Source organism: Perissodus microlepis, chromosome 13 (genome assembly GCF_051167445.1).
Source record: "Perissodus microlepis isolate ML-2025 ecotype Zambia chromosome 13, ASM5116744v1, whole genome shotgun sequence".
In the NCBI taxonomy this organism is placed as follows: domain Eukaryota; kingdom Metazoa; phylum Chordata; class Actinopteri; order Cichliformes; family Cichlidae; genus Perissodus; species Perissodus microlepis.
This window is the reverse complement of record NC_140473.1, coordinates 6,136,846-6,281,024: the sequence shown is the minus strand read 5'-3', so window position 1 is coordinate 6,281,024 and position 144,179 is coordinate 6,136,846. Positions and strand designations below refer to the sequence as shown.

The 144,179-nt window shown below is 39.1% G+C and overlaps 2 protein-coding genes and 1 non-coding gene across 7 annotated transcripts in view; 1 reads left to right on the top strand and 2 right to left on the bottom strand.

Annotated features, from left to right (window-relative positions):
* The first annotated feature begins 32,110 nt into the window (after positions 1-32,110).
* cfap46 (cilia and flagella associated protein 46) lies at positions 32,111-105,078 on the top strand. 5 transcript variants are annotated; one of them, XM_084948674.1, is made up of 59 exons: positions 32,111-32,317; positions 32,391-32,512; positions 34,685-34,816; positions 35,137-35,201; positions 36,093-36,257; positions 38,319-38,442; positions 39,083-39,177; positions 40,036-40,191; positions 40,377-40,476; positions 46,066-46,164; positions 46,589-46,779; positions 48,276-48,501; positions 48,769-48,886; positions 50,744-50,873; positions 51,425-51,543; positions 51,748-51,863; positions 54,996-55,108; positions 57,143-57,355; positions 59,378-59,504; positions 61,568-61,720; positions 63,272-63,382; positions 64,108-64,289; positions 65,355-65,486; positions 65,629-65,791; positions 67,230-67,284; positions 67,983-68,118; positions 68,197-68,380; positions 68,674-68,827; positions 69,488-69,711; positions 69,827-69,949; positions 70,138-70,299; positions 70,754-70,902; positions 72,292-72,390; positions 72,466-72,526; positions 73,081-73,200; positions 75,072-75,272; positions 75,360-75,466; positions 76,151-76,333; positions 77,573-77,711; positions 79,140-79,337; positions 81,541-81,729; positions 82,075-82,191; positions 84,324-84,503; positions 84,657-84,830; positions 88,463-88,560; positions 88,871-88,938; positions 90,191-90,357; positions 90,581-90,681; positions 91,002-91,072; positions 91,707-91,874; positions 96,411-96,490; positions 96,874-96,934; positions 97,053-97,085; positions 97,217-97,313; positions 97,460-97,572; positions 101,528-101,609; positions 101,783-101,919; positions 102,121-102,225; positions 102,459-105,078. In XM_084948674.1, the coding sequence occupies exons 1-59, from the start codon at positions 32,269-32,271 to the stop codon at positions 102,578-102,580; spliced, it is 7,659 nt and encodes a 2,552-aa protein (XP_084804800.1). In that variant the 5' UTR covers positions 32,111-32,268; the 3' UTR covers positions 102,581-105,078. The 5 variants fall into 5 exon arrangements, 4 of the variants coding, with proteins under 4 accessions (XP_084804800.1, XP_084804798.1, XP_084804799.1 ...); XM_084948672.1 differs by having other exon boundaries at positions 59,303-59,504; positions 67,233-67,284; XM_084948673.1 differs by having other exon boundaries at positions 59,303-59,504; positions 102,121-102,198.
* trnai-uau (transfer RNA isoleucine (anticodon UAU)) lies at positions 74,731-74,824 on the bottom strand. Its single transcript has 2 exons — positions 74,787-74,824; positions 74,731-74,766 (listed from the first exon to the last, which is right to left on the bottom strand). It is a non-coding gene; the product is annotated as a tRNA-Ile (tRNA).
* A 31,940-nt stretch (positions 105,079-137,018) lies between the features above and the next one.
* The window catches only part of valopa (vertebrate ancient long opsin a), a 17,977-nt gene continuing 10,816 nt past the window's right edge, over positions 137,019-144,179 (bottom strand). Inside the window, exon 5 of the mRNA XM_084948727.1 lies at positions 137,019-139,799. Within this exon, the coding sequence (XP_084804853.1) occupies positions 139,554-139,799 (246 nt within the window). The 3' untranslated portion in view covers positions 137,019-139,553. The remainder of the gene's footprint in view (positions 139,800-144,179) is intronic.

Below are 144,179 nucleotides of genomic sequence, written 5' to 3'. Positions count from 1 at the left end.
TAAAATGTATTGCCTTGTATTGCTCATCTATCATGCATGCACCATCTGACTGGGAATTCATTCCATTTTTTTTCTTCCCTCCTCAAATGCATTGTGTCTCTCTTTCACCGTCTGTCTCGCTCACATTGGGATGCTGTCTTTTTAATATCAGGATTCTGCCAGTGATCAGGTGACAGGGGTGTACACCATGTCAGATTAGCAAGTCTGCCATATTATCCAGAAATGTGTGGGAGACTACAAAGCCCTGTCAAGTGCCAGAGAGGCGCACTGTATAATCTCTCAGTACAAACTCTGCCGCAGGACACGGCAGCTGTTTTTTCTGTAACGCCACAAAAAAGAAGAAGAAGAAGAAGAACCACAGTCAGATTTAGCTGCTGTGGTGTTATAAATGCAAAAGACCATATATAACAGCTTACATGACCAGAGAGATGACAAAAGACTAGTCATTAGAAGGGAAGGGGAATATCATGAGCAGGCGACAAATGGTGCCGAGTCAAATGTCTCTCAGCCTCATCTAACTGGTGCAGCTGTTAGCAGACAAATCCTTCCTGTGGGAGGAGAGGACAGATTTAGTTTAGACTACCGCAGCACTGCATAATTTTTTCATCTGTACATGTTGGAAAATTATGTGACTAATGAGTTTCCCCACATTGAAGAGAGTAACACCATATCCTCGCAATGTTCCTCTGGTAACACGCATCCCTCCTGCTGGGAGTCCACTTCTTGTTTCTTCAGCACCATGAAATGCACTAAACGCTTACTCCTTTTAAAAACAAGGCCTAATCAAAGCCAAAGATTGAGCGGGAGAACATCGGGAAAGTTCATGTTAAAGGCACGCCACGACTCAAAAACACCATAAAATGACTCTTCAAAGCTCAATCGGTGACCCACTTTTATGCAGCCAATTATATTATTTCTCCCTCTTGCATCTTTTTTTTTTTAAGTAGGTCAAGAAATCTGAGAAATCTGAAAATAACTGAACAAAGTTTGGCTGTTTGTACACAGAAGGTATCGTATTTGTTCTTCTTTTCTGACTGATGATTAATAAATGTTTTGGGTTGTCAGCATCAATTAAACATGAATTACTTAGACAAACAGGAAGCTGTTGGCATAAATCTAAACATGTTTGAAATGAAGACTCACTGAGAGCTGTGAGGAGCTTCACTAATAAAATTTGGGGTAGACCCAGGGCAACTTCTTATATATCTCTCTGCAAATATATCTTCAGGTCACAGAGTACAGCAACTACAATATTGCAAAATACAGTGTTTATTGGCGCTGTCAAGTATGGTAACTTGTCTGTGAAATCAGATAACTTCACTTTGAAAGTGGCATTGGGATGCAGAGCACGTCAAACAGAAAGACTGATTACTTCTCAGATCATGAACATCCATGATAGCGGAAAAACTGGCAACTCCCTGAACAATCTGCTCCGAAACAGTTGCCTGAACTTGATTAATAGGGGTGCAGCAGCTGACGACAAAGAACCATCTGAATTTCTTTGTACCTGCATGAGTTTTGAAAGAGAAACAACAGCTTTGGTGTCTCAGTTTTTGTTCATGTCATTCATTTCAACTTCTTGTCTCGTTTTCCACATGAAAAAAGCTCCCAGTTGCCCTGTTTCCTGCTAGTTTATCACCTGACCTGCCTCTCTGCTCCAATGCATGCACTTCCTAATCAACTCCCTCAGGATTTATAGCCGCACTTCACTGTGCATCAGTTGTCTTGTTGTCTCATTGTCTAGTAAAAATCTGGGTTCTGTCTTCACCTGCTTCCCCTGGTTTGTTTGCAAACCTGTAAAACACTGGATAACACTTCACCTATGGGATTTCTGCAGTGTTTTGGGGGGGGTTGGGGGTTACCAGTGTTGTGCCATTTGGATGTCTTTGATAAGATGTGAACATAAATTGAGCTACCAAACAGGTTTTTAGGTTTTCTATAGCATTTTGTATTATATCCGGTAGTGGAGAGCATTTGGTATTGGTATCACCTTTCAGAGTGTTGCAGTTACATCTTCCTCATGCAAGTGGAGTCTTCAAGATACCTATTGGTATCCAACAGAATTTAGAGTGCAGACCAAAAGCAATAGCTAAATTAGAGTTAGGCTTGGGTATGAATTCTTACTTAATGCTCAAGGGAAATGCTTTTGTCATGTTATGTTGTGTTTATGGCCCTGTCATGAATGCAACTGTAACTGGCTAGCTGTTTAGTTGCTAAAAAGGTGGAAAACAATATAGTATGTTAGCCACCTTGCTAACTATAGTTTCCTAGTGTAGCTGTAAACACATACTTTGAAAATTAGTAAAAAAAAAAAAAAAAATGTAACTAGTTTTATGTTAACTGATAAGTATATATTAAACATTTTCCGGCAACTTATGGTCATACATTGTCCAAAATAAACCCCCCAACATATCATATTGTTTTAAAAGTGCTTTAATCTTTTATTGTGCCACAACAACTAGGTCAGGGGTCGGCAACCTGCATGCGGCTCTTTAGTCCTTATAGTGCGGCTCCGCGTGGTTTGGGAAAATAAATTAGAAGTATTTAGCTGAAGTGTATTTTATTTATGTTAGTTTTTTTTTAACTTGTAGTTCTAAATTGGAAGATTATTGTAATATTGAAATATAAAAATAAAATTATATTCTATTATTTTTTCATCACTCAAAATAAGCGTCACACTCGCGGAAGCGTGCATTTATCAAGACTTTCAACCCCAGGTAGGCCAATTATGGATCTTCGGATCCACATTATGTCAGCAGCTGTTCTCCACCGTGAACTATGTTAAAAACAACCACCGCTCACGCCTCACAGATGACAGCTTACAGTCCTGCGTAAAGATGAAAGTGACTTTGTACAGCCCCGATTTGCAGACGCTGTGCGCAGAGGTTCAGGAGCAGAAGTCCCATTGTAAACATACCACGGCAGACCCGACGATGTTTGCACGAACATGCTTTTCATCATTTCTTTATCGACCACTTTTCACACACGGCTGTATGCGTACAGCCGGCTGTAGCTTTTCAGCTCACAGCCCGACAACACAACAGCATAGATCGCACAGACTTAAAGGCGGCGAGGCGTGATTGCGGGTGCCGCTCAGGTGCGTCCGCCTTCCCTGCAGCTGCGCTGCAGACCACGCCCCGCCACACACATTAACCAGGTAAAATACATATTTAGGCAGAATTTTGCAAATATCTATTTTTCATCTTTTAGCAGCATAGTGCTTGTTTTCCAATTATTTTTTAAAAGTCAGGTCAAGGCTCCAAAAGCCCAAAGGCGATATAAGGTTGGTGGCTCACAACAGTTTTTGTTTGCTACATGGATCATTTTAGCTGGGTGTCTTTCCTTTTGTTATATTTCTTTAAGAGTTCAAAATGTGTTAATTACATAAATAAAATGTAATTTTCTCTGTAGCACTTCATGGATTTCATAAGCAACACACTTTAGTTGTTCACACAAAGCATAAAGGTAAAAAACAATATATACAGTGTTATCTTCATTTTAGATGTCAAAAAGTATTTGCAGCTCCCAGTGTTTTCTTTTGCGTGGAAACCGGGTCCAAATGGCTCTTTGGGTGTTAAAGGTTGCTGACCCCTGAACTAGGTGTTAGAAAATCATATGTTTTACCCATCCTAACTCCCAGTTTATAGAAGCAGTGCGTCACTGGCATTACACAGAGCCATCGATCACCTAAAAATTGGTGTCTTTTCTTTATTGCAATCGGAATGCTGTTTACAATTGGCACACACACATTATTGCAACAGAGTGGAAAGTGTGTATTACTAAAGTGGGCTAAGTGACACTCTAGCATGGCACAGCTAAATTCCTCCCTCTCCTGCTGTCATTCTCAGGCTTTGTGGGAAGGCATTAGGATAACATGGGGCTACTGGGAATCTGCCGAAAAAGCAGAGAATCACTTGGCAGCAAAGCATTGAGGTTCTTTTAAACCTCCATTACTATCCACAGCCCCAACAAGACATGAGACAAACAGAGGCCTGAGTGGAATTTCAAATGTTGAGGTGAGCTGTGAAATTGGATAAAGCTGCTTAACAACTTGGACAGCTTACACCTCCCTCACAACAAACTAGTTTACAAGGCATAAAGTCTCTACTCCACCATCCACTCTCTGTCATCTCTGACTGGATTTCCAACTTTTCTATTCTTAGAAAATTGGCATGTAACAGAATATAGGTTTGAGATGTAGGCAATCCAAGGATTTAAGCTGCTGAAAGTAGTAGAACTGCCCATTTTCATGTCAAATCTTTCTTTCCTTTTAATTGAGAGAGTGGATAGTTTAATAATTTGGGTAAACTGGCTTGAGCTTTCAGTAAAACGGTCTTTCTTGTAATTGTATGTGATTTTGAGCAATAGTTCTCCATTGGTTGCTTTTTCAGGCATTAACCAGCCTTGTATTTACACAGAACAGATAACTTAAGAAAGAATCCGTTTCAAATTGGCACTTTGTTGCTAAAAGTCTGTCACAAAAGCACATAAAAGTAAAACAGTAAGGGTCTACAGCTACCTCTAAAACACAGTGGAATCTCTTTCATGGTTTGACGCTACATTTCAGCCTGTGGTGTGTGGCTCTTGCCAAAATTGATGGAATTACAAATCCAGAAAAGAATCATTAGATTTTGGACCACCGTGTGTAAATATATGGAAAGCACCTGGAAATGTGGCATATCTTAGCATGTTGTGCAGTGTGTCCTCAAAAAATTTGAGGAAACTTGACAAACAGAGTACAAAAGAAGTGGCATCCTAAAAACTATCAATAGCAGATGAACAGTAAGTGAAAGTCATGACCTTAAGAAACAGGGGGAAAAAAACCAAAGACCTATAGTGGATAGTGGTTGTCAAGAAGTCATTCTTAAGGAAGGGAAACAAGGAAAAACAGCTGAGGTATCCCAAGTTACACAAGAACTAGGTTGAAAATCAGTGGTAGCAGGTTTTATGGCGCCCAGTAAGCTCAGAAAACGATCAGGGGAAAGGTACAACAGTGAATGTGTACAGCCTTCTGTAAAACATGACAGAGGCTCTGTCGTGGTTTAGGGTTGTATTCCAACCAGTGCTGTTGGGGATCTTGTTAAAATTGATTGATGCCAGATGATTGAATTTGTGGATAGAAAAGCGCACAATGGAGCACTATCAGTCCTGGATTGGCTTCCCCACAACCCAGACCTCAACATTTTTGAAGCAGTGTGAAATCATCTTGACAGAGAATGGAACAAAAAGTAGCCAACATCCAACAAAGAGCTTTGAATGTCCTTCAGAAAGCCTGGGGAGCTATTCCTGAAGACTAATTAAATTAACTGAGTTTAGGCATTAATGTTAAATAAAGTTGCTCATACCAAATATTGACTTTCAAGCTCATTAGTCAGGTGACAGGAGTTACTGTAAAATAAACTCTCTTTTTGTTTTCCCAAGATATTTGCAAATATTTTATGTGTTTCAAATGTTAAATTGAAACGAGGGCTAACTGAAGAGTTTTACACAGTTGTGTACTGTCAAATAAGGCTTTAATAGTTATCAGACAAATTCACTGATTGTGGATTTCACTAAATATCCAGCTGTTACAGTGCAAAGGACTACATGTGTCACTGTCACTGCATATGACAGCTCACACGTCAAAGGTGTAGAAAAGCACAAATCTCATGCTTCTGATGGTAATGATTAACAATTCTGAATAGTTAAATCACCGCTTTTATGCCACATGTGTAAATGTACAATGGGGACACTCAGATCCTGTAAGTAATTAGGGTGCAGATAATTAGGAATTATACAAACAGCTGGATGCAACAAATTCAAACTCGTGTTAACAAATCAGAACAGGAGGCAGAGCCTTCAGCTTTCAGGCCCCTCTTCTGTAGAACCAGCTCTTATTAGGGCTACGCTGCTGAGGGCTTCCCGTGATGCAGTGTTTCTTCTTCACTCACTATGTGTTTATACACCACTTTTCATTATTAATCTCTGGCTTTCTTCCAGAATGCCTCACTCGTGCTGTCTACCTCACCTCTAATCATTCGCGGTAGAAGCTGCCCTTCCCACTTTATCGTTGGAGATCCTCAATATTAAGCTCAGAGACAGATGTGCTTGCTTGTTTCTGTACCTCTGGCCCCTAAGCATCTAAACTGTGTCCTTTGGATATTTATGAGATATTTATTGTCAGGGTATCAGGATGGCTGGAGCCTATCCCAGCTGTCATGGGCCAGTCAAAGAAAGGTCTAATCATTCTAATGAATTCTATGTTTGAAAAACAAATAATTTAGCATAACTGTTTGTTTCATAAAGGAAGGGCTTTGAAGCTCCTTTTATTTGGCGTGAGATCTGTTTGGGCAGCATGAGCGCGTGGGACTGAAGGTGAAAGTGTGTGTCACGTGCCACAAGCGTGACAGTTTGCAACCCTGCTGTACCAGCAAGTTAGAAATCTGTCACAGATGCAGAAATAAATAGACTTGATAAAGAAAAATAGGATATGGAGATCTGGCAATTTCCAGAAAGACTTGCCTTTCACTGTATTTTTTTTTCCTCACAAGCATGGATGTTTGCCTGTGACTTTGAAAAAGCTGGCGACACAACAATGTCCTAGTCTCACAGCCTATACAGATCAACATCATCCTTTGTCACAGAGTTTATCATCATCCTCTTTGTTTAAACTGATTGCTGATGACTACAAAGGGGAATAAAATGAAAACTCTTATCTTCTTTCCATTCTTTCAGCCACTGCAGCTCCAATTTGTAGCAAATGCTAAAGCTTCAACGTATTTCTCATTTTCCTTCATTTTTGTGTGCCCAGTAAAAGACATGACAGCCTGTATTACTGATCCTAAACAACCTGGTGCAGCTCAATGTAGGCCTTAAATGCCTGAACTTTATGGAGTTGGACCAGCTCTATCCAGCACATGTCCCATATAATTGGTGGTAGGGAAAAAAAGACAAATTATCAGATAAACAGATCCTCTGCTGGATCAGAACAATAAACTACACTGCAAACCCAGTTTTTCCATCAGCCTAGTTGGTGTACATATGTGAATGTGTGTCATGCCCATAAGTGCAGATTGCCTCCAGAATTACACAGGCAGTCTAGGCCATTTGGCAAGCAGGACTGTAGTCCCTACCACCAGGAGGAACACACAGCAGAGCCGGAGGAGGGGAGAAAAAAATAAAAGGCGGCAAAATGCCAGCGGACACTCAGAAATAATAACTCTCCCCTATCACCCACACACAGAGTTCGTACAAATACAGCCACCCGCTCGCTGGTTCTCAGAGTCCTACAAGCACTGTAGAGCCAAACTGACACAGATCAGTATTTTTTGGGGAAAAAGCATATGTCTGCTAGTCACAGTTAGATTTAGTCAGTGTCAGAGGTTTGTGTTCAGTCCAAACAGAGCCCACTTACCTGTGACAAATAAACATCACCGCCTCATAAACATTAGCTCTGCTGTTGCCAGTTATCTTATTAACACAGATTTTTTGGGAAACTGAGTATAAATATAGAGTCTGAAAACCTTGAGTTTCGCTTAAAAGTGCTTTTGTAACCAAAGCAACTATTAAGCTGGAAAAGACACCACAGTTATAAATTCATGACTGTGGCACAATGACATTTGCTTCACCACTGTGTGAGCACATATTGTTCAGGTTTGACAGCCCTGTCTCTTTGGCGAAACAGAAGCACAACCCAAACAACTGTCATTCACTTCTGAGGATGGATGTCAATTGTCTAAGTGGAAATATTGTATTTGATCGAAGTTTTTTTTTTTTTCAAAACTCACCTTGAACTCTACTCCCAGACATCGATGTTCACATATTCTATTTTTTCTTTTTTTTTTTTTCTTTTTTTTTCAGAGAACTCGTTCAGCAGTATCTGTGCACAGCAACTACTGAATATTTAGGTTAAGGAAAAATCACATTAATGTGCGCACAGCTGCTACATGACATTGAATTTTAATAATCATTAAAAAACACATAGGCAGTTACAGACAGAATGTAAACCAAATGGGCCTTTAAAATAATATTTGCACCTTTAAGGTGTGTCCACACATGAAAGAATTCACAGCGGCGTGGCCACCAGAGGCTCGAAAGTACAAGGCATTCAGCGACGACGTGAAATAACAGCTGGTAGCGCAAAGTGACAGAGTCCCGAGTTATCACCATTCTCAACCACTGAAACAACTGCAGTGGGGGGAATAATTATTTGATCCCCTGCTGAATTTGTAAGTTTGCTCACTTACAAAGAAATTGTGTTTTATTTTGGAGAGAGACAGAATATCAACCAGAAAAATCCAGAAAAAAACACATTAAATAAAAGTTATACATTGATTTGCATGTCATTGAGTGAAACATGTGTTGCCCAAGAAAAACATGGCTTAAGACTGGGTGGAGAAACCCTTACTGGCAAACACAGGAGTAAGATGTTTCTTGTAGTTGGTCACCAGGTTCGCACACATATCAGGAGGGATTTTAGCCCACTCCACGGACAGAAACTCTAAATCCTTTAGGTTTCCCGGCTACTGCTGAACAACTCAAAGCTTCATCCACAGATTTTCTATGGGATTGAGGTCTGGAGACTGGCTCGGCCACTCCATGACCTTAATGGGCTCCTTTGTTGCCTTGGAGGTGTGTTTCAGGTCATTATCATGCTGGTAGCACCTTCAGTGTTCTGGCTGTCTCTCTCCATTAAAGTGAAACTACCATAAAAATTAGAGTTCATTTCTTTCTTTCTCATTTCCAAGTGAGCAAACTTACAAATTCACCGGGCGATTGAATATTTCCCTCACTGTACCAGTGGGAACACACGATACAGTTGATTGACAAATTACAGCACAGTAAACACATTACAGATTTACCTAGGCAACCGGAGCTCAGACTGTTCACTGATGACCAACCATCAGCGACAAAGCTAATCGTTAAACATATGGATGGCCCGTAAGCTACAAAATCTGGCAAACAGCTTTAAATATTGAAGCAAAACTAGACATTTCTATGTCCAGATTCCTTCCTTAGTATTATCCAATAAAACCACTATTTGTCATTTCAGTTCAGTTTTATTTATATAGCACTAAATCATAACACCAGTCCCCTCAAGACACTTGTTTACTTAATATCGACACCCGAGGTCATTCTCATGACATGTACAGGATGCATTTCTGCCTCAGAGCTAAGCAGGCAGGTGGCTAGCTCGCTAATGTTTGGTCCCATATAACTTTAAGAGCCTCAATTACCCTGTTATATATGTTTGTTCCTATAAACCATCTTAAAAAGTCTACTTAAAGAGCTCATTGGTAAGAAAATATGAGAAGGAAGGTGATAGAAATCGAGTCTTGGAAGGACTATAAAGCTACTATTTAGGTTCTGTGAGCTTCACATATCCAGAGTAATAGACCTCAGATTGGAACAACAGTGACCATCCACAGAAGTAGCTAATCTTCCAAATTCCCTCCAAGACCACAGTAGGGATGTAAAGGTACAAAATAAAGCATCAGAAAACATCCAAGCCACTTTAGGCCCTCCAGGGCAAAAATGGCTTCCACAGGAGAGCGGTATAGTAAAATGTATTTGGGTTTCTCTGAATTTAGTTTTGGAAATCATGAATCCTTTGCTAATTCAAAGTGTTCTCTTCAGTGGTTTATAGTTACTTCCAATGTAAATACTCGAGCAGCTTGTTATTCATGTCTGAGTTAGCTGCCGCATGAGTTAGGAACTCCACTGATTCATTCAAAAACACTGGTGACTGGAGATTTGCACTGTCCAGCAGAGCAGCAGTTGCCACAAGTACAGGTTGTTTAACAATGCAAAACAGCATTTTTCAAGTTTAATGCATTTAGCAAAGCGAGAACACTTGTTGCAAGTCGTCAAATTGTCAGAAAGTCTTCAGATCTTACTTCTGAGCACACCGTTTCATCCTGGATTAGAAGTGGGGCCAGGATGTAGATTAGAAAGTGCAGAACTGTCCATTACAGAAAGTAATTCTCCAAGTATACCAAGGCAGAAGAGGACAAAACACAAACGCAGAAATTGTTCACGAGGCCTTAACCATCAAAATGTAATAATGCATTTTTTAAAGCTGTCAGCAAGTGCTGACTGTTACCGCATATGGCATGTTTGTGCTTCACAGTCCACCTGGCTGGAGACAAGAAACATCAAAAAGACGGCAAAAACTTTAAGGTTTCAAGCCTACCTTGAAATTACATGCCGTGCCCACCCAAGAGAGATATTTCAATTAAAGCAGTGACAGGTTTTTGATAGTTTTGTGTGAGATGTTTTTTTTTCTTTTCTCCAATTTCCTCTTGTGTGCAGAGTGTGATTGACAGCAAACAGAGCGCAGAATGAATACCGTAGTGCTGATACAAAAACGCTCAACTGAGGGATGCTGAAATGAGGTTAAAAATAGAAATGCTGACTAAATAAAATAAAAAGCACTTTCTTAACAGCTGAAATCTCGCTCTGCTGAAACTGCCGTCGGACTGCAGGTGGAAAAAAAAAGTGGACATCGTTCATGGAGAAAAAGTCGTGATGTGTGATGGGGCGAATCAGAAGGGTTGAATGCAGTGATTTAGGTTGGTATCTTATTTAATGCATCGATTCTTCTGCGCGAGGAGCAGCTTTAACCTCCTAAGACCCGAACTCTTCCACGGCATGCATTTTTAATTTCTCTTTGATATTTGGTCACATTGGGGCTTGATGAATGTAAAAAAGAATTACCAGATGTTTTTTTTACCTTATTTTTGTTTTTAAGAAAAATGAGAGCTACATATGAGGATATTCATTTAAAATTTTGATAGAACAGTAGCAGCATAATGTCCTCGTAAGTGGATATCAGGCCCTTGTAGAGCAAAATTGAGTATTTTGGTCTAAATATCCCCAAAATGTGATGTTCACATATGTGGACGCCAGGTCCTAGGAGGTTAAAGAGTAAATAAGTAAATGCGTGAAAACATATCCGCCCTACATGTCCTACAAGGAAAATGCTTAAGGAAGACTGTGAAACAGCCCGACATCTCCACACATCTATTTCATAGCAGCAGTTTCTCCATAAGAGAGTAGGTCAACACTGACGTCGCTTATCAAAGTCATGAAGGCTCTTAATGCAATCAGGAACACCTGTATTTACTTACCATTTCATACTAAAATAGCTGCTGTGAAATGGGTCTATTGCAAAGGAGAATGTCGACACTACATTATAGAGTGGTGTGCGTTTTTGTGTGTGCATTTCTGTGTGCGAGTTGGAGAGAGGCAGGCAGGGAGAAAACGCTGTGTGAGTGATTGTGAGCCTAATGGGCAGGAGCTGAGATTCACTGCTCATTTTGGGAGGCATGTGGTAGGAGGACAGAGAGAGTGGGTGGAGAAAGTGGAGGATGAGAGCGAGGAATTCTAATTTGCTCAGGGGTTCATGAGGAATATTTTTCTGCTGATATGTTTACAGAAATACAGGCCGGTGGAATATTTGCTGCTGTTTAAACAGCATTTATCTTGCTCTCCAAATGTAGAATGTGTCACAATACAGTATGTTGAAAAAGCAGCTTAGACTCCTTTATTTTACCCTCACACATATATCCAATAAATGTTTGGGTTTTTTTCTCTTCTGAGCTGGAAGTTGACATTGAAGAAGGGCACAAAGTTCTCCCTCTTTGTCCTTCTAAACTAACTTTGGCTTGAGAGTTAATGCATCAGTGTTGTCTTGATGTTTGCGTCACACATCATGTCTCACCATATTATAAATGACTCATCAAAGTGGAGAACGTTGGCAACACTCATTCTGACAGTCTGCTATAGCAGCTGCCACGAAAATGGAGAGAGGACAGGAGAAGAGGGCATGTTACTCAAGCCTGGTTCAGAAAATGTAAGGCATCTTCTCCTAAAACTACAGCGCTACGCAAAAGTCTTGAGCCACCCCTCACTTCTTTATATTTTGCTTTCAATGAGCCAGAAGACCTTGTCATTTTTAATGTGATACTGACCAGTCGTTTTTCTTTGGAGAATGGCTACTTTTTCACTTTCCTTCAGCAGCCTGTTGCAAAAACACACTATTTATTCCCATTTGTTTTCTTGAATCGATGAAATAGATGACGATAACATGGTTTAAAATAACGTTTTTGCACTGACAAGGTGACTTGCAACGAGTTATTAGCCCAAAATTTGGCATATTTCAGCAGGATGTGCAGTGTGTCCTTAAAAATTAGGAAACTGGAGAAGTTGAGGACAAAATAAGAAGTGGCAGGCCTAAAAAAAAGTGTCTGTAGCATATGAACAGCATCTGAAACTCGTGTCTTTCAGAAAAAGGAAAAAATCCAGTAAGGACCTGACACAGGACCTGAGAGATGCATCTTGATCCATCTACTGTTGACCGATGCCTCATTAAAAATGGTCCCAGTGGAAGGGTGGCTGTCAAGAAGCACTTATTAAGGAAGGTAAAAAGCCAGATTACACAACAATTGGGTTGAAAATCAGTAGCAACAGGTCTAAAGGAGTGATGACTCCACATTAGAATTTTTTGGTTCAAATTGTTATCAGTATGTATGGAGGATGTTAGGAGAGACAAAACAATGAATGTCTGCAACCCCCGTCATGGCTTGGCGCTGCACTTTTAAAAATTTGTGGAATGCAGAAAAGTATCAGCAGATCCATTTGATCCATCTTGAAAGCATCTGCTTCATTTTTCAACATGACAATGAACTCAAACAAACTGCCAGTGCAATAAAAGTATACCTGCATAGAAAAACAACCATACATAATGAAACACTATCAGTCATGGATTGGCCTCCCCAGAGCCCAGACCTCAACATTACTGAATGTGGGCATCTTGACAGAAAATGGAATAAAAGTATCCAAAGAATCCAAAGAGCTCAGGTTGTGTTAAAGATTAAAGCTGGTCCTTCATACTCTGTTTTTGCCTCATATACTAGATTTCCATTTCTCATTCAACAGGTTCCTCTGCCCCTATATCTAATTTTCCAAGCGAGACATAGAGTTTGTACAAAATTTTAAAAAAGAAAATATGTAGACTCACTTTAATTGTCTGTAGCATGTTGCAGCATTTAAAGAAGGCAATTTCACAAATTGAAATGGGCTTTTTCATTAAGCTCCAGCATTTGGAGCTACATATTTTTGCCACATTTTGGCAAAAAATGTGACAGTTTGGAGCACACTATGCAAACAGACGGACAGCAGAACACTAATTAAGCTACACATTCAAATTGTTGACACTGTTGTGTTGGGACTGAGAGAATTCATCTTCTGAAACACTGAAAAGCTGTTCAAACATAAAAGGAGAAAATTTGGCCTGTGTGTTTTAAACTTCCTGTTAATAAATGACATCTCGACAGCTGTTAAAAACTACTTCATGGAACAACTGGACTGATGTCAGGTGATTAGCAGGATTCTCTGTGTTCACCTGAAGGCCCATTTGGACAGCTGCTAGAGATAAAAACTAGAAATACGTACAATGAATGAGTCCTGAAAACTACTCTTGCAAAGAAAGGCGCTCATTTGAAGTCTGGCAGCTGAGAGATGATTAAGTCAAAGAGGTTATGGTAAAATCTGACTGTGTGAAAAGTGTGAGAGCCCTAACAAGAAGGTCCAGGAAAGATTTAATAGGGAGCATGCTTTTTGGACGTAATAGCTTTTTATGTTTCTCTCTCATGAAGACATGAGTTTCTGCACCTCATTAAAAAGGCACTTCCAATAACCGTATGTGCCAGATCTCATCGTTCCAGTTCCCGGCTCAGTTGTCAGTCAAAGCAGCTGCAAGTGGAGCTTTCAGTTAGCTGATGCATATGGATCCCTTCATGCTTCTTCCCAATTGAACTTGTGCTGAACTAAGCTTCATTTGTGATGTCAGACCTCACTGTATGCAAGCCCTCCTCACAATTTTCCACAGAAGCGTTACCATCTGTGCGGAGACACTGCAGAGGGCAACAATGTGCACACTATTATTTCAGCTATTAGGTGTTCGCCAAAGCTTCAAAGCTTTTGCATTTATCGGTGTAAACAGTAGACAGCAGTTGGCCTTGTTGAAGTGCTGCATTATTTCAGGTACCACATCTTATCAAGGACAAATTTCCCAGTGCTGGACATACTGTTTAACCGAAGGTCTCAAAGTTGCAAGGACACGCATAGAGTGTACCATTTAAAAACTTTAAAACTGCATATCCCTGTAATCTTATTTCACAGCAGCATTTGTGCAGAAAAGCACTTTTTTCCCAGTTGCTGACTTGGAGAACATCTGTGATGGCACCTAGTAAAACATAAAAACAAAAGCACACAATGTAAGTTTAATAGACTGTACAGCCAGGAGTGTTCCCAGTTTGATGTCTCTGCATCTGCTGTAAGCAGCAGAGAGGCTGTCTGTTCACAGGAGGTGTCTGCATTATCTTTCTACAACATCATACACATCAAGCTGGGATCCAAGCTGCAGGATCTGTGATTTCTGGGTGCATGTTTCACACTCTGAAATTGATATAAACCTAATCTCAAAGGGAGGAAAATGCTGAATCAGTCTGAAATAGCTCTCAGATAAAAAGATACATGCTTTGCATGCTTTTCGAGGGCGTTTTCAGTTCAGGACAATTTTCATATGAATATGAGCTGCAGATATAATATCCCTTACTGTACGTCTCCTCTGTATCAGCTCCTAATTTTGCTGTCAAGCCTGTGTGTGCTCTGACTAATGTCAAAAAGGGAGTGCCTGGGTCATGACTGCACTTTTTGTGGCAGCACGACAGTACCATGACAGCTTGGCACGAGCAGCCTCATCCAAGCAAGCGCTGAATGAAGAAGCAACAGGGTGACAGGTTGACCTCACACGTGGAATAGGCGCGGGGAACCAGATGAAGCAGACAGCACTTGTCTAGTGAGGTCGTTATGTTGTACTTTAAGAACATAAGGAGTTTTTCATAGGGCACAGGAACACTCATGCCCTACAGGCCTGTCAAATGAGGGACCGAATTATGGAAGAAGCAAATGTGGAAGTGAGAGAGACAACAAGAGACAACAGGGGAGAGAGGAGAGGAGACTGTCTGCATAAATTTGAACTTGATGTGTTGGCTCACAGGGCTCACACACAACGTTAGCATCACAGCCCATCTGTACCCTTACATAAGGTGTTTCCCTCTAGTGGGACTGTGAATTCAGAGGGAAATGCCCCAATCTGCACCATTCGGTTAAGCTAAGTTAACCATAAAAAATGGCTGGGACCATCCTAAAGGCTGCGTGATGACAGAGAGTTATCACGCCTCCTTCCTTCCCACTCTTCTGTTTTCTGTCTGATAGTTTGCTGTGTGCATGGTAGACATGCACACAGCAGGTCTACCGAGTTTTGGATATCTTATGTTGAAGGATTTTTTGATGATGATGATGGATTTTTTTTCTCCTCCAAAACTAAGAATTTGCACACAGTTCTTCCAAGACAACCACACAATTATATCCATGTTTCCAGGATGTGGTTAGCTGGGGGTTACCCTCATCTGGTCAGCATGGCCCTGCCCAGGTTTGGGATGAAAATTTCAAAATATCATGATTCTGATATTAGCGCTGCATCTTCAAACAGTCTACAGGACAAACAACAGTCAAATCACAAAACTGACTTTCGCTTACAGGGCTTTTGATCCTGTGACAACAGAGATGACAGAGGTAGGAAACATTCCAAGACTTTTCAGTCTTTTCATTAAGACATTACTGTTTCAGTGTAAAAATTAAAAACCAAATAACAAAGAAATCACTCAGTGTAGGAAGATTCAGAAAAGAAAAGGAAAATCCTAAATACATCAATTCTAATCATCAACTTCTTGCCCCAGTGTTGGCATCCAAATTCTCAGTTGGTAAACATGACAGCGGTGACTCCTTCCCTGTACGAAGATTTGAAGACGCGAGTAAAGGATGTTTTGCCTTATTTCGCCAATAGCTCAAGATCCTTTATATCCACTGTATCATGTAAAATACATAATCAGATGTTAGGGGTAAAGAACAGCTGGAATAACAGATGAACCAATTTCAAATCCAGTGACTGAGTTCAGAGATTACACTGGTACTTTTGATCCCATAGCAGAAATGCTGAACTCTTATGAGACATTTCAAAGTCCTAGATCATTGTGTCCAGAAGAGTCGAGATTTAAGTCAGAAGGTGGCTTTTCTTCTTTAATGAGACACTCCGCTTTGAAACACTGTTATCTTGAAGAATCACTTCAAGATGACTTCTTTCAAATCCCTTCTTAAAACACAGGAAGACTTTTGCTCACAACTTGCTTTGTGAGCAAAAGTCTGCTTCAAAAAAAAGTATAACTATAACTATAAATAACTTTTAACACACCCACTTTGTGTCACCAGCAATTATTTGGCCCGTGTTTGTGTGAAGCTGAATGTCATTGACTTGGTTCCTGGTCGCAGTGTTGCTGTTTGCTCTTATGGAATGAAATTGAATAGCCTGGCATTTATACAGCATTAGTCTTACTGACCCCGCAAAGCACTTTGCACTACAAGCCACATTTACATATCTTACACATTTTCAGGCAGCACTTTATTCTGCAGTGCTTCGATTATCTCACATCTACACCTACGACCAATCTACAGTCACCAATTAACTGTACATGTGGAAGCTGGAGGAAACCCACGCAGGCACAGCGAGAGCATGTAAACCACCGTGTCATCTGCTTATGGCTTGTGTATTGTTTCCACGGTTACAGTAGCTTTATTCTATTAATATTATATATTAACTTTGCATTGTTGCGTTGCTCTGTTATGTTTAAACATTAATTTTAGCATGCTTTAGTTTTGGTCCTAGTGTAAGATGCAATAAAAATAAAGTTATTATTGCCATTATTTATGCATTTCAATGATTAAAAAAATACTAGACACCAGCTCGAAATAGACATATATTTGACTGACCTATGCAGCGTAATGTCATCTGGCAACATACTGGAGCAAAAGTTCAGCCCAATTACTCTTTTAGCAGAGCCTGGAAACAGCTTCTAAAATCATTGTAGAGAACTCATGAAGTCAGTGTTTGCTAAATTAGCACCGCAGAAAGACTCTGTGCACTCTTCAGTTAAGGAATAAAAAGGGAATTTTAAAGAAAAAGCTCTGAATAGTGGCGAGGCTTACGTTTATTAGGACTTACATCAGTTTTCTTGTTATTAAATTGTGAGTTGCTCTATTTTGAATAATCCATGAAATGAGGACCAGTGGGATGCTTTATTTTGGTGTGTGCCCTGAGGCTGGGAGCAATCTGATGGGCAAGTGGCCAAGGAGCAACTGAGAAGAGACAGAGCAGCGGGTTATATTAAGAATTACATATTTAGAAAAATAAAATGTATAAAAAATGTCCCCACAGTCTCGTGCAAAGCGTGGATCTATAATTTGTGCGTGACCCAAATTAGGCTCATTGTTTGGGTTTTTTTCGTGACACATTTGAGTTCTTTTTCTATCTTATTGTGACAGCATGGAAGTGTGTGTGTATGTGTGACTTTTTTTTCCAAGCACATGTTACTTTAGCTTATCATCAAAGAAAAAGGAGGGAGGAAGAGTGACGAGCAAGAGGGGGAGGGAGCAGGAGCTTCCGCAGAAATTGCTTTCATAACGCGACCGCGATGTGAACTTTGTCATCAGTTCTGTGGTAAATGCAAACACTGTAAATTCAGTGTGATGTGCATGATATACCTGCTACTTATGCTTATGCATCTTTACAGAGAACCCCAATTTTTAATGGATGGGAACAGAGGAAAGGGAGATAACATGTAGTTAGGTTCTGGCTGGTTACCATGGTACCTGAGCTTGGCAATGTTGCAGAAGTATTAAATATCACTGAGGGTCCTTTTGCTTTTGATCCAGCTCTTCCAGACGCAGGCTGTCCCTCCTCCACATGCTGGCAGGACTGACACCTGGCTGGAGAGACACACGAGCCACCTGAGAGCAGAGCAGACTCACTAACATATAATGGATACAGCACTTAACATAGAATAGATGATGAAATACAGATTCTCATTAGGCAGATGTGCTATTCTGCGATTGACAAGTTCCTCCTGAAATATTCATAAACTGTATTATTTTCATCTCTTCTTGAAGGGTGGTGTCAGATTTTATCCCAGTTGATGGCAGACATCTGTGGAATTTGGAGATGTCACACTGTGCATAATGCCACATGTGTTTGTTGCTTGCAATATATAAAACATTACCTGCCCTACTTTTAAAAAAGACCAAGGAATGTGTTTGACATTTCCAACTGTGAGGAATTTGTAAGCAAGAAGGATCTGTCGCTCTTGGAATACCAGCAGAAGTGACACCATTGAATATGTAAAGGTGACATGAAAGCATGCCGTGTTCATCCAGTTTAAATAAAGGCACTTTGAATCATATAAAAACAGAAGAGGCTGGTCAATAGAACCAGAGAAGGATGCTCTACTGTTATAGATTTTATTTAGAAAGACAGAGATTAGCACTTTTCCACTCTACCTGAGCACTGAAAGCACTTCATATGACATGTCTCATTCAGCCATTCAGTGTCTAAGTGTTTTCAACCTAAGATTAGCACTCTGATAAACGCTCCAGGAGCAGCTCGGAGTTCAGTATCTTGCCCAAGGATTAGACTCGAGCAGGCAAATATCAGACCACCAGCCTTCCAATTAGAAGATGATCTGCTCTACCTCCTGAGGCACAGCCACCCTCTTAATAAAAAGAATAATTGTTTGAAATAAATCATTACCAAATCTCTTTATCGCTCATAAAATAGTTTTCCTTTCTTGTTTTTGGAAAGAATTTAATATTGAAGTTTTGATTTTAATGCCTCAACAGCGACACCTAAAGCCAAGAGGAACGTAAGGGTGTGAGGGTCCGAGAAAACAAAACCTCTTTTATCAACTGGACGTCGATCGAGTAGTTTATTATTAACACATCATTACAAAAAATTATATTTTTCCTTACCTGCTATTGGATCCTGGTATGCTACACTGTAGCATCAAGGGTTTCCTTTAACCTTACAAGATGAAAGACAACCTTTAAGTCTATCTTGCACTTTAAAAAGCTTGATGCCACAGGACCTGCAGATAAGAGAACATTTTTGTTTTGTTTTGAATAATTCAGCGTGCTCAGGGTTGGAAAATTATAGAGCTGCGCGTATTTACGCTGGTGGCAAAACAACAATAATGTCATTAATTATTCATAATTATCAATTTGCTGTGACAGAGTCAGGAGCACCTCAGACAGCTGAGTGGTCATTCACTCACAGTTTTACACTTAAGTTATTTGATAGGTAAAGGCTGTCTTCAGAGTGTAAGCTCCTTCAGAGCTGTCAGATATGAATTTTTTGTTAGGTTTATAATATTTTTATAAGACTTTTTTTTATTATATTTATAATAGCATTTTTATTTCCCCCCTTAAAGTAACAGCCAGCCTGTGGTGGTTATTATGGTTTTATTATTATGTGCTTAGATGCACTTCATAAAAAATTGACTTTTCTAAACACGTGGCAATGGCCAATAGACAGCCTAGAAATCATCATCGTCATACATTGAAGGTTTCGTTGAGTACTGGGTTTTTTCCCCTCAAATACACGATAGTACCCCTCCCTCTGGACTATTACAAATTACCACAACTGACTATATACTGGATGCGCTTCCCCCCTCCAAAATTATCTATTTTTTAATTTCACCAGACAGTAGTGTAACAGATGTACTATCAAATGACACTGCTTTCATCGTCATTAATATCTAAAAGCATTCAATGGGACAACATTAAATTCTAACATGAAACAGTATCTGGAATAATCTGATGTGTCATTCAGGTGACACTGCTAACAGTAGCTCTTTGTCTTTCCAGCTATCAATTCAATACAGTTGAATTTTAATTACATAGCACAAAATCCTTAAGGTGCTGTATATTTTAAGGTAAAGAGCCTACAGTTATACAGAGAAAACCCCAACAATCAGAAAATCCCCTATGAGCATGCACTAGGCAACAATGGGAAAGAAAAACTCCCTTTTAACAGGAAGAAACCTCCAGCAAAACTAAGCAGCTGTTGGAGGTGGCAGGAAGACAGGACAAAAGACATTTTGTAGAAGAGAGCTAATGATAATAACTAGTGATTAAGAGTGCAGAGTGGTGTATAACCATACAGAGAGTGAAAAAAGTGGGGGAAGAAGAACAGCAGCAGCCTAGGCTTATTGCAGTGTAACTACTGGAGGATTCAGGGTCACCTGATCCAGCCCTAACTATATGCTTTATCAAAAAGAGCATTTTATTAAGTATAAGTAGAGAAGGTGTTTGTAACAAAACCCAGTTTTACACAATAGCAGGCAGTTTAGAAATAGCCCTTTTTGATTGGCTATTAGTTGTCCTTCTGTATAGTCAAGCTGGGGATGATTCTCTCTCCAATTAGCTCAGTGCTCCCTTCGCATGGATTTATGGAAAAATCTACTATGAGCAACTTGCTCCACACTCTCACACTGGAGGTGTGAACTTCTAAATAGAACAAGAGGAGCTTTAAACATCAGTATTCAGTTCAATGGTTTGGATGCCCTTAGGGGAAGTCCCTAAATCGTATTAACCTTTACCATTTTAACACCGCTATGTCATTTAACCATGAAATTTAAAGATAATCACTGCAGGTATCACCAGACCGCTCATCTTACCCAGCAATTAAAATGTCAAGCACAACTGTTGTGAAATGCTAAATCGTGACAAGGAGAGGGGTTTTTTTTTTTCCTCTAGGCTGTAAATGAACACAAAATATATGTATTCTGCCTGTTATTGTAGAGATATGGTTTTTATTTCAGTCAAGATCCTGAAGCTGGGAGACAGAAGCTCAACCAGTGTGTGTCTTTAAGTGTTTTATTGTTGGCTGTCAGTCAACAAGAAGATGGCTTTCACATACCGGTATAGGAACTTAAGAGATCAAGCCTTCTTTAGACTTTAGGGCTCAGTTTTCCAGACATGGATTGAGCCTTGATCTTGACTAAAGCCAATTTTATACTAGAGACCTAGATTTGATCAATGATTTATTTATTTGTTTTTTTAGTATAGGAGTAGTCTTAATCTATGTCTTGTAAACTGACTGAAGGGGTACATGCTGTATCTTTGTAAGGCTGTGGAGAACACTACATTAGAAAATTTGGTTTGCAGCATGTATTTGCAGCAGATGCTGCTTGTATTGCACAGTGACATTTATATTAAAATATCAACTGTTTACCTATTTGTAACTGTACAATCATCAAAACATTAAATGGTACCATTTCTTGCCATCGCACAGTGAAATTTATACTATTCTCAAATCAGACCCAGGAAACAAACTGTATTGCATCGCCTCTTTATTTGACAACACTCTGAGTCTATCTGGAAACAGAAGAGGAAAATTGCTGTGGTTTAAAGCAAAGTGTTTTCCATTCATGTCCGATATAGACCTCAGCTGTTCAACAGCCATGGGCCTCTGCTGTATTTTTGTCATTTCAAAAAGCACTGCCTTTTTATTTAACAACACTGTAAGTGTTTGGGATCTAAAGAGACTCAAAAAATCAAAATGTTTTTCTCATTCATGCTCGATGTAGGACTCTAGCTGCTTCACAATCCACCACAATTACCTCTTCAGTTAACAACACTCAATAAGTGTTTATAAACTGAAGAGATCAATTGCTGTAATTTTAAAAGCAAAATGTTTTCCCCTTTGACAGTTAGGTGTCTCCTTTATTGTTATTTTCACACCATAATGCACCATAATGTACTGGATAACAGGTCAGGAATGCAGGCGGGCACGTTTAGCACCAACGCCATACTTCAGTAATATGTTTAGATTGTGCTTTGGCTTGTTGAAATAAGAACTATCTTCTTTTAAAAAATGTAAATTTTAACCATTCAGTTGAAGTGGGAGCAAATGGATCCTGCAAATACTGGTAAGCTACTGTAAAATTTACAGCAATCCATTTATAGTGTACTTACTTTTGTATGTCTTATAAAGCACCTCATATTGCATTTCGAAGTACTGTATGCAACAAAAACAAGCTATATGGTCCATCCACTCTTTGTCATTACTGAGTTGTAACATAAGTTTGTGGACGCAGACAGGAACTCTGAGTCTGAGAATGGTTTTTGAAAGTGTTCAAGTCATGATTTGCTACACTATTGTGAAAGTGTTACCAGTTAGAGGCCTTCTTTAACATTGCTTCTTTGAATCTTTCAACTAAGTTACATCCTGAAATCCCCAATTCTCTGTGATTTCTGTAAATTCTCAGAATCTTTTGATGAAATTATGTACTATAGACAATAAGATCTTAAAAAGCTTCACAATTTTACGTTGAGGTGCATTATTTCAAATTTGTTCCATAGTTTGCAGATGCAGTTTTTTGCATATTGGTGAATTCTGCCCATCTTTACATCTGAGAAACCCTGCCTGCCAATCATCCTACCGACCTACTGCCAGTTAAGTTAGATAAGCAATGTTCTTTTAGTAGCACTTACTTTTCCAACCTTTTTTTGCTCCGTCCGACCTTGTTTGAGGCGTGTTGTTCCTGTCATGTTCATAACAACTTTCATGAAATAACAAAATGTAAAATGTTCTCTATGTTCCATTGTTAAAAAAATATGAGTTTATGAGATTTTCAAATGATTGCATTCTGTTTTTATTTACATTTTGCACAGTGATGCAACATTTTGGAATTTAGGTTATATATTTGACACAGTTTTATGTTTTCTTTATTTGTTTTATGAAAGTGTTAAAGTATGGAACTGTCAAAACCTGATTCAGTGGCGTACTCAATGCATAGTTGACTTAAGCGTTTAATGGTAACAGGCCTAACAGTTACCATGGCGTCATTGATGACAGAATGTTCCAATTATCAAAAGCAAATTTAGACTGCCCTTTTTCAATTTGTACAATTCATCCTTGGGGGATTATGAATCAACCAAATTTGGTGACAGTCTATTTAATATTTTTCCAGTATTGATAGCTAATTCATAAGACTGACAGACCAGCCATCCACCAATCCTGAGAATCACACCTCATCTGTGACTAAAATTATATCTGGTGAATGAACAGTATAATTTTTCTTCCATGGACTTAACTGATTAATCACTTCTCAATGGATCCCAAACCTCCGTCAGATAGGCTACATTAGGGCTTTTTAATCAGTCTCTTGAGCAACTGCAATCAAATTAAACACATTTAAAAATCCTCAGGAATGCCTTGTCAGAGAGAACATTTTTATTTCTGCAATACCTACAAAATAACAGCATCATAAACAGTAAGATTAGTATGTTGCAATACTTTTATGAAATATGGAATCTACGCACATCAGCAAATTGCAAAAATGCATGTACTTCATGTATCACAAATGTAAATGCACGTATTTATTCTGCCTTAAAATACTACTTACAGCATTCGTGCAAAATATATGCAGGAGAGCAATGCCAATTGTGTCTGTTCAACTAGATATAAATGCCTCTATGGAGTGCTACCAAATCAGCAAATACACGTTATGAGGGATTGGGCTTCGTGTCAGTTACTGCCAAGCATGCATCCAGGGTGCCATCAAATCCAATCCCCACACTGATGATGTTTAAACAAATCAGCGACATCCGTCATCTCCGATGAGAGTGTGAGTTGTGAGTCAATACCCTCATTAGCTGTTAGAACACATGCTCATGTAGATAAGAAACAGTCCGGCTCTGACAAGCCAGATTATTTTCAAATGTTGAACTGTTTAAGCTAGCAGATCGGGAAGTCATCCTAAAAGTGTGTATGTCTTTTATGCATAAACTAGGACACTCGAAGAGTACAGTACAGACAATCTCCTGGGTATATATTTAGAGAAGATACTAAAAAATACTAATCTGTTGAGGGGATCAAATGTTAAAACAAAGAACCTGTAAATTATTTATTGCTCATTGTGACTCAGTAGTACCGGAGCAGACTCGTATTCTGCGCCAAAACTCCTCTGAGGTGTAACAAATGGATGCGAATGCTTCCACGGCATGATTCACGCAGCTAATTACCCCTGTCTAATAGAAAACCTCACTGCGAACGTGAAATGAACACTGATATACACTGATGTATGAAAGACACGAGACATCAAAAGAACATAATGTAGTCGTTAAATACATTTTTGTTTGGACACCACTTGAGTTTACATTAATAACCAATTGATTAACCGCCAGAACAGCTTTCAAATGGGCACTTGAGAAGTGTTTAGAAATTATCCCGGGGGTTATTATTCAATCTACGATTCTTCCTACTGTATGCATTAAAGAAAGAAGGCTTTGGTGCATAAGAAAGTAATTATACCCAGATCACTGTGGGCTTGCTCAGCAAATACACAGAGAATTTTGGATGCATTCGTTTAAATTACACCTACGTCTGCTTAAAATTCTGTGCACATTGAGTTATATCTTACATGTAGGAGGTCTTGCTGATTATTTGCAGACAACTCACTGCAGCAGAAAAGACTTGTGGGTATCAGTCTGTGGATATACATGTGTGGGATGAAGGCTTGTGTATGTTTTAGCCAGATTAGAATCTGTTCGTTTGTCAAAACCAGCATTTTAGTCAACATTCACTCATTCCAACATGTATTAGACTGTCATGAATTCAGTACAAATATTCACTGTCCACAGATAAAGCCAGCTGACTTTGATCATCCTCTGACTGAGTGCTCAGCAGGTTAACTTTTTTTGCTCTTAGTAAAATATCTTGATAACTACTGGATGAATTCCCATTAAACAATATGCCTACTTTCGAGAGAATCATGCCCAAGGTTTCCTACAGAGATGGAAACACATTTGTGAGTAAAATTTTGAACCAGCTGCATGAGCCGATATGAAATAAATGACCACAGAGATCTAAAATAAATCCCATCAGCCTCTGAAGCACTTAATGCTCGCTACTAATCACAAATGCTAACATGCAGATAAATGCCCAAGTGCACTTATTACGGATCCAGATATGCTGCCGTGATGCTCCTTATCCATTTCTGGATGTTAACACAGGTCTGATTCAAAGCTTAAAAAACTGGTAATGGACACATTAATTTAATTAAAGTTGAATTGATTCAAATTGATTGCAGGCCTTTGTACCAACATACTCGCTCTATCTCTCAGTTTCCATAGAAACAGTAAGACAATAAAACCTAACACAGTTGCTTTCATTACATCATTTAGTTCATTTTTTTAACAAAAAGCAATAATGAGCAGCTGCTGAAGTTCAAAAATCCCCATTTTGACATGCTTTACAATTCTGAGTTTCTCTGAGCCGTGTAAAGTTGTAACCAGTTTCACATTCAGATAAACCAGTTTTGTAGTTTTGTATGGGCTCAAAATGTGGTCATAAATATTTTGTACTTGTAAAAAAGATTTGTATGTGTAAAAAAGATTTGTGTGTGCGTAAAAAAGATTTGTATGTGTAAAAAGAATTTGTGTGTGCGTAAAAAAGATTTGTATGTGTAAAAAAGATTTGTGTGTGCGTAAAAAAGATTTGTATGTGTAAAAAAGATTTGTGTGTGCGTAAAAAAGATTTGTGTGTGGACTTAGAAAAAAAACCCCTGCAAGTTACAAGTACAAATTTTGACCCCATTTTTCTTCCTTTCATCTGATTGGTCAATGTCATGTCAACCACAAATGTAACAATCCAATCACAGAACAGATGGGTTTGGCTGTCGGAGGGGCGCTTTTTTGAGCTGCAGGTCCTTGAAGGGTGATACAGTTTGAAGCTGGAGGATCTCTATATAAATATCAGATAGCAGCTAGGTCCCCTAACTTTCAGTAGCTGTTGAAAGGAAAAAGTTGTGGTATATCAGTGGTTAGAAATACCATTATTACTTTAGGATTAGTTTAACACAAAGTCAGGGCTGACCCAGGACCATTGCTGTGAGTCACAGTGCGCAGCATAAAAGTCCTTTCACATCAGACGCAGGATGTGCTGCTAATGCTAACTGCTAACTAAAAGCAAAGGATCCAGAATTTGTTGCGCTGGCTGCTGGGCTCTGTGGGTTTTTGCAGCAGCTCTACCTGTACTAGATGCACCTGCTCCTTGTCTTTTCTATCTCTGACTTTATGTCCTCTACAAGAGTTTCTGTTTTTTTTGCTGGTTCTTCAAATGTTCAATAAAAACATGTATGCTAATTCATAACGAAGAAAGCTTTGTAATGAAGACTGTCATTTCCAAAACACTGCCCGCCCCCACCCCGCGGTCCGCAGCGCTGTTGAAAAGGCTGTGGAAGTCCCTGTATTAAACACGTAGACCTGTGACACAAAAATCACCAAACTCGGACGACCACAGACTGTTTTCCTTCGTGGTGATGAAGGAAAACGCTGGGTTGGCATGTAAAAGGGCATTTATTCCCTTCAAAGACCTGCAGTTCAAAAAAAGCGCCCCTCCAACAGCCAAACCCATCTGTTCTCTGATTGGATTGTTACATTTGTGATTGACATGACATTGACCAATCAGATGAAAGGAAGAAAAATAGGGTCAAAATTCGTACTTGTAACTTGCAGGGTTTTTTTTTCTAAGTCCACACACAAATCTTTTTTACGCACACACAAATCTTTTTTACACATACAAATCTTTTTTACGCACACACAAATCTTTTTTACGCACACACAAATCTTTTTTACACATACAAATCTTTTTTACGCACACACAAATTCTTTTTACACATACAAATCTTTTTTACGCACACACAAATCTTTTTTACACATACAAATCTTTTTTACACATACAAATCTTTTTTACAAGTACAAAATATTTATGACCACATTTTGAGCCCATAGTTTTGTAACATAACACAACCCTCGACAAATAAAATGTGACTTTTATAAAAACCAAAGCATCACCTGTTAGATATCAAAAAACACTTTTCCTCCAATCATGCTCAACATTATTACTACTCTCTCACTAACCTCACATTCAGAACCTTGCAAAGCAACAAGACAGTTTTCATCCAGCCTGTCTCCAAACTGCTGTTTGAGAAACCATTTCCTCCCTGTGAAATGCTTTTCCCTGCTGCTCAGTTCACGAACAAACTGCACAACACTAATACTTTGGATAGCTAGAACCCTGCTGCAACATAACAGCAGTAGAAATGTAGCTCCCAAGGTTATGTACATACATCGTTCTATAAATAGCATTTAGCAAATGTCAACATTCTAACGCACGGAACCACGACGCTGAATATAATAAACAGTGGTCGTCATTACTGTGTCTTGCTCGAAGCACTGTTGTGTTTAAGTCTGGTTTGAATTTGTCAAGTGTTTTTTTGCAGGGCAACAGTACACGGACCATGGCAACAGTTTCAGTTGGCACCAATATAAATTTTAGCAAAAGTTGCAGATGATTTTAATACACAAATCAAAGACACATCTCGCTGATTAAATATTGAAGGCATTCACAACAAAGTTGTTTCTCGTGTGATTGTGTGAAATATTTTTAATAAAGACCTCTTTTGGAATCGTACATTAATTCTAAGGCATTATTTAACTTCTATATAAATCCAAACAGTAAAGTAAAGCAGGACTTGGAGAAACATGCAGCCTGTACACTATAACTTGCCGTGATGTAAATGCTGTGTGGCTGCTACTACTCTTGTGCATGTGGGTTTCACATGTGCAGAATGTTTAATTATTGATAATAATTTGAGACTTGATCAATATTTTATTGGATCCCGCTGATTAAACATCTTAAGGATATGCTAGTGTTGTGGGAGATTTTCAGAGATGTTCAAAGTTAACCCATCCAGGGGGGTCTACATAATGCAAAGAAGGGCACTGCACACAATGGCTTTGATTTATTTTGAATGAGCAAGATGAGCCGCACGTGTCGTGTGTGCATCTTCATGGCAACCGGCGTGTTTATGGAAGATTTCATATGTAAATGCTTGCTAATAAAAACACACCCACTCTCAGAGGTTTAAGCTTTGATTAAAGTATGTCAAGCTAAATGTATTCTGTCAAAACACTGAGCAGAGTAGAGTTTTCTTTGGAGTGTGAGATATCAGCTAGCAGCTGTGAACCTGGATGGACCTCACTGGTGTGCTCTTTTCCCCCCTTGCTTTCCTCATTATAACTTCCAAGCATTTAAAATGAAATAATAAATTATAAACAGCTAACAAATCACTTTTGTCTCATCTTGTTTATCTGAATTCATGCTTACAATGAGCCTCCTGGTGTGAAAAATAGGAGCTACAGCCTTTTCTGTTGGTTTGTTTGTTTTTTTCCCTCCTATTCATGTTTGAGAAATGCCGGCGATTAATTTCTCTACTGGTGCTTCATTGTTTATCTTTGTTCTCCACCTTGGTGTGCATCAGTGCAGCTGACAAGATTGTGTCATGCGGTTATATCCTCATTAAATATGGCTGGTGTCTGTGCACCGGTCCAAAGATAACTTGCTGCTCGTGGATCATCTCTTAATGGCATTTCAATTTCCTTTCTCAGTTTACAAGAGACCGCGATGCAAACATGCCGTGCTTTGGCAAAATAATATTCATTATGGGGTGTAAACAGAAGCTGAATGGAAGTAAAATCAGCTACTGCACCCTGACTGGAGCTTTTCGTTTATTTGCTGGATTGGATTTCAACTCGCTCTTCCATGGCTTAAATTAAATTTTGCTTAGAAAAAAGTCCAGGCTTTTCTTTTTATGTAGTCCAAGATGGTTCTTTGTGAATATGAACAATTCCTAAAGCAGCCTCAATGACAGTAAATTAAAGCCAGATATTGTGTTCACTGTGAAAATGCCCTGGTTGTTTTTTTTCCCCAGAATATTGGCACGTTCAGTTTTAAACTGTTATATTACTCTTGTTTTAAAAAGCTCTCGGGGGTCGGTTAGGGGTAGGTTATTTCCATTTCCTGCAATGACATTAAATATTGAGACCTTGTTCCAAGTTTCTGGACTTTTATTAGGGGTTCCCCCCACCCAGACGTATGTTGGCTCAGTGTTAAATGATTACAATGACAATATCTTGTATTTGTTAACTATGTGTACAGCAGGACAGGTGTATTGTAGCTGCATTGTGGATTAAATGCTCACACATTTTGCATTATTTGAGGCTATTCATCACCATAAAGCACCAACTGTGTTGGCCAGATTGCCTTGTTACTGCCGGTGTACAGGAACTGAAAATATCACTTACACAAAACAAATGCATTCTTTTAAAGGCAGCCCTACTATATCCACTTAAAACTTCATATTTTTATTGTTCAACTCTTGGTAGAGCCCTCAGTTCATCCTCTAGCACAGTCCTCTGGAACAAGCTCCTTTCCTTTTACACAAACCTTCTACTGATAGGCTGTCTGAACAGTAAGTGTCCTCCTGTTTTCGGCACAAAATGATTGTGCTATCTGCACTCAATGACATCATCCAGTGGAAAGCATAGAAATAAATTTCTTCAAATGGGCAGTCAGGAGCCTGAGACTTTGGTTTACAGACTTTTACAGTCGAAGAACTAATTATTTGATCCCCTGCTTAATTTACAAGCTTGGATATATTTTGGTTTATATTGTGTCTCTCTCCATAAGATGAAACTATCAATAATTTCTTATAAATAACAATAAACTTAACAATAAACTGCAGGGGATCAAATAATTTCTTCCTCTACTGTACATAATCTGACCTCATTGTTTCAAACTTTAACCATGATGAAAATAAATACCCACCACTTTAACAGTGTATATATGACGTAAAATAAAGGAATGTATAAGATTAGTAATACATCTTTAATTCAGTTTTAAAAACCTACTTGTAGTACAGCTGTCATGAAAAAAATGATGGTTGTCTAACTGATATTTGCATTTGGTGACGTAATATAAGGTTCTTGCATAAAAATTCTTACATTTAAGTACCTACCAAGTCTTTATGAGACCCAGAGATTTTCATCTCTTCTCCATTTTCACCTCTGAAGTGCCCAGTCTATAGATAATTCTCTCTCTGCCACTCAGTCATAGACCAAAAGTATAAAACATAAAGTCACAAGCAACAGAACTGTGGCATGACAGTTGTGAAATTTTAAGCAACAAATAGAAGTGCCAACTCAAACCATTAAGTAGGTCAAGTGACAGAGGAAAAATCTCTTCCAGAAAATAATTATATATTTCACACTTAAAGCCATTCCAGAAGCTTTGTGTGTATTTTAAGACAGATCCCACGATGAACTGCTTAACAAATTTGCTTGAGGGCCACCAAGGAGCTATCTATGCTGCTTTGAACTGCTGGCAGGTAATACATACTTCTGTCAATTAAACCTCAAACCTGGAATCCTAAGTATGTACTGAAAGTACAGCCACAGCCGTTTGCCTTCCCTCTCGACTTTGTCCCCTGTCACATCTGCTGCAGTATGTGGTTTGACCAAGTAAATTATATTTGCACACTAAGCAACCTGATTTCTATAATGATGCACTTTGAAGTAAAGAAGGGCTTTTTGTACCCCTGTGTGTGTGTGTGTGTGTGTGTGTATGTGTGTGTGTGTGTGTGTGTGTGTGTGTGTGTGTGTGTGTGTGTGTGTGTGTGTGTGTGTGTGTGTGTGTTCATAACGGCGGGAGGGAGAGATGTTATTTTGCTTTTGTTATGTACCATCTTTTCACTTTTATTCATACCTTTTGAAGTAATAATTGTAATATTATTACATATATATGTAATAATATTGTGAAAATATGCATCGTGCCAGTAAAACCTACAGGCTAAGGTTTTTACCAAACTGTAAATAAAAGATGGATATAGGCATTGGTTTGTGAACTCACACTCATCATAATATTTTACCATAATATTAGTAATATAGCCAATGTGACATATTTAGTTTTTTTCTTTTGTTTGTTGGGGGTTTTGTAGCTATAAATGACCATATTTGGACAAGAATGTGGAGGTCTTAGTTATTACAATCGTCTAATGTTAGCAAGCTTGGTTAGCAAAGTGCACTGCACAGATACAGATAATTTTAGGAATTAGCCAAATAGAAATCTCATTCAGGTTAAAAAGCTCTCTTTTTAGAGTTGCTTGGCTAACATGCCAAAACACAAAAGTGCTCAGTCAGAGTAGAAAAAGGAACTATAGATGTACCAGATAACTGCTAAGTCGTGCTGTAACCATAGGCAGTATAAAAGATGGACCACTGTAGTCATGAAATCCACCACTGGTTTTGCAGTTATTTCTACAAGCTACACTAGTACAATGCACACACCAATATGTGATAACTAGTACCAAATAACATACTCGTGAAATACTAGATTACTGAAGCACATGCTTTAGTATTAATAAATGAATTGTGAATGGGATGTACCATATAATAGTCAGATAATTGCATCAAATGCTCCATAAAACACCAACAGCACAGACTGTGTTGCATCTTCATTGGCTCCAGTCACCAAAGGTGAGACCTAAACCAGCGGTCCCCAAACCCCGGGCCTCGGACCGGCACCGGTCCGTGAGTCGTTTGGTACCAGGCCGCTAGAGTTGAGGCTCAGGTGTGAAATGTATAGTTTTCAGGGTTTTCAGTGTTATTTTGTTATCGTTTTTATCGTTTACTCGGTTTTCCTTGGTCTTTTCACGTGTGTTATGAATAAATTTTCTTTTTTTCGGTACCAGTACTAGTTTTATTTTGTTGTATTTATCCGCGACACCTTAAAGGCCGGTCCATGAAAATGTTGTCGGGCATAAACCGGTCCGTGGCGCAAAAAAGGTTGGGGACCGCTGACCTAAACTATCCATAGAGCCCAAAATTGTGTTTTGTAAAAGGATATAAATGTGCTGTCTCCAAAAGTGATTATTATAACAAGTAATGGTTTTTGGAACCAACCAAACGGCTAATAAAGAAACTACCGTTTTCTGTTGTTGTTTTTTTTGTCACTCTCGGGGGGGGGGGGGGTTGTAGTCACCAAAACTAAAGCACATTCTTGGGCTTTTTATTAGGTAATGTCATTAAAGTGCTTCAAAAACCATCAATACCACTGGTGGAGAAGTCCAGTTAACTGAGAGTGTTTGCTTTATATTTTGTAGGCTGCCAGTTCTGCATTTCGCTCACAGAAACTAGTGAAAGTCAAGTTACTGCTGCTAACTGAGGTGGCGTGTTAATGACCGCGACCAAAAGCTTTTGCCCTATTTTGTCTATCAGCCTTTTTGTCCTATCCGTACACCGTAGTTCAAGCCCGGTTGCTTAGTAACACTCCCAAACTAAAAGCACTGACTGTTGGCTACTACAATTCAAGAAAGTATTTGCTATTTTCGATGGGTTGCTCTGTATTCAAGAAAGTAGCAGCTAAGTGGGACATGAAATAAAAAGAAGTAAATTGTCATTACGTTAACGTTAGCTAAGTAACGCTTTGAAATGGACTTAGATATTCGCCAGCATCTAGCCAAGGCTAAAGAGGACAAAGGTTTGTCGCGCAGTCAGTTAAGCAAATGAAGAGTTGTGAAAACAAGCTTACTGTGTTTATTTCGTACATGCAGACTGTGGAGCTCTGCAGTCAGCCTACGATTTAATCAAGGGGGCAGCAGTAGTTGGAACCGGCGGACGAACTCCACGCATTGATCCGGAGTGGTGCGTCCTGTGCGCCGAAGCTGGGCTACAGGTGAGAGAGGACCAGGAGTTACTGTTGATGAAGAATTCACTTGATGATCGTTTTGCCACCAGGGTCGAGGTGATGAGTTGGAAATAAACAAAAGAAAAAAATGGTTGCAGTGCTAATCTTATTTTATCAATTAGGTATTGAGTATTACATTTTTATACTTTAGTGTATGCTAAATTAGTCTGAATTATATTACTCTTCTTGTTTATTTCGTAACTGGAGAGTCAGAGAGTACCAAGTTGATTAGATTATGTCTCATAACAGGCTATGTTCGTAGCGTATATTGTAGATAGGTGTATTTATTTTAATTTATGAATCCCTGTACTTTCTGCACACACATCTGTATTTTTGGATGAAAGGCTAAAAGCTACAGGAGGGGGCAAAATTACCTTAAAATGACTTTGCAGACTACCATTACTTCTTCTAAATGTGATGAAAACATGGCACATAACAAAAAAATGTTATGTGCCATTGTTGTTTGTTTCCATTGTATGTGTTTCCATTCTAGTTCCTCTCTCAAAATAAAAAAAAAGTATTTTGGGTTATCAAGTTGAATCAAAATACAAAATACTATTATTACTACTAATATATAATGGTCTTCTATCCTTCAAGCACAGGTCCTCTACCAGAGGCTTATAGCTTGAAGGTCCAGTGCATTATCTTTGCTGTTCCTAGGACTGCACTCTTCTGGACCGAAATCTCAGTTGTCGCTGCTGGTATCTGTTGAAGCCACTCACCCAGTTTTGGGGGAGTCACTGTACCAAGTGCTCCAATTGCCACAAGGACAACTGGTGCATTAACCTTCCACATCTTCTCTAGCTTCTCGCATCCCTCTTGAGCTTCTCATTTTATTTCTTCCTGATGTTTCTATCACCTGGTATAGCCACATCTATCATTCGGCCTTATCCACCACTACTATGTCAGGTTGTTCGCACGCACATATCACTTAAAATCTCACCAGGTTTATGTTGGTAGATCAGTGAATACATCAAATTTAGATGTGTGTGTATTAACCTACAGTCAGCATCAGAATCAGACAGGCTGAATTTCTTTGTATGAAAGACTATAATGAGAACACACATTCTCTGAAGGTGCCTGCAACCTTGCTTTTCAACTGCTGTGAGAAGCATTTTTTATGATGTGAGAAGCTCCTGACTGCTGAGTTGTGGCATAAGACATGGTGCTTCAAGCAGCCTCCTAGAACAAAAGATTGGCATCTGACTGTGAAGATGTGGAGCTTACATTTTATAAGTAAATGCCTGCTACATCTGTGAAAGCTCCTGAATTATTAAAGCTTCAAAATAAAGCGGGTCCTAGACATTTGGATGGGTTGTTTGTTGATTAACATCATTGCTTTGTTGCTGATGGTATCTACAGGTATTGATATAGAAAAATCAAGGTAATAAAAAAGCCGGCAGGACCTCCCTGCTGGAGGACTCGTTTCATTATGTCACTGTTTTCGTGCAGTAACTTTAGTTCTTCTAATCGAGCTATTTTCCCAGTAGGGAATAGCAATGAATATTCACTAATACAGGCTGAGCTGTCCTAAGGCAAGGGAAACATATTTGTATAATGAAACACAGGGATATTCCATAATGTGATTTGTTCTCTCTCCTTTATATCACGCAGCAAGTTTTCTGTGAAAATGCAGCTTAGCCTGAAGACTTAAGTGTCAGTGAATGCTGAATTAGTCTTCATCCGCAGTACAGTTCCGTTGCCGTATTCTTCAATTTTCCAGAGAAGCATAAATATTCTTGTTGTATTAAGACATTTGCTAACATACTAATCCATTGCTCATTACTGTCAGGTTTTACTTATTCAGTGATCTTCCAGCCTGACTTATTGTTCTTCACAACACATATAAAAGCTTGCAGAACAAAAATTTCTGCTGCATGATCATCTTCCACGATAGTGCTGCACATCACTGAGTATAAATCTGCTGAGTTTGAATTAATTTTACAATTAACAGGAGGCAGTTTGTAAAACAGCATGGAATTAATTTGTCGTGCAAAAAATAAATGTGCACCTCCCCATACATTAAGCCCTTTCGCAATCGTTTTTAATAATGCATCATACAGGGAAAATTGCCGGTTACACGATCTAACTGCAGATGAGGCTGAATTTTTTTTTCTTTTTCTCTCTGGCCTTTGTGCCGCTCTGTCTCTGTGTTTTCAGCTGGGCTGTTTGGAGATAAGCGCAGCGTGTCTAAAGATGTACTTTGAAGGGAATCCGCCGGCTAATCAATTTCTGTGTCGAGCCTACCTCTGCCAGGGCCAGCTGAAGTCTCCGCCGGCCACTGAGAGTGTGGTGAGGACAGTAAATTGGACACATCCCCTCAAGGGTGTTGTGTGTGTGTGTGTGTGTGTGTGTTTCTGCGCCCCAGAGATATATACACATGCAATTACTGTAGCGGCATACTGTACTCATTTGCACTAAAAACATGCAGCAGCTTTGCAAACAAACTCCAGCGTTTTTACCATGCTTCTTCGGTCTCAAACAAATATTGGCCTTTGCTACATTTGAGTGCAGCTTAAAGGTTTTTTTTGCTAAACTGTTTGTCATTGTTTTTATGCTTCTATGTTCTGACAAGTTCTCATGTCCCCTTTTTGCATCATTTTCTATTTTAGGAGGACTTTGAGGAGGCTGTGGTGTATTTTCTGAAAGCAATTGAGATTTCAAAGCAAGAACCAAGGTATGCAACCTCGAGTATGCTCGGCTTTGTTGTTACAGTGTCGAGAAAGATGGATGACCATTTTCTGTTGCGTACAGTTGATCATCTCTGATATTATTTGGCAGTTGCTGCCACAGCGGTAAGGTGCGCTGGTAAAACACGTAATGAAAGCCAGACATTCTCACCAGGGAATGTTGTTTAGCTGTGATAGGTTAGGCTCTGTCTGATGCGCAGAAATATGCTACGAAGAAGAATCAAATATAACACGATTTTTCATGCTTCACCCCGACCCCTTATTCACAAGCGGAACATTTTCAATGTGTTTTCACCTCAATTTTAACAGCTGACTGGATGCATCTGTGAGCAGGGTGAAACGGGTGATGCACATATCGATGCAATAATAGAAATTGTGACAGATGCGTCCCTTGTTATTCGCTTTGATGGATGCGTTTGGAGGTACTCGGTTAGCCTTTGTAAGCAATGAGCACTGGTTTTCTTTGCTAATGAACTCATAACCTGTCAATAAAAAGGCTCAATGAGGAATTCCAATTAACACCAAAGGGAATACATATCTAATTCAAGCAGCCCACGCTAATGGACAGCACACACTCTGGTGAATAAATTAGGAGCGCTCAAACAGTCTCTTCACAGAGTTTTCTTTAAAACTGCAGCTTAAATTCATAAATTCCACTTATTTCACATCGAAAAGATTCAGCGGGCCGCTCTCCTGTGGCTCATTGGTCGATTGTTAATCCACACACATTTGGAATTCACAGGACTTCCTCATAGGTTTCCTTCCTCACTTGGTTTGAATTGAGTCGTACTAAGAGATAAAATGGCTTGCAAGTGTATCACATAAATAATTCATTGCTCGGTGTTTACTTTCTTCTGCATTTGATTTGTGCCTTACAGACTTCACTTTATGGTGTTCAATGCCTCGGTGCTGTACTTCCAGACAGTGCAACCTCTCCTGCAGCCGGGGCGGAGCCTCCACCTGGTGCCCTCTCTCAGGCAGGTGGTGCAGAGTCTGGAGGAGGTGGCAGACCACGACCACAGCTGGAGGGCTGAACTCATGATGCAAGTGCTCTCTTACTTAGACCTCATTAATATGTCCAGTTGTGATTTTGGTTCATACTCATTGAAAATTCATAGAGATAATGAACTGAGCTTATTAACCAGCAGTTTATTTATGACCACAGCTTCATGTAGCCTCAGTTAATGGGCTGCTTTTTTTCTTCTATAGAGTCAAGTATCTGTTTTATTCCAAGCTGTTTAATCATTTTTCAAAAAAATATTAGTTTTATCTTTGATCAGAGGAAAAAAAATTTATCATTCATATATATAATGTTGGGTCAGTGACAGATATAATGAGATTAACATGGCGTGCTACATTACATCTGTTATAAGAATAAGAAAAATATGTCCAATTCATCATTGGTTGTGAAATGTTCCATCACAGCTGTATGCATTGCATTTACCCATATATGGGTTGATTTGTATAAGTTAAAGACTCATTAGTCCAGATTTACTAATGCGTTGCACCAGTGCAAACTGGGGTTTGGTGTGGAAAAAAAGTGCTGTTGGCACTTACAAAGGGAGCATGATAACCAGACTGTGTATGAGGTGGGAACTCAGAGATTTTTGCAACTAATCCTGTTGTGCTTTGTGGAGGCAAATTTCTTCTCTCATGTATTAATCACATATTTAATCATATCACATTAGTTATAGTAATATCACTTTCTCACTTTACTATATTAAGAGTACCCCTGTCACTAGTTTGCATGCATGTGGAATGTTAACACAGTGAGGCCATTGTGATGGGAGACGTTAAACAGATAGTGGGACTCCTTCTGCTTATCAGGGATGTAAATCCTTAGATGATGGCCAAGCAGAAAACAAGGTCATAATTCTCTCTGTGAGGGAGAAGGTATAGCCCCCCCTCCACATTTGTGGAATGTTCTTTGTCTGTGTCTCTGTATATAAGATGTAAGGGCGGTGGCCAAAATTCAGAGATGATCCTGGTGTTTAACTGGGATGCTCTCTCCACATTGCAATGTGTTAATTAAACCCACTTCAAATCAAGCTCACTGGGTGTGTTGCAGGTTATTGTTAAAATTTCCATAACAGCTTGTATTCTTGGAAATTTGTTTCTTCAGGTAAAAAATTAGGAAGAAGAACATTTAAATCAAGCATGCAAACCGATTGACAAATGTTTCCCACACAATTTACTGACAATTGGGCTAAAATTTAATTCTCAAAAATGAACTGACTGTGTCTGTGTTTAAAAATCACCCATAAAACTAACCACGCCCATAATTTGGCCTATTTGGTGATTGCACTTGCATGCTATTTTGCTCCCTTTAGTAAATTTGGTTCATTATGTTGCTACATTAATATTAGTGTTAGTATGACAGGAAGTCTAAAACCCAAGCTACATATTGACCATGGAGGCAAGCATTGTCTGATATCCCTGTGGTGGGATAAATATATACATATATATATTTTTATATATTGCCTCAGAACAATCAATGTCACATTGTAGTTGTGACTAGTGTTTTGTGTGCATCCACAGACGAGCACAGTTTCAACCCAGACCACAGTCCTTTCCTAAACCAAACCAAACTTAAACTGAAATAATAGAAATATTCTTGAACTGAGTACAAGAAAATAAAAGTGAACATTGACTTTTGGTTTTACACAGAACAAAATACCCAGTCTGTCAGGTGAAGCGGATCCATACATCCACCACCAACCTGCTCCTCACATTAACTTTGTAGCCCTGACTTCTGAAAGCCTTTCTACTTTAGAGTGTTTTTGTCAGAAAGCTTTTCTGCCAGAACGCCCTAAAGGCACCTTCACCCACTGCTGTCTTTTTCCCTAAGATAGTCCTTGAATAACATGACTTATGTTGTAGTAACAACACCAGCATAGTAATATCAGATAGCTCATGCCACACAAGTGTGAACATGACAAGCTTCAGAAAAGAAAGGCTGTTATTTGATTGTTGGCATATTAATTACATTAAATGTTCAGTAGCATAGAAAAACTGAGCACTTGGCTAATAGCACTTTGGAGACTGTAAAGGTCATCTTGTGACACATGCCCACATGTTTGCTCTCTGTCTCTGTTTCTGCTCAGGCACCTGATCAAATGTCTTGTGGACTCAAAGAAGGTTGAGGATGCAACAAGTTTTGCAAAAGTTACAGAAGAATTCATCAAGTCGCATACTCCAAAACTTTATCCAGGACTCTTTACTTTATTGGTAAACACAGCATGTTGCTTTCATGGCAGTTTTTGGTTGCTTATATATTCAGTAATAACTAAATATATCCTCAATATCTACTTTTTAGGTGGATACTTTTTAAGTAGATATTGATATATCTACACAGAAGTGGTCTAATAAATTTATTAAGTGCTGTAAAACTACCTTAAAGGTTTGTGACATTGCCCCAAATAAAGTTTAGAGCTGTACTTCTCCTGTGCGTGTCCAATTCAACACGCGTCCAGATCTCTGGCTTGTCCCGACAGAGCAGTTAACAAAGCATTAATTAGAGTAGACATTATAGATGCAGTAACACAAAAAAAACAATAAGTGTGTTGATACCTACTCAACACAGCAACATGATTGGCTCATGTTTCATGGTTGAGCTTCTGAATCACCCTTGGGGGGCATTAAGATTGCCATGTATCAGACCTCAGAACGAATGCTATTTAAACTTTAATTGTATCTTTATACAAGTCTTATAATATGAAAATACACCACTCAGATGTCTTCAGGAGTCTTATTTGCACTACATGCATAACAATAGCTCGCTAAACTCCTTGATGTTGACATTAATCATAAAATTCAACCCTGTCATAACCTGATAATAAAGCATAACTTCCAACTTCACTCTTCTTAGGTGCGACACCAGCTGTCAGACAGTGATGTCCTCCTGGAAACAAGCAGGGAATGCACTACGTTAGCAGTCATTTACAAAATGCAGGAATTAAAAAAGTAAGTTTCTGAGTTACATTCATATAAATGTTTGTTTTTTTTCTGCTTGGACGTTGCTGGAGGGTTTGTTTTGCTGAAAGCGTCGTTTTTGTGCTGTCAGGATGAAAGTCCTTTGCATTTTTATCTGTCGCTAGGAAAAACAAGATGTACGGTGTCACCAAAAAGAAGCACTTGATCTGCTCCAGAAATGCTTGCTTTGGAGATTAAACTGTTTGAAAGCAGGCTTTTCTGATTGACTGCATGTTTATTGTTTTTACAATGCTTCTAACAATAGAGGCAGGTTGAGTCCTAAACCTGATCAGTTATGACATTGTTTAAAGGTCTAAAAATTTTAAATCTAGTATTCCGTGTTTCTAACCTCCGTATGTCTTTATTTTATTCTTTGCAATGTTATCTTAAGATGTAGCGCTTAGAGTGAGGATTTTATTGTTGGGTTTTTTTATATTAAAAATTTTATGCCTCCAGATACATTTAAAAACTGGGAGACATAGGTCAGTGGGTCCATTATCCATTGGCTCTCAGCGCATCCTGTGGTGGCCATGTTTTTCTGCTGGCCTGAACACATTTGTAGTACAGTACCATGTCTGCTGGTGTGGCGTATTCTTGTACAGTCCCATCCCCCAGCCCATTTCTGCAGGCATGTACTCGACATGTCACAGCTCCTTATGGCTCCTCATTTCAGTGTGACAGCATGACTAAGTCAGACTCAGCCGTCATCAGCACCATATAGGTTATTTAGCCTAAGGTTTATGCACTGTTTTGTGTGAGTCTGTTAAAGGGCAAATGAAAGTATCAGTTTAATTCTGGATGCTCACATGCATGTACATTAATGTAAAGAGAGTTTTCCTGATGTTGTAGCAGGTTGGGAGGACTTAACAAGGACATGCTGACAAAAGAGAATTCTACTAGGCTTGAGGAGATTTTCCATCTCTTGGTGGACTGTAGCAAAGAGCCTGCTACACCTCTGAACTCCAGTCCTCTTCAGAGCTCAACACCCATCCAGCCATCTGACAGGTCTGTGACCTAAAGTGTCCTGATCAAATCTGCTGCGAGATTACCTTTTATTGCTCCCTGTTCTCTTCCTAAACCTCTCTCTACCATAAACCCACACATGGCTATCCCAGGGGCAGTACATGTCTCAGATTACTGTACTGAAGGATTGTGAATTGTATAAATTATGTTTTATCTGGGATTTGCAGAGTTGCCTTCCTCCTGGAGTTGGCTCTGCTGGCCTTGCAAGTGAAGCATCAGAAAGTAGCTGCCGACTGTCTGAAAGAGCTAAAGTCGTCGGGAGAAGCTGTGAGTGTCCGATATTCTCTTAAAACCTTGGGCAGTAGGGGCAGAAGATGTAACTGCACACAGTTTACAAATATGCAAATGTATGCATGGGTTTGACATTAACTGTGACCTATTATGCCTTTCCTTATTTTTTGTCATAGGTACAATGGTGAGTGCTCTTATGTAACGTTTAAATAATGAGGTTAGCATACGTACAGTTAATCGCTTTAAACCGGGACTCAGGCTTTAGACTGCTCTCACTGCTCTGCTGTTTCTACTCTTGGCTCCCTGTGATGTCAGTGAGAGCACATATCCCTAATTTTTGTGACCACAGAAGCAGTACCCCCATACTGTTTAAACCTTCTGTTTATAAGGAGCCGCCAATCAGAAGAAATAAGGGAGGATGGGAACTAAAGCAGTTTGTTTCAGACAGTGGACAAATTGATGGGCAAGCACAGAATAAATAAGGATTATTTTGAGCTGTGAATCGTGCAAAGCTATTCTAGTAAAGGTTAATAATAAAAACAGGCCCTTGACAATACAGGGAGTGCAGAATTATTAGGCAAATGAGTATTTTGTCCACATCATCCTCTTCATGCATGTTGTCTTACTCCAAGCTGTATAGGCTCGAAAGCCTACTACCAATTAAGCATATTAGGTGATGTGCATCTCTGTAATGAGAAGGGGTGTGGTCTAATGACATCAACACCGTATATCAGGTGTGCATAATTATTAGGCAACGTCCTTTCCTTTGGCAAAATGGGTCAAAAGAAGGACTTGACAGGCTCAGAAAAGTCAAAAATAGTGAGATATCTTGCAGAGGGATGCAGCAGTCTCAAAATTGCAAAGCTTCTGAAGCGTGATCATCGAACAATCAAGCGTTTCATTCAAAATAGTCAACAGGGTCGCAAGAAGCGTGTGGAAAAACCAAGGCGCAAAATAACTGCCCATGAACTGAGAAAAGTCAAGCGTGCAGCTGCCAAGATGCCACTTGCCACCAGTTTGGCCATATTTCAGAGCTGCAACATCACTGGAGTGCCCAAAAGCACAAGGTGTGCGATACTCAGAGACATGGCAAAGGTAAGAAAGGCTGAAAGACGACCACCACTGAACAAGACACACAAGCTGAAACGTCAAGACTGGGCCAAGAAATATCTCAAGACTGGTTTTTCTAAGGTTTTATGGACTGATGAAATGAGAGTGAGTCTTGATGGGCCAGATGGATGGGCCCGTGGCTGGATTGGTAAAGGGCAGAGAGCTCCAGTCCGACTCAGACGCCAGCAAGGTGGAGGTGGAGTACTGGTTTGGGCTGGTATCATCAAAGATGAGCTTGTGGGGCCTTTTATTCCTGATAACCCTCATTTCCTGATAACATTTACAATAATTGATTACACAGCGGTGGAGAGTAGATTTTATCAAAGTAGATGTCTTTCTGAAAGCGCTGTAACTAAGTTTAAGAATATAATCCACCCACTGTTATCATCTTCAATGCCCTGTACCAACACAGAGCAGAGCAGCTAGCTGAACGCTACCCCAACAGAGGTCGATTATCTTGTTAATAATTTCACCTCCTCACTACGTACGACTCTGGATACTGTAGCTCCAGTGAAAACTAAGGTCTCTAATCAGAAGTACCTGACTCCGTGGTATAATTCTCAAACACGTACCCTAAAGCAGATGACTCGTAATCTGGAGAGGAAATGGCGTGTCACAAATTTAGAGGATCATCATTTAGCCTGGAGAAATAGTTTGCTGCTTTATAAGAAAGCCCTCCGCAAAGCCAGAACATCTTACTATTCATCACTGATTGAAGAAAATAAGAACAACCCCAGGTTTCTCTTCAGCACTGTAGCCAGGCTGACAAACAGTCAGAGCTCTTTTGAGCCAACCATCCCTTTAACGTTAACTAGTAATGACTTCATGAACTTCTTCACAAATAAAATTTTTATCATTAGAGAAAAAATTACCAGTAATCATCCCACAGATGTAATATTATCTACAGCTACTCTTAGTACCATTGATGTTAAGTTAGACTCTTTTTCTCCAATTGATCTTTCTGAGTTAACTTCAATAATTACTTCCTCCAAACCATCAACGTGTCTTTTAGACCCTATTCCTACAAAACTGCTCAAAGAAGTCCTGCCATTAATTAATTCTTCGATCTTAAATATGATCAACCTATCTCTAATAATCGGCTATGTACCACAGGCCTTCAAGCTGGCTGTAGTTAAACCTTTACTCAAAAAGCCATCTCTAGACCCAGCAGTCTTAGCTAATTATAGGCCAATCTCCAACCTTCCTTTCATATCAAAAATCCTTGAAAGAGTAGTTGTCAAACAGCTAACAGATCATCTGCAGAGGAATGGTTTATTTGAAGAGTTTCAGTCAGGTTTCAGAGCTCATCACAGCACAGAAACAGCTTTAGTGAAGGTTACAAATGATCTTCTTATGGCCTCTGACAGTGGACTCATCTCTGTGCTTGTCCTGCTAGACCTCAGTGCAGCGTTCGATACTGTTGACCATAATATCCTATTAGAGCGATTAGAACATGCTGTAGGTATTACAGGTACTGCACTGCAGTGGTTTGTATCATATCTATCTAATAGACTCCAATTTGTGCATGTAAATGGAGAGTCCTCTTCACACACTGAGGTTAATTATGGAGTTCCACAGGGTTCAGTGCTAGGACCAATTCTGTTTACATTATACATGCTTCCCTTAGGCAGCATCATTAGAAGACATAGCATACATTTTCACTGCTATGCCGATGACACCCAGCTCTATCTGTCCATAAAGCCAGATAACACACACCAATTAGTTAAACTGCAGGAATGTCTTAAAGACATAAAGACCTGGATGGCCGCTAACTTTCTGCTTCTTAATTCAGATAAAACTGAGGTTATTGTACTCGGCCCTGAAAATCTTAGAAATATGGTATCTAACCAGATTCTTACTCTGGATGGCATTACCTTGGCCTCCAGTAATGCTGTGAGGAACCTTGGAGTCATTTTTGACCAGGACATGTCCTTCAACGCAAATATTAAACAAATATGTAAGACTGCTTTCTTCCATTTGCGCAACATCTCTAAAATTAGAAATATCCTGTCTCAGAGTGACGCTGAAAAACTAGTTCATGCATTTATTACTTCCAGGCTGGACTACTGTAATTCATTATTATCAGGATGTCCAAAAAACTCACTGAAAAGCCTTCAGCTAATCCAAAATGCTGCAGCAAGAGTACTGACAGGGACTAGAAGGAGAGAGCATATTTCTCCTGTTTTGGCTTCCCTTCATTGGCTTCCTGTTAAGTCCAGAATTGAATTCAAAATCCTGCTCCTCACATACAAGGTCTTAAATAATCAGGCCCCATCTTATCTTAATGACCTTGTAGTACCATATCACCCTATTAGAGCACTTCGCTCTCGCTCTGCAGGCCTACTTGTTGTTCCTAGAGTATTTAAAAGTAGAATGGGAGGCAGAGCCTTCAGTTTTCAGGCCCCTCTTCTGTGGAATCAGCTTCCAGTTTGGATTCGGGAGACAGACACTATCTCTACTTTTAAGATTAGGCTTAAAACTTTCCTTTTTGCTAAAGCATATAGTTAGGGCTGGACCAGGTGACCCTGAATCCTCCCTTAGTTATGCTGCAATAGACGTAGGCTGCCGGGGAATTCCCATGATGCATTGAGTTTTTCCTTTCCAGTCACCTTTCTCACTCACTATGTATTAATAGACCTCTCTGCATTGAATCATATCTGTTATTAACCTCTGTCTCTCTTCCACAGCATGTCTTTTATCCTGTCTTCCTTCTCTCACCCCAACCGGTCGCAGCAGATGGCCGCCCCTCCCTGAGCCTGGTTCTGCCGGAGGTTTCTTCCTGTTAAAAGGGAGTTTTTCCTTCCCACTGTTGCCAAAGTGCTTGCTCATAGGGGGTCATATGATTGTTGGGTTTTTCTCTGTATCTATGAAGCGCCTTGAGGCGACTTTTGTTGTGATTTGGCGCTATATAAATAAAATTGAATTGAATTGAATTGAATTTTCGGGTTGAGGATGGAGTCAAGCTCAACTCCCAGTCCTACTGCCAGTTTCTGGAAGACACCTTCTTCAAGCAGTGGTACAGGAAGAAGTCTCCATCCTTCAAGAAAAACATGATTTCCATGCAGGACAATGCTCCATCACACGCGTCCAAGTACTCCACAGCGTGGCTGGCAAGAAAGGGTATAAAAGAAGAAAAACTAATGACATGGCCACCTTGTTCACCTGATCTGGACCCCATTGAGAACCTGTGGTCCATCATCAAATGTGAGATTTACAAGGAGGGAAAACAGTACACCTCTCTGAACAGTGTCTGGGAGGCTGTGGTTGCTGCTGCACGCAATGTTGATGGTGAACAGATCAAAACACTGACAGAATCCATGGATGGCAGGCTTTTGAGTGTCCTTGCAAAGAAAGGTGGCTATATTGGTCGCTGATTTGTTTTTGTTTTGTTTTTGAATGTCAGAAATGTATATTTGTGAATGTGGAGATGTTATATTGGTGTCACTGGTAAAAATAAATAATTGAAATGGGTATATATTTCTTTTTTGTTAAGTTGCCTAATAATTATGCACAGTAATAGTCACCTGCACACACAGATATCCCCCTAAAATAGCTAAAACTAAAAACAAACTAAAAACTACTTCCACAAACATTCAGCTTTGATATTAATGAGTTTTTTGGGTTCATTGAGAACATGGTTGTTGTTCAATAATAAAATTATTCCTCAAAAATACAACTTGCCTAATAATTCTGCACTCCCTGTACGTGAGATTAATTGCGTTTGACTTACAGTAACTTAGCATTCTCAAAGTTACTGTAAGTCTGTCACTGCCTATTTAGAAATGTGAACTTTTTCTTTTGCCCAAATCTGAACCCGTGGTGGCAAGTCTTACCATCAGATGAGCCCAAACTGAAGCGCTTCTTCATTCATTTGCTGACATTATTTAAAATCTCACTGTCTTCATTTTTAAAATGTAGTTGCTGTAAACTTTTTCTGATATACCAGGAGGCCACACCCAGACTTTGGGAATATCTGGCTTATTAATAAAAGTTACAGAGATGCTGCATTTTTCTTTGAGCAATATAGAACATACAGGGTGTATCAGGGTGTATTTAAATCCGCAGCCGTTCACCAGCAGCGACTGAAAAACCTATTGTCAGAAAGAGCAGATCCGTGCAGTGACTCTAGACATGCTTACAAAAGTAAGACACACTGAGCATTTGTGAGCACTGTACAAGTTTTGTATGCAAAACTTTACCTTTAGCCATATATTTTAGAATTTACCACAAGCTTCTGTGTTCATTCAAAATGATAATTTTTTTTAAGTTTAAAAATTCTAACCTTTTGAAATCAGATGATTTTTTTTATAGACCCTACATTTCACTTATACAATCTCTTTTTTATGCTTTGTATGTTTTTTTTTCTCCTGAGTGAATTATGTGGAATGACAACATAATTAATGATGCTGCATATGGAGGATCTTCTGCCGTATAAAATCTGGTGATACAAATTTGTACATTTTTCAGCCCATCCTCTGATTCCTGACCTCACATGTGTTATTTTTGTCTTTCTAGAGTGTTAGCCAACGCTTAGCAATGGAATGTGTCCAAGGTGAAATCAACCTCCTGAAGAAAGAAGTGAAGATGAATGACTATTCCAAAGCTAGTGTAGAGGTGCTTGGCCATATGTTTGAATTATCACCCATATGTTTTACCCTCATGTTAGAGTGAAAGCAGCAGATCCATTAGCAGATGCTTCATTTAATATTTTTTTTACAGTAAAATGGCTTGCTTATTGTCATTAAATTTAGAGATCTGACTTGAATAGCTATCGCTGACTAACTGCAAGTCAAGATTTTGAATTATAATCATCCTAATATAAGTTCTGCAGTTTTTTCCCCTGTAATGAGAAAAAATGATGTTGGAAAGTAGGATCATGTAATCTCATTATACACTTCTGTGAAAACTGTCACATTTGAGAACTGGCACATGCAACATATTCAGCCCATTTTAATCCAAATTTGCTTGCCAAGTGATGGAAGTGTTGTGCCATCGTTGCGACGGGAGAGATTCTCAATCTGTAGTTGTTATCCCACAGGCCCGGCTGAAAGAGATAGGCAAGCTGGATCAGTGGCTGCAGACTGCAGTGAGGGAGGGGGGCCCTCAGGCTGTGCAGGCAGTGTGCGCTACACAGTGGAACTTGTGCCTGCCCCTCTTGCAGCACAACCTCAGAAAATGCATCAAGACACCTCTGCTCAGGGTCGCTCAGGCACTGGAAGAGACACAAAGGTTTTCATCTTTTTACATAATCATCGTGGCCTTGTGTGCATGTCCTGGAGCTTTTCGGGCTGCTTTTCGTTATTGTACTCATGTTTCACTGAATATGTTTAGCTGAGTGTTGCCCTCTTAGAAACTTCCAGTCTAGCCATGATTTGATATGAGAAAGTCATTATTTGCTCAGAATAATAATCACACACAGTTTACACAGACCTATACATTTCCTTACTTCCACAATATATACTGGTGATAAAAAAGTACACAATCCGTTAGTTCTAAGATTACATAATAATAAAAAGGCCTTAAATTATAAATAAATGCACACCTCTCTTAAGGTCCTGCCACAGTATTTCATTTGGGTTGAGCTCTGGAATTGGGTCATGACTGGGTCATTGCAGCACCTTTATTCTTTTCTTTTTCAGTCATTCTGTTGGGTGGTTGGTGGGCTTAGGATCACTGTCCTGTTGCATGACCCAGTGTGGTCTAAGCTTTAGTTACTGGACAGATGGTGTCACATTTGACCCTCCCTCTACATGATAGACTTAGGGACTCCAAAGTGCCCAGGTTATGGGACTGCAAAAGAAGCATAAATTGTCACCCCTCCTCCACTGTGCTTAAAGGTTGTGAGGTTTGAGGTGATTGCTCTGATATGCTCTGTTTGATTTTCATAAGCTGTGGCACTGTGCATAATCACCAGACATCTCTGGCGAGATCAACTTCGAGCTGGTCTGTCCAAAGGATATTATCCCTAAAGTGTTTTGGTTTGTTCACATGCACCTTTGCAAAGCTAAAGCTATGTGCGCGCAGGAAGCAATTCGCCTGTTGCACAACATTAGTGACCTGATGGTTGATCACTAGTGGAAATTCCTGGCTACAGTTGCCTAGGTAACTCTAATATATTTAGTACCCTGTCAAAAGTCATTCACTGGCATGCTGCACTCTCATTGGACTTCCTATGGCCTCTCATCACCATGCTGCTGTGAGCTGCTTCGTGTAGAATGATGGACTTTGAGTTGTTTAGAAATGGCCTCATAAGTCTTCCCACCCTGAAAAATTGCTGCTTTAAGATCATTCCTGATACCTTTCCTCTTTGGCATTTTGTTAGCACACACCTGAATGTTCCAGACATACAAAATGATAAAACTTCTGCTTTTAGTAAGGTGCTCACACTTGCTGATGGTTTATTAATCAAGTGCATTTGATTAGCAGCACCTAGCTGCTACTCACCCTCTTAATTCTTGGAAAGGAAAGAGTAAGGCAGTACTGAGTTTTTTACGAACTGCTTCTTAATTTTTATCTTCATTCATTAGTGTTAAAAAAATAATGACACAATGTAACATATCATGTGTTGTTGTTGTGCATCTGAACCTGTATTTTCATGTTTTAAAATCTGCTGAGAGCCACTTAATTGCATTCTAATATGTAGAACATCAGAATTTAGAAAGGATTTACTTTTGCTTTTTTACATGACTGTTTTAAGTCATACTAATTGTGTGTTACTATTCCAGTATGTTGTTGGAGCTGCGCTGTCAAGTCCACTCAGAGCTGGCAGTAACTGAAGAGGAGGAGGGGCGCCTTGAGGCTTCTTTGACTCACTTTCAGAAAGCCATACTGCTGGACAATGGGACACAACAAGAACGCCTGTCTTCAGCTTTCCGCCTCCTGCAGCTTAGGCAGACCCTCTACCAAACCCCTTCCCGCATTGAGGATAAAGCTGCTATGCTTATGCAGCAGGTTTCTTGTCCATCTGTACTGTGTAACATTACACACCAAACAAAAACACATTTAGAGTTGGCTGCTGAATTAAGAATTTTTAGTTAAGCTAAAGAACTTTGAGTTAAAACATACCTGACCTTTCTGGGTATGGTGTGTTAGAGCTTTAATAATATGCTCAAATAAGTTCACTTTTAAAATATATGCTTTGCTTGAATGTGGTTGCTGAAGGGCTTTAAGAGTCTGTCTAGTCTACAAGTTAATTCCCTTCTTCCATGTCTTTCTCAGGCAAGAGACATGCCGCCCCAAGATAAGACAGACTTTCGACCCGTCCTGGTCGCTGTGGGCCTTCTTTTGGCCCCTGATGATTTTCAGATGGTCCTGGATGCAGATGACACTTCAAAAAGTACAGAATTCTCTTTCTTACTTTCACTTTTCACAAAGCCAAACTAAGACTTTTTCTTATGTTGGATTTGCAATAAGATGTTCTCTTGAAACAGACGTCCAAATGAAATGAAGTTCTTTTATCTACACCAGGAATAACGCACGTTGTTAATACTTCATAAAATGACAGTATACATGCTTGAAGGACAGGTTAGCCTAGAAGAAGAAGCAAGTCATATTGTTCAGCTATACCTTTGGGACAGTTATTTTGGAGCATAAATGAAACCGAAATTAGACAGTATTTCTTTTTCTCCTGGAAGTTACAGTTCTGCTACTATCTTTGCTATTTATTCTGTCATAGAAATGTGACAGTGATGTACAGTAAGGTGACAGTGGCTAGTGATGTCATCTCACAGCAAGATGGCTCCAGGCTTTTTGTGTGGAGTTTGCATTTTCTACCTGTGCCTGTGTGAGCGTCAGGTACTATTTCTCAAAACATCCAGATTAAACTTAACATGGTTTAACATGGACGGGTGATTCTAAATTGGCCATGGATGCATGGTAATAGTTCACTGTGGCAATCTTACTTCTGTTAGTGAGTCATATGGCCTAGGACCAGGAGACCATATAAATTATTGTATAATCATATCTGGAACTGTAACATACATATGTACTAATGCTTCACAGCAGAATGTCTTTGTGAGCAACTTGATCTTAGATAAACCCCACTGATTTGTGCTGACAGAGCCCTCCTACATTTGTAGAACGCACCTGGAATGCAAACTCATGCCGCAATTGTTTAGTCATAAGTAGAGTTGGCAGTCGTTGCATGCAGGCTGATTGGATGTCACAGACCTACGCTGATGTGCACTGATGTGTTGCATTTAAATTTGACCCACAGTCTTCAGAGATACTTCCGGGGGTCACATTGAGCTTTTGTTGCTCAGTGGTGTGCAATTTCTCAGAAAAAAAACTGCTTCGAGAGTGTGTTCTAGTTTTGCTAACAGTGAAAGCCACATCGACAGTGTGCGATGAATCACGGAGCAGAAGGGCCAGAGCTTGGGGGGAGCCTTTGATCTCGCACTTGTTCAAGGCTCCTTGCTTCATAGCATCAAATGAACATTCAGCAGTCCTAATGACCCGGGGAAAAACTGACAGCTTGTCAAAGGGCTCCTACTGCAGGCACGGGTTAAAAGCTTTGGTCCCTAGAGGCACCTCTTGTTTTTGTCCATGAACCTTAAGCATGCCCTAGTTGAAGCCACTTAGTCATTGTGTTGTGAGCTTCAAAGCCAGCACGTAAAGTAACCCTTGGGACTACAAGAATTAATTAAGTGCACCATGGTGCCACAAATTTTTTTTATAGTTCCTAAGATGTTCATCAGTGAGAAGTGTGTGTGTGTGCGTGTGTGTGCGTGTGTGTGTGTGTTTGAACTTTCAAAGTGAGCACACCGGCACTTGCGTATTTTACCGCTCTACACACAGTCAGTGTATTCATAATTCAGCCCCATATTTGTGTTGGTGCAGATGCTTTTCAGTAAAAATTTGGAATATGCTGCCATCTAATCTGATTACACTGGGCTCAGCAGCGCTCCTGTTTGAAAGGGTTAGCAATGGAAATAGGCCGCTTTCTCTTCAGTGCCCTAAGTTGTGTTTCCTTTTGCTTACGTGGATGTTGCATAAAACAGATAGTTGTGCAGCTTTGTCATAATTTCTATGCTGATCTTCTGAAGTCATGTAAGCCTGAGAATTTGTACATTAGAATAAATATGCCTTTTATTCATACCTACAATCTTCATTACTAAAAAAAGGGGGGAAAAATAGAAAAGCTTTTCCGGTATTAATCAGGTTCGACTTATGCAGTGTTTCAACATTTGTCTAGTTCCCGCAGGCGGTCTTGGATCTGGACCAGTGACTCAGCTCGCTGCAAAGGCTCAGCATCACTCTACATCCATACAGAGGGTGGAAGGACACCTGGACAAACAGGGCAGCGATACAGATCATACAGAGATGTGCGTGTTTGCAAATGCAAGTCTATTAATTTTGCGCATGTGCTGTTGATGCATGAATGTAAGCAAAATGAAGTGTAAAGTGTAAAGTTTTCTCAGCAGTTAGTTTTAGTTGTCACACCTCCCAGAAACCCAGTTGGAAAATTGCCTATATAATCAGACTTTTATGGCTTGTTGAATTTATTACTTCTTGCTTTTACCGAATATTAGATACTAATGAATGTTTGATCTATTGGTCCTCTCTGCTGTTAAAGTTGTTGTGCGACTATAACTCTGCACCCTTCCATTTCATATCCCTATTCAAAGCGCATAGCTGATTTCCTCATGTCTGCCCCTGTCATTACCGTTAAAGAGATGTGCACGTCACTAATGGCAGACTTAATGCTCAGGAGACAGCAGAACCATCACAACTTGAGAGCAGATTTTTATTATTCATGACCCTGCAAACAAACAATATTCGATCATATACAACACGTAGCTGTACCCTTGTCCCAACCTTAACCTTTTCAAAAAGTACTTATCTGTAATTTATCTTTATTTCATGGCTGTTTCAGAGTGAGGCTGTGGGCAACATTAGCAAAGACAGCCAGGAAGCATGAAGTTTGGGATGTGTGCCGAGCTGCTTGTGGATTCTGTTTGCTTTATGATGACGGGAGATGGAAGAAGACTGACAGTAAGATGATGAATGATCTTAAGAGTAACACTAAAATAACAGAAACATTTCTAATACTGAGTTTCAGAATACAGAATAGTAATGAGAAGTCAGGCTTATACTCCTATGGCTATAGTTTAGGTTTTTGTGCTATTGCTAAATACAAAAAGAGCAGGAGAGCTGTCACTGATTATTCACATAACATATTTTGCTAATTCTCTCCAGCGCACAACTACTCAGAGGGGGAAAGCTGTGTACAGTGTCTTCACGGTTCCAGTGAAAGTCAAAGCTTTGTGCACCTGCTGCGCCTTTTAGCTGAAATTCGCTTCATTAGTGCTGAGGTTTGTTCTTACCAACTAATACACACAGCCACTCTTCAGCTCCTGTGTTCCTACAGATGGAACCAACACACTCCAACAGGTTTCTTATAACTCCAGTATTATAAGGTTGGCCCTTTTGATTAGTCATTACAGGCAAGTATTATAGAACTATAAAAAAATGTGGAGCAAAAACTTCTTGCACAATGGTCAACAGAACGAGAGGAGACTGAAGAATGTTGTGATTAAACAAACACAGCGAAATGCACTGTCCACTTTGTTAGGTACACCTGTTCAACTGCTGCTTAATGCAAATTTTGACCGGTCCAAACTGAGCAACAGAATGGGGTGGAACGGTAATGTAAGTGACTTGAATGTGTAATGGTGTCAGTGTTCTGAGTATTTCAGGAACTGCTGATATACTCAGATTTTCCCAAACAACCATCTTGAGAATTAAAAATTAATTAAGGCAGTTCTGAAAGCCAAAGGGGCTTCAGTCAGGTACTAGCAAGGTGTAACTACTCAAGTGTCTGGTGAGTGCAGGATAGCTGTTCTGTGCCATATTTTTTTTTTGTGAGTATCGTAAACACACTGAGAGGTTTCTTGGTTTCTCTTAAAATGTAATTCCAGCATGATCTGAAAGCGTATTTTGAATGATATAGTAATAACTGAAGTTGAAGGTTTTCATGTTCCTACTGTAATGTATATTCAGAACAGTGACTGGTGTAACATCAATGGGCTCATATTCCTTCTGTTTTTGATAATTAAAGACGGTAGATTTATTATTGAATACAGGGAGTGCAGAATTATTAGGCAAGTTGTATTTTTGAGGAATAATTTTATTATTGAACAACAACCATGTTCTCAATGAACCCAAAAAACTCATTAATATCAAAGCTGAATGTTTTTGGAAGTAGTTTTTAGTTTGTTTTTAGTTTTAGCTATTTTAGGGGGATATCTGTGTGTGCAGGTGACTATTACTGTGCATAATTATTAGGCAACTTAACAAAAAAGAAATATATACCCATTTCAATTATTTATTTTTACCAGTGACACCAATATAACATCTCCACATTCACAAATATACATTTCTGACATTCAAAAACAAAACAAAAACAAATCAGCGACCAATATAGCCACCTTTCTTTGCAAGGACACTCAAAAGCCTGCCATCCATGGATTCTGTCAGTGTTTTGATCTGTTCACCATCAACATTGCGTGCAGCAGCAACCACAGCCTCCCAGACACTGTTCAGAGAGGTGTACTGTTTTCCCTCCTTGTAAATCTCACATTTGATGATGGACCACAGGTTCTCAATGGGGTCCAGATCAGGTGAACAAGGAGGCCATGTCATTAGTTTTTCTTCTTTTATACCCTTTCTTGCCAGCCACGCTGTGGAGTACTTGGACGCGTGTGATGGAGCATTGTCCTGCATGAAAATCATGTTTTTCTTGAAGGATGCAGACTTCTTCCTGTACCACTGCTTGAAGAAGGTGTCTTCCAGAAACTGGCAGTAGGACTGGGAGTTGAGCTTGACTCCATCCTCAACCCGAAAAGGCCCCACAAGCTCATCTTTGATGATACCAGCCCAAACCAGTACTCCACCTCCACCTTGCTGGCGTCTGAGTCGGACTGGAGCTCTCTGCCCTTTACCAATCCAGCCACGGGCCCATCCATCTGGCCCATCAAGACTCACTCTCATTTCATCAGTCCATAAAACCTTAGAAAAAACAGTCTTGAGATATTTCTTGGCCCAGTCTTGACGTTTCAGCTTGTGTGTCTTGTTCAGTGGTGGTCGTCTTTCAGCCTTTCTTACCTTGGCCATGTCTCTGAGTATTGCACACCTTGTGCTTTTGGGCACTCCAGTGATGTTGCAGCTCTGAAATATGGTCAAACTGGTGGCAAGTGGCATCTTGGCAGCTGCACGCTTGACTTTTCTCAGTTCATGGGCAGTTATTTTGCGCCTTGGTTTTTCCACACGCTTCTTGCGACCCTGTTGACTATTTTGAATGAAACGCTTGATTGTTCGATGATCACGCTTCAGAAGCTTTGCAATTTTGAGATTGCTGCATCCCTCTGCAAGATATCTCACTATTTTTGACTTTTCTGAGCCTGTCAAGTCCTTCTTTTGACCCATTTTGCCAAAGGAAAGGACGTTGCCTAATAATTATGCACACCTGATATACGGTGTTGATGTCATTAGACCACACCCCTTCTCATTACAGAGATGCACATCACCTAATATGCTTAATTGGTAGTAGGCTTTCGAGCCTATACAGCTTGGAGTAAGACAACATGCATGAAGAGGATGATGTGGACAAAATACTCATTTGCCTAATAATTCTGCACTCCCTGTATGTTCTTATGCAGATCAGACAGAAACTCTTCATTCTGAAAGTTGTTTGGCTCTAAAGGCTCCATACCTGGTTTGTTAGCCACCAGCTTCTGAATTAAACTTCATTTGAATTCAGATGTTTTTGTTATAAGGTGTTCATGTTCATTTTTTGGATGATCTTAGATCAAGCTGTTTCTTTTAGGCTGTGCCATCCTTTTGAAATACACCATTAGAAACAAAGACTGCTTGCAGCAGTTGACATGCATTATGGGAGTTTTAACAAGCCTGTGAAGTTGTTGGTGAGTGGTTGGAGTCAGAGACTGCTGTGCTTGTCTCATGAGTTTGTCTTATTCTGCATACGTGCTTCCCATCAAATGTGTAGCTCCAAGTCTTTATTAAGTCTATAGAGACGTTAACTTGACAGCACTTTAAAGAAAATGAAGAGAACTATCCACACCCATGGCACAACCTTGCCAAAACTGACACACGCTGTAGCCTCTTTTCTCATACCTTTGTTCTATGACACGGGGATATGTTTTCTGAAAATTTGATTAGATTTCATTAATTCAAAAGCTACATTCTTCTCAGTCTGATGATGAAGACTGGTTCCTCTTGTCTTAACCGAGTTGTCCACCACTGGATAAAATGTTCACCAGTCATTTCTTTTTGTCTTTGATCTGTATATCTGAGCTTTAATACCTTTAAAGAATCTGTCATCCCCGTAGCAGGAGGTTTTTCTCTTTTTTATTATAAAGTTGTCAAAACAGGAAGTCATCTTTAATATTATAGTTTGTGAAATTAATGTATTCTTTCTTGTTCAGGCCACTATCCAAAAGCTACTTGAAGAGGGGGTACAGCTAAATAGCCCTGCTGTCCCCCCACAGGATAAACGGTTTTGCGTGTCAGAAGAGGATCCACACTGGGTTATTTACAGGTGAAAACACAATATACACATACGCACCTGTATCAGGACACCAGATATTTTGATTTTGTGTGTCTTTGCTGTTTACTGTACCTTGTTCTTTATAACTTGAATATGAAAGTAATTTGAAACAACATTTTTAGAGTACCGAAAAAGCAGTCTTTGCATTTAGGTTGCACACAGTGATTATGTTGTCCCAAGGGTGTGCACTCTATTCTGTAGCAACAGTGGAACTAAGTTCCATTATAGTGACAACTTTAGCTAAAATTACAAGTTAGCGATGGCATAGCTGCAGCACCGACATTGTTCTCCACTTCAGTGGGGCTCACCACTGTTGCGGTGTTGTGGAGCTGTACTGAGCATGCAGGCGCTTCTTCAAAATGTGATCCTGGCACAAAGTATACTTCCACATTGTAAGCCATTCGATCCACCATCTTGCTAGCTAAGGTCTAGAGACATGCTTGGAAGACTTGTCTGCAAATTTATGCTGAAAAAGTGCTACACAACAGGGAGACACAGATGATAGATCATTTGCATTCTAAGAAAAAGTTGTGACTTTCCACTAAAACCAACACATTTCAAAAGGGGCAACTTTTCCAGTTTCCATCACAGTTTCACAAATACTTAGTGAGCAGTTGGAAAGTGTTTGGTAACTACTTGGCATCTTCCATGCAAATTAGAAGAGACTGCAGCAGTCTGCTCGCGGCTAAATATTGGCAAGGTTTTACAATAAACCTCATAACCACTTTCACTTAGTGACAGCATGCCTTCCACAACCATTAACCAACCAGCTGGGGAATAAACATTTTCCCTAGCTGGTTATCAGGGGATCACTGACTGCTCTTGGGCTGTGGCTGGGGCTAAAGAGTTGATTTCACATCACATTCCAGCAACCTCTCACAACCAGGAAACCAGGAAGTATTCCTCAGTTTCCTGGTTGACCCTGGTACAAAACAAGGGTTCCAGTTTCTTCTATAATGCGATTGCCAGGCCACCACTCACCGGCCTCTAGGCCTGTGTGACTGAAGCCCAAGGTTAATATGTGCACTGGCATGGACCTATTATTGGATACATTCCACTTGTGCACATCTGTGTGCCAAAGAGTTGGGGGGGAGACACAAACATTGGGAAGGTCATGAGCTTTTTTGTTGTTCTTTTTCTTCCATCAAAATAAAAGTAACAGAGAAATACCGTCATATTTACCAGAAATTGATTGCTTCTTTGAAAAAGCATCTAAATACCTGATTAATTGAAACTAAACAGTTACATTAACTCTTACAATTAAACAGTAATCGAGTACTCTGCTTTGCACCTACTAATTAAATGAGCTTAATTTCCTTGTTTGTCAAACTAAGAGTTCAAACCTGATCTGGGAACATTTCTAAAGCAATCAGATGTTATGGAAGAAGGGTTCAGATATCTTGTGTAATGTAGTTAAAGACAAAGTTGTTGCAAAGGATCAGATACTCCTCATTGCTTGTTATAGTGAGATCAGCATTATGGTGGTCAGGGTCACTATAGTATATTATTATTTATCATTTGTTTAATATATTTTGGGACTGGAAAATGGGCAAACTGGATAAATGGACATGTGCATCCAGAATCTGATATTTTTTATTTTCTATTTTTCCAGAGTGTTTTCCATCTTGTCTTCTGTCTTGGATTCCAGCCATCGTTGTATTAGATAAAACCGCAGCCTATTTTCTATATTGACTTGACAAGACTTGACACATGACATTCACCATTGAAATCACTGTACTGATGTACTGTGCCTGAAACCTGCCTGAAATCTATTTCTGGCATATTGTAGAATTTCGAAGGCTGCGAGCTGTTACTGTGAAATAAGATGAATACCTTGTTAAGTAGAATTTGCAAATTCTGTAAAAACTTGATTGAGTAATTTTCCTTTAGTAGATGAACGTGTTCATGCTAAAACAAGTTTAAAGATGAAATTGAAAATATTGTACTGCACATAAACACGCACAAAGAGTTCTTTTTCTATCCCTTTTTCACTCTCTTCTATATTTCTGTGCTTCTCTCACCCAGGGACTGGATCCAGGCTCTATGTGCCTACACCACCTCCAACTTCTTGCGGGCAGGGGAGCTCGGAGCAGAGATCGGAGAGTCGTGGGTGGTAGCTAATGCAGCCATTTACCTGTGGAATTACAATAGCCACTTGCTGGCAGCTAGGGAATACACACGCCTGCTTCCCACCTTCCAGAGTCTGGTGGACATGCTCCAGAAGACGGGGTACACTGGGTAGGCTTTTTTTTTAGAAAATTATACCTTACCTGCGGTGTCACAGCTTCACTAATCTAACATAAAGGTAATTAAAACACACCCTGAGAATCTGAACTGTAAAAGTACCACAGAAAAACTCATTATGAAACAAAATCCATGACATTCTAGATGAAATCTGTCTCTTATCAAGTTGTTAAGTTCTTACTCATTACTTCTCTAAATCAAGGTCATGAGCTACATTAGTTATACCCGTTGTTGTTTTTGCCAGCACTTAGGATTATCATTAAATTAGTTTTTGCTTCAGGGCAGCTGGGATAGGCTCCAAGATATGCATTTGGTAGTTTCAACACAGCAGACATCCAGGAGACATCACATTGTTAATTTAGTGAGCATATTCTATGTTCAGCTGGATTCTCTGAGCATAATGCATTTTCTGTGGTCTTATAAATTCTTCTTTTCACCTTTCCTCGACTTCATGACATTTTCCACTAAGGTCAAGGATAAGTGATTGCAAAAATGAGCTGTTCGATGCACCCTTAGATTCTGATTAAGTTCATATGTTTCTTCTTAGTCTGTGTCTTTGTCTCTGTCTGTGTGAGGTTGTTGTCATTGCATACCAGTCTGTGTTCTTATTTTTTACCATTTTGAGATGGTATCATTATGCAGCACTCTTTTTTTAGTTGGTTATTATAGTGCCTTTTTGAGTCCCTGCAAGCCCAAGCTAGTTTTCTGTCTGCTTTGGATCTTTCCTCATCAGCATGATACCTGCAGCTCCTCGCACTTTGTAGTTTAGCTGAAACAGAGAAAATTACACAGGATATTATGTCTTGCTGGTGTAACTAAAAAGGTTAGATGAAATCACATAAATGTGTTTTGTAAATACATTGTGTGTTGAGCAAATAAGAGCAACCTCTAAATGACAAAACAAATTTCAGTTTTCATCCATTTTCTTTACATTATTATTTACATTTTATTTTGATTATTCTCTACCTCCCCCAAGGTGGTTATGTTTTTTTGGTAGCCTTTGAATGTGTATTGTTCTGTCTGTAAATAAGATAGCTTGAAACATTTTGAATGAAACTTGGTGCAGATTCAGTTCTTTTTAACAATCCATTAAAATTTGTTTTACATCCACTAAGGTCAGCTTAACGACTTATTGGTCTAAAATTGGCAAAAAAAAAAAAAAGCCTTATAACATATAAACTATGATTCTTACATGTGTGGTGTGTATTGTCAACACATAGGAAATAACATGTAGCAATTTAAAACCTCTGACCACTTATTCAAGCTCAATAGGTTGATACATAGAGAGCTATATGATTATGGAGCTATTGTATGTCTATAACATACAACACCTTTCCCTTAAAAGTAAATACTGCCCAGAGAATGAGCTGCCTTGATGGAGTGCTTCTTGTTTTTATTTGTTTTATATGTTAGAGCTGCTTAACCAACAATTAATTAATAGTTTTTTGCATTTGTGTGTGTTTCTTTGTTTTTGTTGATACACTGTCTCTATTCATCAGTACATTGTTCCGCATTTCTTAGAAATGAAAATGTTTTTATACTGATGATCACACACATTTTATCTTATTCTGTGCGTTCTGAAAGACTTTCATCAGGCCACCCATTTCTTTATCTACCCTCTGTGGAATAAAGTGAATACAAAGTCCTTCAGTTCAGGTAAAACTTACAAAATGTGCGTTCATCCTCAGAAACGTATCTGAAGCTTATTTCTTTTGTTGCTCCTGACAGCAGAGGAGACCATTTAAGCGCTGCTCTTATTTTTGGCTATGGAAATAAGCAGTGAAGCGTTCATGAGAGACCAAACTCTCCTTGGGCATAACAATAATTGTGCAAATTTTAGAATACACTGGCATTCTCATGTGACATGTGACCCAAGGAACACTTAGTTTTTTCGTAGCCAAATCTGTGGTGAGGGGAACATTCTTTGTTTGTGTATCTCAGGAACCGTGTTCTTTTTGTGCTGCTGTGTGATGCTGTGGCCCAAGGGTTGATTCAGCCTCTGTTTGGGCCAGACAGCGTTGTACCAGCTCCAGCAGAAGACAAGGGCAAAAAAAGAGCTGAGAAGGGCATAGCAAAGGCTGCCAGCACCTGTGGGGGTTTCTTAGATCCTGCTGGCCTCCAGGATGTCCACAAGGCATTAGAGGTGAGTCTCTTAATGTGGCTGTGCTTTTCTATATATCACACAAGTTATATTAAAACTTCCTGACCTAGGATTTTCTGAAGCAGTTTGTTAGGTCATAGAGATATTTTCATCAAGATTAAATATGTTTATCTTGGGATTTCTTTAAAGCAAAGCTATCTCCAGGGCCACTGATGATTGGAGCTGATTTTGGCTGATACTTGTGGAGACGATAAGATATAATTAGACCACTGTCTCTACAGGGACGTGTTCAGAAAGGTTATGTAACATGTAATTATGACTAACAGGGTGTATATGTATGATACATTCCAACTAACCAAAGCATATTTAGTTAGAAACCTGCTAACTTCTTGGATGGATGTTGTGGAAAAACACAGAATCTTCCTTGTGTCTGACTGATTGGAGTGTTTTGAGTTTGTTTTTGTTCAGTTTTTATCTTTTCACTGTGAAAACAATGTCTGAAATCCCAGCGCTGAAAGCTTAAGAACTGATTGGAATCTGTGAAAAGAGTTTAGCGCACAGTGTGTACAATCTCTGAATGCAGTTTGCTGAATGTTTGCAAGACGTGTTCAGAAAGTCAAGCGTTAATCTCTTGGTGCAGATATTACACAGCTAACAGTGTGAATTTAACATTTACAGGCTGACATCTTTAAAAAGAAAAAAAAGTTTTAGACTTTCAAATCTAAATTTTCACTTTCCAAATCAGAGTCTAAACCATCAGGACTTAATAGAAACCTTTGAAATGCTCCCCAGCTGTATATATGATTCTACTTTATGCAAACAATGGTCTGTTTGTATAGAGAGCAGCCTTCATGCTCTTCTGGTTTGGCCACTGAGCACTGAATTGTAGTTCAGCTTTCTCAGCTTTAAAATGGGTGCTTTTTTAGTGGTCTGTGACTGCTCAGTCACTTGCCCTCTGGTTGGTCAAGACAGCAATAAAATGGGACATAGATGGAGTCAATCTGATATTAGTTTGTGATTGGCGGGGGTCAAGTTGTCCATTATATCTGCTTGTAATAGTTTGGCAATTAGCTGAAATAAATTGGTGACAATTGTAAATTTGTTGCCATCCACATTCAAAGTCAAGTCAGAACCTCCCTAAATAGCAGTGTAGTTGCTGCAGGACAGTAACATAACAGCAAAATGATATAAGGTGTTTGGCAGCCTTGCTTATATAGGCAAATTTAATGAGAAAAAACGAGCTGGCAACAGATTTGGGTCAAGTCCCTGATTGCAAAAAGATGAGTTGTCCTAACCAGCGCAGACTGACTCAGATTTATTGCAGCATAAAGGCATTCTGTCTGCATTTATTTACTATGTGGCAATTATTTGTAGACCTTCCCTGTCTAACAGTGATTGCAGTCACTTCAAGTCGCCTACAGGACAAGGGGACTACATGCTCAACCGCTCAAGAAACAGCCGGTCACTGCATCTATTACAATTGCAACCGGTCACCGAATGCAAAAAAATTCAGGGCAATAACTGGACAAACACAGATAGTGTGACCGCCCACAGAAGAATATCAGTTCTTTCTCTATTGGATATATATGGCGTATGATGAAGCATCACACAACTCTTAAAACAGGAAATGTATTTTCTTATTATGCACATCCACCCATTTATACACACACTCGCACGCACACACGTGCGGACACGATCACATGTTGCTTTCAAGACTACGTCTTTGTTGAAGACTGATTTCTTTGTTCTCTCGCCTGACAACTAAACCTTGTTTCCTTTCTCCTGATGTATTCTGATGGTCAGCCATGAAATCCAGCTGTAACTTCAGATAAAAGACACGTTATCAGTGAATTATTCACTAAATTTCATTGTGTCTATTTCCATTTTAAAGAAAAGAAGAAAAAACTATCCTTTGCTGTGTATGTTTTATTAATGGTATAGCAGGGTCAGATCCAGTGTCCAACTTGAACAAAGTCTTACTGAATTTTGACTCCTTTGTAGCTTGCATTAGGGAAGTATAATTATGCATCATGATGTATAATAACTGACTGACACCTGTTAAGTGTCTCAGATAGCTCATTATTGTTTTCTGCTCCTCCTCCTAGCTATGCGAGTACGCCCTTCGCATATCAAATGCTACCATCCCAGGGGAGACTGTCCCCATCTCAGCAAGAAAACGGGTGTTGGCTACATGGGTGCAGATCCATGGGCTCTTGCAACAGCAAACGGGTTCAAAGATGAATATGCTGAAAGAAGAGGTACTATTCTTAGCAGTTCTCTTTAGGTTCATTTAAGGGTGCTAGTTCATGTCTAGGGCCTAATCGTTCATACGAAACCAAGTATCACCATTGAAAATTAGTTAGCATTTTAGAGTTAATTTAGAGTTTGTATAATTTACAGTCTCGAAGATTTATTACAACACTATATCAAACATAAGTTCAGACAAACAACTGTTAAACTAGCAGTCACTGGGTATAAATAGTGTATGTGGCAATATAAGAAGTAGTTTGATGTGTGATAATGTTTGTTTTAAACCAGCTCTATGTCCATTTATGTTTGACCTTTCTCTACATCTGCAAGCTGCTTGCATACCCACCTCTCCTGCAGCGCTTCCATGTCGTGCTATTTCTGATTCAATCAGCTCCCACCACTGTTCTCACTGGCTTCTCAAGTATAGACATGAAGGGGACAGAGATGTAGGCTTTCCTCATTTTAGACTTTGCGCATACATATGTACAGAAGGGTTGGTCCTAGAACAGAGCCAGGACGGAATAACAAGTCTGTTTTGACTAAATTAATCCTGACAGAATCAAATTTGGTTAGGTTAATGCTTCGGAGGTTGTGTTTTTTATATCGCTGCGTTTGCAGTTTTCCAATGGAGTTGACATAAGTGGATAAAAAAATAAAGAAATAAAAAAGTTAACTTCAGTGATGTAAGCCCTCAAGCAATTCAATTTTCCTCATGTGACAAGAATGATTAAGAAGAACAAAGCTATTTTTCTACTCTCCTGTGCATGCATTATTTTAATTTTCACTTTGAGGGTCACTTTAAGACTAATGCTCCTTCTATAGTTTATGATAAGCCTAAAACAGTCATTTTGGAAGCCTCTTGTTACATAACAAAATACGTCAAATGTAACATAGGATGGATTGTTGCTGAGTCATCTGTGTGGCTCAGTGTCATAACATAATAATGTCATTATTATAAAGTATTAATGTGCTTATGATACTGTGATGACTGCTGACATGCTCTGTGATGCTGTAGGTGTTGCATCCGCCCTTTTCATATTCAAGCTTTGTATCTGCTAGTGTGTGTGTTTATCTCCAGGTGTCGTATGATTATGCGGCTTCAGAGGGGGACAAAAACACGGGGAAAACACAAGTGCGATTTGTCATTCGAGCAGACCGTTCAATTAGTCACTGTAATCCTTTAACTGTTCCTCAGCCGAGAATCTCCTGCCCTACATTAGTTCCTTTGGCCTGATGTGTTTTTGACTCACAGCTAGATGAGGTTCGCTTCTTGTCATGCAAATTAGGAATTGCACTGTTAATATAACAGCGGCTCATCTCTAATTGCAATCAATAAATCATTCATCGACTCATTTTCCACACAATGGGAAGTCATACATTATCAACAAGACCATCTCCGCAGCATTTGGAACACATGCGATATCTTAATTATACTACATCTTTATGTGTAATTTATACACAAATAGTAATACATGTATATGAGTTTCAGTTAATTAAACTGTATGTATATATTGAGTAGATTGCAGCTGAGTATGAGTTGTTTTCCACTGTGTTTGCAGAGTGAGAATGAGGACATGTCTGTGATGGCGTGTGTACTGGTTGGAGTGGAGATGCTCCAGTGCAATAGGAACCCGAGGCATATGGAGTTCTCTGTTCCCAGTCTCTCCACAGTATGTATTTCTCTGTTTTCCTACAGTAGCTGATGCCCAGATTGCAACAACAGATGTCAACATGACCCATTGAGCCCTTGCAGCCTGTCTGCATCTCATCATTTGTCAGTAGTGTCAGTAAATGAAAAAAGTACTGTGCCAACCTTGATCATCCAGCTTTACTGGGATTATGGTTGTCACTCCTCTGATATGATCAGCACGTGTGCATTTATTTTATTTTAGTTTCCTATTGAAAATTGCTCATTTAGACAGTTTGGCTTTATTCCACCCCTCTATCTGCTTTCACTCTTTCTCTTATTCTTTTATCAGTAAGGACAGATCCTCAATGTTTCTGCTTTTTCCATTCACTTTTTATGATCCTGCTCCTGCTTTTTCTGCCATTTTTTTCTTGTCTGCATATGTCCATTCATTCTTTTCGATCCTTGTCCTTCTTTTTCTTCCTCCTGCTTCATCCTTTACACCCATGCATTCACTTTCTTCTCTTGCCTTTTCACTCACCACTCCTTTCCTTATTTCTCACCTTTCTTTTTCTGCCTCCATTCAATCACTTTTCTGGCCCTGCCCCAATCCTCCCCTGTCTGCCTCTACCTTCCCTTAATTTTGAGTCCTTTTCCAGTCCTCCTTCCTTGTATTCCCACAACCCTCTCATCATTTCCTCTTCCCTCACCACCACTGCCACCACCATCATTTTCATTCCCTCCCCTCTCTTCACTCTTCACCTAAAGCTGGTGAGCATGGCGTCAGAATGCAGATGGTCCGACGCCGCGGTGGAGTTGCAGGTGTGGTGCCAGCTGGCTGCCTTCTGCCACGATGTCAAGGACTACAGCTTAGTGTGCAGCTGCACCAAGAGGGCTCTGCTGCTGGAGGAAGCAGCCACAAAAAGTCTCAACACCATGCCGTGTGTTTTGTAAGTGTGGTTGGTTTATTTCAACTGTAAAATAAGTACCGGGGTCATTTTTAAAAATGGGGATTCCTTATAGAAAGCATTTCGGGCAAAGTAGTTGAGACTTTGAGGCTAAGTTGACATCTTGTCCATAACCCAGTGATAATTCAAGAAATCAATGCGTATTAAGCTACCTGTCTATTTGCCTGCTCTGTTTAGCTTTGACAACTATGCAGCCAGTCTGCTTAAGGTGACTAATTTAAATGAGTGTTTGATTCCAACAGAGGGCGCACCACTTATGATTGCCACCCTTAATGATTCGTTATTCGAATAGACAGTATGGTTTTTAAATGTCTAATATCTGTTACATGTAGAGATGCAGTTCTGTACTGTGAAGATCTTAAAGTTACAGTTACACATATTAGTCTAAAAAAGTCTTTTTGCACAGCATTTAGTTAGTTTTCGAATCAAAACTATACACAAATATAGCAAGTTATAAAAAGTCAAAAAGTAAAAAAAAACATGTCTTGGGGTTTGTTTGTTTTGTTTTTGTTTTTTTCAATAGAAATTCAGGCCTTCAGGACTGACAGATACTGCAAAATGTTCTCTTATTTCTCTAAGTTATTAGGTTTAACAGACTGTGAGACATGTTTGTCAATTTAGTTTTCCAGTGCTCTTCACTTACTTTGTCTGAGTCAGTATGTCAGTAAGTCGGGTGGGCACAAAATAAAGCTCTCACCCAGGTGTTCTTGTTTGGCTGGCTATGTGAGTGCATTCACTGGCGTTAAAACTACAACACCAAATCTGCTTACTGTGTGCAGCCACTTTCTGATCAGGTACATTCACACAAATAGCGGGCAAATGCTGTCCACCTAACAGCTACTTCACACCCTTGACAGGTCTCCAACCTCTCGCAGGGATAACACTTAAAGACAGACAACCATTCACACTCACATTAACACCGACAGCCAATTTAGAATTACCAATTAACCTAGCAAACATGTTCAGCCCATAGGTTGCTAACATATGTCACTTTTACAGTTTGGTTTGTTGATTGATAATGCCTGATAGATGATCTCACATGTGTAGGTATGGCCCAACTGCAGTGAATGAAATGCTGAGCATTGCAACCTGCCTGAGAGGTTTGACCTTAGTTCATGAGTCCAGGGGAGATCTACACTCTTACAGGGAGGCAATGGAAGTGCTCCTGTCAAGTGTCAGGTACTGTTTAGAGTAAACTGATTTATTGATTAATGCTTTAGGCTGAAAATGTTTTTTGTTTTTTTTTAGTCTCTAAGTCTGCACTTTCAGGCATTTTAAATTTCTGCCCTTAAATCAGAGTTCTCCCTTCTCTCGTCCATAGTTTCGCAGAGAAAGCTGTCAGTCCAGCATTGTGTGTCACTGCTGCCGGGCATTACTGGAATACTTGTCTACCTCTGACAGGGAGCACTGAGGAAAGGCAGCAGCTCCGGGAGAACCTAAAGATGATCCTGAATGCCTTGGTTCATACCACTAAACAAGAAAATGTATAAATCGTTTGTTATTTAATGAGCTATTCTCATATTCATCCATATAAATTTATCCAACGATTCAGAGCAAGAATTTTACATAGATGACCCTCCATATCTACGTAAATCAAAATAATTAGTTATCCAGTTTTAGTAGAAATAGATATATTGCACATATAAATTAAATATCTTAACGTAGAAGTATTTCCCATATGTAGACAATCTCCAGACTGCAGGTATTCCCTACTGTTCTTTGTCTGCACCTGGCCAAAATACATATGTGGGAAGACATTTTTTCCACAACTACAATGCTAGATTTCTGTGATGTTTAACAATGTGGTGGTACAACACTAACACAGAGCTCAGCAGTAACGAAAACAGACACTGAGCCTCCATGTTATGGGAAATGGTTTAGACACAGACAGACAGCCTCTCCCAGATCATTTATAACATTTTCTGCTATATCAACAGCCGAAAAGACAAAACGTCAGCCTAAAAAGTCAACAACAAAAAGAGCCACTAATGGGCAAAGCATTAAAAATAAAAAAAAATCTCTATTTCTTTCATGCCATTTTTTAATTGTATCTTTTTGAACGCTTGATTTTTGTTGCTATCAAGGTGACTAAGGTGTCTTAACATCCTCTGAAAATCAATGCCGTTTTTTTTTTCTTTTGGTTCTGAAGGGGAAAAGCTTGTGGGTGTGCTCAATTGTGCAAAACATCTGCCCATCTCTGCCTGTGAACAGCAATCCAGCCACGGGGATAAACAGCAGTTCAACTGCAAAATCTATAATTAAAGAGCACTTATGTGAGAATTCAGAATGATGTTTATCTGTCGTGTTCTTCTCTTCTCAACACTGTTCTTAAGCAACATGTTGTAAGTGGGGGTAAACATGATCTAGCTTATATACAGATGATGGACTTTTTTTGTATAGTATTCCCAAATTGCTAAACAGTGAGTCTGGAAGAGAATTTACAGATATTGATAATAATAATGGATTGGATTTATATAGCGCTTTTCAAGGCACCCAAAGCGCTTTACAATGCCACTATTCATTCACGCTCACATTCATACACTGGTGGAAGCAAGCTACGGTCGTAGCCACAGCTGCCCTGGGGCAGACTGACAGAAGCGAGGCTGCCATATCGCGCCATCGGCCCCTCTGGCCAACACCAGTAGGCGGTAGGGTAAAGTGTCTTGCCCAAGGACACAACGACCAGGCCAGAGAGCCCGGGGATCGAACCAGCGACCTTCCGGTTACAGATACGCTTCCCAACCCCCTGAGCTACGGTCGCCCATCCCTATTGAGACAGGGATATATATAAGGAAAGGTTACACAGCCTTTGCTCCTATGTGTTATCAGTGAGCTCTAACTATGACCGACTACCTACTACAAATGCTCGATTTCCCAAGAGAGTTAAAATAAAGCATTAATCCTTTTCCTGTTGTATTTCAGCAGCAGAGCAAAGTGAAAAGGCCGCTGACCTTGGCAGCACAACACAGAGCAACAAGTAAGCACCAAAAAGAGCCTCAAAATATAATACATACTTTGATACAATCTACACAAATGTACCCTACAGCTAATTATTTGACTTCAGTATAGCTATGTGCTCCTTTTTGATGGGCAATAACATACCTGTGAATTCCCAAGCAGTGAAAGTCATAAAATCATAATTACTCTTGGTTGTCCTCATGACGGTGATGCACAGTGGTGCAGTGGTTTACCGTCTCGCCTCACAGATTCAGGTTCATACCCTGGCTGGAGCCTTTCTGTGTGAAGTTTGCATCTTCTCCCTGTGCATCCGTACTTCTTCCTACTGTCCAGCTGAGTCTACAGTGCTTTGAGATCCAGTGTTAATAAATAGATAAATACCAGTCCACTCCATGTATTTAAGTGAAACACATATAGAACTTTCTCCCAAAACTGCAATGAGTTTTATTCTGTATCTGTTTTGTATATTGGTGGTATGGTTTGGCTCTGGGTTCAAACCTCTGTTTTCCTGTGCTTGGCTGTGTTTTTTTCTGGATGCTTTGCTTTCCTCCCACAGTCTAAATACATGCATGCTATGTTAGCATAATTAGTGGCTTTTGCTGGCTACCGATAACAAATTGATAACAAAATGGTGAACACACACTTGTTTGCTTTGCATTAGAGGCAGACATTTAAACTCTATATGTTTCTGTGTCTGTATATTTGCGTCTTTGAAAGATGAAGAGGTCCTAACCCTGAGAGCAGCTATTTACCGTTTGTTGCTCCAAATCTACATCGATGAGGAAGACTTTGAAAGCGCCCTGCAGCTGCTGGCCAAAGCTATGAGAGACATGCCTCGCAGTAGACACCGGTTGTGAGTGAAATCATGAACACGAAGAGATGAGAGGAGCTTAAAAACATAGACATTTGACTCTTCTTTGTGTTAACCCAGGTCTCTGCTCAAATATGGTGTGCTGGTGAAAGCACGGCTGGGAGAGAACGTACTGCCAGACATGCAGAAATTAGAAGATGAAGGGGAGCAGTGCCATTCATTCATGTGGCATCAGGTGGCACTGTGTGCTGACACGGTAGCCAAACAAATGACTTGCCACCAGAAAGCCATCGTCTCTCTCACAGTAATATACCTTGAAATGGAAAACATAATGCATGCGGATGATTTATAAACTTTTCATATTAAAAAAAACAGTCATAAAGTGCATAATATTAATTCCTGTGTTTTGACTGTGCATGGAGGTAGTGCAATATTTGTAGCAATGGTTTTAGTACCATCATGTGGTGCTGACGTGCCATTACAACCCACTTCAAATACCTTTTAATATGGTGTGAAGAGTTCCATATGATCAGGCTTGAATTTTTCATTTTTATGATTTTTTTTTACTTTTGTGTTTTTAATGTCATCTCTGAACAGAGCGCAGAGACTAAATGGCAGAAAGTCAGCATTCTGTTAAGTTTTGGACAGTGGCTGTACAATCACAACTTCCCCAAAGAAGATGCCAAACTTCAGGTTCAATGGGTAATAGATATCCTTCTACACATGGAACCTGGGAAGGCAGATGGAGTAGGTAGGACTCCCTGTCTCGTCTCGCTCATTGTCAAACAAGTGTCACTGACTAGTTTTGCCAGTTCTGCTACTGTGCACTCTGAAAATCTCTGGGGGGAGGAAGGTAACACATTCTGAGAATTCCCCTGAGGTTCACATCTCAGGAGTGCTTTTCCACTTGGATTAAGTCTGCATGTGTGCGATTACACATTAGCACGTGTGCCTGCATGCTTTTTTTTTTTTTAACCATCCCTGATGTTTTACACTGTGTTAGGTTAAGATAGAAAACAACATCTGATCAGTCTGATCCTAAAATGAGCATTGCCACTGCTTATGTGTAATTGCTTCAACATTAAAGTCATGTGTTCCCCTGTGCAAACAAAACAAAAAAAACCCCAGACTGGATCAGAGGAAAACAAACTGACCATTCGAGGAAACAGATTTGTCAAGATCCCACGTGGGTACCCACTGAGAATAAGATAGCACCGCTTTAAAGAGAGTTGTAAGAAGTCTTTATAGTCTCCTGCTGCGAGTACCATTAATATTCCCTCAGAGATAAACTGCCCTCTTCAATAAAACCTCTTTATTATTCTCTTAAGTTGTAACTGTGTTTCAGTCATTCTGATAGATTATCCTAGATATGTTTCTCGTTTAACACCTTTTATGTCTCTTTTTTCTCTAGAGGATAAATCTGTAGAGAGGGATTTGGGCCCTGTGAAAAGTGAGTACGTGCTCGGAGTCCAGGGGTTGTCATTTACACAAAATGTGTCCGGTCTAAAGGAAGTGCGTCGTCTGGACTACTTGATACAAGCACACACTCTGCTTGCCATCATGGAGGACAAGACTTCGCCTGAGCACCAACTAAACCTGCTCAGAGCCTACACTTTTGTGCTCCAGATATGGCAGGTAGTGCATCTTCAACTCCACTGCTCTTGACAACTTTGACAGCGGCTTTAGATGCAAATTGGGCTCAAGCTGAGTGCAGTATGTGCCATGACGTGTGCACCGTATTTCACTACAGGTTTCTATGGCAGCAGCGTGCGAGATTTCCAGGGAGACGGCAAAGAGTGAGGCACTCCAACCTCCTGCCTCTGCTGAATCCAAAAAAGGCAAAGACAAGAGCAAAGACAAAAAAGTCAAACAGGTAAGTTTCTCATATTTGTGCCTTTGCTTGCTTTGAAATTTAACTCAGTTACTTGACTTAAATGTAAAGTTATGCCAGTTATGTTCATCCACTCTGCCTGTTTGATTTCACATTTCACAAGTTACGTGTTGACTGCACACCGGTGTTAAAAACAAAAAGTCAGTACTGTGTCTCATCTGTTTGACCAGCCTACATCTGCTGATGAAAGACCTAAAGCTGTTATCTTGGATCAGACACCTCCTTCCACCACAAGGGACTGGGCCTCCTTTGTCTGTCCCGACCAGGCCAGGCAGATATTCAGAACCAGCAGCAACCCCCACTGTATCAACACTCACAGCATTACAAAGCAGGCAAGACTACAAACTTCTCTCATACATTTCTCTCTGCATTATAAGGTGTACCATCTGTGGTATTGTCTCAGACTTCACTTTTTATTTAGCAGAGGTTGTATCTCCCAGCTATATAGAATCAAAGGCTTGGCTATATAAAAGCGAGGCGGTAACTTAAAGTCAATGTTGCTGTGAAGTTTTGTTGACAAGAAAGCACACTTATTGATCTTTGGGGATCAAGTTAAGCTGTCAGAAGACGATAAAGCCCTGGTATTCTAAATTAAACATGTACTGTGATCCATTCATGGATCTACAGCCTCAGTGGGATGGCAATATGTAACAAGACTTCATCTAATTGGTTAGAAAAAGGAGCAAAGAGCCATTTTCTATTCTGATAAAACACTGAAAAGTCTTGATGTATACTTGTTAGTGAAAGTCTTTAAACCTTTATGTTTCTCTTTGTGTTTGGCTGTAGAAACAAAGCCTGTTTTATCTCAACCTGCTGGAAAGAGAACTGAACTCACTGTCACTCGGCCACCTGACCCTTCCTGCAGTGCATCTAGCTGAGACCATTGCTCATGAGCTTTTGGATATGACAAGCCTCTCTGACCTCTACAGGCTTAGGTAAAAACCAGGGTGACCTACACCTCACACTCACACTCAGGTCTTAGGTAGTACTACTGCATATGAGAAGAATGTTGTTTAGAGCGTTTGAGGTTCAGAGGGTGGTACAAAAATCGGATAACTTGCTCAGTGATGAACTTTATTCACTAAATACATGATAATATTCTCTGTGTAAAAAAAAAAAAAGCTGGACTCAAAAAATATTTACGCCCAAATTGCTGACTTTAAACACTGGATAACATGTAAATTTTCCGTGGAATTTTTGCTACATGAGTGCAATGTAAAACATCAAATTTCATTTGTTCAAATTAAATTGATAGTTTACTGGAATCGGGTTAAATCAGATTTACTTTATTGGTATAGAGCAAGTTTACACCAAGCATGTTTTCCTAATAATTCAATATTTGAATAAATAAACCTTTGACTTTATCTATATCAGCTACTGTTTACATCATGTTTAGTGTGCCTATCAATTTTTCAACATTCTGTCAGTTTACAGGTATTCGGATAATGCTATATATTTGAAAAAAGTTGTATAAAGCTTTATGGCTAAAGGAGGCGCTGTGTGATGTCTCAGGGCTCATGAAACAGAATTGATTGGGTCAGAACACGTAGGATGGACTCAGCTACAGGGGAGCTTACTTTATCCTAATCTATGTTTAAAAGCGCTGCACACCTACTTCTCTAACCACTTGTATCACTGTTAAGGTATAAGGTGTGATTGAAAAGTTCAGGGAACTGGTCAATAAATCTCCTGTTAAAATCTGATGAGATCTGTTGAAAAGGCTTCCAGTGCAGTTTTTGTTTTCAGATGACTTCTCAAAAGGCCCATTCTGACCACTATCACTGTGGAGCAGTTTCTCCAGTGAGAAAGAAATTCAATATAATAAATATCAGTTTCTCTTATAAATTTTATCATCTTCTTAAAAAGCAAATACGCACAGTTTTTTGTTCATTTCCTGCCTGCCAAGTTTTCCACTTTCCCCACTTTTCCTCACTCACAACAGACTTCTTCTACTGAGAGATCTTAAAGTACTGAGAGATCTTGAATGAAAAACTGGATAAATTTAAATCCGGTGAGCGTTTTCATTTTACCTATTAGACTTGTTCCCAAAACTTTTGGATCATAGCTTGAAGATACCCAGTGATAAAATTGTGTGTGGCTCAATCAGTGAATACTTACTGTTTCCAAATATTAATAAATATTATGTCTGTTTTGTATACAGTAAGTGTGGCTGTTTCCAGCACACGTTTCATCTCATTTAAATTGTGTCCCAGAGTAAAAGAATTACTTGACTTAGCTGACTGACTGAGGAGCGTCAACCTGCGGTCCCATGAGTTACTCCATCATTGAATGTCATGTTCCTCTTCCTGTTTTCACCTTATTAGAATTGTCCGAACCTGTGTTGAGCTGGGTTTGGAGGCACACTCACCATATCAGAAGAAGCTTCTGCCTCTGAGTGCAGTCCCAGAACGAGAACAAATGGGGTACGTGAACTGGGCTATAAAGATTTAATGTTTGTGCATCTTTAATAACCTATGATATCATATTCATGACTGCAGGTGCCGCAGAGCCGTAGTGCTTTCGCAGGAGAGGAGCAGCCTCCGCAAAGCTCGTAACCAGGTCAGCTTCTTCTCACAAAACAGATGCATCTGTGCTTATGGTTTACATGTTAAAGAAATTATACTTTAATTAGCATTCATTGTATTGCTTCTCAGAGGATGATTGACAACAGCCCCAGTAGTTGTGGTATTTAAATTAGTACTTTTATAATATAGCACAGAGTTATGGCAGATTAATATTGGATGTTTAAGATGATGATTTTTGTGGCTAGAATTATAAATATCACTTTTTTCCCATTCTTCCAACTCTGTTATTCTCTATAATCTCAGCTTGTTAATAATGTTGATTATGTAATCACAGCTGATAAACACTATAAGACTCTGATCCCAGCAGGACATGTAATGATTTTTACATGTTACATACATTTAGTTACGTAATGTTACATCCATATTACATATTACACATACACTTGATGTGTTATGTGTAATGTGTAATCTTCTTTTTGATATCTCATGTGTATGCAACATGTTGACAACTGAAAGCTTGAGAAAGAGTTTGATTCAGTTTATTAAAAAAAACGTTATCGTCTTATACTTTGGTGAATACTTTGGCAGAAAGGAGAGATGGGTGAGAGTGCGCCGGACATTTGGCTGAACAAAGCTGAGGTTTGCCTCAGTATGGGACTCTATCAGTCAGCCAGACAACTCCTGGCTGAGGCCCACATGGTGTCTATGGTAAGGTTAGGAAGGAAATATTTGAAAATATTACCCTAAGCTTTATTTATCATTCTAACAAACATATTGCTGATCTACTCTTTGTCGCCACTATCAGAAAGAACATTTATTCTAATAGACTCAACTATGACAAGAAAATGCCCTCAACTAACACGAGACACAGTATTCAAGCTATGAAGTTACTTTACATCCAGGATATGCTAAGTAAAGTATTTCACTACCCATTACCCTGCAGCATAGCCTAATATGCAGTGGCACAACAATAAAACTACAGGCTACACGCTAACATGCTGGCACAAATCCATAAACTACTAAGGAGGACATAGAGAGGATTTTCTTTTAGTATTGAAGTTGACAGCAGTGTTGTTGGAAACCAGGCTAAATAACACTTCACAGAAAAATGATATTGACGCAGCAATTCTGCTGTACTGCCAGGGGTTAGCATGGGCCGCAGCAATCTGGAACAATGCTGAAGCATTTAATAATAGCTTTTAATAATAAGTTATATATAAGTTTAAAAAATTTGCTGATCACAGATTTTCATCTTCAGAGGTTATGTTTTTTCGCATTGTGAAAGACTTGAAAACCCAATTAAAGTATAATAGTTTGTATTAGTTAAAGGTTGCATAAGAATGCTTGGCAGATGAGTGCAGGCTAAACTGGATAGTTTTCAATCTTATGATGAAGTTCACAGTAATGCACTATGCTGGACTAGTGCAGGGCAGACTGTGGTGTTCATGGTCAGTGTTGGGTTACATCAAGAGTAGCAGACATCAGTTTAAACAGCTCTGTCTCCTTTTATTTTGTTAAATTCAGTTAAAAAACTGCTGCATCTCTAATGTTTAGAGCAGCAGCAGTAAAGGTCAACTGATAACTCAAAGAAGACAAATTTACTGGAGCTCACAATACATATTTTCACAAGTGTTATTTCAAAGTGATTTTAGGTTTGGACATTAGGTTTCCCCAACCTTCTAAATCCCACTGTAACGCCTGGTTATGGCCTGTTGTACATTACCTTTGGCTGCCTGACATTTATCTCTAATATCACATCGACCGGGATTCTTCACTGCTGCCTCTGTCTTTTAATGCTGTCTTTGAAAGAGTCGATCCCTTGTTAGAAGCAGTGGGCAGGTGTTTGTGGTCTGATCACAATTCGTACTTTATCATTAGATATTTGTCTTCTCATAGTTATAGTTATAGACTGCTTCACTGTTTTCCCCTCTTGCCTCAGAAACTGAAGGCAGCTGATGGCAACGTAAATGTTCTACTTCTTTGAGTTGCTCAATTTAGGAGTCACTACAGTGGACTCAATCTCACCCTATCCCTAGCATCTTTGTCTGTCACACCAACCCTGAGCATGTCGTCCTTCCTCTTCCCTGGTGGCTCCATCATCTTCTAATTCCGCCTTGCCTGGTCGCTGTATGTTAACTAAAGGCTTAGGATCTTTCACTTCTTCTTTTTTCCGGTGCTGTCATCTCTCTACTTCACCCTCTGTTGCTTTATATGGTTGACGACAGATATTTAAAAGGCTGCTCCAGGTGAGGCTCGAACTCACAACCTCGGCATTGCTCTACAGCGTACTGTCATATAAGTACCGCGCGCTAACCGATTGCGCCACTGGAGCCTGTGCGATGTTGCAATTCAAGTATCATCTTAATTGTGTAACTGTAATAAGATTACTGAAATTTGCTGCAGAAAGATGTATTGTGATTACAGTTTGGAAATGATATGTAGTCTTTAACACTATACAAACTGAATTACAAAAATTATGATGATGTCTAGACTAGAATTACTTCAGAGCCAAATTGCATTTGGTTGCTTTGACTCTTCTATAATTGATTTAATTTCTGATTCAAACTGTTTCTGTTGAGGTGCTTGGAGACCAAAGTGTTATATCAAGAAGTTTGATCTATCTGGCCAGTTTGGCTTGTAAAGAGCAGAACTATGCCCAGGCTCTGATTCTGCTGGACAAAGCCCAAACCCTGGGTGGGGATGAGGACTTCTGGTACCAGCTTACCCTTACCAAAGTCACAGCTGTGGTAGGCCAGAGAGACAACGATTTTCAAACAAAGGTATAGAATTCCAACCTTCTGATGAGTCTTTGCACAGCGTTGTGTTTGTAGAAATTTTCCCTCAAGGCTTTTTTTTTCCTTTTATAGGTTGATCAGACTATAAAACAAGGCTGTAGAGCTCTGAAGCTAGTACTTGAGCAGCGGGTAAACCAAGCCCCAGCGCTCACATTCTTGATCACCTCATTGGAGATGAGGTAAACATGAAGCTTTCTACTTAGATGTTAATAGTGTTTAGTTTTTCTTAGTTAAGCTGACTATATTATAAATGTTTGTTGTTTTCTTAAGATTTGTTTTAATTTCTGAACTTTACTTTTGATCTTAAGTGAAAATGAAACACTCATGCTCAATGAATATTTTAGATCAATTTTATATTTAACCACAGATGAATATTTTTATAAATATCTTATACAGCTTTGAATAGTGCTAAGCATTCAAGAAGTGATTTGAGTACTCAGAGTAGAAAAGCACTATATAATTAACAGTTTATTTACCATTTATCTACCATTTGCAGATATATCTGGAACACACTGATGCTTTGTCCCAAACAACTATTGTATTTTTTTAAGTCTAAGGTTTATTTAGCTGTATAATATATATTGTATTTTTAAGTACTGTTTAAGCCATTTACAGAATGTCACAATGTGCCTTCACTACAGACTTTGGCTTAAACTTTAAGAAATAAGATCTACTTTGCATGTTGGAAACTATTCTAGTTGCTTTATATGATGTGCATTCAGTGTAATTCATTTGAACATCTGTTTCAAATTATGTTATAAATGTTTAAAGAAACTGACAACACTGATTATGTAGCAATGTCTACATCAATTACATATTTGATGTAATCTTTATCTAACTCAGTGTGATGTGTTGCTTTTCAGAGGAGCCTTGGAATGTATACGTGCCATTGGTAGTGGGGAACCTTTGGAGACACTCCACACTGAGGCTTTCGAGAGGCTAATGACTGCCTGTGATACACTCAGAGAGAGCGCCAGTGGCTTTACTAAACTCGGCTATAGACAACAGGCAGCAGAGGCACATGGAGAGTGCGCGCATGGTTTGAGGTTAGTCAGCCAACACTTACACCAGGCCTAAATTGAACAGTATTTAAAATTGGAACAGTTTTAAACCATGCCAGTATGGAAGTGCAGTTTTCACTACAGCACATAAAAGTGTAACTCTGTTTCCCCGTGCTTGTTTTCATTCAGTCTTGTTTTCTCACACAGACAAACTTTTGCCCAAATCCAGCTGGTACACTCTCTCCCTACGCACACTCAAATAGTTTTCTACTTGGGTACTGTTCAAAACTTCTTTCTAAAAATCCAAAACAAAAGAAAAAAGAAAAGAATTTGGTGGTGACGATGCAGTACAGTGGTGTAATCGTTAGCACTGTGACTAACAATCAAGAAGGTTCTGAGTTCAGCTCCACCATCAGGTCTGATTTGGAGTTTGCATGTTTTCTCTGGGTACTAGCTTCTTCCTACATGTCCAAAGACATGTGGTTAAGTAATGATTCAAAATTGCCTATGTGAATTTCAGCCCTATGACAAACTGGTGACTTGTCCAGGGTGTACCTTACCTCTTGCCCTGTAATAACTGGGATAGGCTCCAGCCCCCCCCCCCCTCCACGACCCTGATAAGTGGATGGATCGACTTTTTTTTTTGATAAAAAATATTTATAGTTTTGAAGGTTCTAAGAATAACAAACAATAAAGAAGAAAATAATCATAAGAAGTGTATCATAAGAAGCATTTCGAAAGAATGCCTGTATAAACCTAAAATGGAATCACGTGAGGCCCATTATTATTGGAGCATTTTTTGTAGTTTTGCCTCTGTACACTGCTGCAGTGTATTTTAAATCAAACTACAAAGATGTGATTGAAATGGGGACTTTCAGCTTTAATTCAAGGTGATGCTTGTGGATTCTAGACTTCAGTCACTGACTTCATCCAAGTATTTTCATCCAAGTATTAAATACAAACCAACAGACAGAGGCTAAACAAAAACTGTCTTTATTCAACAAATGAAATGCTCTAACTGTAGGTGCATTTTCCATCCATTAGAGTATACAATGCTGCAGCTGCTGATTGGTAGTTAAAGTTTCTGTTGAAAAAAGCATACACCCGAATTTGTTTTATTTAAGAATCCCTTCAGGAGCTGCAAGTGTGATCCCACACAGAGTTAGACTCATTACCGAGTGGGAGGATGTAGGGGACAGATTGGAATTACACCTGTTTTTTCTGTCTTGGTGTGCTTTTTATCCTCAACTATTATTAGTTTTTTATCCTATTAAACTATTACAGAATCCTAGCCAATCATACTACTGAAAGAGAGTCGAAACAGAGCTTCCTGATGAATGGGCTCTCTCAGTTGCAGCTTGCTGTCACAGTGCAGGAACATGCAGTACAGAATGCTGAGAGTCTGCTCCCCCCACAGGAAGAGGTAAATCTGTCATCTGTCATTGTCATGATGTTTTCTGCAAAAAACGTTGTGAGCTTTTTAATCTCTTACATGTTCTTAGAAACTTCTTTTCCTATCTGTGCTTTCAGCCAGTCACAGAAAGTCTGCTCATGTTTGAAGCAGCAGAAAATAAGGCTGAAAAAGGACTTTCAGCAGCTGTGATAGTACATTTGTTTGGCTATAACAGTCGGAGTTTAACAGCCAAGCACTCTGGCTGAGATTGTTGTGCAGATGGTGAAGTTCTTTCAATTTTTGTTTTTATTTAGAGAAGTTTTGAGCTTATTTGGAATGAGGAAGGGAATTTACTCTGGAACATCTAAGTAACAGGCTTTGTTTGTGCTCTTTGGTTGACCGAATCACAATAAAGCTTGTATTACTGTGTCACTGTCATATTCTGGGCTTCCTTGTTGTATGATAGCTAATTATTAGTGTATCTATGTTTTCTTTATATACCTCCATATTCATTCATGTAAATCTTCTTAAGTAGTTCACAGTTAAACATAATCATTTTTTAACCTGCTTCCGGGCTTGTGTAGCCCTCACACTCTCGTACAGATGAGGTTATATGAGGGCTTCAGGGGCTGAGATGAACTGGCATAACGATGGATGCAGCTCTGATAGAATCACAAAAGAAAGATCGATCCAATAGTTCCCACACCTGCCGCAAATCCTTGTTCAATTCGTTTTTTGATTAAATCTGCTATGGATGTTTGACTTAGCTGTTGGAGGCTGAAAGCTATGCCGTAGCACTGTGCTTTCAGTAGGTGGTGCTGCTGCCCAATACTGGATGAGTTTTGCCACCCTACATTGAAAACAGAGGAAAATAGTTGTAACCTCTGAAGTCATGCTCATTTATTCATATTTATAATCTGGGTACACCTGTGTTTTAATTCTGTGCTATTTAAATCTGGGTTTTCACCTTCAAACTGCTGCCCGAGTTTCTTGATATCCACATCTCAGAATATCTGATCCAACTTTGTATCTAAGATCTTCTCTGAACTCATCAGCACAGCCCACTCGTATACCCAAACAGACCAGAGAGAATATTTGTCAGCTGATACGTGGAAATGAAACACTAATTGCATTAAGGCTAATTTACATCATGGAGCCCTTCTCTAAAAAGCTGTCATCTATTTAACACTGTCTGTCAAGCTGGATTTAAGAAGTTAGTGTTCTTGTGTGAACACAGCATGTGATGTCACTAGGTTGTTTGGAGTTTTATCTTAAAAACCATAGACTGCCCACTTTTACTCTCTCTAACACTTTCTTGAAGTATAACATTTCTTGAGTTCTGCCTCATACACAACAACATATAAAGAATATGTTTGTGTATGTTAGAGTTCTGTTATAATCTGCTTCTTGTATTTGTATCATGTGTTTTTACACTGGTGCTGTTTTCATCCCTGCCAGAGACATGGACTGTCACTGGCAGCCGCGCGGAGGCTGCTTGGCCTGCGGTTGGCCCTGGTTGAATTCTGCCTGTCCATGCTAGAGGAGCGCTGTGCCGAGGAGATGCTGCAGGCTTTGGCTTGCGAGAAGATGACCTTAGCTGAAATAGCACTGGAGGAATATTCACGCTGCACACCTGAGCCTAACTCCAAAGAAGAGGTTAGACTGCAAACACTTTGACATCATGGTACAAATGTGAGAGCTTTTTGTTGGATTCAGATGTAGTCGATCATGCCCAGTACAACACAGACCCCTCATTTGACATGAGTTGATATGATACATTTTTAGATTCTGCTATACACCGACGTTCTGCATTCTACACATTTGAATTATTGTTTATAGTTTTGGTTTGTTTGCATATTAGCTTTATTTTATTCCTTCTTTCTTTTTTTTACAATATAATAATACAAAACAGTAGACTCACAGTCATGTAGGAATCTTAGCCTGAGTTATAATAATAAACCTTTACAGGATGGTTATGTTGAAACTTTTTTTACAAACTAACAAAGATAACAACTGGAAACATTTCCTGTAGATTTTTATTTATTTAAATGTGTATTCTTTCAATGTTATTTAATCTAAAAGTATTTGGGCACTTAGTTTTAGCTTTTGTTCATTTAAATTAACTATAATAACCCCACAAAAGTTGCACATCACAGTACTGTGCAAAAGTCTTGAGCCGCCCCTGATTCCTTTTAATTTTGCTTTACTTTCTTGTAATTTGGAAAGTGGGTTTGATATAGTTCTCCAGGCTCTTCTAGCTTTGAGAAGTCAAATATTTTTTGTACAACCAGAAAGAATCTGATTGGCAGCAACTTAATTTTTCAGCATGACACTGCTAATGCAGTAAAATCATACCTGAATAGGAACATGCACAGTGGAACATTATCAGTCAGTTGATTGGCCTCCCCAGAGCCCAGACTTGAAAATTTTTGAAGCAGTGTGGGATTATCTTGACAGAGAACAGAACAAGAAGCAGACAACATCCAAAGAAGAGCTTTGAATGTCCTTCAGGAAGCCTGGAGAACTATTCCTTAAGACTATTTAAAGAAATGACAGGAAACCTGCCAAAGAGATTTCGGGTTTAGTTTAAAAATGAAGGTGGTCATACCAAATATTCACAAGCTCATTAGAGGATTTCCATGTATGTTTGCATGTATCTGTAACAAAGCACAACAAAACAAGGCTTGACTTAAAACTTTGGCACCATACTGCAGTTTAGCTGAAATGATCTTTTCTAAGAAAATACTCTTTGAATCTAAAACATATTTTAAGGATAGAAAATAAACCAGCTATTAAATAAATAAAAAACATCCCATCCTCCTGTAAACCCTTAGTTCATTTGTCATGTTTCCTATGTACAGTTTTTAAGACAGTTGATTATGTCCAAGATCCATTTTGTCCTAATGTTTCCTTAAAATTTAGTTCAGAGGTGTGTGCAGGTTAGCTGCCACTTGGGGGTGCTAACATGCAAAGTACTAAGAGCCATCGTGTGTGCACTGTTATGAGAGTCGTCTGTGGGATTTCTAGTAATGTAATGTGCAAGAGATGTTTGAATAGCTGCCAGCGTTCATGGGCCGGTATGCACTCACTCCTCTCTGCTGTAGAATGCTCCTCAGGTGAGAGAGAGCCTCATATTGCACTCAGTACTAGCATTATCTCTTCTGTTAAGATCCACATTTACAAACGCTGCTCTAAACCTCAACTCTGTTGACAACTACTTTAGAATTGTATCCATTCTCAGTGTCCTGTCTGCCAGTTGATGCATGCTTGGAAAGTCCAATAAGACGTTAGCAACTGCATCATCCAGAAGTCTGAAGTGGAAATTATTCATTTAATATCGATCATTTAAATTATGAGTCTGAGAGCTCGCAGTTCTACTAGCATGACAAATACTGTCAACCTTTGCCCTTCTATCAGACTGTGTGTGTTATTTTTGTAAAATCCCAGTTCTTTGTTTCCGATCTTTCTGTCTTGTCTTCTTTTGTTTTTCTTTTCATCACTTTCTCCACATGTAGGAAATCATTTTTTGAGAAATACACACATTTTGTAACTAGAGTACTTCATGTTGCCTCCACACAGGCCGATTCTGCCTCTTCTTAGCGGCTTTCATAAAATCTTTTCCCATTACAAGAGAAAAGCAGATCAACTCAAATTTGATCAGCTAAAAACAGATCAAACCTGGGCTTGCATTTGCTTCCAATGCAAATTTCTCTACAGCCAACTCCCAAACATCAATAAATGAATGCATCCAATCAAATTTAGAGTCTGTGAATCCAGCTAGTTGTTTGTCAGTGCAAGTAAGCACTTTGTTTGTGATCCATCTCCTCATCTGACCTTAATTTTGTTGTGTCTTGTCCAGGAATGGATGAGTGTGGGAACAACCTTGGGGCAGATTGCTCTAGGCCAGCTGGCTGCAGTCAGCTCTCAGTCCCTGGACAGTATGGAGACCAGAGCTCACTGCATGAGCCTAATGGGAAAGTACATGAGACTGCTGGCTGTGCAGGAGGATCCCATTTATCTGTGTTCTCTGTGGGACACACATAAGCAGGTGCATAACACAAAAGTTCAGCTATAGCTTTACAGGTAATGTATATGTATGCAGCCCTATGGGCCATAGAAAGGAAAACTGTAGAAACTTTATCATTCATATAATTTCTCTTTATCTGTGGAAGTCAGAAATCTTGGAGAACAATCAGGCCTTTTTGGATGCAGGCCCAGATACACACATGCATGCACCGGTGCACAGATGTCCTAACACAGGGTTACAAGCTTATAGTGATTAGAGAGATGGATATTCTTTTACATAATTTAAGACAGAGAAGCTTAGAACTTCAAGGTTTGTGATCATGATGCGATTTTATACTAATCATGATCTTGAAACAACTTTGTGCAGAAGGAAGCCTGGGCCGGTTCTAAAGCCGTTTCCACAGAGGAAGGGGATTCACAGAAAGACAAAGGATCGAGCAGAAAAAAGCTGCAAATGACCTCTGCCAAAAGTTCTGAGCTGCAGGTACATACCCTCTGACAAGTGACCCCTGCACCCTAGACTCATCTCTAATCTGTGGTTTTATATTAAGGTTTTCCCCACTTCTCAAATCCCTCGGAGGGAACTCTCCAGGCATCCTGCATAGTTCTCATATTGAAAGTGAGCACAGAAAGATCTCCTGTAAACATCAAACTTGCAGAAGAGAAAAGGGAGGAAGTGTATTATTTATGTGGCAACATTTTGGAATGTTAAGTAAGATTCAGTTTTGACGTGCCTGTCTGCTTTGAGATTAATGATACGATGACACGAAATGTATTATTCCTAAAAATCCCGGCGCCATTTGAATTTTATCAAAATGAGATAATCACCTGCACAGACAGCTTTAACCAGTTTCTCTATTATGCGGTTTTATTTGGGGAGGTTGGGGACTGTGCTTTGCCTGTTAAACGAATTCTCTGTTGGAGAGCATGGTGGGGTAAGATGAGGTTTTTTGTTGTTGTTGTTGTTGTTGTTTTTCCTTCTTTTGACTTGCTTACGTTTACTTAATAAAACTTGTAGTTAAAGAAATATGAGGAATTAAAGCACCATTTAGGACTGTTATCTATTAACTGAAACCTTAATGGTATGAAATAAGAAGTGATCACAGAAGTGATCTTCGTGGTCTACATGCTCCACACCCTATGTAAAGATAGATCAAGATGCTGTTATTGTTGCTGTACGTATGCTTTGTACAGTGAAACTGGAACATGTAAGAGCATGTAAGCATGTAGAAAGTATTTATTATTTACATAATATCTTTAAAATGAGCCATCGGAGAAACCACTTGCAAACTATTTTATAGACCAGATTTTAAAGCGCATCCTTAAATATTATTATTCATAATTAAACCCTTAATATTGCTGAGTTCTTGGAGGGCAGGAAATACATTTAACACCAAATCTGTTTACACTTATTGTAAAAGTGTTGAACTATTTATTCTCTGCAATGATTTGCTTTTTACTTTCGATGTCAACAGTATTTTTGGCGTCTAGATAACTGTTTACCTGATAAACGTCACCTCCAATGTAGTATAAATACAGAAATATCTGCACATCATATTCAAATGGATTATGCTCCACATGCTGACAGGAAAAACTATGATTTGAAATTTCTGACAAATTGCATTCCACTGTCTGTGTTCTAAGGAAAAAAGCGGTCGAACCCTTGACGTAAAAAGCCTTGAGCTCGTTTTGCTCCACAACCACTGTTTTGGAAAAAGTGCTCGCTTTAACAAATCACACTTACACTGTTGCCAATGTAGTTACACATTTCTACACACCTGTGATTTAGCATTATAACCCTAGGAAAATACCTTTTTACATAAAACATATATTGTCTGTGAAACCAAAAAAAGTTTCCAAAGGCAAAAAACTTGTAACGTGGGCTGAGGCTGTCAGAGCTGGCAACTCGGTGTATCATTTTTAGCTGGCTGACAACATCAGGTTTGTGTGCGTCTCCTCGTTCTCCTCCTGTTCTCTGTTGTGTGTTTTTCACGGTGAAACAGACACACATGAAGCGAACTTGAGCAGACACAAGTGAGGTACAGTGAAGATTGCATTACCTTAGTTGACAACAACATGTTAAGTTACGCTAACTTAAATACTGCATGTGCAAAAAAGCTTTGGCAGTTGTGTTTAGTTTTAACTGCTAGCACATAGGTATGTTCCAGTGTGCTCTGGACACAGTGTATTTTTTCATTGTTTCTGTGACTTTATCGCTCCCTTGACGTGCTGGAACAGCCTCCTTCTCTGTGTGACAGGACCTTTAGATTTACATATTACTCACTGGATTTTCATATCTCGTCTAAAACACTTTCACCATAGAGCAAGAACTTAACTGTGAGTGTGTGGGGTTCACTGATACAGAGCAACTACAGGGATGCTATGTAGACAAGCAACAGAGGGTGAGGCAGAGACTAATTTGCATATGTATACAATCACAGTTGTAGAATTTGATTTTAAGTCATATGCAGGGGTAACGTTCATTAAAGAGAAGTATACATTTTTGTTATTTTGGCTCCAGAAGTCCTATTTTAACATGCATGTAAACATATATTTACAACTGCATGACCATGATGTGTACATGTGTGCTTCTTATGTTTCTTTATTCTGCTACAGAAAAGCCAGAAAGCTCAGCAACTGTTGGCACAAGCCAGCAAAGCACTGGCTGAGTCCATCAGCCTATGTCTCCAACACAATTTATCCTCCTCCATCTTGGCCGGTGCATCTCTGAACATGTTGGAGTGTCATGGCCAGTCTGACCCTGCAGTGGCAGGTCAATATCTTGCCCTGCTTCAGGTACATGCAAAACACATTCCTATTGTGTTCTGCAAAGATGATGTGTGTGTGCTCAGATTTTGTCTTTGCTTGCTTATGATGTTCTTTAAGAACACTTATGGTAATTTCTTAAGATTAACCGCTCTTTCGTCCACCCGTCTCCTTTATTCCCAGAGCTGCCACACTGTTGCTGTGATGGCTGAGGTCCTAAATTCTGCTTGTGCCGACACCAGTGCATCCCAGCTCTCAGCTCTGCTCAACATCCGCAGGAATCTGCTTCTTTCTCTCGAGGAGAGACCCAGCAGCATGATACGGGAAGTGGAGGACTCCCTCAGCAGCCTCTCCAAGGTAGCAGGTCACCAAACACCCATGCTCATGATTTATGGATTCTGTCATACCCAGCTCAGTAAATTCCCTTGATGGGGAGCATAATAGTGGTGCTGTTATGCCCTTTGCTTCAATTGCACTGTAGGGTTCCAAAGTCACACAGAGCAGTGGAGCTGGAAACATTTTTTGGGGCTTTAAAGGGTTTTATGTCAAAGCAGCAAGTCCAGTGTCTGACATCTTTGTAGTATTTGCAGCCCTGTGAGCATTCTGGGCAGCCAACAAAGACAGGAAAACTTTTGAATTTTATCAGAAACAGTTCAATGTTTTGATATTGGCTATAAAATGAAATGAAAGAGTTAAACAGCTGTTTATAGCTTTAGAAAACTGCTGCTGAGACCTCCTAAACATATGCATTTAAAAAACTGATGATAGACATGCATTGACACAAAGGAGAATAAAGGAGACTATTAAAGGAGAATGTTTAAATCAGCATTTATGGACGAGAAGAATATTTAGGAAACGGTAATAGGAATGAGAGAATTTGTAATTTCTGTCATTTGTAATGTCAGAGAAAGATGTTGTTTTCAGAACATACCAATTTGCCTACTGAGCCAGTTGTTTCCCGGCTGTATCCTTCCAGGGGTAGCCTCTAGGGTAGGGTCTTGATGGAGGGTTGTGGGTCTCGTAGGTCACAGCGGGTAGAGCCATTCATCTGGCTCTGCTCGCTGTACTGCGCAGCGACCTGCCCCTCATTTTAATTACACTATAGTCATTAAGGTTCACAACATCATCAAACACATAGGGCTTTGGGGGACAGGTGGGCTAACCAGCAGCTGGTGGGTGGGGCTGCTGTATTGGCCCCATTCACCCCTTCACTGCTATCTGCCCCTCAATTTTGATATTAAGGCTCTCCCAGGTACTGGGTTATTCTTGGGTCCCTGGAGCCCTGGGACCCTGATCCTGGCTCGCACCAGCCTCTAGTGGGGTTGGCTGCCCATCGCCCCTGGTCATCTGGGACTCCCACCCAACAGAGTCCCAGATGACCATGTGCGCCCCAACGGTCTCTCTCATTCTCTCTCTCACACTCAAACCACAAGAAGATTGATTTATGTACCTGTGCATTTTCAATGTTTTTTTTTTTTTCATTTTGGCTCTCAGCGAAGGCGGTCGCACTTTTTCTCCTCTCCTCCTTACCCTTATCTTCCCTGCTTGGCCTCTGTGTCCTTGTCTTGTCTCGTGTGCATTACTTTCCCTGGAACAGTCTCTCACTGTCGTTCTCTAAAACCTAAAAGAGAATTATGGATTTGATCAACTGGTCTCTGAATGCTATTGACACCCTTTTCTCAACGAGAAGTCTGGGCTCGGGAGAGCCTGAGTGCCCTGGAGGGACTTTCCCTGCCGGATACACGATGGACGGGTGGCAGAACTGGAGGGTCATGTGCCTGGCGGGACTGTCGATTGAGGACGCTGAAGATATCTACCTATTCGGAACCATGATAACAGGGTTCTTGCTGATCGGAGCTGGCTTGGCCCTGGTTTATCGGAGAAAAAAGAGAGCGGAACCGGCTGTTCAAACCCCCCCAAGGCTGCCCGCTGGAATCGAAGCGATGGGACGAGGCGCGACCTTTCACAACGAACGCAGCATGGTTAACACCTTGGAGACGCTTACAGCTGCTGTGAAGGCTCAAAACAACACCATTGAGCGTATGGGGGGATACATCAGGATCACTGCAGTTGTGAGGTCTCAGAATCAAAAGAATGACAACACCACGGAACAGAAGTTTGATACCATCATAGGGAGGCTCGCGGCTCTCCAACGGGAGATTGAGAGACCAGCGTCAGAGTGTTAAAGAGCAGCTTTAACACTCTCCTGGGCTGCTCGCATGAAAAATCAACAAAATCAACATCGAAATGCGGACACCACCACGGCGCCAGCTGCAGGCCCAAGGCTGGAACCGAACAATCACTCCCTGATAACGACTGTGTGATGACTATTCTTCCCATCCCATGCATGGTCACCTGGATTGGCTGGAGGACTGTTTACTTAGCCTGATAGGGCGAAGGACACTGTCTCTGCTGAACTATGGACACGCACACACATACACTTACACTGATAAGCACTCACTCATCCCCCCTCCCCTTCCAACGCCTTCGACGCTTACCTCCCCCATGATGTGGACATCGGGTCAGCTGGCGGCGCGGTCGAAAGATTGCAGCAGTCCCAGATCAGATGTGCACACTGTGTTTATTGTGTTAAACACTACCCCGTGGCTTGTCATGTCTTTCATAATGTTGTGCTGTGGCCATTCATGTGCTTTTTTGTGCAGAGGAGTTTTTTTGTTTCCTGTTCTCGTGCTGTCCTACCATGGAAGCACAGCATGAGTGGAGGTCTCTTCCTCCCGTTGTTGTGTACATTTCAGTGGTCTTTTCTGTAACGCTACCAATCTCCGACTTGTAACCCCATGTGATGTCTGTGTTATGTGTGTAAGGTCGGGGGGGGGGTCCCATTTCACTGCAGGGCAACCTGCTTGTGACAAATAAAGCTGATTCTGATTATGATTATGATTATGTTCCCAGTGTTGTAAGTTTGTTTTTCTTACAGGTGCAGCAGTTGGCAATACATTGTGCATTTCTATTTGTATTTTATCCTTTTATTACATCTTCCCCACCCATTGCCATTCCAAGGAAGGCACTGATGTACATCCATACCATCAGAGACGCAGGCTTTTAAACAGAGACCTGAAAACAAGTTCTCAGTTCTTTAGTCCAGAGCACATGGCGTTCACGTTTTCCAAACAAGGCTTAAACAGCTTAATCCATTTTAAATGTATGGAAGAGGATTAGGGCCACTGGGGGAAAAAAAGTGGGCACGTCTTTTTTTTTTCTTCTTTTTCAGAATTCTGAGATTAAAGTCACAATTCTGACGTTTTTCTCAGAATTCTGACTTTTTCATCAAAATTATTTTTGTCAGAATTGTGACTTAAATCTCAGAATTGTGACTTTAATCACAGAATTGTGACTTTAATCTCAGAGTTCTGAGAAAAAAGTCAGAATTCTGAGATTAAAGTCACAATTCTGACTTTTTTCTCAGAATTCTGACTTTTTCATTAGAATAATTTTTCCTCAGAATTCTGAGAAAAAGTCACAATTCTGTGATTAAAGTCACAATTCTGAGATTTAAGTCACAATTCTGACTTTTTTCTCAGAATTCTGACTTTTTCATTAGAATAATTTTTTCTCAGAATTCTGAGAAAAAGTCACAATTCTGTGATTAAAGTCAAAATTCTGAGATTTAAGTCACAATTCTGACTTTAATCTCAGAATTCTAACCTAATTATTTATAAAATGTGCCTCCAGCTGTTTCTTTTTTGTGTCATTTTCTATTGCAGCTTTTTGTTGCCCCTCTCCCAAGTTGTCAGATGTATTGCTGTCATCACATTCAAAATGAACTATGATTTTTAACAAAATCATAAATTGTCTCAGTTTGGACATTTTGATATCTAAATGTTACAGTGTTCCAACTTTTTTGGGATTGGGGTTGTGGAATTCAAATGAGAATTTTGCTCAGTAAGATCTTTCATTTGAGAGAGAGAAACAAAAAGCAGTTGCTATGACTATATATACATTTGTGATCTTTACTATCTGATTTGCAGACCTTCAGCCACCTGACAATCATCTCCAACCACCTGAACATTCTGGGAGAACTCCCCCCCACTCTTAAGATCTTGCTGCTTCAGCACTCTGAAGATGGGTACTTTATGTTTTTTCATTTTCCATTTTATATCTTTGTTGTCTCTTTTGTGTAACTTTTGTCCCCTATCTCAATAGAATCAAAGCAACTGAGCGAATAATCACAGGTCACAAGTCACACTAGTTGTTGTGCTGTCTGGAGGAGCTGAATGAGCCCAATGATCCATGTTGAGAGTAGCATTTAATGTGACTAGAGAATTCTATGTTCTTTTCAATTAAGTATGTTCTAAGTAAAGGTGATGCACCACATATTTTATGGGTTTATAGTTAAAGAGTAGAAATTATTTTCCTTTTTGTGTTGTTTTTTTTAGGTCACAACTCTATGGTGGTTTCTATGAGGCAACTAAAGCTCAGAAGGGAAGGACACCACAAGTTACAGGTGTGATACATTTTTTTAAACTAATACTGTTGAGATAGATCTTTAGGTGGGCACTGTGTCTAAGCCAAAAAACTAAGCCAAAATGCAGAAGCAGTGCATAAAAAACTAATTTAAATACATTCACTGCTTCCATATGAATTTAGACGGTAAGTAACAGCTAGGTACTGCTAATCAAATGCTGTTGATTCTAGAGTCAAATATGAGGCAATCTATTCGAGAACCAGAGCTTGACCCACATTGGGTCAAGCAACAGGACAGCAGTACAGCAGCAAATCTACAACAGGATGGCTGAAAAAGAAAAGAACCAGTGTGTTGTAATGGTCCTGTCAAATTCAGATTTTGACATGGCTAAAATGATGTAGCGGGACCTTAAGACAGTCGTGCATAAAGGAATCCCCACAAACCTCAATGAACTGAAGGAATGTTACAAAGAAGAGCATCAGACTTTCTCCACAATAATGTGAGAGCATGATAATTATACAGAAAGCAATTACATGGTTCTAGAAGCTAGAATGGTGTATTTAGTTTTTCACACATTGCTTCTGCATTGTTCTTTACTTTTTTGTGACATTTCATATGTTGTTGTTGGCCTAAGGTTACATTAAGCAAATTTTATGAGCTGCTATGGGAAACAGATGATATTTTATTATACCCTGATATATAAAAACTTAGAATTGAAAGAATGTGCACTTTCTTTTTCTCTGTGTCTTTACACTGCATCTGATTTGTTTCATAACCCTGAGGAATATGGTCTTTATCTCACACATGTATCATTGTTGTCTGCATTTATACATAACAAGGCAAATTTAATATTCCCACGTAACATTTATCTAAAAGGCAAATGAAAAGTTCAGATTTAATGAGAGCAAAAAGAGGGGATAAAATCAAGAAGAGTGCGTGTGTGTGGTGGTGGTGGTGGTGGGGGGGGCTGGCATGAAACACCAGCTTTCATAAGTCATAATAAGTTCATAAGTCATGATATTAGCATATAGCTTTACTTACTTTACTCATGACCTTTTCTGGGATTTGATTGACATAAGAAGTGGTAAGAGTGGTGCAAAGGGCTGGATGCACTGCCTGAGAATGTGAGAAAATTAATTAAACAACAAGCAGTGAGGAAAAGAAAAGGATAGATGAAAAGACCAAGAAGATGAGGGTGTGGGAGATGCTCACGGGGACCAATTACAAAGCCAGTAAGTACTCAGCGTCTGTGAGTATGCATGTCTGATTGTGTGTCATTCTGTGGTTCTAGGTTGCTTGACGTGCTCTGGGATGGCCAAGGTTTCAGTCTGCCCGCAGGCTCTACTGGCACTGAGGGAACAGACTCGGGCTTTTTGCCAGGAGACAAGACATGCCCTCCTCAATAAAGACTCTTTGCGCAGCGTTGAGGACAGGCTGGAGGCCTCTGAGGAGTATCAGGTTTTTCTCCATGTCTGTCCTGTTAAGGCCACGACTTGCTTTTCACTCTATTACTCGACGAATGCACTCACTACGCTGCACTTAATTTTACGTCATGTCTATTTCTTGCTTACTGGGAAAACTTTTATTCCCAAGCAACATCTAACTGAAAGAAATGTACGTGTGAAACTGATCAGTGGTCTAAAACCCCTCATCCTGCTTCCTCTCTTGTTTCTCTATACAGAAACTATCAGGAGAGTCAGCATGTCGTTTCAGAGAACTTGTAAAAGACATGGAAGAATATTTAAATCCACTCCTCAAACAGTTTGACTTCTCTTGCTTTAGGTGAATATGTCAGACACTTTAATTCCTAACAACTACATATTCCCTACATGTTTTTTTAACCCAGGGAAGGAGACTTTAACACTTTTTTAATGCTCAGAAATCTGAACTCAATTATTAAAGGAGCTATTGAATGGAGTGTTTGAATGATGTACAATTCAAGTGCATGTGAATCTTTTGTATTGTTTATGCTATGGTTTATGTACACAGGGTTTTAGTTATGAAACAAATGTCTGACCAATTCTGATAATATGAATGGTTTATACTTTAAATGCCTCTACATAAGTGTAGTTTTGCTGATCCTCACCTGGTCTTATCTTCAGGCCAGATGCTGCATCTCTGCCAACCCCTGAAATGGCCAAAACCAAAGATAAAGAAGAGAAAGAGAGCTCAGGTAAAGGAGCAGTAAGCTGTTGAACATACGCTTGCCTGTGTCTCTGACAGCCTAAGGTTATTATGGTTATTTTTGCTTCGAATAAGGATTTTAAAAAGCATTAAATTGTCATAAATCCAGATTGAATGGGTTGTAATTACCTTTAGTCATGTCATAGGAAGAATATTCAGAGCATGACACCAATTTTACCTCCTCTGCACATTTAGAGTATGCAGAGTGACTGAAGCCTATGCCTTTTTTAAAAGCATAAAGATCCATATTGTTTAAGCCTATTAATGTGGCTAGGTTGCAGTACACTCATGGGAATCCTGATGATTAGGAAAGAAAGAGGAATGCAGCCTTGCTAGCCAGCCTGCAAACTGTGCTGTTTGTTGAAGGCATGATTCCTCTGTATCATATGAACCATTATTCCAAAATTTGGTGGGATTTTTCTACTGCACATTGTTGGAATTATCAAGCCATCTACAGTTTTCTTTTTAAATACTTTTAGTTCTGCACATATGGTTAAAAACTGTACAGGTCGATGCCTTATAATGTCTGTACAGTTGGGAGTATATTGCTCTATGACATTTACACTGTCACAAAATATGTGATGCATGTGAAACTTGTACTTTTATGTGTATGATATATACAGTTAAAATGCCAACTGAACCAGGGGAGTATGTGGTGGTACTGGCAGACAAGAGGTTGCTGGAGCTGCCTCTGGAATCCATGTCTATCCTGAAAGAAGATAGCCTGAGTTCTGTGACTCGGGACTTTTCCCTTCAGCTTTTTTACAGTCGCCTAAAGAGAGAAGAAAAAGGTAATACATTCACACATGTATATACTCTAAAATATTTGTAAGCACAAACTAATTCTCTTACCCTTTCCAAGGGACCTGCAACTTTAAGACCAGTAGCCATGTGAAAATTGATTGTATTTATATGTAGCCCATTAAAGAATTTATATCTGACATTTATGGACTACAGCTAAATATTTGCAATACTCCAGCCATTCAATGTGTGAGGCATTGCTAAACCATGGACCTTAATTTAAATTAATGGACTATTAAAAAGGTCCTAGTTTGACTTGGTTATAGTCGAGGACACCCTACAAACACCCCACACACACTCAAACACACTCACGCACACACACATTCATATATATTCAAACCAGCTTGCTAATATTCTTTCATTGAGTTATTAATTGAAAGATGAGTAATGAAGTCCTTCATATAGCTAACTTTTTTTTTGGCAAACTGTTGCGAATGACTGTTGTATCTGGAGCTCCATTTATCATTAATTTTGTTACTGCAGTCTTTGACATCATCTTTACAGTGCTATTTTTTTTAAATTGCTCCTGGACTGGATCTCATTTATTTTTTAATGTAAGACAGAGTGTTGTTTTTGCTCTGCTGTTTTACTTTATAGTTTTTATTTTGTTGATGTTACTGTCAGTAAAATTATGTAAAAACAGGAAGAATTCTTACCAGTTTTGAGAGATTAGTGTAGGGCCGAGCTGTACATTGAAGCGGAGGTCTATAAATGAAGGAAGCCCTTTCTAGGTTGCCCAAACCCACCCATACATAGGTGTACGATCGGACCTTTGCCTCACATCACATAATTCCTCGTTATCTGAGTGAAAAATAGCTTACATTTGCAGAGGTATCTTGACATCAGGATGTAGACTGCAAGCAGCCATCCATAGAAATTTGTTCAGGAGAGAAAGGTCATTTCACATCTTGCTGTCATGCAGAATTTCATGAAGACGTCTGTGAAGTGAACACCACAGCCTTTTTTTTTTTCTTTTTTTAAATAGATGTCCATTAACTGTGTCTCCTGCTTGTAATCAGCAGACACAGTCAATGGTCCACAATGGTCCGCAAAAAGGCACCACATCAAGTTTTTCGTAAACTGTTGCACACTTACTGTCTTGACTTGCTCAGCGTGTCAGAAGATGAACTGATTGCAGGGTTTAGAGGCAGAAAAAAGAAAGAACCTTAACCGAAACTGACACACTGTCGTTTTTTTCTCTTTCGCCCTTCAAAATTGTATCCACATTTATTAAGGATAGGTTTTTGTTTCAGATAAATCAACCAACATAGCTGCAAAACTATAAGGCAAATAAATGAAGCCTAGGACAGTATTCACATTTTGTTTTTATTTTTGATACAGTAAAAACAGAAACAAATGAGCATCATTTTAATCAACTTTATTACACATATCGTGCCCGGTCCAGTTGTTTCCTTTCTCTTTTTTGGGGGGTTGATGGTGTTTCAGTGCTTGGGGGATTAAGCACTTTACTATTTGGAAAGGAATAGGTGAATAGAAAGGAGGTAAAAAGAGCACTGAATGGGATCCTGCAGACATCTGTACCTTTTTAAAGGTTGAATCATTTGCATCGCTTGAGTCACTGTTCAAAGGTTACTATTAAACTACTATTTATGTATGTGTGTGTCCGTGTATCCATTGAGACTTGTATGCCACAGATGGGAAAATATTACAACAAGCTTTTCTTAATACATCTTTTGATGTCTGGATCAAACACACGGGTGACGATCAGACCACAGAAAAAAAATTAGTGTTTGCTTTTTCCCCCCAGACCATGATTACCATAATTTTGACATCTACAGTTTACCATTGTGTCAAGAAGATGTAGCGCCTGAAACCACTTTTGAAAGGGCTATTTGTTATTCTGTGCACTGCTTTGCATGAAGTACACACAGGACAAATTAGCACAAACTATAAAAAGATTGCCCTCAGGGGGGGGTAAACACATGCTTTTGCACGCATGTCTGTTCTTACTGCTTCTTCAGATTTTACTGTGTGTGTGTTACTGAGTGATCAGGTTGTGTGATTTTAACTGTACAGTTCGATTTTACATTTAATTTTCACTTAGGAAAAAAACCATGGTGCTAAGCAGTTTTGTATATTAGAATAATTTTTTATTGCCAGAAAGATTTATAATTAACTATGGGAGTCACAGCAAACTGCGGTGGGTGGTCTAGATTAAGGTAGAACATACTGATACCATGTAGTCAGTGATGCTGTGTGATCTTTAAAAACATCCTGATATGAAAGGTATGCAGTCAAAATATTAACATAACATTTGAAACAAAGTAAAGGCATTTTTATTCAATCATACTAAAGTAATTATAAGATGAGGTGCAGTTGTGTTAAGGCAATGGTCTCCTATGTGCAGGTACTTAGTGATGTTAGGAAGGAAGTACTTCCTTCTAACAGGACAAGACCTGGGGCAGAACCAGGGTCAGGGAGAGACAGCTACTACTACTATTGTGGGGTTGATAAAGTGCTACTACGTCTACTTTCAATCCTTGGGAGGATGAGAATAAAGAGATGGGAGAAAAGAGGAGAAGCAACAACAAACAACAAGGCCAAGAAACGATGAACCATAGAAAGAGAAAAGAAAATGTAATGACATGCAATAGTGGATTGTAAATACGACAAAAGTGAAAAGAGTGAGTGCTTAAAAATTCTCCAGTGCATAATGACCAACAAGCCAGAGCCCACAACAGTATAACTAAGGTTCAGGATCATGTTATTCATTCCTAACTACAGTGGTCCCTCACTATATCACGGTTCACTTTTCACAGCCTCGCTGTTGTTTTTTTTGTTTGTTTGTTTTTTTTTGGGGGGGGGGGGGGGGGGGTGCAGTTTTGCATGTTTTTTGTTTGTTTGTTTTTACAGCGCATTGTGGTTTGCATCCTGATCAGCTGTAGATTTTCAATCAATCTCGTGTCGTGTCTCCTGTACAGTACAGAATGCGTTCAGCTTGTCAAATTTACATAGATCTAACAGTGTCAATGCCAAAGGATTAGAAGGTGAAACCAAACAGTCAGATTAGTCAAACTTTACTCTACTCATTCTTCTTGCTTCCTCTACGTCTGTACCATTGATTCTCTGGCAGCTGCTCTATTCCCATGTTCTGGACCTGAAAACAGGGTTTGATCTTCGGTTTCATTCTATAATACTGGACTTGTTTTTCTACGAAGGTTTGAACTTTGAGAGTGTTTAAACAAGAGAGAAACGTGTGAAAATGTCGATGCCTGCCTGAGAAAAGTGTATAAAGTGTGTAAGTCAGGGGTTTTACAGCCTTAAAACATCTATATTAATTGTAAATTAATATAGATAAACGAGGGACCACTGTACAAGGTTTATCAAAAAGAAAAGTTTGAAGCAAACTTTTAAACGGCAGATCCTGTCCATGTTCCACATGAGGGGGAACCAATACTGTCTACTTTTGGAAACTCAAGGGACCATAAATGACACAAGAGCTTATCGGAATGATTATTATGGGCTATTAAGAGGTCTTTAAGAGACGACAGAGCCTGATTATTCAGGACATTGTATGTAAAAAGAAGAATTCTACATTCAGGATTGGAGACAAGCTGATATGGGAGAAATATGTCTCTCTGTTAGTTAACAGAGAGACATATTTCTTAATATTTCTTAATACTCTTATTTTGGCTTTTCGGTTCAGCTGATGGCTCTTCATGGAGCCTTAGCCTGATAATAAAGGATTGTAAGGACTATAATGCATAAACTAGTTTTGGATATTTCTACATTTGGCAATAATGAATAGATTAAATAAATAAGTTTTAGTAAATGATGTTCGGGTTAAAGGGCGTAACCTGATGAGGATGCACGTTTATAATAACGGTTAAAGAAAATGAAAAGTAACTTTGTGTTTTTCTGAGATGTGCGTTATGCAAAGATCTGATTTTAATGACATGTTTGAGTACATGCTATAATAGGACGTTTGTTATCAAGGCAGTTGGGTTATTAAAATGTGTAATGAGTAGTTTTAACTACTCTCATTTTAAGAGATGTTTTATTTTTTATTCTCTTTGTTATTTTACTCAAAATTGTTTTTTCCTAAAAGATAAAATGGAAGATTGGGATATGCCAAATTAGTTGAATTGTTGCATTCAGTATCTTTGCAACATTTGAACAGATTTCACTTTGGAATAGTGTTGGACTGGTCAGCCAACAGATGGAGCCTTCTTCTACAGCCTGCTAATGGCCGGACACTAAAAGTGGAACAACAGAATAATAAAAATAAACTTAATGATTTCTACCTTATTTATAACGTATAAAGCATCAGTTTTGAGTAATGCACTGAAAATGATAACACATGCTAATAGCAAGTGTTTTCCTTTGCAAAGGTGTTGCAGCCAGGAGGAAACCTTTGGTTCTTCTGTCACCAATAAGTGCCAATGACTTTGCTGTCTCTGAGAAAGTTGTTTTTTAAAAAAAAAAAATTATTTACCAGTCCAAAAGCTGTGTAATCTGCCCTGCAGACAAGTGTATGTATTAATTTTGCTTCCTGTTTGTGGCAGTTGAAAGTGACAACAAAAAGGAGACCAAAGGTGGCAAGGGAACTAAAACGAGGGGAGATCAAAGCCAAGCCATCAAAGCGGTGAGTAAAGTAAATTAATCTGGGCCTGCCAGATACAGAAAGCAATATTCCTTTTACCTCCTGTCAGCACTGGCAATTATTTAAGTTGCTCCCTGCGTCTCTTTTAAGTGTGGTTTTCAATCAATTACATAATGTTTTCATAAAGATCCTAGTTCAAGCTTCTGGGTATTTATCCCCTGTTGTGCATCACTTCTGTTTTTTCATCAAACCCTCTTTTCTGCTTCTGTTTTCTCAGTCGTGATATACATTAGTTGGCACATATAAGTGTGTACAAAAGAATATTTGCATGTTTGCACATTTATGTGATATTTAATTTATTTATTTCCACTTTGTATACATTTTTAGCTGCTTTGAGCTGTAAAAACTAAAATTCGTTTACCCAGGTACCTGCCAGTCATGTGCTGCCTTCTAACACCTTCCCAGTGGACATGCGTAACTTCAAATGTATCTTTTGTTTTCAGAATTACTTTTGTTAAACAGAAATATGTAATTTCACATATAAGATTGGGTATTTAATTCAGTTCATTTAATTCAGGTCCGTTATACTTCTTAACTTTTAAAGATCTCGTTGACCCTTACAATGATGGCCACTTTGGTAAGTAATTTGTTAATATTAGCGGAAGAGATTGGATGGATGGATGGATATATTCAAAGACATGCAACTGGTCATTGTGGGTTAGATAAAGTGTTTAAGATGTCTAGAATAATATGCACTATATCACACAGAAGGGACCAGTTTGAGCATGAAGATGAAGGAGATTTTGGAAACCCAGCATGTAACTCATCTGTGGGAGGGCTTCATGGGCAGCAAACAGACACCCAGGTGAGTCTTAGAGTGCAGCAAATCAAAGTTATACATCATTTTTTCCCTCTTGGCTCTTTGAGCACAGCAACAACCAACTGTATCTGTTACATTCAACATACGACCAGTCACTTCTGCTTTGCTAACATGTCTTCATATTTGTTAAGCCTGTCAGAAATGGAGCAAATGTTGTGCAGATGCAGTGGTTTTATTTACCTGGGGGTGGAACACTTCATGGAAAACATACCACCTGACAAACTAGCATCCCTCAATTTGTCTGGTACGTTTACACTCTTATATCACATTTTCCCGTCTGTGATTGTATTATTTGTAAAGGAATGTAAAGACAATGCATTTACTGCTTCCATCTCATAATTTAATAACTCACAGTACATTCATCACTTTGTTATGGCTACTACTGCATGTGAGCATTAAAACATACGAAGACTGTACTGAGTGGAATGACACAGAACCAGCCAATGTCATTGTCACACTGACATGAACTTCATAAGGTTGTTCTTAGTACAGACAAAGCAAAGAAAAATGGTATTTTAATTATATACATGAAATGATAACCTAAAGAAATTGTGACATGGTTGGCATACTTGGAAGATGTTTGATAAGGTAATACTGTGTTAATAAGGCACCAATGACGGCTTTGGGAAACGAGAAGGAACAGAGGAGTGAAGTTGACAACACATGACAAGCTAATCTTCAAAATAAAGCAAGAATTAAGCTAAAAGAGGAACAAAGAATGACCCATTAAAAAACAATCTTTGGTTGGGTTTTCATGTCACACACAGACACACACAATCACAAGGTAAAGAAGTTCCAGCCACACTGTTGTGTGTGTCTGGAGCAATAATAAAAGCAAATAGAAATTTGTGAAGCAGTTCCTTCAGCTTTTCAGCAGAGGTCAGTCCAAAGCAAATACTATCCACACAAGAATTATACCTCAGATTCTCCCAATTTAAGTTAAGACATAAAATGTTAAAGTTTATGACAGTAAAATTAGAAAAGGGTTAAGCAAGTGTGGCTTGTTTGGAAGGGTTGCCAAGAGAAACTCTTTCAATTTCATTTAAACAAACCCCAAAACTTTGGGAGCAATGCTCTTTGGACAGTTAATTTTAAAGTGGAGAGGTTTGTCCATAATGCATAGCATGATGTTATGTGAAAAGTAGTGGGGATGATTTGGGCTTGTTATGTAGCCACTGTGCAGTCAACTGCCAGTCCAATCCCAATCTTTTGTGGTTGAGAACTGGGACATGGAATGTCACCTCTCCGGTGGGGAAGGAAACCTGAGCTCCTTCCCCACCAGAAAGTGTGTGAGGTTGGATGGATGGATGGATGGACGTAGTTGGGCTCACCTCACTGGTTCCACAGCTTGGACTCTGGAACCAGTCTACTGGAAAGGGCCTGAACTCTGTTCCAGTCTGGAGTTGCCATCACGGAAGGCGATAGTCTGGGATGGGTGTCCTTGTATTCACTCGGCCTGGACCTATATATTTGGGCTTTTACTGGTGGACGAGATCCACCAAGATTAAGTATCTTTGTGTCTTGTTCAAGAACGATGGGAGAGGAGAGACTGACAGTTAAATTGGGACGCATCCCCAGTCTGTTATAATAAAAAGAGAGCTGACCATAAAAGCGAAGCTGTCAGTTTACCAGTCAGTCTACATCCACACCCTCACCTATGGTCATGAGCTGTGGCTAGTGACCAAAAGAATGAGATCACAGATACAAGTGGCAGAAATTAGCTTTCTCAGAAGAAGGGAGGCCTCTCCCTTACAGATAGAGTGAAAAGTTCAGTCATTCTAAACAGGCTGAGTCTAGAGCCTATTTAGAATTGCTCCACATCAAAAGGAGCCACTTGAGGTTGGTTGGGGCATCAGAGTAGGATGCCTCCTGGGTGCCTCTTGGGTGGGCCATGTATGCCCATCTAAAACAGGAAGGCTAAACTGGAGATAGTATGTTTATAGCACTTGTCTACGAAGTTGGACTTTGGTAGATCAAAGCCTAACTTTTAAAACTTTAAAAAATAACAACCCACATAGGCACATGGAAGAGGAAGAGATTCGAGAGCATTAAGAGAATACCAACAACAAAGACACGGCAGAAAACAACAGTCATTTGTTCTCTTATATGTATCAGTTCATGAAATCACACAAAGTTTTGAGTTTCCTGAAAATGGAGCAGTGGGCTTAATCTCCTTAACTCTGTCAATGTTTCATTCCCTGAGTGAGTATAAATATAAATATCCTTGCACTGCAGTGAGAAATCAATGAGGTTTTACTAGCTAATACTTGGAATAACATTTCCTCAACTTCACTGAGTGCCTGTAATAAATAAAGTAATATCAAAAACATAATGAGGATTAATGATTTTGACATTAATACTGGGTCATGCTCACTGGGAAGGCTGCTGTTAATTGACTGTATGGAAATAATGTTTTGCAAAAATAAATTTAACAAGGGTCATTTACACTTTCCTCTTCAGGAGTTGAAACTGTTGAAGAAGGGTAGTCTAATCCCAGGAACTTTTGCCTGTCGTAATCTGTTTACTGTGAGGAGACATTCTGAGTTATTATAGAAGGTTTCTTCACTCCTCCCTTTCAGCAGTTTTTAAATAAATGATAACTGGCACTAAAAATGCTTTTCACACTTTCAAAAGATATTTTTTAAAAAACAACTGTGCTTCACCTTCACGTCCCCTTTCATCTCCTTCACCAGCAAGCAAAGGTAATCTGAGATGTGATTGGCAGAGTGCCACATATGTCCTGCCCCAGGCCGGACATATGTGGCACCCACTAGACTGACATTAGTGCTGCTAACTATAGTGTGAATGACACAGTGGTCTGAATTGCAGCTGTTACTTCACAACACACTCGATTGTTACTGCTTAACTAATTAGGTATTGTCAGATTTATGTTTTTCGGGGAAAGTGGTGTCATTGAGGACATGTAGCACCATCTGTTGCTTGTATGTTTTTATCCCTCAGTTGTAAAAGGCTGACGGGGTATTCTCATCACTCTATCGGCCGAGGTGTGTGTGGTCATTCTGTTACAGTTACCATTTAAAAAGGTGGTATTCAGAATACGGTTACTTTGTTAAAATAAATGGATTACACGGTGGTCTTTTCCTGTTTCGTATGTTAGGCTGTCCCCTCTCTATTTTTGGTAATTCCACGCTGGTGGAAACCCAAACAAAACACGCATTAAGAGGCTCTAATTTCTGGGTCTCAATCTCATGGCCCATGTCACCTCTACTTGCAGCCCGCATAATGACGTGACTAAATATTTTTATAAATTGTTGTTCAAAAAATTATTTAATATGAAGGCAATAGGCAAAGTGTTACAGGCATAGCCCTAAAGAATGTAGCCTCATGGGCAGTGTAGCCCAGCTGTAAGTAAGCTATTAAGACTCGACTGTACACTGTGTTCATGTTTTCCTCTGAAACAATAAGCTCCGTTGGAGCAGCCTTTCAACGCCTCTCTCTGTCTCTCGTTAGCAAAGTTGACCCAGACAACAAAGTAAAGCTAGTTTTCAGCTACGAGCCCGACACGGACCCGACATGTTAGCCAGAGGTCCCTGTACTACGGTTCGGAGCAGCAGACCTGTTTTATATACACGCAGGATAGTTTTCTATACAAGATCGCTGCAAACAGTGCTGCCTTACCTAATGTCCACCCTACTGTTACTCATTTTATATTAAGATTTAAAAATCTAGTTGGTATTGCTATGTCGAGTAACCTTCAGTAATAGTAATAAATCACACAGCAATAGTACATTCATGTAGTTGTAAAAAGCATGATAATATATTAAGTAATCCAAAGTATTCTTTTCCATATTTCATCTCATGTTTCTGTTTTTGTAAATCAGATTGAGAGCTGGTCAGATGTGGGGCCGAGGCTAAAATGTCATGTTTTAGTTAATTAACACATACTGTCTAAAGTGTGTTTAAAATCGCACTGTCCCTCTGTTATTCACAGCAGCTTTAATCAGTTATCTCTCAAATACATCATACACCCCTCAACTTTATTTCAAAAATGTAAACATTTTAAGCACAACCTTGGTCATTCATTGTGCTTAACAGCGTAATTAAAATAAAAGTAAAAAGATGCCATGCATTTAGCATATATCTTATCCTTTGTTTAGCAAGAGACTTTTCTTAAAATTTCCCAAAGTATTGAATGTTCTGTTGCCAACTAATGATGGTAATAATGTTTTTTTCCTTAGAGTGCCACATGGCTCTGCTCTTTGACCAGGTTCACAACAAGGCCAGTGTTCTCCGTCAGTCCAAACTTGGCAGGCAAAGGAGGTATCAAAGAAGTTAGAATGAATGGAATACTAACTAAATTTTCCATTTCTGTTTTGCCTTCCTAAAGCATTTTCCAAGTTTTTGTTTTCTTGGCAGTATTTTTGACTGTTTGCTTGGTAAAGGTTTGTAGACAACATTTACTCTCTTTGTGTCTTTACTTTGCTTCTCTCCAGTGCAGGAACGTTTGCCCTGCAGAATCCCGTGGAGACTGCTCTGCTGCTCAGTTTGAGTGGTGCTGGCTGTATTGTCCTGAATCAGTGGCACAGCAGCTTTCAACAGAACACACATAATGTGACCGCTATTTTAGACAGTAGGTTCTGGGCGTGTATTTAAAACGTTACATTACTGCAAGCTGAGATTGTAAATTAGTATGTGTAAATATTTACTTTGCACCTGTGGGTATTATTAGACGTTACATTAGCACTGTGTGTGTGTGTGTGTGTGTGTGTGTGTGTGTGTGTGTGTGTGTGTGTGTGTGTGTGTGTGTGTGTGTGTGTGCCACCACTTGCAGATATACTAAGGATTCGACACACCTCTGGCCAGGCCGTACATGCCCTCAGAAAAGGGAACAGTTCAGAGATACCACAAGGTATTCACAAGGTCAAAGGATCAAATGGTACTATAAATATATATATATATGTAGCTTCACTTTTGCATTCTATTTCTATTTATTATTAATGCATTCAATTTGCATGCTTATGTTTCTCTTTGAGTACAAAAAACCACTGTCTATAAATTCTGTTTGATCTATATTGAGCAGAATTGTTACATAACTTAATATAGAACTGGTAATACTGCACAAAAGGAGCAAAATTCAATAAAACTTACAGCTAACTGCTTTCTCTGTAGATCAAGAGCTCCTCGCTGTCTCACAGGACAGAAAGGAAGGTGATGATCAGCATGAAATGGCTCTCCCACCATCTGCCTTCAACTGCGTTCTTTATGGCCTTCCCAACTTTATTGTCATGTGATAATCTGGATATCCTTAACTGAAGCTTCTTTATTTAAGAAAAAGATTGTTGATTCGTTACTTACATAGACATTTTTGGTCTCAGTAGTGATTTTACTACTCATGGTAGTGCCCAACTGTATAAAATAAAAATGTTACTTCACAGCAAACAAAAAAATAAAAGCTTTTAGTGCTTGGGGAGTTGATACCTTCCAGTGATTTATCCTCTTTATGATTGATGTCTGTACCTGTGGGACCACGGAAATAAAGTAAATTTAGCAGTTTGAAAGAATGATCCGCTGTTTCTAGCAGAGGTACCCGAAGTGTGCAGGTGGGTGTTACAGGTTTTACTGTGCTACATTTAGCTTTAGTTTATTTTTTGCAGCAGTTGCAAACTACCAAAGTATCATTAATGTCTTTGCCTTGTCTTTGAAATGGCATACAGAACCTGCATATTAATGTGAGATTGGGTGGTGTAGTGGCTAACATTGTTACATCATAACAAGAAAAGGTCCTGGATCAAATGTACCGGCTGTTCACTCCAGGTGCTGTGGCTGCCTCTCACGGTCCAAAGGCGTGAATATTAGGTTAATTGGTAATTTTAAATTGTGAATGATTGTCTTTCGCTATGTGTTGGCCCTGCAGTAGACTGGTCCAGGGTATAGCCTGCCTTTCTCCCTGTGAAAGCTGGGATAAGCTCCAGCTCATTAAGTAGCTTAAGTAGCTTCACTACAGTTCTGTTATTGCTTTTTCTCAGAATCTCACCTATACAGTATAACCAGTCGATGCTGATTTAGTCTCTTTTACGCGGCATCTACCAGAGTTCTTTTGTTTTCCCATGTCAGGCTGTCAGTTTATTTGATTCTTACAGAAGCATACAGTGAAGCTTAAAATAACTGTAAATGCGTACACTCATTTTAGTTTGAAGAGTGTCTTTATCAGACATTCCAGTACTCTACATTTTAGTTTAATAAATGTCCTAAATTTAAGCCTTGAGAAAAAACATATTCTCACTGTAACAACAGTATACTCAGAGGTTTAAATGTGACTCTATTTTATTGTAACTGACTGAGATTCAGCTCAGCCAAAGCTAAAATTAGCAAAGAGAAAAGAAGTCTTAGCTTTCTCCTCACATGCAGATAAAAAACACCTAACCTGCACATGTACCAAGGTTACAAAATCATCTTATCAGCATTTCTAAAGCTTATTAATTAAGACACCTTATTTTGCTACTCCGTTGCCAAAGTTTTCGTACAAAAGAGAATTTCTACAAAGAAATAGTCGTTTATAACGCCATATGTGTCTGTTTTTTGTATGAATTCAACAGAGAAGAGAATTTAATCAGTCAAGTTAGCCTTGTGCTGATGATACACAAGTGGATTATTTTGCGGCAGAGCTAGTCTAGCTGGTTTTCTGTGCACTAAGTCCTTGCCCACCAAGTCTATTTTCACCTGTTTAGCAGGAGTGAGGCTGTTGGAGGTGTCCCCGGTGCCACAGCGGTCATGTCAGTGGGGGGATACGGGGTTTTCTCTGTGAATTTCACGTTCCCGTGAAAGATTATAGTAACGCTTTACTGCCTATCTCTGCTTGTCACTAGCAGTACTCATTTAACATTTTCAGATGATTAAATATCTAGGCCGGGACACAGCTTTTGGGTCTGACTTTAGTAGAAATATATCTGTTTTCTTGGTATTTCTGTGACTGAATTATTTCTTCTTACCTTGTACACATAACTGTCTCCCCCTCTCTGTTGTTTATTGATCATGAGCAATGATCAACTGTGCAAAAAACCACAGCTTTCTTTCATAGACACTGAATAAGAAAAGTGTGAAGGGCCCAAGTGTTATCTCACTGCCTTATCAGATGACAAATTTATGTAGATGTGGCCAGTCTCTGACACTTTGCCCTTAGCAGCATTCAGACTGATTTAGCTGATTTGTGTCAAGCCCAAATGTTGCTTCATAATGTCCTCAATCAGATATCAATTACAAGATTAGAGCATTTCTTCTGTGAAGACACAGCGGGATTGTAGTGCTGTGTGAGCTGTGATAAACACAATACTGTTAGAACAAAATGCTGATTTTTACACAACGTTTAAGAAGTTATTGTTTCAGATCATGTGTTGCCAAAGTCTAGACAGCGTGTTATTTTGCTGATGACATTCAGAGTAATTTGCCAGGATAAGACTTTTCTTCTTCCTCACATTTTGATAAATAACTACTGCTTACTGTCTGTCACTGCTGCCTTTTTCTTTCATTTTCACCCCTCACGGCAGAAAAACAGATGTCTCCCTCAGTGCACATGTGCATATACACACGGACACTAACATGTCAATCTCTAAGAGCTTTAAGAAGACAGCTTTACACTCATTTCTAACCCAGTTAAGCATTATGAATATACACACACACCAGCCAGAAAATGCTCTTCCTAAGTCTGTCGTTTGACCTTTATTTGCTGTATATATGTAACTAGGTCAGACAGAGGTCTTCACTGGGCAGTGGATTTGTAACACAATAGAGGGAGGCGAGATACAAGGATGGGAAGAAAGCACGCTGCTGTAAGTACTGCTGCATTACTAATTGTAATGGGAGCAGTGTGTCTGCTGCCCTGTGAGTCTCTGCTGGGGTGAAAACTGGCTGGATCAGGGTTGATGAAGTGGAAGAAGTTTGGTTTTCCTGAGTATGTAAGAGGAGGCGGCAGATTTACAGTTACTTGTGTTGTAATGTGTTCTGTTTGGCGTTTTGTTTTGTCCTACCATGTAATGTGTATTGGATGACCTTATATTGTAAATTTATGTCTTTCAAAAAAACGTCCTGTCAAAACTGGACTAGACTGCAGTCAGGTTGAAGGCCCATAATTAGATAAAGCTGGAATTGTAATGAAGCTTTTGTAATTTACAGACGTGTTTGTGTTTAACAAATTAGTCATTGTCAGTTGACGACTGTAGATTGAACAGCAAGAACACCAATTTAAACCTTGATCTGAAGTGAAGGGTTCTGAATATTTTATTAAATATGTCCTGCTTAAATAAGGCCCTTAAATGGCCTTCACCTCTCCATAGAGAAACCAAACTCAGTCAAACAGTAGTTGCATTTCTTGATTTGGCAAAAGCAATTACATCAAAGAAAAACATGTAATTATTTAGATAAACTGCTGCATTTACCTATTTATGGGTAGCATTCAAACCTATAAAGTAGCTCCCAAATAGAGTCAGAAAATCAGATCAATTCACTTATATGTGTTTATGCTGAATTTTGAATTACAGCTGTATTTAAAATGTGTAAATAGCCTTTCTGATATTAATGAATGCATTTTAGTCTTTAATTAATGTTTCAGGCAGCAGGGAAAGTATTAGATTTTACAGCACTTGGTTTTGGAGAAGCTATCACACAATATCAATATTTACCCAAGACATGATATTATGCTTAATGATTTTAAATATAATTTATTGAAAAATTAGTACATCCTGGAGCTGGGATTGTTATATAACTGTGTATAACCAGTATATCCATTAAACACTGTCCTCACTGCTGTTACATAAAAAAAAAACAAACTCATATCTGCCATCTATAATAATAACTGTCAATGTATTTCTAAATTAACATTTAGAACACAACATGCTTATGAAATAATTTTTATATTTTTATCAACTCGTAGCGCAACACTTAGCCCATCAACAATGTCAAATCTGTATCTGTTTATGATAGGCACTGTAATGCTTTTAGTTAAATGCCAACATTATAATGTTTACCATATGCATCTTGCTTTAGCATATTTATTATGTGCAACTTAGCATAAAATAGACCGAACAGCTTCGATGAGCAGGGATAGCACAAGCTTTGCAGGTTAATTAGAGAATAACATAAACCAGCAGGTGAGGGTTGATGAAGGCTGCTATAAATGCATAAGAATGATCCCCTAAGGACTATTATTGTGTGTTTCCAGCATTACATCAAACAAAAGGATGACTGCCATCCCTACAGCGATAGTAGTAGTAGTAGTAGTAGTAGTAGTAATGGTGCTGCTAAAAAACTGTATATATACTTGCCATTTAATTTCTTCAGAACTTTTCTAAAAATAAGTGAGAGCAAGAAGTGAACTGCTGCCTCCCAGGTTCTTGCTACACGATATGTGAGGAAGGTGCACAGATGTGGAGGAATGAGGTGCACATGTTTGTTTAACCGTGGGCTAATAGTTGAGAGATGTTCTGTGTCTGGCAGTTGGTACAAGGTCATGGACAGAGAGTAAAACCGCATCCACTTATCAACAAGTAAGCTTGAACTGCCGATGGTTGCAGTCCTTCCTGCATCATTTATCTGTTTCTTTTCATCTTTTTTGGCGCTTCAGTCAGACTGCATCTGTAGATTAGTTATTTTGAGTTACAGTACATCTCACAATTTTGAGCTGACTGAGACTCAGAAATACTGTAGCACTTTATCTTGCATTCAGAAATCCAACATTTTTCCCTGTCACATTTGTAATGCCGACCAGTTTGTCCCACTCTTGAATTGTCCCACGTGCAAAGATGAGTAACTGGGCTGGGTCATGGACATCACAGCTCAGTTATCTTGTGACATTTTTTCAGGGTATGTTAGCGCGCCAAATACTCTTTAAAATCCACATCAGAGAATCAGATGTTGGTCACTGCTCTGTATCAGTCAAGTTCTTCTCTTCCGTGCATTTATCTATGTGTTTAGTCTGGTAATAGCGATTCAAATTGAACACAGAAATCTGCTCTCCACAAATAAACACAGCTTTAACTGTGACTTCAGTAAATAAACACTTATGTAGAACTCCATATCCTGATCAAAACTCACATTTGCCATCAATTTGTCTTTTTTTCTTAGTGTGAGCTGACATCTTTCGAGGTTAGCAGACTCACATCTCTTGTAAACACCAATACCAACACATTTAAAGAGAAGATGCATTTGCTTGCAGATGCATAGATGTTTAAAAAAAAAAAAAAAGCAAAAGACGCAGTCACCTTCAAAATAAAGACAAAATTGTATTGCAATTCGACACAGAACTGCAAAAAAACAAACAAAAAAAACCAGTAAGACATTCTCTGGGAAGTTTTTCCAAAAGTGCTTGGTGGCTGAAATGAGGAAAATTGCATGATGTAAATTAATTCTAGTTTGAATCTGCATTTCATTTATGGCCTCTGGCATAGCCAAAGCATGGATGTGGACAGAGGCATACAGTGCTCAGGTCTAGAATAAAATGAGTGATAACCATAAAAGTCTAACACAGTCTTATGGACTAAAAGGTCAAAACTAACTTCAGAAAGCTGTCTCACTGGTAGTTTGGGGGTTTAATCCAAATAGTCCAACATTAGTGCTATAGCTACATAGTTATAGTTTTCCACATAACAAAACAGCTTCAGTGGCCCTGCCTCAGAAACCTGTGGAGTTGAGCACTAAGGTTTCTTGCCTGCTGACTCAAAGTAAGCCTTAGAGAATTTAATATTGTGGACAGTTCCTCTCTATGATCCTTGGAACACATAAGTAAAAGTTTTTGTTTGATCTTGACTTTGAAGTTTTCAGGCGCTCTTTATCTAAATTCCATCCAGAACAAAAGACTGCAGATTTGTTGCCATTTCAACAGGGAGGCAAAACGCACCCGGTAATCCAGCATCATTTTATTACCAATAATCCCCCACTACATTTGGTCTCCATATAAATAATCATATTATCCTGTCTAAAAACATGTGATTAGATGTTGTAATCATATCAAGGAAGCCAGGATTGAAGCTTGCTCACTGAGCACTCGTGTTCTCTGTGAGTTTCACCAGTTTAATGTTGAGATGCGGTGCACAGTAGGTCGAGTTGCAGATGTGGCTGAATAAGCTCTTCTTCTTTATGTGTGAGATTACTTTTCAAGGACATTGCTGTGCTACGGATTCAATAACAGCTTGGCATCTGAAGAGGGGGTGAGTAGAAGGTTACGTGACGAGCCTCATATCACGCCTCAGAAAGTGCAGATCCACGGGGACTTGATGAAATGTAAGTGAGATGGAAAGAGAAAGCCAAATTTAAGTAGAAAATGATAATAGTATAGATAATTTACCTGTTATGCATACTGTAGAGAATATGTGTTATAATTGTAATTGATTTTATTATCAGGTGTCAAGTAAGGCTGTAATTAAAAGCTCATGTTTCCAGTAACTAAAATAATAAAGTAGAATATGATGACAGTATATAAATAATTCAGATTTGCAGATGGAGAGAAAAAGGGAGCACGCCCTGGCAGCAGTGACAGTTTTCTTTTCTGTGACATTTTCTCAGATTATCTTCACCTTGAATGAGTAGAACTGCTGAGGCAGTATTCCATATTCCATATTGCATGATAAGCATGGAAATGGCACATCTTTACTCAACACAAAACTAGATGGAGGGTGTAAAATGCAAAAAAAAAGCACACTGCAATTTAAGCTGTTTTCCACATTCCTTTATTAAGATTTTTTGTTTGTTTGCTTAAAACTGTATATCCTCACTTTAAATTTGATGCCAGCAAGACAAGCAGGATGTCAGGGACATGACATGTATGACATGCTGCAGTGTAACATGTCATTTGGTCTTTTTACCTCAATTGGGGTCAAAAGTTCAGTTCTTTTTTATTCTTATTCCTATTTTTATTCTTTTATATATATATATATATATATATATATATATAAACTTTAAGGTAGACCAATGTATCATTTGACTCATATGGAGCCACGCTGGAATACATGCAGGATGTGGTTTGCCAGGATTAATCATTCAATTCAATTCAATTTTATTTATCTAGCGCCAAATCACAACAAAAGTCGCCTCAAGGCGCTTCATGAAATATGTTTACTCTTTATCCTGCTGCTGTAACAAAATCATTTCCCAGGTCCCCATGTGGGACCAGTGAAGTACCTACCTTTTTACTTACTTAATTACTTTCACTTTCTTACTCACATTTTACTGATTTTCAACACCAAACAACAGTTGCCTCAAGGTGCTTTATATTGTAAGGCGAAGGCCCTACAAAAATAAAAAGAAAACCCCAACAATTATATGGCCGCCTATGAACGAGCACTTTGGCGACAGTGGGAAAGAAAAACTCCCTTTTAACTGGAAGAACCCTCCAGCAGAACTAGGCTCAGGGAGGGGCCATCTGCCGCAACCAGCTGGGGTGAAGAGAGGAAGACAGGACAAAAGACAAAAGCAGAGATTAATATTGAGTACTGATTCAATGCAGAGAGGTGTGTAAACAAATAGTGAGTGACAAAGGTGACTGAAGAAGAAACACTCAGTGCATCATGGGAATCCTCCAGCAGCCTAAACCTTTTGCAGCGTAACTAAGGGAGGATTCAGGGTCACCTGATCCAACCCTAACTATATGCTTTAGCAAACAATGCTGGCGTTTGAGGTAGGGTACTGAAAAGCCTGATGGCTCCTTCCTTTTTACCTTTGTATGATTTCTAGAAGTAATATCAAATTTTGACAGAACACAGGATATTCCTGCATTTGAATATTTCTATTTGCACATTAGACTTTAAACAAATGACAGTGTTTTGTTTCTGAAATGTCCCTGACCCCATGCAGCCTTGTAGTGAGTCTTTCAGTATCCTTGCATGTAGAGATTTCTCAATCTTTTAGTGATATTTTTGTTCTTTGCAAAAGGTTGAGTGGGTAAATAGTTCAGTATTTTTGGTGGTTAATCCCTCCACATCAGTATGTCTGAAAGACTCAGCCTCTCTGGGAGGCTCTTTTCATACACAGTCAGTTACTGACGTGTTGTAAATTAAATTAATTAGATGTAGGATGTTCCACCAGGTGCTTTTCTTTAGAGTTACACCATTTTTCCAGTCTTTTATTGCTCCTGCCATGCAGAGCAGACCTGACTTTCTTTGACCTTTTGTCTGCAGTCTGCTATAACACATCTGAGATATATTAGCTGTTTTCAAAGGATAGACAGGGGGGAGCAGAAAAGGTTGGATGCTAAAGATAAGAAAAATGTATATACTTACTGAAATGGTCTTATTCTTTCTCATATTAGTATCCTTTGTCCCGTTTTGATCTCACCTTTCTCTTCCCTTTTCCAGTTTTTTAACTGTCCTTATTAAACACACTATCATTTTGAATATAATAAAAATTAATTAAATACGTGCAGAATTTACATTCTCCATAACAGCGCTGAAAGTTATGGGGGACATTGTTTTATTGTCACAGCATAATAATAAAACCTATTTTACAAGAGTGTTTTCTTTGTGACCCTCCAAACTACATCCTGGAGCTGTTGGGATTAGACCACTGAATACACTAAAGGTCATTTAAGATGTCATTTTAAGGCTCCAACTCTCCTCTAGACATCCTGAATATCTGCACTTTTTTGTGGAGACATTTGTTGACATTTCCGTTGACAGGCCTGTCTGATAACTAATCAACAACTGCTGCTCCATATCTGAGCCAATCAGTGTGGTTCTAAAAATAATAAAGTGAATTAACTTCACTGAGCAAGTCGATTCATGGACGATGTGACTAAGACCCTGCGTTGTCTTACTCAACATTCAAGGAAACAACTGATAGCCTTCTTTGATACTTTCAAGGCTGTCAGAGCCCAGTTTGAGCTCAAGGTTAAATAAGCAACATTGTCCAAACAACAAAAAGGAGTTCACTTGCTGTTCCACTCCTCGCCACAGGTAGTTTTATCATCTATGTGCTGTGTCATGGTGACTGTCCTGTATTTACAGAGTCCCTTGTTTGCAATATTGATGTGTCATGTGATGATAACGTAACCAAAAGATCCATATTTTTGCCAAGTTGCCAAGCTCCATTGTTTCCATCCCTATATTTTGAAAAATAAGTTATGTACTCATTAAAATGGCATGGTTTATTTTTAAAGAGGTTAGGGTTACAACATTAATCATAAAGATTCAAGCTCCATTCCTAAAATTGTGTTCAAAGAGAATCATGCAAAAGGGATCTGAACCCTTTCATAAAATGTTTAGCATTGTGGCTCACGAGCTAGTTGCAGGTTGTGATAAAACAGCATCACATTTAATATTAATAAAGGAGAGTGGGGTGTTTGTTATGGCAGAAGCCTGTTTTTTACCACAGAAAGACCCTAAACCGGATGGTGGAGTCAAACTCAGGACCTTCTTGCTGGGAGGCAACAGTACTAACCACCCTTTATATTTTCTAGTGTAATCGGTTTATTTATTCACCTTTATGCTCCTTAAAATTTTATGGAAAATCAGGCAAGATTTAGCTCTTATTCAAAACCTGAGGGTAACCCTAACCCTCTAAAAATGCTAACCATCGATGTTGTTGTATTATACATCTGCTTTCCAATTAAAAAAGTATAATATTTATGTAATATTATAACATAATTATAACATATAACATAACATGAGTTAATTTAAAGTTTCTCTATGAGTTCAATAAAGGGAGATCTCTCATGTTCGGTTTCTGTTCTTCTCAGTGAAATGGTCCATTATTAACACTCTGTTTTTCTTCATCGCTTCTGTTTTTCCTCGCTGTCAAATTCACCTCATTCAAAATGTCAGTGTAACTATTTTTGTCCAATAATCTGTCTCCCCACGTTCTCTGAACCAATCAGGCCCCTACCCCCTGTCCTTTAAATTCATAATCATCTGTCACTGTGACTTTCAAACCACCTATCGTGCTTCCCTCCTCCTCAACATCTTCATCTTATCCAGGCTGTCCATCTCCTGTCCATCCAGGCTGTCTACATCAGCCATCTGCTTACTGTACTCCCTCAGCCCCACCACACATTTTTGTGATACATTTCGCTCATTTATTCGAAATGAAATCTTCTTCTTTAATCCTCTGAGTTCTCAGTCATCAAAGGTGATAACCCTGACCACAGTGTAATTCTGCACTTTGAAGAAAGGCAAAACAGAGTCTTTGGGGATTAGTTTTTGATATGTGTCCATTAAAATGATCATTTAATTTGTTTCCTGATTGCTAAGAATTGCATATTCTTATTGCACAGGGTTAGGGTTAGAGTCATCGGTGATGATGACTTAGAGTTTCAGGGTGTTAGGTAGAATAAACCAACTCAAAAATTAAGCCAGTGCAACAAGAGCAAAAGAACTGCCCTGTAATTTATCAAGTGGTCACTTGAGGCTGGTTCCAAAAGTGAGTAAATCCTCATGTGTCCCCATGCTAAAATGTTAAACTGTTAACCAGCTTATAATAACATTTCTAACCAAGCTTTCTTGGTGCATTAGCTGATAATTGAGCACCTCACCCTGTTTCATGATTTTCGCCAGAAATAGTGGACCGAAACAGAACTGCTGAGACAGATGCTTTAATCTTGAGAGCAAGCGAGAAAATTTCAGGGTGTTTATTACAAAACCCAAGAATATGTTGGGCAGGTGAATGGAGGCACAGGGCAGAGGTGTCGGGACATGAGTATCTTTGCTGGGGAGTTTTCCAGACCAGTGGGAATGTTCAACAGAGAATAGCTGGAAAGGAGGAAGGCGGACACACCGGATGTGATCTAAGATGAGAGAGGAGGTGTATGATAAGTGCATGTGTAATAATCAAATAACACACAGAACCATGCACTATTTACCACTAATGTAGCTGACGACCTGATGAAGAGGGGGTAGTTGCGCTGTAGCCATGGGGAGGATGAGCCGATGCCAGCCAGAGCTGGAGCAGGTGAGAGAATATGCCTCCTGTTGGTGCTCACCACACACACACACACACTCATTTCCATGTCTTAGTAGGGACACTGATTATGTGGCAAAGTTGATCTTTGTTGTGCAGGACCGGTGGAATTGTGCTACATGCTGTGTTTGTTCCTGATCTACGCACGGATGCCAAATTAAAGTGGGAAAGTGAAAAATGACAAACACGGAGAGAAACATAACACATTATCGCTGTCACATCTATCATGTCTCAACCAGAACAGTCTAAAGCAGTCAGGAGACTTGAAAGACCTGGAATTAGTGTTAGGAGTCAGGAGTGCTCATACACAAGTGAGTCAGAGAATTTCATTTCACGGGAAGAGAGCATTTCCAGTCTATAATCACAATCAAACATTAAACAAAATTGGAAACAGTTCCTACTATGCATGAGCACAGGGGAGGTTTTATATACTACAGAAATGCAATCTAGCAATAAAGACTGTGGCATCGCTTTTATATTCATAAACTTCTTTATGTTCTTTCTGCAGACCCGTATCTGATACTGTATGCTATGGGCTATCGTCCCATGCAGTCACATTAGATAAGTTCATCTGTGGTCTGATTGCTTCTATCAGCAACCTTCTGATTGCTCACCTTGTGTTTTCACACTTCACTGTGGTTGTGTTTAGGAAATTATGTTTCTGATTGAGAAGGCTGAGTTTAACAGACTGTCCTGGACTCTCATTAGCATAGTAAAATAGCTACTTAGCCAAGTAGAAGAATTTAATTTACTGGAAGTGGGCTTCTGCGCCCAGTGGGACGATTGCTTCCTCATTTTGTTAAGTATTCCCACCGACTCCAGTACTCCACTGTGTATCTCCCTCCCTTTTTATCCATTTGATCCCTTGATTGCTGGCGTAAGCGTGTGAATCTTAATGGTTGCAGGAATATTCTTGCTGATGAGACACCATATGTGCCATGTGTATCTCTGTGCTGCTTTCCATTCATCAGAGTGACATTAGGGCGTTTTTTTTTTCCTTCTGTAATGTTCTACAGATGCTTACCTGCAGGGTGCACGCTAGACTGGTCATAAAAATACAAATTAACTGTGATTTATAAAGAAAGTCTGACGGACATTTACCTGCATCACGCAGTGCAACTCGACTTTTATAAGGCTGCAGTGAAGGAAGCGAAAACATAGTAAAGTTTCAGGTGTATATTCCACACAAGGAGGGAGCCTCAGCCAAGACTGTGGTCATCCAGCTAAGACTGTCAGAGTTTGACATTAAATTTTTTTTAGACTGTAAGTTTTCTTCTTTTGACAGCATCTTTTTACAGCAGTGACCAGTAAAACCTTTTTTTACTTTTAAGCCATCTCATCAGATTTTTCTAATGCTCTGTTTGTAATCAAAGAAACTGGTAAATAATTACATTTAAAACTGAAACACTGGGAAAATAAATATTCACCTTTAAATGTTGATTTCATTTTCAAACCACTTCTCCTCAGTTTGCTGGACTGACTATGTGTTAGTGATGGGAAGTCCAACTCTTTTCAACGATTCACCTCTTTTGGCTCCGCTCCCTTTGAAGAGCCTTCCAGCTTAGCCTAATTTAGCAAATACGAAGTTTGTGTGCTGGGAACCAATTTTTTATTTAGGATTTTCAGAATGAATAACTTGCCCTAACTTACCTCTCTTAAGTAAGCTTTATTAGTTTATTGATGCAACGAGTTTGGATAATTTTTTCAAGTTATGGGAACTAATTAGATTTTACAGTGTAAAAGCTTTATTTTTATTTATTTACTACTACTAAGGAGAACATACATGGGGTCTAAGGCCCTGATAAAAGTTTGAACTCTTCGTCGCACTTTCTATTACAGCTCTGTATTAAAATGGTAATAGTTGGGTAACAAGGCAGAAAAAGGAGTGTAACAAAGTGATGTTTTCTGACAGAGTAGCTAACAGTAGCTCAGTAGCTAACTTTAGAACTTTAAGTACTACTAAAAGATAACACTGCATAAAACTAAGGTTGTCTTGAAATAAGCTGACCATTATTATTGTACAAATGCAAATGCATTTTAGGTAATACTGATACATTGTGGCTAATGTTATTTAGAGTATTCACTCTAAAAACTGTCACCCAAATGCAGGACTGCTGAGAAAGTGTGCTATGTTTATTATAAAGACTGGATGGACTGAACTGAGAGAGCTGAACATAAATGACTGAATGACAGGAAACACAAACAGGGAGGAGACAAGAAACTGAGAGAAACTGAGGGCTTAAACAGACTGGATAGTGAAGAGAATTGGAAACAGGTAAGAACACAGCTGGAATAAATCTAAGTAATGACACAGAGTAATTAAGCTAAACCTAGTGCACATGTACAAAAGACTAACACAATAAAACAGGAAACATGCGAAAACTAAACAGCGACAACAGGTCCAAAACTGAAAACACTGTGTTGACACAGTCGACAAAATTAAGCAGTCCAGTATCAACAGTTTAGGTGAGGGGGTTAGAGGTTTGGTGTACTCAGAATGTAGGTATCCACCCCCAGGGAATTTTGTAGTGGTTTATTTCTAATGATAGGCATTAAATATTCCAGTATGTTCCGACATGTTATTTTGGGATAAAAAAAAAATTAGAAAAAGATTAATTAATTTTACTGTATACACAAATTACAATGGTGTGGGTTTTTTTATATATATATAAAACAGTCCAGATCTGTGAAATTGTTGCTCAAAGAAGTGCTAATTACATCATGCTTGCTTTAAAATTGTTCTTCTTTCCAAACTTCGAATTCTTGTGTATCCAAGTGATGGGTTGGTCGCGAACGAAATGGCTCTTAGAGCCGGCTCTTTGACGTGAACGACGCGAGCCGGCTCCTTATCGCAAGCCGTGGGTTTTTTTTCTTTCTCTCACCCTCTCTCTCTCTCGCACTTTTTTTCCCGCTTCACTCAGCATGCCAGCCTTGTGCTTTACGCTGGGAAGAGGGGGAGGGGCGGTAGTTACACTCAGTAGCACAGGAGCAGAGCAGGAGGGAGATAGAGAGAAAGAGCCAGGGACAACAACGTCACATTAGAAAGGTATAGTAATCATCCACAACTATTTTCAGTTGCAGATGATAAAGGATTCAGAAAGTTTATTCATGCAGGCCCATATGACAGAGAATATGCATGTTCTTTTTGTTTTCATATTATAATTTATATTTAATTGTGTTGTGGTTTGCAGTGTTTTGTGTTGTTTCACTTTAAATTTGTAAAAGGAAAAAGCTGAAAATTTAAATAGTTAAAAGTTGAAATGTGAATAGTTGATTTTTGTATTATGATTTATTTATTACATTTTATGTGGAGTGAATAAATAAAAGTATATTTATGGTGGCCCCTACAGACAAAGCACATACAAACTTCAAATCACGTACGAACTCTGAAGCACGTACAAACTCCAAAACACGTAAAAACACGTGCAAACTCAAGAACACGTAAAAACACGTACAAACTCCGAAGCACGTACAAACTCAAAACACGTACAAAAGACAACAGGAGTGCTCCAGGATGCTAGGGGCAGTGTTGAGCTTTTGTTACCTAGTGGCTACACAAGCCAGCAAGTACCAACAACTGGATTTGGTGTGTGGTAGTAACAGGTAAATGAACTTTTTTTTTTTTAATTATTTGACTGTATATGAATGCTTGTGTATAAATACACAAACAATACACATATGCTTTCAATTGTGTAATTTAAGTGATCTGGGTAGCTCTGTTTTGGAAGTTCAGTTCATGCTAGAAATGTGTTTTGGAGTTTGTACGTGTTTTGTCTCTAGGGGCCACCGCATATATTTATATATAAACATATATAAATAAAACCACTTTTTTTTTTACATTAGTAATTCCTTTTGTGCATAATTTTATATTGTTGTTAATAATAAATTAATTAAAGCAACAAAACAACCTGAAGAGCCGGTTCGGAGCCTTTTTAGTGAGCCGAACCGAAAGAGCCGGTTCTCTAAAAAGAGCCGGAAATCCCATCACTACTGTATCCAAGTGAGCTGCTTGGTGCTACTTGCTGCAGGAGAGGCTGAATCTTCGGCTGGTTAGAGGCCAATCAGTGACAAAGTTCATTTGCATTTTGCAGCTCTGTTCTCCTGCTTATTACAAAGAAACTACAACAGATGTTTCCGTTTAATAAGCCAGAACATTAAACATATTTACATTATTGCTTTTTAAGCAAAGCAGAATGCTTGAAACCTAAGGTAGGATCAATTCAAGTATTATAAGACAGCATGAAGGCCTGTTACTTCTACTCCTCAGAGTCAGTATGGAGAGTAAGAGAGTTGTCATTCACAAACTCTGAATCACATGCTCTGAGATCCCAAGAGAAATATACACTGTCATTATTTACAACAAGGCTCAAATATAGATGTAACAATACAGGAGCACTGGAGCCATGGCTGTATTGTTGTAGAACAACGTCTTATAATTAAAGGGGTTTATCAATATTACTCCCTTTAGGGTTTATTAGTCAGGCCCCGAGCTCTGTTACAGATTGATCATTACGGTCACTGTTTCTCCTTGTTTAGTCATTCCAACATGCAAACACAGATTGTATGGTTGTAAAAAAAAAAACTTAAGATACTTAAACACAAAGAACTACACCTCTGATAACAGGTAACAATGGCAGAGAGACTTTCAGCTGTATAGAAGTTTATGAAAAAAGGTCCTTAGCTCTCTTGCTCAGATACCTAACTAAAACTTTGTAGTCTTATGGGCTTACTCACCAGTTTTTTAAGAAGAAGAAGAGGTTGTTTTTCAAGAGGTTGTTTCAGGGGATTTTCCAAACTAAGCACACAATCACAGTCCTGGTTTCTGGAGATAAAAAGAAGAAAAAGAAGAAGAAGAAGAAGAAGCAGAAGACGACTGGGGCTTCTTCTGTAAGATTGTTCATTGTAAATAAATATCTTTATCTGACTCGTATTCGGACGAGTCCGACAACACAACAGCAGAGAGAGCTTTAAGGCGGCGAGGTGTGATTGCGGGTGCCGCTCAGGTGCGTCCGACTCCCATACAGCGGTGCTGCAGACCACGCCCCGCCACACACATTAACGAGGTAAAATACATATTTAGGCAGAATTTTGCAAATATCTATTTTTCATCTTTTAGCAGCATAGTGCTTTTTTTTCCAATTATTTTTTAAAAGTCAGGTCAAGGCTCCAAAAGCCCAAAGGCGATATAAGGGTGGCGGCTCACAACAGTTTTTGTTTGCTACATGGATCATTTTAGTTCAGCTGGGTGTCTTTCCTTTTGTTATATTTCTTTAAGAGTTCAAAATGTGTTAATTACATAAATAAAATTTAATTTTCTCTGTAGCACTTCATGGATTTCATAAGCAACACACTTTAGTTGTTCACACAAAGCATAAAGGTAAAAAAAAACAATATTTACAGTGTTATCTTCATTTTAGATGTCAAAAACTATTTGCGGTTCTCAGTGTTTACTTTTGCTTGGAAACCGGGTCCAAGTGGCTCTTTGGGTGTTAAAGGTTGCTGACCCCTGATCTAGATATTACTTTTATTTTTGTTGCATAAAAAGATTAGTGCATGATGATAAATTGCACAGTGCAATCATCTGCACACCCAGAGTGATGTTAGGGCTGAGTGCATGGTGATCCCAACCCGGCAGACTGATCTTCAGCCGGTGCCCAAGGCAGTGATAAGCAGTCAGGCTTGCATGGTAGCATTGTTTTCAACATTTTACCAACCTCACTGTTCATAAAGATCATTCGCACTACTGGGCTGTAAAGAATAAGTCTTGAACTTCTGGCTTTTGTCCCTTCCTATTTTAAACAGGCAGTTAGTTTGTCAACCTCTTGTTAAAAAAAAAAAAAAAAAAGCCAAATTTTCCCTCCCTCAGAATTTTAGACCAATTTTGATTTCTTAAAATTTAAAGAAGCGTGATTACAGAGGTTTTAACTCTCTCTAACAGATAATACTCAAATGTACATTTCTCTCAGAGTATAGGCAATTCATCTGAACTTCAGGACTGTATTAGTGTCTTTGTCCAGAGAGTAACTGAAAGTCTTGGACCCATTCCATCTTCAGTTCTCTCCACAGTGAGAAAATTGGGTGCATTTAGTTTTGATAAGTATACTGGCTATCTCGTACAGGGTTGTTTTTTATTACCTGCAGATCAGGCCACGTCTAAACTAAAGACAAAAGAAAACTGCGCGTTCCCAAGTTCGGGAATGAGTGAATTGGTGTGTGGAATTGTGAAGTGGAGCCGAGTATGAGAGAGCCTTCCCTTTTCCCAGATTTCCCTTTTGGATCTTTGGATTTCCCCCCACCATGTATATATATTACACCTGGTGACTGTAACTAAAACCTGTACTGAACTGAGAAACCCGGTCTGCACCTGAGTCCTCCCCACTTCTGTGACGCATCAGATTCAACATCTATGAACACTTTTCATACCTTTAAAAAGACCCACCGGTCCAAGATTGCCTTTATTTAGTTTTATGAATTTATACTTTTGTAACTGTTGATGCTTGTTGTTTCTACAATGGAATCACTGTGGCGATCACTCTGAAGTCTCTTTGGACTAGTTTTCAACTTTGCCTTGTGTTGTTGGTTCTATTTTAAACCCAACACGGTATCTCACTGTGCGAGTGTCTGCGAGGACCAGTCGTGGAAGCTCCACTAGCACAAAGTTTGTCCAAGAGAGACCAATCACGTCAAAGACACGGGGTCCCCCACCCCCTTATAATAGCCCCTGGTCTCACACCAGGCATTCCCGCTGTTAGTACATAAACCCTAAAAGATGTATGTATGTCCCCATTAGGATATGGATTTTTGTCAGTGTGTGGCACTGCAGCCTAAGGTTTACAATGTAAACCTTGTGTAGCAACATGAAAGTAAATTAGTGAGTAGTGTAACAAATTATTTTCTACTGTGTTACTTTTACAAAAAGTAACAAGTAATCTGTGATACGTTACTTTTTTTGAGTGATGAGCCCAACACTGATGATGACACGGGCACCTGTAGCCATCCAGTGGCTATCTGCTAGGCTTCACCTTTTGTTGAGTCAGTAAACTGGACTTCTTAAGACTTTGTGACGCTTTATTATGTATGCATCCATTTATTTATATACTTATCCAACTGATTATGATTGTATATCAGCCTGCTGTGGTGTACAGTAGGTGCAAGAACTCTGTGTTGCAGCTTTGGTGAGGGAAATTCTATTAATGTATTAGATTTTACTTAGCACTGGTTAGTATATATGGAGGCAGTATGATGACTACATCTGCTAGCATTAATTGATCATTATAAACCACATCTCCTTGTCCCAATATGGTCACTTCTGGTCCTTTTTTGCACCCACATATTAATTCTGTTGTACAGTGCTTGGGTGTTGTGTAGCACACCTAAGCCAAGGGTTCTTTGAAGGTCACAACATTTCCACTTGTCACACACTTCAACTGAGGTGCAGCAACTAGCCAGACGGATGGATCTGTGGATCATATGCCGAGGTCCTGGGAAAACTCCAGGCAGCTGCAGAAAAAGCTGGAAATGATCCTTGAAGTGTTCGAGACAGCAATACATCACACCGTGATCTGAGGGGATTTGGGGGATTTGGTTACAAGGCACTTGCAGTGACAGTGTGTGGCTCCACTTGTCAGAAAGTTGTTTTCCTCTTTGTCTATGATATTGGTATTTCAAGGCACAAGGTGGATAAAATATGAACCTATGCAGAGTTATTGATTGTGCTGTGTTTTTTGACTTTGTACACTATGTTTGCTTTTTCCAAAGTTCTCTATAACCACAGGGTTATAAGGCGGGACAAGAATTTTCTGTTCACTTACGATTTCCAGAGTCAGTCCAGTTCAAATGTTTGATCCTACAGTCATTTATTCTTTAACCCAACTGTCTGACCTTCCTGCTTATAGCCTGAAGGAAAGACAAAAAACTGGGCCAATCTTTAAAAAAGAATGCAGAGGGTTTTTTTCCAAACAATTTCAGTCTTTATTTTGTAAGCTGTTATACACTCTCATGGTACATTTTCAAGGACAGAAGTGTGCAAGTTTGCCTGAGCTCCTCTGTCTGAAATTACTCAGTGTGCCTTGTGTAATATGTGGCTAAAAGGTGTCTAAAAACACTCACCTGTGATGTTTGAGATATAATATTTCTAACTAAACAGTTAGGGTTGAAAAAAAATTGCAGATCAGGAAACACCCAGATGCACAGCAGTTCACACCTTTACCAACCTGCACAAAAACATCCGTGTGTGTGTGTGTGTGTGTGTGTGTGTGTGTGTGTGTGTGTGTGTGTGTGTGTGGTAAAACTCATATTTGCAAAGATATATTCATACAGCCGTGGGCATTATACATTCAAGGACAAAGGTTATGCAGCTGCTTGAGAGTTGTACACCTTGAAATGGAGAGCGGACCCAATAGATGGAGACAATCAAACAGAACTATAACAACTCCTGAGCACCCTGCGCCCTCAATTTAATATACACCCCAAGCAAGGTGTTCACTCCATCCGAGGGGAAGTTGGAATGGTTCCCTTTTTACATTTACATTTTTACATGGATATTTATAAGGTCCTAGCAAAGAAAAGGAGGTCATTTGGGACTGAGTCATTTCCAGCATGCTGACAATGAAGAGTGCTGCACAGTAGGCACACGGCTGTTCTGTGCCTAATCACATTAGCTTATTGGATTTGGTTTTGTCTAAATCAAGTTTAGTAGGAAAGATGAGAAATGAAAATAATGAAAAAGCGATGAAATGGTGTCCTCCTTCATTTATTTTATTTAATATATTCCTTTATTTTCCAGTCAGTTGATTTGTGTTTTTACATGAAAACAAATAAAATAGTTTTAATACTCATTTTAGACCTAATTTGTATCTTTAGGCACTTTGTTACTAGCAACCTTTGCAAAAACACATAAAATTCTTTGCATTTCTGTAGTATGAGAATAACGATAACAGAGTTTGACAGGCATAAAATTGTATTTTGGCACCAACAAGGTAATTCCCAACAAGCTTTTCCAATGATAAAATGGAAAAGCTAGCATGGTGTGCTAGGTGTACTTAGAAAATATAGGAGACTGGACATGTAGAGCACAAAAGAAGTTGCCTAAAAGCTATATATACAGTACGTGAGGGTCATGTCATGAAGAAACAGAAAAAAATCTAACAGTAATCATTTTATTTAGGTGTCATCTGCCTCATCTCTTTTAGCTCTTTTAGTTCTGGTTCTTCTATTGACCACTAACATTATAACATGTCATGGCAGCGACACTGTGAGTTCACCGCTTGCTAATCTGCTTTAATTAGCTAAAGCTAACACAAATGTAAGATGCTGGAAAGGAGCGAAGGAAGGCAGTAGAATGAATGTTATGATACACTGCGATAGGCAGGGCCCTCTTTGACCATCTTACACTGGTGCCTGTCAGAGTAAATATAATTAAAGTACAGAGCTACAGTACACTTTGATGAGTTTGCTGCAGGTGTTTGAAGCCCAAATTAGAAACCATCGGCAAATCAAGCAACCATAGAAAGTGAAGGCACTGGGAAGGAGCAGCTGTGCACACACTGAAATGACAGCAAGGAGCTGTTAAACAGAATTTAAAGCTGCCTGCCCGATTCAACCGAGATTGCTGGATGACAGGAAACCTGAGCAGATTCAATTCAGATAATAATTATGAATGCCATAACGTGTAATGAAAGAATTAAAGCTTTTCTGACAGCTCCAGTTTATATCAACTTTAACATAATCAATAGAATTTATTTTGCAATATCTGCATGTCTGCAAATTGATTAGATGATTTACAAATGCACTGAAAGAAAAGTGTAATTAACCAAGTAGACTACTGTGCCAAAGTGACTCATCTCCGAGCAGGTGAAAGAGAATATTCTAATCTCTCAAGACTAATTATTTTAGAGCCCAATTTAGCAAGTATTTAAATCCATTACCTACTCCTGCTAAAATCTATCACTGACATTTAGATTTATTTTTAGTCTCCCTCTGAATCACCCAAAAGGCACCAACAACACGGAGTCTTTTCATTCAGGTCCATTTCATCAGAATTCACAATCTTCTGCTTTTGCTTTTTTTTCTCCTGCTGAGATAAAATATTAACACTGAAGCCTTGACAAAATGATGACATCTTATCAATTAATGATGGGTAGAAAAGTGTGGGGGGAAATAGAAAGCCCTAATGTCCTTTTTCATCTTGAGGAAAAAAGACTGATGCTGAGGAATATTTATACACCAGCAATTAGACCGGGCCCTTTAAAGAGCAGAAGCTCTGACAAATGACTCATCTTGTTAAGCTGACAACATTCATACACTTGTGTTGTTTTCAACAGCCGCTTTCCTCAGTAGAATTATATAATTGGCAAATATTCCCAAGATGACTTGAAAACACTGTTCTGTTAATATTGCATGTAAATCTGAATATTTTGAAAATGCACTCATCAGAATGGGAAAAAGTCCATCTTAGCAACATGGCATGACTGTTGGTACCCAAGCATTTTGTGAAAGTGCTAATCGTCCAGGATTTTCATGCACAACCGTCTCTTTACTCTGTTTTCTTGAGGTGGTGTGAAACAAAAGATATTCACTGATCTGTTCTGTGGATAGTAACTGATGAGGCATTAGAGGAGAATGCAAGGACGGCCTGGAGCTGTGTGGAAGTTGGCAGTAAAAACTGAGCTCAGCTGACATCGTTACACATCCAACTGGCAAATCTCATATAGGGCACACTATTTAATCTGCTTTCGCCTACCCACACTTAATTTACATCTGCAAGCTGTTTTGCAACCCACCTCTACCGTAGCTCCTCTTTTCACGCCATTTCTGACTTAATCAATGTGATGCCTGAAGTTACCCACACAAATGCAGCAACCAGATTTCCACTCAGATCTTTAGCTATTAACAAATGCAACCCGTAGTAAAAGAAGCTATCAACCAATTTCACACTAAAGGACTATAGTGGTTCTAAAAAAAAAGTGGTCAGACTACAAATGCACTGGATGGTCCACCTACAACACTACAGCAGCCATCCTTAAACTTTACATATGACTGCTAACCAGGGGTTAAAGTGAGTTTATAAAACACAGCAACTGTACATTAGGTTGCATACACACTGTGTGTCTGCACAGAAACAGCTTATGTGGTTCCTGATATCGCTGAAACTGAAAACTTGCGATTGAAACTACAACTGAAAACACTATTTACGCTAGCTAGATACTAATATTAGCAGTGTACTGAAGAACATAAAAAATTAAGTAATTTGATGGTATATACATTAAACAGCCTATCAGTTTTAATTGTTCATTAGCTGGAGGTGCAGAACGATCACGAACCCCTGTCATTAAGCTAAGCAGAAACTATTAAGCTCTTTAGCTATGTGCTACTTAGCTCACCTAAAAAATTTAAAAAAAATGTTGATACACAAGGTGTGAATAATAAATTGTAGACATCTGTATGCTTGCTTTGAGACTGGCTTTTTCCTTTAACATGAAATTAACTTTTTAATTTTCTTATTTTTTTTATCTCCAATTCACTAACACGAGAGAAGAAAAGTCCAAGTTCAGTCTCCAGTTCAGTTTTAATAAGTTTCTTAACATGTCATTGAAGAAAAAAATGCAACACTGGGTGATCAGCTCCTTATATAAAGAACTAATTTGCATGAAAGGTTTTATACAGTTTTCATTCTAAAAACAAAGTAAAGGATTGCACTCAGTGGTAATGTGCAAGAGAACATTTTAATGGATCATTGAACCCTGCCTGTGGTACATCCTTACTGAGGGCCTTTGTTGCATCTGTCAGACTGGACCACTTTGATGCATGGACTCAGAAACGTTACTTGTTCATCCAGCTGAAGGACCAATGAGCTTATGCGATAAAGAAGTGTCCTACAGTATTGATCAGAATTGAGTGAAACTTGTACACAGTGAATACCTAACATCTCCTCATCCAAGCTGTACTCAAGATCAAGTTCAAGGTCATATGTGATGCTACATGAGACACAATTGTCACATGAATCGTTACTCTTATTGGCAAATTAAATGAGACTGTTTTTTCCTTCTTCACTGGTTGCAAGACTTCTCAGTGGATTTTAATTCAGATTAGTGCAATGCAATCAAAACTGTCTTTGTGAACTTCATACATTACAATAAAGTGTGATTATTAGGAGCCAGATGAGTAAATACAACTATGCATCCTGTGCTATGATGCTACAGTACATCCTTAGGACAGATGAAAGCAAGTAAATGCAGACTCTTTCCTAATGTCAAAAGAATTAATAGATTTGTATAACAGCATTATTATTCCTTCTCTATTTTTTGTTGTTAAGAAGGCCGACGGGGAGCAATGCCAGCTTATTTTATGGGTGTTATGGTGGGTGTATATTCTCTGTGACATATAACTGTCTAAGTATGAGACTGTAAATGCAAACATTCACGAGTGCAATATTCCTATAAAATATAAAATATTCATGCATACTATCTGAAGAGTAAAATTAATGTTGCTCAGTCTAGTCACATTTCTGCCATATCCTTTTCAGGATTCTGATAAAGGAAACTTTTTTTCTAATAAAAAAGTTTGAATTCTGAGAAAAAAGTCAGAATTCTGACATTACAGTCAGGATTCTGAGAAAAAAGTTTGAATTCTGAGATTAAAGTCAGGATTCTGAGAAAAAAGCTTGAATTCACAGAAAAAAGTCAGAATTCAGAGATTAAAGTCAGAATTCTGAGATTAAAGTCAGAATTGTGAGAAAAAGTCAGAATTCTGAGATTAAAGACAGGATTCTGAGAAAAAAGTCAGAATTCTGAGATTAAAGTTTGAATTCTGAGATTAAAGTCAGAATTCTCAGGAAAAAAGTCAGAATTCTGAGATTAAAGTCAGAATTGTGAGAAAAGGTCAGAATTCTGAGATTAAAGACAGGATTCTGAGAAAAAAGTCAGAATTCTGAGATTAAAGTCAGACTTGTGAGATTAAAGTTGGAATTTTCAGAATAAAGTTTGAATTCTGAGATTAAAGTTGGAATTCTCGGAATAAAGTTTGAATTCTGAGATTAAAGTCAGAATTCTCAGAAAAAAAAGTCAGAATTCTGAGATTAAAGTCAGAATTCTGAGAAAAAAGTTAGAATTCTGAGATTAAAGTCGGAATTCTGAGATTAAAGTCAGGATTCTGAGAAAAAAATCAGAATTCTGAGATTAAAGTTGGAATTGTGAGAAAAAAGTCAGAATTCTGAGATTAAAGTCGGAATTCTGAGATTAAAGTCAGGATTCTGAGAAAAAAATCAGAATTCTGAGATTAAAGTTGGAATTCTGAGATTAAAGTCAGGATTTTGAGAAAAAGGTTTGAATTCTGAGAAAAAAGTCAGATTTCTGGCTTTTTTCTCAGAATTCTGGAAAAGAAGAAAAATAAAGATGTGCCCACGTTTTGTTTTGTTTTTCTGGTGGCCTTAATCCTCTTCCATAAATAACTCTTTACTGTAGTGAAATGAATTAAATGCACTTATTCATTCATTTAAATTCTCAGAATTAATGTTTCAATCAAAGCATGTTATCACTGTTTGTCTTTATACAGCAAAAACAGTGTCTGTGTTTGAGAAATGTGTCTTTTGCTATTTTTTTCCTTTCATGCGGCATTTGCGATTCAAACTCTGATTAGAACCTCTCATTTTCACGTTATTCTCTTCATGTCTCTCACTCCCACTGTGTCACACACTACAGCCTGTGAAACACACATTTATGAAGTACATTTTGCACTTACGCTGAATGTTAACTACTTACTTGAACAGATTTTTACAGAAAAATCATTGCTCTTACTTTGCTGTGTCTTTTTCTCTGTCCATCTATTTGTCGGGCACATTAAAGAAAAGCTAACAAACTGATGGTGCGATGGACATAAGCAAAGGAAGAACCCATTAAAATATGTTGAGAATCTGGGTTGCTTTCTTTAAAAATGCAAACTAGGGCATTGGCCTTGAAGGATGCACTCTCTGAGTGCCCTTATTCTTTTATGGCTTCATGCTCATGTTGTTGAGAGGCCAGTCTTCTGATCTCAGGGGGCCAGTGTGTAAAACTGGATAGGCATCATTTCAAAAGCATACTTGTCCACACAGCCTATGTAGTAAAAAGAAAACAATTAAAAACAATCTTTGTCTCATTGTCCTTCTACTACTCTCATATACTGTCAATGGCCTTTGCAAACATCTTATGAATATTGATGAACATATTGTGCGTGTGGAGAATGACTGTGGTGTTACAAGCACAAACTTGTTCTGAGAAGCTGACGGCAGCAGCTGTTAATGTAATGCACTACACTGTTTATTTTCTAAAATGAGAGTGTTGTTTTTATGATTCTTTTTTCTCTCAGGAGTGGGTATTGAGCTGTCCTGTTGGGTCACTGGTTCAGCCATCAATCCTGCCCCTCGTCTCCATTCACCTCCCTGGATTTAAAGACCAGCTCAGCCCTGGTCATTCTCACCAGACTTGCACTTACCTGCCTGGCCGCTCTCCAGAGCTTCCAAACCCTGGAAATACCCTGACAAACCTCCTGATCTGCAAATTAAGGAAAATCCCAAGTAAGGAAATCAACGACACTATTAACAACACACATGAAACGCTCACCTTCAGCTCTGCAAGTGCAGAAGTACCCATCATCTTCTCTTGGTCAGTCCTCTGGTCAAATGGTCAAATCCTCTTCTTTCCCTGAAAAAAATTTACATTTTTGGCTAGTTTGTGAATTCCCTTTGCTACTGAGCCCATGCTCCTGCACTGGTATTATGACAGTATTCATATATAGAGGTGAGCTTTGCTGGACTTTGGCTAGCTGGTCTCTTCAGTGGTTGGCACCTGAGACATTATACATATAATTAAGTATTTTTATTTAAATATTTGTATTGGTTTTTATCTTTTTGTAAAACAGAGAAGTTCCTATAAGGTAAATGGGTTGCTGTACATTACATTGTGTACAAATCCAAAATAATCCTGCTGACCTGAATGTTACATGGCTGGCCACAGTGTTGACACTTTTTTGGTTTAACAGTTGTGGCCCATGCATCTAATCTGATTTGCTAATTTTTTAAAAATGACGTGATTTTTATACACATAGAGCAACCACCTACAAAAGAATGAACTGTACCCGCCTATTACCTGGTGTGAGGGATTATCCATTCAGGGCATGCTGCTGTTCTTAATACAGGTTTTGGCCCTTCTCCATGCAGTGTGGATGTCTGTGATGGTGATGCCCTTTGACCAATTAACACTTCAACTTTAATGCTTTTGCACTAAAGCTCCTAAAACAGGAGCTTCAGCTTCTTTATTTAATACATTTGTACAGAGCAGCAAACACTTATCCTGTAAGCTCTTTGCTCACGTTGCTGTCTGTGACCGTCTGCTGTCTGATGGCTTTTTCAGTCTCTGACATTGCCACCTCTCGTTTCAGCAGTTTGGCCACTTTGTGAATAATGTCCCCCTCGACACATGAGCAAGATGTAGCCTCATTGAGCTGGCAGTGAATGATTTGTTGTGCAGAGTATACTGAGGAAACACACACCTACGGCACAAACATAACATCATAGGCACCTAAACAGGCTTGAGTTTGATGTTGGCAATCATAAAATAGCTTCTGGTCCAATCAACTGAGCACTCCCTTTTGCCCTTTAAGAGTCACAGTGGAATAAACAGGAAAAAGAATAAATAGCAGAAGAGCCAATGCAATTTGTCCTGTTATTCTGTTTGGAGGGTGTGTGAAACAACAAGGAGCAAAGTGATCCTAAATCACCTGCTCAGACTATTGTCTTCATACTTGAATTGCTCAGTGAAAAATTTGGGCTCCTGCTGAGAACATGATGGCATCCACAAAGCCCATAAATGTCAGCTCATTGTTAAAGGGGAGGCATGTATTAGTCAGAAAACATACAAATTACTTCCTGAAGCTTCCATGCTCCACAAAGAAACGTCATAATCTGTTCAAAATCATTAACCAGCTGATTGATTCTATTGATTAGCTTCCAGCTTTGCAGCCTTGTCTAAACTGTATGGATTTTGCCTCAGAAGTGTTTTCCTCCCTAATTTTAATAAAAGATATGCCCCAACTGAACACATAATTGTAGCTAGATTGCCGAAGTATCTTGTCAGTACCAATACATTTTTGATGTGAGATTATGAGACATGGACCTGATACCAGATCCTACATCTAAGATTTGGGGGATTTTCTTGGCCATCAAAGCTGACACTCAACCAGCAAATCAAAGTTGCATTGTGATTTGTTATTTGCTGGTCAAGAGTGATTTTTGACCAGGATATGTCCTTCAATGCACATATTAAACAAATATGTAGGGCTGCTTTCTTCCATTTGCGCAACATCTCTAAAGTTAGAAATATCCTGTCTCAGAGTGACGCTGAAAAACTAGTTCATGCATTCATTACTTCCAGGCTGGACTACTGTAATTCATTATTTTCAGGAAGTTCTAAAAACTCCCTGAAAAGCCTTCAGTTTATCCAAAATGCTGCAGCAAGAGTACTGACAGGGACTAGAAAGAGAGAGCAGATTTCTCCTGTTTTGGCTTCCCTTCATTGGCTTCCTGTTAAATCCAGAATTGAATTCAAAATCCTGCTCCTCACATACAAGGTCTTAAATAATCAGGCCCCATCTTATCTTAATGACCTTGTAGTACCATATCACCCCATTAGAGCACTTCGCTCTCGCTCTGCATGCTTACTTGTTTTTCCCAGAGTATTTAAAAGTAGAATGGGAGGGAGAGCCTTCAGTCTTCAGGCCCCTCTTCTGTGGAACCAGCTTCCAGTTTGAATTCAGGAGACAGAAACTATCTCTACTTTTAAGATTAGGCTTAAAACTTTCCTTTTTGCTGAAGCATATAGTTAGGGCTGGACCAGGTGACCCTGAATCCTCCCTTAGTCATGCTGCAATAGGCATAGGCTGCCGGGGATTCCCATGATGCATTGAGTTTTTCCTTTCCAGTCACCTTTCTCACTCACTATGTGTTAATAGACCTCTCTGCATTGAATCATATCTGTTATTAATCTCTGTCTCTCTTCCACAGCATGTCTTTATCCTGTCTTCCTTCTCTCACCCCAACCAGTCGCAGCAGATGGCCCCGCCCCTCTCTGAGCCTGGTTCTGCTGGAGGTTTCTTCCTGTTAAAAGGGAGTTTTTCCTTCCCACTGTTGCCAAAGTGCTTGCTCATAGGGGGTCATTTGATTGTTGGGTTTTTCTCTGTATGTATTATTGTAGGGTCTACCTTACAATATAAAGCTCCTTGAGGCGACTGTTGTTGTGATTTGGCGGTGTATTAATAAAACTGAATTGAATTGAACTGTCCCTTTTATGCAGATGATCTACTTCTATATGTATAAGATGGAATGAAAAGTTTTATGTTAATTGTGTATACATTCTAGAGTCTTGGCTTCTTTTCAGGTTATACAATTACAATTTATGTATTAGCCTATAGATATATTGGCTTTGCCATTTAGTGCTACTTACTACAGTAACTTACAGTCTGAAATTCCTTTTAGTCTTAATCCTGTTAAGTATCTAGGAATCCATAACTTCTGCTCTGTCAGAAATTTGATGGTACTTGTCTTATATCATCCGTAGACAGAATAAATGTGATGACAGGATTTGTCTTCCTCAAAGTGAGGAAATGATTACTGAAAAAAAAGTTTTCCTTTTTTCCCCCTTTTTGGCACGCACACATAAACTGACTAATTAGCTCCATCTTCTAGGGATGCTATGATATGTGATATTATGTTAGCTTCCAGCGTGTTGCCCTTAGTAAAGGATCACGTTTTCTCCGTCTTTCATTGATACCACTCATATGCTGTGTGTGTGTCTCCCATTGCCAGCCATTGAATGGCCTTCTTCAGAAATGACTCGTATCAGACACCTTATATAGAAAACTCATGATTCTTTACTGTGAAAAGAGGTAGATTTCACAGATGTGGAGCGAAATGAAGGTAAGCATACAACATATAATTCAAGGTATCTATCAGCAAGAGTTCATACAGAGTAAAATCTAAAATGTATTCAAATATCACAGACAGATGCTGGACTTCCTCTATTTTTAAGTAATATTATCTTTTCATTTGCCTCACTTTGCACAAATTCTAGAGGGTTTTTTTTTTTTTTACATCGTGATAAATATTTTGGCAAACTTTAAAAAGAATGAATCCTTTACAGCCATGTGCACGACTCTGGCCAGCTCACCATCACCAAAAGGTCTGAGACCATACAGGACAACCAAAGTGGATGATCACAGAATTCATTCTTTGGTTAAGTCTACAATCAAACAACAGTCAAGAGCAATCAAGAGCCTGGACAATTCTAAAGAAAAATATTTGGGCAAATGGAACCAAGATAAACTTGTACCAGAATGATAGGAAGAGAAAATTATAGAGAACGTGAGAAACGGTCCATTATCTGAAGCCCACTACATAATAGCTGTGTCCCAAAACCTTGGCCGCATCCTTCGTAGGACCCGGCTTTCTCGGTTTATGTGGGCCGGGTCCTTTGAAGACCGAGAAGGCCGGAAGTGCGAGGCTGTGAAATGGGACGGTCTAGCTTTCAGATTTGCGTCACCGCTGTCTCGGTGGAGTTTAATAAACTCACCTATCTGCTCCTTGCTATCTAAAATATAACAGGACACTGGCGTAAATTCTCGACCATCTCACACAAGTTTTATTTAATCAAATCTAATCTAATCTTTAATCTCAGCCAAACCGATTTACTCAGGGACAAATAAAACACTGAAAAAAGCCAAACAATAACATTTTTAAGTCATCTAAATGACTTATATATCATGTTTAACCTGAGTAGTGAAAGACCACAGGGGTCTGAAAACGATGTGCTGGGAATCCACTGCTCTCAACGGCTCTAGTGACCCTTGAACCCCCGGCTAGCTATCAACTTGGTGGGTAACAGACATCTCCAAAAACGTCGGAGCACTTTTGCAAATATGTTGTGTCATATCCCACAAACTCTTAAAAAAGGCAGTAAACCGTTTTCTGATGGAGAGTTCATTCAAGAGTGCTAGGTGGACTCTGCAGGGCTATGTCCAGATAAATAAGTGCACTTGTTGTTAGTTTTCTCACTGAACAACTATTCAGTATTTCTTAGCTACGTGTTAAAAATAAAATGAAATACTGATGTAATTATTGATTTCCTCTTTATGACTTGTATTTTTGACATATATATATATATATATATGTAGGTTATTGTTGGTTCAGATCTCTAACACAGCTCAGGTTTCACATGTGGCACTTTGGAAAAAATAATTGCCCACCCCTGCAATAAAGCATGCTTTTCAGTTATTGAAGCCAACACTGAAGGTAAAGAGACTTACAAAGATGCCGTGACTGAAAGTAAAGGTGTGGCAGGGCATCTCAAGAGAAGGGAAATGTCATTTGGTGATGTCCATGGCATCTAGACCTCAGGCAGTCACTGAGAACTGTATTTTTTAAAAAATCTTTATATTAGAAATTAAGTTATTTTGTCCAGTTTCATTTTGATCCTCTGGGGATTGTGTATTGAACGTGGCTGTTAAAATAAACCCCTTGATTTGAAGCTGGAAGTCTGCATTTCAATCGCATCTTGACTGATTTAAAGCCCACAGTGGCGGTGGTGGTGCACAGAGCCACCACTACAAATGCTAAATGGGCTTAACTGTGCATGATCTAACTTACCAGTCTTAAATTGCAGTAGTATTACAAACTTAAAAGTTTACTGTAGAACTGCTCTTTTTGTAAGTCAATATTATGTCTCATCTTCTTCAACAGAAAAGACTGATGGCTTCAGAGTGCTGTCTAAGCCCTTACCTTCATTCTGCTCTCTATATGTACACAATGATGGATGGCACCTGTGAGTGTTTTGACTAGCTGAAAGTAAAGACACTTATAGTGATTTATAAGAAGGGTAAAAAGTTCCCTGTATGTGAAGTGTTATGTGAGTGAAGAGACTCTTTGTGTTTGAGCCTCATGAAACAGAACACATAAGGTTATGAAAGACAGACAAAGATAGACACATAAAGACATTTTTACCTGATCATCTTTTTACTTTGCTTGGACAGTGTGTATGTCATACTAGTTATATCCATCAACATACTTTGGGGAAGCTTAGAATTGGTACACTAATACTCTGTACTCAGGAGTCTCACAACCATGATTTCAGTTGTGAAGAGAAAAAGGGGAAGGAGGAGGATTTCTGGTTTGTGTGAATCAGTGAGAGCAGGAAGTGTCTGTAATCTTTCTACTAGCTGAATGTAATAATACTTTTGTCAGCTGGCATCAACAGGGCAAGATCTGAAACTAATTAAATTTATACTTTTCATTGTGGCACCGTTTTTGACTGATATATTCATTAGAGATTAGGTTGGCGTCCACTGAGTGTGTACACCAGCAACAAGGCTGCTGTAAAACTGCACATATACATTATTTTTACTTTGTTTTGTGCCATCCTCTTCTTTTTTTGTCTTTGGCTGCACTAACACTTTCATCTCAGCTGTCAACTGTGGTTTGACAGTCTCTGTAAATATTTACTGCTTCTACTGCATGATAGATATGAAGCCACTGGCGTCACTGTTCCTTCAAAGCATGGACCGACAGTTTCAAGTGAGTAGAGGAAAGTGCTAATATTCAACACAGACCCTTGAGCAGGGCACTGACTCTCAACTACCTTCTTCCTCAACTTTGCACTGCTCTGCAATTCTCTTCTCCTTGGTTGGTTATCTTGGTTTGATCATACTCATTTGTTAGGTTGGTTTTGTATTTCAGTTTGGCTTTGCTGATAATACGGATTTAATATTTCCATATTCTGTTTTCCATATAAACAACGTTTTTTTAAAGAAGCAAAACTTAAAGTACAAAACAGTTGTTCTGCATTATGTGTTTGGTAATAATGGAAATTTTAAAATCTTGTAGAGGGGTCTGGGTTGTACCAGAGACACTCCTTCACCTTTCTGGTGGGATACTGAGGTATTATTAAAGCAGGTGCTTTGTCCTGGGTCGATCCTGGGCCTCCTAGTTGAAGGTGCCCGAAACACCTCACCAGGAGGTATCCTAGTCAGATGCTCAGACCACTTGACATGGTTCTAAGGAAGTTCCCAGACATCCTTCAGAACAAGTTGTTTGCCCCATAAACAGTATTTACCAGTAATCAAAAAATCAACTCCAGCAGCAAGTTTCATGTAAACACATGAATGAATAATTAAGACCCAATAATGTTACGTATATGGTTCTTTTTGCAGTATGTAGCTTAATGTAAGTATATCAAAGTTTAAAACTAAATGCAACAGTCTTATGTATTTACATTTGCATGAGGGCTCAAAACCTGAAATAATAAAGTCTTTTCAATGAAATTTTCTGTAATGTCACCAAACATTCAGATTTTTCTTTGTGCTCTCATTCAGTCTATACCTTGTAAAACAATTTATGGACTGTGTGAATTTACAATAACTGTTCCCAGCTTGGAGGACTGAGTCACTGTGTCTGTGATATACTAAATGTTGCACAAATATCCCCCATTACATGAAGTAGGGGGGTCATTTGTCTGCCACCGTCTGGGTCTGCACTGGTTGCAGACCAGGAGAGCACAGAGAAGAGGGAGGAGATGATGGAGGGGGTGGAGGTTCCTGCCGGCTCGTGAATTACAGATCACACCGTTTAATCTACACATGTGGATCTGGCATGTGTTAGTCTTTGAGAGTATTTTAAAATATAAAGGACATGATATCATGATACCCAATGATATCACCATAATGCACCATAATGGGGTCTGAACAAATTCCCGCTGCTTCCTGATAGGTTCGTTTATACAGTCTGTGATGTGTTGGTCTGGTTGTATAACATGCATGTGCTCCAAATATTGATTTCTTCTGCGTGGAAAGCAGACAGGACCTTGTAAGCAACCATTTAGAAGACAGGTAAGATAGAAAGAGAAGGAAGACAGAAAACCTTTTTTCTAACACGAGAGACCCTTTTGACTCTTTGTGTAGCTTTATGTTGTGCTATTTAGATCTCAGACTGGAGGAATATGTACACACTGTGTTTCTCTATCCTCCATCCTCTCCATCCATTACAGCCTGAAAAGGGGAGAGTGTACAAAAAAGCTCAGTGGAGTGTAAATTAAAAACACACCACAAGTACCAATTATTCTGCCCAGATAGTCAAATAACAATAATAATTCTCACTAGACCTTTTTCTTCCTTGAAGCTCAAGAAGATGCCGTTTGTTACTGAAAGCCAAGCCGTAATGTTCCTGCTAGTCTGTAAAATGTGCCATGCATTCTGGTTTTGTGTGCTTAGACTTGATGGATTATGTGTTATAATATGTAACTTGTTGAGCTTACTCAGAATTATGTGCACATCCCTGTGCCAATACAAAGAATTAATCCAACCACAGAAAACATCAAGCTCGCTCATTATTTTAGTCGAACCTATTGACTGTTAAATAGCAGATTTTATTAGAGTGTTACATCCATGTGAAAGGCAGTTTGCAAGTTTGTACTGTTTACTGTCAGTTGTAATCTGTGTGATGAGGGAGAGAGTGTGCATAACCTCCAAAAAATAAGCCAAAGAGAGAATAACCAGTGAGAAGTCATGGCTCCATGTTAGGTATTTGTGGAGTGTTGGTCCCTGTTGTGATTTTGCTGATATTATTTCGTGTTCATATTTTTTTGGTGTTCCCTTTGTTTCCCAGACACGGTATGAAGCAACTTTAACATACTCAGAATATCTTTTTTGTTAACTGGCTTTGCTCACCCTGCAAATCAGGCTGGGGAAGTGAAAACTATAATATTCCAAAAATATGACGAGGTTACACACACAAATCATCTGGAAGCATGATGTTTTTACTAGGCTGTTCTCTTGACCGTGCGCTTTAAGTGAGACTGTCTGCTGCAGGAATAAATTTTACCTGCAACTTGTCCAGCTGTAAACTTACAGCAGTGCAAACTATGTGTCACATGATCACTGCAATTTGTACGTAAGTAATTTCCACGTCTCCTTTATTGGACTGTGAGAGTGTCAGACATGAACACAAGTTGCATTTAATGTGTAATTATATCGTTTCTGATGGCAAAAACAATAATGAGAAAATAAATATGAGAGAATCTGTGTTGTTTTTGTGCTTAGTGTTGCTTGTCATGATCAGGTCACCAGATCAACAGTGTTCTGCAACATTCTTCTTTTTTTTCAACATTATTTGTTTTCCGCTGTTATTCAATGGTGGACTCAGTCTGTCTTCTTTTTGCTTCCTATATTATTATTATTTTTAATTGTGCCTTGATTGTGTTCAGCTTTGCCGTTTCCACCTGTGTCTTCCTCTGCAATCGGCCATCTGAGTCATTATAGTCGTCTATAGACGTACTTTAAGTGCTTGAATTCTGGATTCCTGTTTTGTATTATCTTATTGTCTCATCAACCCCATGAAGCTCATCATCTGTGATAATTATCTTTTTTAGAGCCTTAAAACAAAAACCAAACATAAAGTATTCTGAAAGTATTAAAGACCTCAGAGGACTGTCTGTTTATATTTCCTGATATGATGCTTAATTCATGTTTTACTTTCTCTTTGTAGCTGATGGTTCTCAACTGCATTTTTTGGGGATGCATCACATGTGGGGAAGGATCTCTGTGCTCTATCAAAGTCTGTGGTGTTAATTAAAGCACAGGAAATGCATCTCATCCAAAGCTGTTAATCACACCCTCAGAGTAGTTCACATTTTTATGATTATTTTTATCAGGGCAAAAAATAATCAACACTAGATTATGGCTTTTTAAAAAATAGGTATATACTTTAATACACACATTTTTTACAACCACAGTGCATCTAATGACATATACAGTAGTACTCATGAGACAAAAAACAAACAGCTGAACAAGTCTTGCCATGCCTTATAAGTATTACACAACTCACTGTAAAGAGGTGAGAAACAGGTGCTTTAACCCATCTACGACGTTGGAAGTATCCCTTCCCCTCATCAGCATTCAGTGCAGTCTGTAATCCTTTTCACCAAAATGTAACACTGGCAGGTTTGTTTGATTTATATCCTGTCGGATCTTCAAGGTGAAGCCACGATATACATCTGCTGTATCCACTGCTGCTGAAGCTTGTGTATGTGTGTCAGTAGTGGCACGACTTAGAGAATGCTTAAAAGAATGCTTAAGGGTGCTGACTGGTAACAGTGAGTGTTGACACTTAAACACAAAGTTGGGATTTTTGACTACCATCGATGGTAGGGCTGGACCCTACCATCGATGGTAGTCAAAAAGGTTTCTTGATGAGTTTCTTGATGAGGTCCTTGTTGCTGTTTAATATTTGACTTGCCCCAAAATTGGTGACAGTACTTGTGACTTAGCGATGGCTTGTGGAGGTATTTGGTAGATTCCTTTTTGTCAGATTACAAGTTTAAAAGTAGGCTTTTAAATACACACGTGTACATCTCCACTTGACTCAAATGGTCTAAACTAGCTAAAGCATTAGAAATGTAAGGCAAGGGAAATTTGCGTGAAAATTCCTGATCCATGAGCGTGATGTTAGTGAAAAGGATCAAAATGAAACATTCGTAGCGCATGCATGAATGTACCCCGTCTTCTTCTTAATGGGTGGACTTATCTGAACAAAACTTCCCCCCGTGTTATGTTCTGTTTGCGTTTCTTTCACGTCATGTTTAACGCACATTGTCTGTGCGTAATTTGTATCCATTACAGGATTTTTTCGACTCATCACTAAATATGGAATGAATAAAAAATGCCACAGGTGCAGAAGTATAAGACTCCTTTATTAATTTTCATAAAGAAGTCTTGCACATTCCTGCCCAGGTAGCATAGAGATGGTTAAATGACCTTTTCTGAAATCTCCAACCCGTTTCTAAAATTGAACCACAGTGAGAGTTTGCTGCTTTCAAAATGAACCTACAAGCTAAACGAGCTAAAAAGAACACAGGTCTTCAGTGTTTTTTCGAACAGTAACCCTTTCACAACACACATAGTTTATTCACTGTTGACACAAAACATATTGATTAATGCAGGTTTAGGTTCCAAAGACACATATCTAAAGTTTCTGGACCTGACAACAAAGCAGTAACAGTCATTGAAGCGATTAAATCTGTGACAAACTTCTCCAGGACAGGACAGAAGCTAATTTGACAGTTCTCTTTAAAATAGTCTGTTGTTGGTGTCACAGTTAACTTGACACAGATGCACTGGTGCTTAAAAATGCTGGATTTTACTCCCGGCCAGACATGACTGAAACACACGTTGTAAACAAACACCATACCTGGTGAATCACTGCTTACCATACGACGGTGTTTTTGACAGATACCCAGTAATAATGAATGAACATGCACCACAAAGTAGAAGACATATTGTAACAGTGATTGCTACATCTACTTGTAGCTACTGCTGAAGTGCTGAAGTGACGGTATTTAGCTTCAATATTGCTGCTGAACTGTGCTTGTGATGGAATACTCATTGCTTTTATACATGGCTAACTAGCAAACCCACTTGTTTGCTAGTGATAATTATTGATGCATTTCTTCACAGTTCCTATAGAGAGCTTACATCAAAGCAGTGGACTGTAGTGTGTGCATGTATGTGGTGATCCACTGCTGGCACCTCATTAATATGCTGTCCTCCTATATCTGCAACAGAGGGAACGGGAGACTGGCATCTCTAAGCCCTCTTGACCATCTTCAAAAAAGATAAAAGCTTTGACCCAAACTAGTTTACGCGGGATACAAAAAAAAAAATTCAAATTCAGCAGACTGCTCCGTCCTTTTGACGGACAGAGATGAATGAAAATTGCTGCCAAAGCAAATACTGAAACAGCATAGAAAAACACGCTTTCTCTGCAGACACCATCATGGGGCTTCAAAGGAGAAGGCGAGGACAAGATGAAAGGCTGGGTGCATTGTGATATTTGAAACACACTGGCTAGCCCTCAACTAACGGATGTCAAGGTCTGTGGGTTTCGCAGTCCCTGTTTTTTTCATTGGGATATGAATGAATCGCGTTGAATCAAGTGCCCTCCATTGTGCCGTGATGGTCAAGAGAACATCCAAGACATTCTTGAATAACAGGACAGAGGAGCACTGGTGAGCAAATATTTACAGGATATCTACAGGGTAAAGCTCTGAGCAGTTCAGTCTCTACAGTTCTTTCCCCCAAGTCTTTTTTTTTCCAATAATAAACTGAACATCTACCAGAATACTCTGGACCATAAAGTTTCTTACTTTTTGCTAACCCTTAATTGTCCTTGAAACACAGGGTGAGGGTGGGGCGTCTACAGAAGGGTGTCTATTCACGCTCAGGGAAAGAGAACACCTATCGGGGTAAAGCCTATTGTTACATTGGGCAGACTTTGTTCTCTGGAATGGGAAGCTGAGCAAATGAACCGCAGTCGGTTGGAGAATCAGATCTGAAGTCCGATCTGGGTGACGTGGTGCTGCCCACGGGGATGTGGGCAGCAATAGCTGACATCTCTCCCGTGTGACTCTCAGCAGTGATTCCAGGTCGATCAGAGGTCTGATTCAGGTTGCTATCAGGGATCGTCCCCACGCCGGTGAAGTGCTGGATAAGACACTTCCTGAACTGAACACAGAGCAAGATAACAGATTAGAACCTCTTATGCCATGTTTACATTGAAATATCATGTAATGATGAAATGCCATGTTTAAATAACTTATTAGCTACTGTTAGCCAAACGCTAATGTTTACTTTCAGCCACACTTACTGTAACCACCTCTGTTATTTGACTTATCTGATTCTGAATTTGCTGCTGAACGAACAAATGTCACAGTTAATTGCTGGTGTGTTTGATACAAATAACATTTTACTAAAATGTTTGTTACACAGTGTGTTCAGAGTATCTCTCACACGACTGGATCTGGTACAAGACAGACATGCATTTGGAAGTAATGCTACCCACGAGCAATAACAGGACCACACTGACAGACACAATGAACAGCAGTAACTAATGCAGTATTTACATATACAGATCCAGGACAATAGTCCAGAGCAAAATGCAGATTACTCAACTTGCTGGGGAGAGTTGTTTTTTTCACATTCCTTTATCAGCTATACATGTTTATGACCAACTAGACTGGTGTTGGAAATTAGTTGAGGCTATATGCACACACATACAATATTGCACACTGACTTTGCAGACTCCTTTTTTTCTCCTGTTCCTTACAAACGATCTAAACAGTAATCAAAATCACAAGTCAATGCATCTCTGCAACTAAGATCATTTATATTTATTTCCTTTGGTAGGACTAAAGCACTCAATAAACTGATCTGCGAAGCCAGTAATGTTGTAGGGACGGAGCTGGACTCCCCTAAGGTGATGTCGGAGAGGCAGATGTTGTCCAACATACGGACAATGCTGGACAATACCTCCCACTCACTCCATGACGTGCTGGCCAATCACAGGAGCACGCTCAGTTAGAGACTGAGCTTACCCAAATGCACCACTGAATGACACAGGAAGTCATTTCTGCCTGTACAACTCATCCATCTAATGCACACTGTGCAATAGTTACACCTTTTTGCACATGCTCTACACTGAAAATAGGAAATAACAAATATTTTAAGGTTAGAGTAAAATGTCAATCATATATATTTCATCTCTGTTAAATTCTGGATATTTATAATATGGTAATTATATGTATTGAAGGTATTTCTTATCATTTGTAAACTTTGTAATAAATTGTTTAATTTAGTTCAGTCTGTTACTATTCTTATTGACAGTTGCTCTACAGTGATCTGCTCTACCACCTGTGGCTACTAATCGGAAGGTTGGTGGTTCGATCCTTGGCTTCCCCAGTCTGCATGCCAAATATCCTTGGGCAAGATACTAACCCCAAGTTGCCCTCCGATGCGTTCATCGGAGTATGAATGTGTGTGAATGTAGTTTAGTTTGCACTTGAGTTTAGAAGTGCTTGTATGAGTGGGTGTGAATGGGTGAATGAGGCATGTTGTATAGAGCGCTTTGAGTACACGGGAGAGTAGAAAAGCGCTATTTAAGAATCAGTCCATTTACCATTTACCATAATTTTCTTAGGTATTAAAAAAGTATCTGATTCTTTTTTTTTTTTCTTTGCCTGTCCCGTTTGGTTCTTTTGCCATCAGAATTATTGTCTAAAGGCAAAGAAAGATGCCCAACGGATTTACTTTACCAAATGGACCGTCCCAGCCTTGCCGTATTGGTCTATTTGATTCACCTTTGCTTTTATTGTTTATTTCATTTTCATTTGCTGAACACGGGACAGACTTGACTGGGGAAAAGAAAAGGGAGAAAGAAAGAGGGAAAGAAAAAGAGCGGGGAAGAGGGACGGTGATAAAGGGCAAAAACCAACAAAACAAACAGACAAAAAATACATATATCAATCACCTGGATCACCTGTTGAGAAAGAATAAAGAGAAAACAAGCAAAGAGAGCTGAAAAGTATCTGATTCTGATGCTAAGAGCAAACTGCTTGTTCCTATGACCAAAGCAGGGAACCAGAGTGACTATAACTGTATATCATGAAGTTTGACTGTACAGAGATGACCATGAAGAAGATCAGCTCTGATGTGTTACATTCTGAGACCTGTTAAAACTACAAGGTGTCCACAATATTAAAGTGGTTTACTTATGTGAACCCCTCTAAAGAGATTGCATTTGTGTCTGAGGGCTCGATTTCTCACGAACATAAACACAGGCTGGTATCTTGTCAGCGCTCAACGAGGCAGGTGAGGTAAAGTTTCCTCATTAGTGATGTGCTGACAGCTGTCAATGTGCCACCATTACTCAGATGCAGTTCTGCAGAAAGAAAAGCCAGATGGAAAATCCATGAAGAGAGAAGAGATGGAGTTCTTCCTGTCTCACCTGGAGACATTTAACCAGTCATGATGTGTACAGTTATGTAACAGAGAAAAAAGGGGAAACTGTAGATGTATGCACGGTCAACTAGATCTGAATTGCAAAATGTAAGGTTTTTGCACCTTATGCCCATAAGGTGCAGGACAAGTATCTCCTCAGGACTTCTTATAATGTGGGAGATGTCTCACAGAACATGGGGATCCTGTGGTAAAAAAAAAAAAAAGCCTTGTGCAAATCATGACAGTAATTTGGGGTTCTTCTTCTGCCTCTCATCCACCCAAGAATCAAATATGCTCCAGTGGCATTTAAAAGCTTGACAGCAGTTTAGGTCTAAATTCAGAAGTTTCATGTTGCTTCACTGTATTAAAAACCCATTTACAGCTAGGTTACTACTGCTTGTTATGTTACACTGATTCAGCTGATTCTGACGGTGGCTGGGAGGAGAACACCTGCTCAGAAAGACACAACAGCAGTGGAACTGACACCAGTGTTATCTTTAAGAATACAGCCATTTTTAGCAGTCATTGATTTCAATCATTGATTTCACATTCCATCAACACTAAAAATCCCTAATTGACCTTTTTCCGCTTCCCACTCTGTGTAGCCTTGAGGAGAAAAAATCATTCACCCTTGATGACCTATCTAATTTAATGGTGCAAGCCTCCTAACTGCTCCCCTCAAAGCAGCAGTGCTGTTCAGAGTGTGAGCAACACCTCTGCTATCCTCCGATGTCATGAAAAAGCACAAGGCTGCCGTTATGGCAGTGCTGCATTCAATAGCGATTCCTCCTGTGACCTAAAATATGTTGTAGCTTTTTATATATGTAATGGTTGTATAAAGCTTTCCTCCAATAAAACAGTAACTTTAAAGCACTCCCATATAGAGAAACAGGTCATAAAAGATCACTTTAATGGCAAACGACTGGCCTGAAACACATTAGTTCTTTATAGCAGATGCTTCCACCTTCTTTAAAGTTTAAGAACGCCCTAAGGTTTGGAAAGCTGAAACTCTGACTACACCGATTTGTTCTGGTGACAAACTGAGGTCATGGGCAGGCAGGACATATTTATATTTATAAGAACTTTTTAACTGAAAATACTGTGAATTAATTCAATCTTTAACTAAACTGAGCTGTGCAACTTCAACAAAACCTTCTTTTTTCTTATTACTGGCTGTTGGACTCATTTTTGTTTTCTTATATTTTTATGGTCTAAGAATCCTTTCTGGTCTTGCAGCTCTTCTGGTTCACCAAGTTGTACCTGTGGACTTATTATTACACAAGAAAAGTAAATATGCTGTATCACATGCTTCTGGTCATCTGTTACCTTAAAGACCACCTTTCCAATTATGCACTTTATCTTTCAAAATGCAAGCTATCAGTTCTCCGGTATGCCTGGCTAAGGTACTCCCTTGTACTTTAGCTGGTACTTGTGCTTTCTTGATTTGAGTTTTACTAAACTGAGTCAATGGCAGAGGGAGTGGGATGAAAGAATTTGATTTCCTGAATAGAGATCAAGATCCTGTGGACAAAATGTACATTGTAGTTAGGGCTGCCACAAACGATTATTTTGATAGTCGACTAGTCACCGATTATTTTTGCGATTAGTCGACTAATCAGATCATCATCCATTGGACATAAAACGTACAGCTTATTGCACCAGCAGCATCTGCTCTTATATAACTATCATTAGCTTACAGCTTTAAGTGTTTAAGGTATGTGCTAACTAAAAATAAAGACAAGATGACAGTTTCTTACATTTTAATGAAATTTGCAGATTGTTTCGGTGAAGTTTAATAAACTCCTTGCTATCTAAAATATAAAAGGACACCGGAGTATATTCTCTACCATCTCACACTTCTGATAATCAGCTGTCTGTTTGACGTTTATTCAGCTGTGTAAAAACTATAACTTTAATCTCAGCCAAACCAATTTACTCAGGAACAAATAAAATACTAAAAAAAAAAGCCAAACAATAACATTGTTAAGTTATCTTAGTGACTTATATATGTTTAACCTGAGTAGTGAAAGACGGCAGTGGGTTTGAAAACGATTTGCCGGGAGTCCGGTGTTCTCACGGCTCTAGTGAGCCTTGCCCCCGGCTAGCTAT

What these genes read in the sequence shown, in the direction of transcription:
- cfap46 (XM_084948671.1), top strand. Translation starts at nt 32,269, where the DNA reads ATGGACTTAGATATTCGCCAGCATCTAGCCAAGGCTAAAGAGGACAAA. An exon ending in CTGTTCCCAGTCTCTCCACA is followed by an intron (nt 63,383 to 64,107) that starts GTATGTATTTCT and finishes CTTCACCTAAAG; the next exon opens with CTGGTGAGCATGGCGTCAGA. An exon ending in AGCATCCCTCAATTTGTCTG is followed by an intron (nt 97,573 to 101,527) that starts GTACGTTTACAC and finishes TTTTTTCCTTAG; the next exon opens with AGTGCCACATGGCTCTGCTC.